General features: G+C 38.3%; 12 protein-coding genes, 6 long non-coding RNA genes and 1 pseudogene across 20 annotated transcripts; 13 read left to right on the top strand and 6 right to left on the bottom strand.

The window, feature by feature from the left end:
* The first annotated feature begins 19362 nt into the window (after positions 1 to 19362).
* On the top strand, positions 19363 to 20535 carry LOC139191069 (uncharacterized). The gene is made up of 4 exons (XM_070811565.1): positions 19363 to 19495; positions 19604 to 19715; positions 19838 to 20150; positions 20256 to 20535. The coding sequence occupies exons 1-4, from the start codon at positions 19409 to 19411 to the stop codon at positions 20533 to 20535; spliced, it is 792 nt and encodes a 263-aa protein (XP_070667666.1). The 5' UTR covers positions 19363 to 19408.
* A 696-nt stretch (positions 20536 to 21231) lies between these two features.
* On the top strand, positions 21232 to 21621 carry LOC139198159 (uncharacterized). The gene is made up of 3 exons (XR_011583434.1): positions 21232 to 21345; positions 21392 to 21490; positions 21574 to 21621. It is a non-coding gene; the product is annotated as an uncharacterized lncRNA (long non-coding RNA).
* A 2678-nt stretch (positions 21622 to 24299) lies between these two features.
* LOC139198160 (uncharacterized) lies at positions 24300 to 26518 on the top strand. Its single transcript, XR_011583435.1, has 2 exons — positions 24300 to 24437; positions 24535 to 26518. It is a non-coding gene; the product is annotated as an uncharacterized lncRNA (long non-coding RNA).
* Positions 26519 to 29594: 3076 nt separating this feature from the next.
* On the top strand, positions 29595 to 36230 carry LOC103440968 (cadmium/zinc-transporting ATPase HMA3-like). Its single transcript, XM_070826415.1, has 10 exons — positions 29595 to 29706; positions 29966 to 30199; positions 31351 to 31614; positions 31978 to 32075; positions 32711 to 32966; positions 33055 to 33192; positions 33295 to 33622; positions 33837 to 34039; positions 34163 to 34362; positions 34572 to 36230. Exons 2-10 carry the CDS (start codon positions 29989 to 29991, stop codon positions 36102 to 36104), a joined length of 3231 nt encoding a protein of 1076 aa, XP_070682516.1. The 5' UTR covers positions 29595 to 29706; positions 29966 to 29988; the 3' UTR covers positions 36105 to 36230.
* A 628-nt stretch (positions 36231 to 36858) lies between these two features.
* On the bottom strand, positions 36859 to 37306 carry LOC139198155 (uncharacterized). Its single transcript, XR_011583433.1, has 3 exons — positions 37221 to 37306; positions 37028 to 37133; positions 36859 to 36937 (listed from the first exon to the last, which is right to left on the bottom strand). It is a non-coding gene; the product is annotated as an uncharacterized lncRNA (long non-coding RNA).
* Positions 37307 to 51954: 14648 nt separating this feature from the next.
* Positions 51955 to 53272, top strand: LOC139198121 (uncharacterized). The gene is made up of 4 exons (XR_011583429.1): positions 51955 to 52330; positions 52414 to 52511; positions 52595 to 52692; positions 52868 to 53272. It is a non-coding gene; the product is annotated as an uncharacterized lncRNA (long non-coding RNA).
* A 9169-nt stretch (positions 53273 to 62441) lies between these two features.
* LOC114826426 (uncharacterized) lies at positions 62442 to 63757 on the top strand. The gene is made up of 4 exons (XM_070826421.1): positions 62442 to 62597; positions 62706 to 62817; positions 62940 to 63252; positions 63358 to 63757. The coding sequence occupies exons 1-4, from the start codon at positions 62511 to 62513 to the stop codon at positions 63635 to 63637; spliced, it is 792 nt and encodes a 263-aa protein (XP_070682522.1). The 5' UTR covers positions 62442 to 62510; the 3' UTR covers positions 63638 to 63757.
* An 8174-nt stretch (positions 63758 to 71931) lies between these two features.
* Positions 71932 to 73226, bottom strand: LOC139196119 (uncharacterized). Its single transcript, XR_011581110.1, has 3 exons — positions 72866 to 73226; positions 72696 to 72764; positions 71932 to 72001 (listed from the first exon to the last, which is right to left on the bottom strand). It is a non-coding gene; the product is annotated as an uncharacterized lncRNA (long non-coding RNA).
* Positions 73227 to 74304: 1078 nt separating this feature from the next.
* Positions 74305 to 80921, top strand: LOC103406283 (putative inactive cadmium/zinc-transporting ATPase HMA3). Its single transcript, XM_070826411.1, has 10 exons — positions 74305 to 74457; positions 74717 to 74950; positions 76102 to 76365; positions 76729 to 76826; positions 77463 to 77718; positions 77807 to 77944; positions 78047 to 78374; positions 78589 to 78791; positions 78915 to 79114; positions 79324 to 80921. Exons 2-10 carry the CDS (start codon positions 74740 to 74742, stop codon positions 80827 to 80829), a joined length of 3204 nt encoding a protein of 1067 aa, XP_070682512.1. The 5' UTR covers positions 74305 to 74457; positions 74717 to 74739; the 3' UTR covers positions 80830 to 80921.
* A 662-nt stretch (positions 80922 to 81583) lies between these two features.
* LOC139198141 (uncharacterized) lies at positions 81584 to 82031 on the bottom strand. Its single transcript, XR_011583432.1, has 3 exons — positions 81946 to 82031; positions 81753 to 81858; positions 81584 to 81662 (listed from the first exon to the last, which is right to left on the bottom strand). It is a non-coding gene; the product is annotated as an uncharacterized lncRNA (long non-coding RNA).
* Positions 82032 to 87780: 5749 nt separating this feature from the next.
* Positions 87781 to 95363, top strand: LOC103439454 (probable serine/threonine protein kinase IRE). 3 transcript variants are annotated; one of them, XR_011583427.1, is made up of 17 exons: positions 87781 to 88352; positions 88502 to 88569; positions 88706 to 88882; positions 88987 to 90309; positions 90513 to 90685; positions 90896 to 91145; positions 91300 to 91392; positions 91478 to 91618; positions 91751 to 91843; positions 92041 to 92328; positions 93062 to 93150; positions 93285 to 93336; positions 93417 to 93473; positions 93561 to 93719; positions 93972 to 94052; positions 94208 to 94465; positions 94895 to 95363. XR_011583427.1 is itself a non-coding variant. In XM_029098237.2 (16 exons), the coding sequence occupies exons 1-16, from the start codon at positions 87926 to 87928 to the stop codon at positions 94295 to 94297; spliced, it is 3561 nt and encodes a 1186-aa protein (XP_028954070.2). In that variant the 5' UTR covers positions 87783 to 87925; the 3' UTR covers positions 94298 to 94603. The 3 variants fall into 3 exon arrangements, 1 of the variants encoding a protein (XP_028954070.2); XR_011583428.1 differs by having other exon boundaries at positions 87800 to 88298; XM_029098237.2 differs by lacking the exon at positions 94895 to 95363 and having other exon boundaries at positions 87783 to 88352; positions 94208 to 94603.
* A 5241-nt stretch (positions 95364 to 100604) lies between these two features.
* On the bottom strand, positions 100605 to 101771 carry LOC103439463 (protein ODORANT1-like). Its single transcript, NM_001328960.1, is given in 2 exon segments — positions 100605 to 101252; positions 101483 to 101771. Coding segments are annotated over 2 exon segments (756 nt in total). The 5' UTR covers positions 101746 to 101771; the 3' UTR covers positions 100605 to 100759.
* Positions 101772 to 108039: 6268 nt separating this feature from the next.
* Positions 108040 to 110985, top strand: LOC103440925 (UMP-CMP kinase). The gene is made up of 9 exons (XM_017333770.3): positions 108040 to 108213; positions 108320 to 108379; positions 108498 to 108531; positions 108621 to 108738; positions 108831 to 108987; positions 109725 to 109805; positions 109881 to 109988; positions 110256 to 110320; positions 110540 to 110985. The coding sequence occupies exons 1-9, from the start codon at positions 108148 to 108150 to the stop codon at positions 110544 to 110546; spliced, it is 696 nt and encodes a 231-aa protein (XP_017189259.1). The 5' UTR covers positions 108040 to 108147; the 3' UTR covers positions 110547 to 110985.
* Positions 110986 to 111058: 73 nt separating this feature from the next.
* On the top strand, positions 111059 to 113027 carry LOC108170467 (pentatricopeptide repeat-containing protein At4g25270, chloroplastic). Its single transcript, XM_017325455.3, has one exon. The coding sequence runs from the start codon at positions 111157 to 111159 to the stop codon at positions 112717 to 112719; it is 1563 nt and encodes a 520-aa protein (XP_017180944.1). The 5' UTR covers positions 111059 to 111156; the 3' UTR covers positions 112720 to 113027.
* Positions 113028 to 117503: 4476 nt separating this feature from the next.
* On the top strand, positions 117504 to 118446 carry LOC103439474 (21 kDa protein). The gene has a single exon (XM_008378039.4). It carries the CDS (start codon positions 117605 to 117607, stop codon positions 118187 to 118189), a length of 585 nt encoding a protein of 194 aa, XP_008376261.1. The 5' UTR covers positions 117504 to 117604; the 3' UTR covers positions 118190 to 118446.
* Positions 118447 to 123154: 4708 nt separating this feature from the next.
* Positions 123155 to 123688, bottom strand: LOC103440934 (pectinesterase inhibitor 4). Its single transcript, XM_008379629.3, has one exon. The coding sequence runs from the start codon at positions 123686 to 123688 to the stop codon at positions 123155 to 123157; it is 534 nt and encodes a 177-aa protein (XP_008377851.3).
* Positions 123689 to 131118: 7430 nt separating this feature from the next.
* On the top strand, positions 131119 to 131959 carry LOC103439430 (21 kDa protein-like; annotated as a pseudogene).
* A 2191-nt stretch (positions 131960 to 134150) lies between these two features.
* On the top strand, positions 134151 to 135028 carry LOC103439438 (21 kDa protein-like). Its single transcript, XM_008378004.4, has one exon. It carries the CDS (start codon positions 134224 to 134226, stop codon positions 134830 to 134832), a length of 609 nt encoding a protein of 202 aa, XP_008376226.1. The 5' UTR covers positions 134151 to 134223; the 3' UTR covers positions 134833 to 135028.
* Positions 135029 to 136143: 1115 nt separating this feature from the next.
* On the bottom strand, positions 136144 to 139505 carry LOC103439447 (probable LRR receptor-like serine/threonine-protein kinase At3g47570). Its single transcript, XM_008378011.4, has 2 exons — positions 136761 to 139505; positions 136144 to 136666 (listed from the first exon to the last, which is right to left on the bottom strand). Exons 1-2 carry the CDS (start codon positions 139453 to 139455, stop codon positions 136296 to 136298), a joined length of 3066 nt encoding a protein of 1021 aa, XP_008376233.2. The 5' UTR covers positions 139456 to 139505; the 3' UTR covers positions 136144 to 136295.
* Positions 139506 to 142022: the final 2517 nt, after the last annotated feature.

Here is a 142022-nt window from a genome sequence, read left to right as displayed (position 1 = left end):
GGTCACTGCTGCACGCATACCCTGAAAAAAGAAACCTCCTAGCATCTGGAGCTCGTATGTTACCATTATACCGTGTATACCATAGTACCCAAATCAGCGTAGACTCGGTGCCCCCACCCTTATCAGAAATTCGCATATGGTAGCTTAACTGAATATCAAATATACATCCACCATTGCATGACTGAAGTACATAAAATCTCCGGAACTCATGTACAACAATTTGAGTAGAAACACCAATTTTCGTCTTGTTGTCAGCATCAAAATGATATTTCTGCGAACAAATGGTATGTGATCTGCTAATGTGTGAACTTTCTGCACCAACAGAACTAGGTAGTTACTCCTCGATTGCAAAGGATCTTAAATGACTCAAACCTAACAGTGCATAGTGATCTTGTTCTTTACCTTCGCCACCAGATTTCTTCTTACCTTGGCTACTGGACAAATCAAATGATGATACAGAAGTTTGTTCCTTGTTATTAACCACCTTCTCATCTTCAACTGCTGTCTTTTCCTCCACATACCTTGTTCGGGACAAACTGTGATAGTTCATCAAATCCAACTGTTGTTCTTGTTCTTGGTCCAGTTCTTCTTCTTGTTCTTGTTCCTTGAAGCTTCTTTCTGAGAAGTTTCTGTAATAATTAGGTAACACATTATTGCCAATAGATGGACTCTGAGAATCACTTTCACCAAATGCAACCATGCCTTGGGCTTGGAAGGCAGATTGTGAAGAAGTTTTTACACTTAGACCTTCTCTTACATCCGTCAGGAAATTTGTTGCATTGGAATTTCCAAGTGGCGATAACTTGTGAGCTGATGGAGAATTCAGTTCACCATCCTTGTTATGACCATAAATTGACTGCCGTCCTGCCATAGCAATTATCTGTTGTGCATCCAGATCCCTCTTACTTGGATCGGCCTCTTCATTCTTCGTACCCTGCACTTGGTGCAGCCGGGAGCAGTCATGACGAAATCCATGTGAATGTTTTAAAGCATGGCCAAGAAATCCAAGATTTCGTGCAGAGGGAGCCAGGCCATTGCTGTCACTATGATGTATTCCACCAAGATCCCCTGTCTGTGAAGCATCAAACGTCATCTCTTCCTCCTACTTCTCTTGTGCAGAAATGAAGGTAAAATCTGGATTCCAATCAGCAGAACAATCCACAATGGTTTCCTCAGCAAGCAATTGTGCACGAAAGTCCTTGAGTGAAATGATATTCTCACGCCCTCTGAGTACACATTTAAATGTGTTGTATTTTGGAGGGAGTCCATTCAGCGCAAAGACCACAAAGTCTTCATTAGGAAATGTAACACCAAGAATAGAAAGTCCATCCCTTGCTTCTTTAAGCCGTCGAAGATATTGGGAAACAGAATCGGATCCTTTCTTCATGTTGTACATATCAGTCTTTAACTTGATGATACTAGTTCTTGTGACTGGTAAGAAAAATTCATCTTGAAGACGAACCCACATCTCTTGAGAACTCTTGCTACCAATCACACAAGAAATTGCAGATGAAGAAAGGGTTGCAGTAAGTAACAACATCAAAGCATGATCATGCATTTTCCACACTTTAAATTCATCTAATTCTAGTCTGGCAGATGATTCAGATGTGATTACAGAATGTGTAGATGTTGCCACATCCTGAGGAGGACAAGGATTCGATCCATCAATGAATCCCATAATGCCATGACCTTGTAGCATCATCTTCATCAGAAAATGCCACTGCAAGTAGTTAGTCTCATCTAATTTTACACAAGTAGAGGAAGAAACTGACGGAATCAACGATACAATTGGGGAGTGCAAAAGTTGCAATTGTGCAGCGGTAACCATAACTTTTGTTGTAGAAATGAACAACCCAGATAGAGATTTAGAAGAGAAACCCCAAATTTGTTGCTGACAAATCAAACTAGTTGATAGTTTTCTTTGAGAACAAAGAGCAAACACCTTGTGTGCACAACTTTGTTGAATGTAGAATGCAGAAATGGGCAATCGGAGATGCCCAGAAAAACAGAGAAGACATACCCAATATCTTCTGGTCAATATCTTCCAGTGATCGGAGATTGAACGATCTTTAACTGATCAGTAGTCACCATTGTTGATGTTGTATAGAATTCTTTCACTGAGACAATCTATCGAACAGTTGGTATGCAGAAACGAAGAACAATTTCTTGAAGATTCATGGAGATCGGAAGAAGCCAATTGTTTTGTTTATCACACAACAGATTGCAAACTAGAGGGTAAAGAAGAGAAAGAAATGCTTTGATTGAGGTGCGGAAGCGCCAGGTCTATGTGAGGCGATGATACCATGTTAAGCAATATGCAGAAGGAGAAACAGAGAGATCACAGAGGAAAAAGAAGAAGGAATCAGAGAGAATTTAGAGAGGAAGAAAGAAAGAATTGCACTGATATTTCCTTGATTAATTCGATGGTTACAATGGTATGCTTACTATATAGATGAGTGCTAGGCCAACCACCTTAACCAACTCACTCCCTTACCAACAATCCTAACTAATTATTCTAACAATCACATTCCTAACTGCCTTATATACTCTAACAGGTATATCAAAAAAGAAGATACAAATTAAGGGATTTCAAAACCCTAAATCACGGAAGTCGCGGCTTGAAGCCGCACCAGCGTCTGAGCTGCCAAGCTGCGCCAGTCGTTTAAATGGTTGCACGCTATGTCGTTTGACATGTCTTCTTCTTTCCAAAACTTGGTCGTCGCCGCTCTGCATCGTTGAGTCGTGAGGGATGTGATCCCATGCCACCTCCTATGACTCTGGCCGTTAGTGATGATGATGGCACGCATCTCCAACATCTTTTGTCATTGAGGTTGTGATGGGGAATTACCCCGAAGGCAGTATAAAGGAGATACCTTGTGATTCTTGTCGAAACACTCGACCCAAATCCCTTTCAACCACCATCGTTGTCCGTCGAAGACGAGAACAACCGAAGGAATAAGTCTGCAGCGCGATGCTGCAGGCATGAAACTCAACATGTTCAAATGCATTTAATAAGATATGTTAAAAGCAAACATATGTTGATCCACCAATGTAAGTGTACCATGAGGAGAAAAACTGAATTTTCAATTGCTTATCAGTAATTAAAACCGACATATGTTAAAGCATGCATATGAGAAGAAAGTAGACTTTTCAATTTGCTCATCTCACATTTTTTATTAAGTTCATCACCAAGGGAAATGCATATTCCAAGAGAAATGTGACTAACCAGAGAGATTGGTGATGGCATTTGAGATAGCAAGGGCAGTGCAGAGACCTTTCCCTCATCCAGACATGTCTCCTCCGAGTAACAGCTTTGCAAACCTCTACATCATTTAAACATCTGCAATCACAAAATAAATACGAAATAATTAAAATTAAAAAAAAACAAATAAATCATCTTTAATTAGAACATAATCAGATAACAAAATTTTCAGCTGCACATAAATTAGTATGTATTTTCATTGAGTTTTCAGGATGTGAATATTACTGGACATCTCCTAAATTTTCTTGGAATCCAAACAGTGAGCAAGAATTTCCCAGAAGCCTAAATTTAGAAAGAAAAAAAAAACATTTAAACATAAAAAGGAAACAAATAAACAAAACAAAATGAAATACCAGATAAAACACTCAATTAAAAATAACTAAGCAGAACAAAAAGCCAATGACAAAAAATATGACCATATGTAGCAAATCCAAAGCACACCCCAGAATCTTAATAAAAGCCAGAGAAAAAGAAGCAGCCTTCAAATAAAAAAAAAGACATAAAACTAATTTAATAGTACCTAAGACACTGCCTTAAAAAAAATGGGGGCAATAACATGTATATTAGAGAAAACAATAGAATAGGTTATAGAGAATATGTTGGAAAATTGGCACTGTTTGTAATTTGGAAATAATTTCAGGAATACACAATGCAGGGGCGTTACAAAGCCTAATAAAAAAGTTCGTAACTTGGAATTATCTTATCATACAATTTGGTGGAGCAAAAACTAAAACTACCAACATCAACATGCAGTGTTTGTCATAAAACAACAATTTCATATCCATTACCATTATCCTCTAATGCTCTGAACAATCTTAACGTTGGCCTGCAAATTGTCCGGCCCCTCACCTGTGGAGGTATTATATGCTTACTTTGTCAAACACATAGAGATCATTAAACCTGAGTAAATTTCCACTTAACTAAGTTCTAAACACTTTAGTTAAATCTGAAGTTAAAAAGAGCAGTTCAATTTGACTAAAAATACATAAAGGAAGAGAGAAAGAACAAAGAGTTGTAGAAAGCTGTAAAATGATACTAAACCTGCAAGTTGAATCAGAAAAATATTCAAACAAATCTAAAAGCCAAAATTATTCACTGAATCAGTAAATTAATAAATAAATAATAAAGGAAAATGCATATAAGTTCATTGGAAATTAAACGTGTGAATTAATGTTGATATAAAATTAGCTACAAAGCTAGGTAATTAAACTTAATACTTTATACTTAATATCATAATTTCTCTCTCAGTTTTCTTATTTTCAATAGAAACCAAAACCAGAAAACTTTAAAAAATTGGAGCTATTTGACTCATATTTTATAACAAATCACAAACCCCTTTTAATCCAACAATTCTAAATACATATTAAAATTGGGATAAACATAAGCAGAGATAACAACAACAACAACAACAACAACAAAGCCTTTTCCCACTAAGTGGGGTCGGCTATATGAATCCTAGAACGCCATTGCGCTCGGTTTTGTGTCATGTCCTCCGTTAGATCCAAGTACTCTAAGTCTTTTCTTAGAGTCTCTTCCAAAGTTTTCCTAGGTCTTCCTCTACCCCCTTCGGCCCTGAACCTCTGTCCAGTAGTGACATCTTCGAACCGGAGCGTCAGTAGGCCTTCTTTGCACATGTCCAAATCACCGGAACCGATTTTCTCTCATCTTTCCTTCAATTTCGGCTACTCCTACTTTACCTCGGATATCCTCATTCCCAATCTTATCCTTTTTCGTGTGCCCACACATCCCACGAAGCATCCTCATCTCCGCCACACCCATTTTTTGTACGTGTTGATGCTTCACCGCCCAACATTCTGTGCCATACAACATCGCTGGTCTTATTGCCGTCCTATAAAATTTTCCCTTGAGCTTCAGTGACCTATGACGGTCACACAACACGCCGGATGCACTCTTACACTTCAACCATCCAGCTTGTATTCTATGGTTGAGATCTCCATCTAATTCTCCGTTCTCTTGCACGATAAATCTTAGGTAGCGAAAACGGTCGCTTTTTGTGATCTTCGCTAGATTGCTCCGGTCATTAGTATGGATAAGTATATAAATGGATAGAGATAGGAAAGCGAACACAAGATGTACGTGGTTCACCCAGATTGGCTACGTCCACGGAATAGAGGAGTTCTCATTAATTGTGAAGGGTTTACACAAGTACATAGGTTCAAGCTCTCCTTTAGTGAGTACAAGTGAATGATTTAGTACAAATGACATTAGGAAATATTGTGGGAGAATGATCTCGTAATCACGAAACTTCTAAGTATCAGAGTGTGGTATCGTCTTGACATGCCTTATCTGTCTCATAGATAGATGGGGCATCTTCTCTGGAAGTACTCTTCCTCCATCCAGGGGTGGTATCTTTAACTGGTGGAGATGCACAAGGTAATGTATCAATTTCACTTGAAGCTTATTTGTAGTTTCAGGCTTGGTCAAGCGCGATACAAACCATGTAGTAGGAGTCCCCCAAGTCGCCGAGCTAGGGGATCTGCTGAAAGAGGTGACAGACAAGGTAAGCAATCATAGCTCCGGCTGATTGTTCACAGTCTCCCTATCTTGCAGGCAGCATGAAGGATAAAGAGAAGAAAATGAGAAGAGATGATATGGGATACTTTTGCTTTTGAAGAAGTAACTTTCCACAGGCTTATTCTTGAACTGAGCTGGAGGGTTTTCTGGTTTCCTCCAGAGTATAAGGCCGACTGAAGAATTTGAGGGTCAAAACAAGTCCATCAAATCTAGAGTACGTTCGACCCTGCTGATATGGGATACTTTTGCTTTGACAGAGTAATGGATGTATCGGCACGTGTGCTGTTACGCTTGTCTCCACATACTTCCTTGTATCCTTCTCCCTTACCCTATCTGTTCCTCAAGCAGATGCGGTATCTTCCATGGAAGCATAAGATGTTGAAGATGAGTACTCGAGAGCAATGTCAGGTAAGTAATCAGGTAAGGGGTTCCAGGCAGTCAGTTTCTGACTGGAAGCTTGATTCCAAGTACTGACTGATTGCTCTCTTTCTCCTTGTCTTGCAGGTAAGAACAAGGTCAAAGGAAAAGACAGGGAAAAAGCATGATATGGGATACTCTTGCTTTTAACCCTGATGATATGAGATATTCTTGCTCTAGTATAGCTTGTTTGCAGAGGTATTATCGGGGGGAAAGAAAGCTGAATATTTCGAAAGGCTTCGTTGGGAGTGCCCTCTCAGATATGAGGAAGGGTTGAGCATTTTTGCAGGTCTGCCTGTCCGTTGGGGATGGAGGTCGACATATATAGGAGTCTCCTTAACAACAAGTAGTAATGCTATTCCTTTACCCTACTTGGTCATAGCACGGTAGTGGGAGCTGCCAGCTTCACATGTTTTAACGCTGTCAGAGCACTTTGAAAAAATGGTTTGTGGTATCTGGAAAGCTGATGTTGCGTGTGAAGATTACAGACAGCTTTATCCAAGGAGATCCGGCTCTTGAAGTTGGGAAAGTGTTGCCTCTTCGGTTTTCGAACAAGCAATCCTATCGGGGATCTGGCTCTCGAGATTCGGAGAACGATGCCTCTTCGATTTTTGAGAAAGCAATCATGCTGGGGGTCTGGCTCTCGAGATTCGGAGAGCGGTGTCTCTTCGATTTTTGAGAAAGTAATCATGTTGGGAGTCTGGCTCTCGAGATTCGGAGGGCGGTGCCTCTTCGATTTTGGAGCAAGCAATCTTGTTGGGAGTGTTTTCTCGAATGTGAGTAAAGGTTGGGCATGTTTGCTAGTCTACCTTGCCACGAAGCACAGAGGTTGACACACAGGGACTTTCCAATTATCCAACAATGGTACTGTTCCTTTACCCTCTTCGATTTTTGAGAAAGTAGTCATGTTGGGAGTCTGGCTCTCGAGATTCGGAGGACGGTGCCTCTTCGATTTTGGAGCAAGCAATCTTGTTGGGAGTGTTTTCTCGAATGTGATTAAAGGTTGGGCATGTTTGCTAGTCTACCTTGCCACGAAGCACAGAGGTTGACACACAAGGACTTTCCAATTATCCAGCAGTGGTACTGTTCCTTTACCCTTGTGGGTAATAATATTGTAGCTAGACCTTCAAAATTTATGTGTCTAAACTTTGTTAGTGTTGTTTCTTTGCTATTCTTTTACCCTTCTTGGTCAGAGCGATGTAGTGGGAGCTGCAAGCTTCACGTGTTTAACTTTGGCAGAGAACTTTGGCAAAGTTATATGTGGTACCTATGAGCTACTGTTGCGTGTGGGAAGTGGGTGATTGAACAGTACGACTCATGTGCTTTCTACTTCACCAGAAGTCTTCGACCGAATGCCCATAATTTCTGCAAAGCTGAGTGTGCGTGTGACGGGTGCTGACAAGGCTGGAAAAGTAGGTGCCTCTTCGATTTCTGAGATAGGCCCTCGTGGTCTCTGAGCAGCCCAGCTTTTGAGAAAGCAAGCGCCTCTTCGATTTCTGAGATCGGCCTTCGTGGTCTTTGCGCAGCCCAGCTTTTGAGAAAGCAAACGCCTCTTCGATTTCTGAGATCGACCCTCGTGGTATCTGAGTAGCCTTGCTTTTGAGAAAGCAAACGCCTCTTCGATTTTTGAGCAGGCGCCTCTTCGATTTCTGAAGCTCCGTCAAGTGCAGATTTTTATAGAGGCTGGCATTAAGTTCCAAAGCACACTTGAATCTCCACCAGTAGAAGCTCCATTCTTGCACTTCTAAGATCTTGATTTGTCCGACCTCTTCTCTCTTCAACACCTTTGAAAATGTCTGGCCCCTCCGACCGTCGTTTTGACTTGAACCTTGTTGAAGAGGCAGCCCCGCCTTCTCCTGACAACATATGGCGTCTATCCTTCGTCTCCCCTACTGGTCCTCTTACCGTTGGGGATTCCGTGATGAAGAATGATATGACCGCTGCGGTGGTGGCCAGGAACCTTCTCACTCCCAAAGATAACAGACTACTTTCCAAACGGTCTGATGAGTTAGCTGTTAAGGATTCTCTGGCTCTCAGTGTTCAGTGTGCAGGTTCTGTGTCTAATATGGCCCAACGTCTATTTGCTCGAACCCGCCAAGTTGAATCATTGGCGGCTGAAGTGATGAGTCTCAAACAGGAGATTAGAGGGCTCAAGCATGAGAATAAACAGTTGCACCGGCTCGCACATGACTATGCTACAAACATGAAGAGGAAGCTTGACCAGATGAAGGAATCTGATGGTCAGGTTTTACTTGATCATCAGAGATTTGTGGGTTTATTCCAAAGGCATTTATTGCCTTCGTCTTCTAGGGCTGTACCGCGTAATGAAGCTCCAAATGGTCAACCTCTGATGCCTCCTCCTTCTAGGGTTCTGTCCAGTACTGAGGCTCCGAATGATCCCCCTCCGGTGCCTTCTCTTTCTGGGGCTCTACCGACTGCTGAGACTTCTCCTAAGCAACCTTTGTGAAGGCTCCCTCTTGTTTGTTTATTTTGACTTATGTATATGTACATATTTGTAGCTTATCGGGGATATCAATAAATAAGCTTTCCTTCATTTCAACGTATTGTGTTAAATACACCAAAGCCTTATTCGCTAAGTTCTTTGAATTTTCTTTTGTTGAAGCTTTGTGAGTGGAGCATGTAGGTTGAGGTAGTGTTCCCTTAATTTCCTGAGTGAGGAAAATTTCTCGGTTGGAGACTTGGAAAATCCAAGTCACTGAGTGGGATCAGCTATATGAATCTTAGAACGCCATTGTGCTCGGTCCTGTGTCATGTCCTTCGTTAGATCCAAGTACTCTAAGTCTTTTCTTAAAGTCTCTTCCAAAGTTTTCCTAGGTCTTCCTCTACCCCTTCGGCCCTGAACCTCTGTCCCATAGTCGCATCTTCTAATCAGAGCGTCAGTAGGCCTTCTTTGCACATGTTCAAACCACTGTAACCGATTTTCTCTCATCTTTCCTTCAATTTCGGCTACTCCTACTTTACCCCGGATATCCTCATTCCTAATCTTATCCTTTCTCGTGTGCCCACACATCCAACGAAGCATCCTCATCTCCGCTACACCCATTTTGTGTACGTGTTGATGCTTCACCGCCCAACATTCTGTGCCATACAGCATCGCCGGCATTATTGCCGTCCTATAAAATTTTCCCTTGAGCTTCAGTGGCATACGGCGGTCACACAACACGCCGGATGCACTCTTCCACTTCATCCATCCAGCTTGTATTCTATGGTTGAGATCTCCATCTAATTCTCCGTTCTTTTGCAAGATAGATCCTAGGTAACGAAAACGGTCGCTCTTTGGTATTTCTTGATCTCCGATCCTCACCCCTAACTCATTTTGGCCTCCATTTGCACTGAACTTGCACTCCATATATTCTGTCTTTGATCGGCTTAGGCGAAGACCTTTATATTCCAACTCTTCTCTCCAAAGGTTAAGCTTTGCATTTACCCCTTCCTGAGTTTCATCTATCAACATTATATCGTCTGCGAAAAGCATACACCAAGGAATATCATCTTGAATATGTCCTGTTAACTCATCCATTACCAACGCAAAAAGGTAAGGACTTAAGGATGAGCCTTGATGTAATCCTACAGTTATGGGAAAGCTTTCAGTTTGTCCTTCATGAGTTCTTACGGCAGTCTTTGCTCCTTCATACATATCCTTTATAGCTTGGATATATGCTACTCGTACTCCTTTCTTCTCTAAAATCCTCCAAAGAATGTCTCTTGGGACCCTATCATACGCTTTCTCCAAATTTATAAAGACCATGTGTAAATCCTTTTTCCCATCTCTATATCTTTCCATCAATCTTCGTAAGAGATAGATTGCCTCCATGGTTGAGCGCCCTGGCATGAACCCGAATTGGTTGTCCGAAACCCGTGTCTCTTGCCTCAATCTATGCTCAATGACTCTCTCCCAGAGCTTCATTGTATGACTCATTAGCTTAATACCCCTATAGTTCATGCAATTTTGTACGTCGCCCTTATTCTTGTAGATAGGCACCAAAGTGCTCGTTCGCCACTCATTTGGCATCTTCTTCGTTTTCAAAATCCTATTGAAAAGGTCAGTGAGCCATATTATACCTGTCTCTCCCAAAACTTTCCACACTTCGATTGGTATATCGTCTGGGCCTATTGCTTTTCTATGCTTCATCTTCTTCAAAGCTACAACCACTTCTTCCTTCCGGATTCGACGATAAAAAGAGTAGTTTCTACACTCTTCTGAGTTACTCAACTCCCCTAAAGAAGCACTCCTTTCATGTCCTTCATTGAAAAGATTATGAAAATAACCTCTCCATCTGTCTTTAACCGCGTTCTCTGTAGCAAGAACCTTTCCATCCTCATCCTTGATGCACCTCACTTGGTTTAGGTCCCTTGTCTTCTTTTCCCTTACTCTAGCTAGTTTATAGATATCCAACTCTCATTCTTTGGTATCTAGTCGTTTATACATATCGTCGTAAGCCGCTAACTTAGCTTCTCTCACAGCTTTCTTCGCCTCTTGCTTCGCTTTTCTATACCTTTCACCATTTTCATCAGTCATATCCTTGTATAAGGCTTTACAACATTCCTTCTTAGCCTTCACCTTTGTTTGTACCTCCTCATTCCACCACCAAGATTCATTTTGGTGTGGGGCAAAGCCCTTGGACTCTCCTAATACCTCTTTTGCTCCTTTTCGGATACAACTAGCCATGAAATCCCACATTTGGCTAGCTTCCCCATCTCTATCCCACACACACTGGGTGATTACTTTCTCTTTGAAAATGGCTTGTTTTTCTTCTTTTAGATTCCACCATCTAGTCCTTGGGCACTTCCAAGTCTTGTTCTTTTGTCTCACTCTTTTGATATGTACATCCATCACCAACAAGCGATGTTGATTAGCCACGCTCTCTCCTGGTATAACTTTGCAATCCTTACAAGTTATACGATCCTCTTTCCTCATTAGAAGAAAATCTATTTGTGTTTTTGATGACCCACTCTTGTAGGTGATCACATGTTCTTCTCTCTTCTGAAAGAAGGTGTTGGCTAAGAAGAGATCATATGCCATTGCAAAATCCAAGATAGCTTCCCCATCCTCGTTTCTCTCCCCAAAACCATGGCCACCATGAAAACCTCCATAGTTGCCTGTCTCCCTGCCCACGTGTCCATTTAAATCTCCTCCTATAAATAACTTCTCCGTCTGAGCAATTCCTTGCACCAAGTCTCCAAGGTCTTCCCAAAATTTCTCCTTCGAACTCGTATCCAACCCTACTTGAGGTGCGTACGCACTAATCACATTGATAAGTTCTTGTCCTATTACAATCTTGATTGCCATGATTCTATCTCCTACCCTCTTGACATCTACAACATCTTGTGTCAAGGTCTTGTCCACGATGATGCCAACACCGTTTCTCGTTCTATTTGTGCCCGAATACCAAAGTTTAAACCCTGAGTTTTCTAGATCCTTTGCCTTACTACCAACCCACTTAGTTTCTTGTAGGCACATAATATTTATCCTTCTCCTCACCATAACTTCCACTACTTCCATAGATTTTCCCGTTAAGGTTCCTATATTCCACGTTCCTAAACGCATTTTGCTCTCTTGAACTCTACCCTTCTGTCCTAGCTTCTTCACCCTCCCCCGTCTAATAGGATCAAAGTACTTCTTTTGTGTGTCCTGTGTAAAGTTGATAGGAGCATATGCTCCCAAACAACTTTGAGTGGAGTCGTTCGAAAAGAAGTTTCTATGGCCCCCTTGCTCATTTAACACTGCATCCGGGTGCCGATGGAGATACAGCGACCCTTGCTCACTTATCACTGTGCTCGGGCCACACAGCGCGCCACTTACGGGTGACGCCCTAGCTTTAGCGCAATTTTGTTCTGAATTCATTTTCATAAGGATTCGACGTGATCATGGAGTGCCGGCTGTCGACTACCTGACGCCCTCCCCCTCCTCCTTTATCCGGGCTTGGGACCGGCAATGTAAGTACATAGGCGGAGTTATAAGCAGAGATAACACACCCAAAAAAATTACATATTAAAATTGGGATAAACAGAAGCAGAGATAACACACCCAAAAAATTCTCAGCCGCCTTCCAATCCTCGCCAAATTAGAGATCTATGAACTGAGATAACAAAAACTGCAACCGATCACAAAACCAAACGATTATAAGTTGATGGATTGCGCGAAGGAGAAAAACTGCATACAAGAACAACAACATGTGCACCAAACCAGAGTTAAATCGCAGTTGATGAATATTCATGAAATAATCGATCCCACAAAGTTCACATTTTAGCTGGAGCTCCCGCGGTTTATGACCTCTGTCTTTGTGGGTACTACAAACAATTCGCACGAGAAGGTTGAGGGTTGAAGGAATCATGCTTATAAGTTGGTGGGAATATTAGACCTCAAAGTTTCTAATGTGTTGTAACAAGTTAACTAACAAAACTTGGATAGTGAGGGTCAAACGTACATTTTAGTTGGATGTTAAATCGGCCTTCCAATTACCACTTTTGCAACATCGAAGGCCCAAATTAGGTGATCAAAATTCAAATTCCTTAAGCAAACCCGCCTTATTTTCCAGTAAGTTATATGTTTTGGTTTTTTTCGGACATGATAATAGCCATTTTCTAATGTGTTCGGGTTGCCAGTTGGGCTGAGCTGTGATAATGTTTTATTAAGTGGGCCAAGCCGGCTTGACCCATTTCATCTCTAGGTTTGATGTAGTTTTCGTTGTAAGAATCCTAAGATTATGAGATGGAAAATTGATATAGCTTATTATTAGCATCATCAAAACTTACCATCTAGGTAGATTGGTACATTGGTAGGTGAGTTCTGTTTTCGATGCTTTTTCAACTAAAGATGTTGTAATTATGCTCTTGAAGGATAAATGGGAAAAAATAAAAGTAAAAATGAGGTGGATGAGTCTGCGGAGGAGGAGGATGATGAGTCTGATGACGACGACGTCGGTTTGGGTTTTCGAGCCTGAGCTTGGTCTAGACTCAAGGGAAATACAAGTGCAAGACTTGTGACAAAGTGTTTCGATCTTATCAAGAGCTCGATTGACGCAAAGTGAGTCATGAGAAAAATAAAATTACGTTATTATCATTATTACTGGTATTTTTACCATAGATTGGTACATCGTACATTGTACATTGGTAGGTGAGTTCTGTTTTTGATGCTTTTTCAACTGATGATGTTGTCATGTGTCTTATCATGCCCTCAATGGATAAATAGAAAAAGATAAAAGTAAAAATGGGGTGGATGAGTCCTTGGATGAGGAGGAGAATGAGTCTGACGACAGTGTCAGTTAGGGTTTTCGGGCCTGAACTTGGTCCAGACTCAGGGTAAATACAAGTGCAAAACTTGTGACAAAGTGTTTTGATCTTATCAAGCGCTCGGCGGACACAAAGTGAGTCACAAGAAAATCATCAAAACTTACGTTATTACCATCATTACTTACATTTTTACCATCTAGGTAGATTGGTGCATTGTACATTGTAGGTGAGTTCTGTTTCTGATGCTTTTTCAACTAAAGATGTTGTCAAGTGTCTTGTCATGCTCTCGATGGATAAATGGAAAATGATAAAAGTAAAACACGAGGTGGTTGAGTCCTTGGAGGAGGAGGAGGAGGATGATGAGTCTGACAACAGTGTCAATTAGGGTTTTCGGGCCTGAGCTTTGTTCCGGACTTAGGAGAAGTACAAGTGCGAGACTTGTGACAAAGTATTTAAATCTTATCAAGCGCTCGACGGACACAAAAGGAGTCACAAGAAAATCATCAAAACCCAAGTGTTTGATGACTATGAAGAGGAAAAAGAAATATTTTGAGGAAGATGATGAACAAGATGGTAACTTGGCAGGGCCACAAGTTGGGCTAATGTTTTATTAAATGGGATAGGTCGGGCCAACCCACTTGATACCTTGGTTTGACGTAGTTTTCGTTTTAAGGATCTTAAGACTATGAGATGGAAAAATTGCTATAGTTGTTTGTCGGACGATTCTGGCGGTTAATAAGCCATTCTGACGGATAAAAGATATCCGACACATAATTTATTTACTGGCGGATTAAAGTTACTTTCTGTCGGATTTTTCCTGGCGGATTTAACCCTCAGTATTTTTTAATTCTTTTTTTTTTTTAATATTTTTAACATATTCTGGCGGTTTTTAAGTTATGGTGGCGGTTATAACCGACAAAAATTGACTATTTTATTATTTTAGTTTCTGGCGGTTATGATTGTATTATTCTGACGGTTATAACCGACAGAAATTGACTATTATGTTATTTTAAAATGTTATATTGATTAAAAATAAATAAATAAATAAACAAATGGTTTAAATATTTTTTTTTCACTTACGGTCCCGTTACCTAATCTCTGAATGTTTCGTAGAATGCAGATCCTATCAAATTGATAGATTTAACAAACACTTAAGAGTTAATGTTATACTTCCATTAAGTATAAAAAATTATCCACTAGTGTAAATATTTTAAATTGAAGATCGAATTTTTTCAATGCATTCTTATAGGATTGAGGAGTGTAGCTGTAAAAAATCATCAAAATTGGAGCTAAAATAACCGTTAAATTATGATTTTTCGTTTATAACCGTCGAAAACTTTTGTTCTGTTACCTAATCTCTGAATGTTTGTTTTTTGTGATTTTTTAGTTATGCGATCTCGGATTATATACAAACATATTTGACGGTTAGATCGTTGAAACTAGTTTCGTAGAATGCATATCCTATCAAATTGATAGATTTAACAAACACTTAAGAGTTAATGTTATACTTCCATTAAGTATAAAAAATTATCCACTAGTGTAAATATTGTAAATTGAAGATCGAATTTGTTCAATACATTATTATATGGTCGAGGAGTGTAGCTGTAAAAAAATCATCAAAATCGAAGCTAAAATAACCGTTAAATTGTGATTTTTTGTTTATAACCGTCGAAAACTTTTGTTCTGTTACCTAATCTCTGTGTGTTTGTTTTTTGTGATTTTTTAGGTATGTGATCTCGGAGTATATACAAACATATTTGACGGTTGGATCGTTGAAACTAGTTTCATAGAATGCATATCCTATCAAATTGATAGATTTAACAAACACTTAAGAGTTAATGTTGTACTTCCATTAAGTATAAAATATGATTTATCCACTAGTGTAAATATTTTAAATTGAAGATCGAATTCATTCATTGCATTCTTATAGGATTGAGGAGTGTAGCTGCAAAAAATCATCAAAATCGGAGCTAAAATAACCGTTAAATTGTGATTTTTCGTTTATAACCATCAAAAACTTTTGTTTTGTTACCTAATATCTGAATGTTTGTTTTTTACGATTTTTTACGTATGTGATCTTGGAGTGTGTACAAACAAGTTTGACGGTTGGATCGTTGAGAAACGTTTCATAAAATGCGTATCACATCAAAACGGTAGATTAAACCAACACTTAGAGTTAATATTATACTTCTATTAAGTATAAAATAAGATTTTGTGGTATCAACTAGTGTAAATATTTTAAATTGAAGATCAAATTCGTTCATTGCATTCTTATAGGGTCGAGGAGTGTAGCTGTAAAAAAAATCATCAAAACCGGAGCTAAAGTAACCGTTAAATTGTGATTTTTCGTTTATAACCGTCGAAAACTTTTGTTCCGTTACCTAATCTCTGAACCTTTGTTTTTTGTAATTTTTTACGTATGTGATCTTGGAGTGTGTACAAACAAGTTTGACGGTTAGATCATTGAAAAAAGTTTCGTACAATGTGTATCACATCAAAACGGTAGATTAAATAAACACTTAAGAGTTAATGTTATACTTCCATTAAGTATAAAGTAATATTTTGTGGTATCCAATAGTGTAAATATTTTAAATTGAAGATCAAATTTATTCATTGCATTCTTATAGGGTCGAGGAGTGTAGCAAAATTGAGTGGCGTTCTATTATTTATATAATTGATTAATTTTAGTAAGATAAGATTTCATTTTGTTGTTGTTGTATGGCAACAGTAGGGTGATTTCCAAACAGATTCCGTAATAACTAAGGTTTTTTTTTATTTTATTTTTAATTTAAAACATTTTGAAACTAACTTATCTTTCAGATTGAAAATTTTGGATTTTCGGTTGCAAATTTTTTTTTTGAAATTTTCAGATCATCATCATAATTTAAAATTTCTAAGTTTCGGATATTTGTACATCAATCTTTGTGCTTCTGTATATGTAATTCAATAATATTTGGTAAATATTTTATGTAGAATTATTATACATTTTGTAGTATGTCAGTATATATATATATATATATATATATATATTAGACAAAACAAAATAGTATGTATGTTTATAATCATGGCAAAATATAACAAAGAACATGGCAAAATATAAAAAACGTGTAAAAGATACACACAATTAGTAAATAACAGCAAAATGTTCAATTTTTTTTGGAATATTTTAATTGGATTATCCAAATTAACAATGAACATGACAAAAAAAAAAGTTTACAAGATGTAGTTAATAGTTATATATTAAACCAAACAATTATTTATTTTCGACGAAAAAAAAACAATGATTTATTTAATTTTTAAAAACTTATTCTACTTAAATACATTTTTTTATTTATTTATTAAACCAAACAATTATTATTTTATTTTAAAATAGTAACAAAATTTTGGGGGGAATTTAAAATTTTGGGAGGGAATTTAAAATTTTGAGAGGGAATTTTGGGGTAATATTGCTGCCATTTTTTGTACTGTCGGTTAAAACCGACAGGAATGAAAATTTTCCGTCGGTTTATATTTTAAAAAATGTTTTTGTCGATTTTAACCGACAGTAATGAATTTTTTTTTATACCCACATCCAGCCCTCACTCATCTCCTTCATTTTTCTGAAACCTAACTCTAACTCTCGGCACTCTCCCTCTCTCTAAGCTCTGAGAAGGAACCCCCACCATTCCTTTCAATTATGACCAAATCAACCCTAAAAAATCTGAACATCGAACCCTTGGGACATGGGGAATCAACCTGCAGCGTTGCATGTATCATCGATGCATCACCGTGTGCTTTGCCATTAACACTGAGAGCTTCAGCTATCTCGAACTCCATCTCAGGTATGAGTTATTTTCCCCTCTTGATTGTGTGGGTTCTAATCCATTTGTGATGAGTATTATGTCGAAAATCTCTGGGGTTTAATCTCTGCTTTGAATCTGTGCATGCATGTCATCACAGCGACGAATTCCGGCGAATGTCGTTAAGTTTGAAGCTAGGTGGTGGTCTTTTTGGGAACCCACTCATCGTCTTCGTTTCGCTTCAAAGATCCGAGCTTGTTTCGGGTACGGAGCCGATGGCGGTAATGGCGCCGTGTTTGATTTTGGAAAGGACGGGTTGACATCGATGCGGGTCAATCCTGGGCTCTCAGCGTACGCAGAGGATCCAGAATCGGCAGGCGGGTCATTGAGGGAGCTCCTGGAGTTTGGGAAGGGGAGGGTTCCGAAAGATCTCTGGGCGGAAATGGAGATTAGGCTTATGGCTAGGGCGGGGCTCCGATTGCTTGATTTGGGTGTTCAGAATCAGATTCTGAATTCTTGTAGGAAGGTGCTTCGGAGTTCCAGGTTTAAGTTTCGTGACGAGTGGGCTTCCGTCATTACAGGTACTGTTAATTGTGAATTCATGGTGGTTTTGGTATTAATTGCAATACAAATGAAGTGAACTTATCTCTCATATTTTATTAATTTCTTGTAAATTTTAGTGAAGTTTTATGTTAATCTTGTGATAATATGTAAATGATGAAGCCTGGTTGGAATTCAATGTATCTGTTAGGTTTCTGAACTGAATTCGAGTTTGATCCTATAGTTAAAAATTGGATGTGTTTTTTTTGTTTCTGTGAATTTGTTAGGCACTTGTACTCAATTTGGCATGACTTTCCCCATCTGTTCAAATGCCCAATCAGTGTGGCTTTCCTCAGGTAATCTCTCATGGTGCAATTCTCACCTGCAAGATTTGTTGTTGTATATAGATTCATAGAATTGAAATCAATATCCCATATTTTTTCCCTTATCTCATTTTTTTGTGCGTTCTCTCTTGTATATGTAAAGCATGCAGATGAGCTTGAAAATATACTCACTAAAAAATTTCTTAGATTTTTGTCGATGAGAGCAGAAGCATTTCAGGTGTTGAGGAGAAAGCCAGTGCAGGTACTTTCATTCTTTCACGTAGTTCAAATTCAACTTTGTGATTTATATGGCTTGAAAAACTAAAGTAGGTGGAATTAACTTTACTTGAGGAGTTGTTTTTCTATGGTAAAATGTAAATGGGAATTTTCATGGTTGTTTAGTCAATAGGACAACATATTTTGTAGTTGAAGTCCCAAATCATACTCTTCGCCATTTCATCAATCAGTGGCCGGAGATGGTCAACCAATTTGATCCTCATTGCTTTGTATTTTCAGGATGAACTATAAGAAGTGAAGAATATGGTGTACCTTATTAGCTCAATCTGGTTTGCTCATTAGCTGCAGAATCTGGTTCAAGCATGTTGGGTCATTTCGAGCAGAAGAAGAATGCTCAACCAGAAGGAGAAGGAGAAGGGATAATGCTGTCATGTCCTTTTTATATTTTTTTTATTATTAATCACCCTGCTGTCGGTTTTATCCGACAGAAAATGGTCTTATTTATCATTAATATATTCCCAGTTCTGTCGGTTTTTATATGTTCTGTCGGTTTATCCGACAGAAAATGGTCTTTTTTATTATTAATATATTTCCTGTCGGTTATAACCGACACAAGTTCTGTCGGTTTTGTATATTTTCTGTCGGTTTTATCCGACAGAAAATGCTATTATTTATTCATTATTAATTTATTCTCTGTCGGTTATATCCGACACAATTTCTGTCGGTTTTAGATTAGTTTCTGTCGGAAAATTCATTTCCTGACGCTGGCAATTCTGTCGCTTATTATATCCGTCACTGCATCCATATTGTGTCTGATTTTGCTTAAAATCCGACAGTAATATACGTTTTTTGTCGATTTTTGAACCGCCAGTTATAGTTAATTTTGTAGTAGTGAAATGCAGGATTGGATTGGAATTCCGCCACATCAGTATCCAAGCTGTGGGTAGGTTTCTATATTGTATGAGAGTAGTTGAACCACTCATCATTGGAGAGGATTGCAACTGGTTCAGTTTTTTAGTACGGTATATGCCGAGGAGGAGGTGGAGTATGGCTTAAGGAATATGACTGATAGTGTCAGGGACACCTTGGCGGCAATGCGGTCTTCCCCCAAGTTTGTGCTGTGGCAGTCTCCGTTTTATGATGTGAAGGTAGTTGTCGTTGTCTTGATTGGTTTGTTTATTTGTTTTTGAGGTGCTGGTTGGTGATTCACTTAGTTACTATCGAGCAATTGATTGGATGAGTGTGTGATTATGTAGAGCTTGAAGGGTATTCCAGATTCATACGATGAATTTACCAAACTTAGATTGCCAGTAACTTTGCCACTGTCTTCCGCAACATTAACTGGTCGAAACATGGAAGTGGATTGGGGTAAGAGTTCCCATATTGTTAATGCTTCTGCTTATACTTCTACTTGATTTGTTTCGTTACTAAATTTGTCGAAGATATATCTTGCAAGTAGTAGTGACCATAATCGCTTTACTATGATTCAGGTCCCATCCCCACATTTAATGATTTGAAACAATTTATCAAAGAAAATCCATGCAAAATGGAAGAGAGTTGGAATTCAATGAAAGAGATGTGCGCTGAAATGATTTTGATGAAGGAAATTTTGAAGCCTGGGCAAAGAAATCTAAACAATTCGAGTTCTAGACATGTCCAGGTCCCATCAAAGAAGCGCGAGAATTCTATGTTTGTCACTACAAAGGGAAATTCTCTGGGAGGGGGGACGAGTAAAGCATTGAAAGCTTTGGGTGCATACTTGAGATATTTGGAGGGAACAGAACGTGATCACTACTGGTGGGAGTACGTGGTCATATTTTACCGTAAAAAAAACTTAATGATCAGATATTCCTTTCCACTTCATTCCTGCATTAACTAAAAGGTTCTTTTGGGATAATCTTGTTGCAGAATACATGAACAGATGCCCTGTGCTGAAAGTCGGGATGGAGCTTCATTTACTACTCTTTGGTCCTGCCTTTTTTCTTTTATCCTATCCAGAAGAAGAGTATATTTTGAAGCTCTCAAGTATAAGAAAGAACGAGATTCTGGATTTCTATCTCCTTTTGGATATTCATCCGCTACAATTGCCGCAACTGTTGATTCGGTGTGCTCAATGGAGGTGCTGTACCAGTTATGCGAAAATTGTATTTATGTTTTGATTGAAGTGGCTTTTCGGAGACTTACCTAAGTTGCTTTGTTTGCAAAAAAACATTATGTATTGCATAACATATTTGTAAGCAACTGAGTTATGTTTTGTGACAGTGGTATTTGCTTCTCGCTCTAAAAAGTCAGTTAAGTGATGACAGAAGATTTTGTATTCGTATCTGGAGATGGAAAGGCTATCTAATTCTTTTCTATTTCAAAGATATTCTGTGCCTTGTAATCTGGATAAATACTTGGCTAGCTTTATGTTGTAGATTGGGGTACCTACTCTTTCACTACGATACTACTATCCTTTTGTCAGTATACAGTTGTGGGTGAAGAAGGTCCTGCTACTCTTCTGGTTCATGGTTTTGGAGCCTTCTTGGAGCATTACCGTGACAACATACGCGCCATTGCTGAAGGTGGAAATCGAGTATGGGCCATCACACTATTAGGATTTGGCAAATCGGAAAAGCCAAATATTGAATACACTGAACTCATGTGGGCTGAAATGCTTAGAGATTTCATTATTGAAGTTGTGGGTGAACCAGCACATCTGGTTGGGAACTCAATTGGTGGTATGTTTTAAACTAGAAACGAGATGATCAACTTACCTAAACAATGTCTTACAACTTACCTAACCAGTTCTGGTGGCTTATCTGCTTTAATTTTTAGCTTTTATTCTCCAGTGTGCATATCTGTTGTGTATCTTATTGTTATTTGTTACGATTTTCTGTCTCCATGTTATATTATTGCAATTGTCGCTCGTCTCTGGCCTGCTTTGGTCAAATCTGTGGTTCTTATCAACAGTGGTGGGAATGTTATTCCAGGATATTCCTCTGTGTTGTTCGCCAAAGTAAGCTTGATTAAAAACAGTCTCATAATATAGTTTTCTGTTTCAGGAGAGAAGAACTTCGGGTGCCTCATGGCTAGGTGCTAAATTCCTTTTGTTCTGCTTAAGGTTGACACTCAAGGACATAGTGAAGAATTGCTACCCATCTGTAAGTATCGGTACTGTCTTTTTTTCGAATATGGTTCACTTTCGTAGTTTTCGTTTGTGCGTTTTACTACCTTTTCTCTGCAGAAAACAGAGCGAGTCGACAATTGGCTTATTGATGAAATGCTAAGAGCAGTATCCTCTTCCATGTGAAGTACATTTATTTTTCTCTAGGAACTAGCAATCACAGTTGATTTTTCTTATACAAATTAAAAAGGATAAATTACATAAAACTACCTCAACGTTTGGGTTATTTCATACCTCGTCTTTAAAAAGTTTCAATATCATACCTTATCTTCGAATTTGTTGCAATGTCATACCTTCCGTTAGTTCCTCTGTTAAATGCTGACGTGGCATGAGACAAGTCCACTTTTTATTAAAAAATTATTTAAATATTAACTAAATATTAAAAAATTAAAATTAAAAAAAAAAAAAAAAAAACCTAGTTCATATTCCCTCCCCCTCAACCCCCTTCTCCCCACCCAACCTGCAACCCAGAAGAAGGAAAAAAAAAAAAAACCCATCTTCATCTTCCCCGAACCCCCTTCCCTACGACCCACCCATTTCTTCCCCCTCCTGTCTTCCCTAAACCCACCGCACCCATCCTCCACGTCCTCCTCCGCACCCACCCTCGCACCCACCCGCACACCCACCCTCACACCCACCCTCCTCCCTCCTCTACACACCCCACTCCTTAAATCCACACCTATTGGGGAAGACGAGATCTAAGTTGCAGGGAAAGGGAGATGGGTTTTTTTTTTCTTTTTTGGGTTGCAGGTAGTGAGTGCGGAGGAGGAGGTGGAGGATGGGTGCACGGTGGGTTTGGGGAAGACGGGATGGGGAAGAAAGGGGAGGGGTGGGTTGCAGGGAAGGGGGGGTCGAGGAAGATGAAGATGGTTTTTTTTTTTTTTTGCTCTGGGTTGCAAGTTGGGCTCGTGTTTGGGGGGGGGGGGGAGGGGGAGGGAGATGGGAAGATGGGTACGCGGAGGAAGTGGAGGATGGGTGGGAGTGGTTTTGGATTTGGGTTGCAGGGAGGGAAGATGATGAAGGGGATGGGGTTTCTTTCGGGGGGGGTTTAAATTTTTAATTTAAAAAATTTAATTAATACTTTTTAATATTTTATTAATTTTTTAATAAAAAGTGGACCCGTCTCATGCCACGTCAGCATTTAACAAAGGAACTGACAGAAGGTATGACATTGCAACAAATTCGAAGATAAGGTATGACATTGAAACTTTTTAAAGACGATGTATGAAACTTGACACGCCCCGACCCTGATATTCCCCGAATACCAGGATAGACACGTGCTGGCCGACACCCGAGGCTGACGAAAGCCATTAATTGATACAAAAGCTAAGAATAAGAAATAAATAAAGGTTATGAATTTAAAAACAATGAGTTAATAATTTATGAACGTGTTCAGAACATACAACTAAACCTAATCACTAAAAAGAATTGAGATAAAATTGAATAAATAGAGAAGTGGGTCCTACATCGAGAGGACTCAAATATGCTGTTGCGGAAGTGTCTTGATGCCGGGATTAGGTGCATTGATTCTAAGTCCTGAATAGGGGTGTTGAGCAAAAATTGTACATAATATGTAAACAAATAATTCACTCGACACAATTTCACCCTCGTTCAGTTTTCCGAAGAGGGTTTTATTAATTCGAGTTCGACCCATTCTAGGCTACACGCCTATTAATTACAATCTTTCTTTTGGGAAAGAAATACCCTTTGATTCCAATTCGAATAAAAATGTAACTTGAGGAATTTGATGTTTGTTTGATTTTGTGACTGCACCTAGGTCGAACCCTAGATTGCCTACGTACCCTCTTGAGGGATCAAGTCACTCGTAGTTCATGGATTTGGTATTTATTTGGATTTGATGCCTTGTGCAGTTTTAGCTCATGCGGGCGAGGAGCATTTGAAAATTTGATATGGCTTCATGCCATTTGAAATTTTGATACAGCTTCGAGCCCTTTGAAACTTTTCTTTGGCTTCGTGCCATTTTGGTATTTGATGGTATGAGTGAATTTAGTTTATATAAACCATGGATTCGTTTCGACTTCACGGTTGCGTCTAAAACTTGATATTAGACTGCCTACGTATCCTTAACAGAATCAAACCGGCGTAGTTCGTTATTTGAATGATTTTTGTGTTCAGACTTTTTAGGAAAATGAGGAGCCATTTGGATTAGATTTGAATAATTAATGGGTAATGTAAATGACCCATTAATTTGAGTATGACAAACTGGGAGGGTTTTTAGGAGCACGTCACATCCACTTTTTTTCTCCACTTGAACTTCACGTGAAGTACTTTAGTTCAAAGTGGAAAGAGGTTTGCTTTTCCTTTCATTAAAAAAAAAAAGGGACTCAAAGTCTATCTCACATGAGGTGTATAGGTCAAAACTTATTTAGAGAACCTTTCTTTTTATTTTCAACACCATTAAAAAAAAAATGGGACTTTGAACCCACTTTGATTTTTCAAACATTCTGACAACAAACTTTTACTCCTCCATTTTTTCTATGTAACTCTTCCAAGTCCAAAGACTTTCTTTTCTACGTGTCTAAACTCCCACGTGAGATGCATCTTTATCCAGGCCCCCTCTTGTGTAATTGCTTCGGAAGTCCTCATTTTCTTGACTCTAAACATGTGGTTTTCATCCAGCAGGAACCGTAATACTTGGGCTTCAAATAATTTCGTAATGTTTTGGAATTCTTTTCAGGTTTGTCAACCGTTGATTTCCAAAGGAAGATGGGTAAGATTGGTAGAGTTCAAACTCCTTTTGATTTGTTCCAATTTATCTTCTTTTCCTCCCTAAACCGTAAGGACTCTTCTCTTTTTTTTTATATGAGGTCATGATTTCTTCTTTCTGCTGCCTTTATTCTTTTTGCTCGTGTGCTTTCTTTGTAGGTCGAAGGAAAATCAAGACGAAGAGGAGAAGAGATCGAGTAGGTTTCCCCCTTTTCGTTTTCTATTTTCTGGGTTTGATTTTGGAGTGGGTTGAAGTTCTGAACTGCAACTGATTGGTTTAATTATTCCATGCAGGCTGTCCTGGCAATAGACCTCTCTTCCATTCGATTGTTTGGACAAGCGTTAATTTATGGCACCACAGGTGAGGAATGCACTCTGAAGTCTGTGGGATGCCACTTATTTCTTTTTGCTTCTTCCTGTGTGCTGCCTTTGATGCCTACCATATTTTCTCCATTGTACAAAGTGATGTTTGCCTATGTGAATGCCCATGAACTTGATAAAGTTTTCATTAACTTTCAAATCTTTTTGAAGAATAGGCAACCATGCCTTCAAATGCTTGCTAGTCCTGCCGTGAGAAAGCATATTTGAATTCGAATTCAATTTTTCATTTTGCTACGGGTTGTTCCGCTTGGTGGGTTGGTTTCCTAAATGACTTGGCAGCAAATCCTTTTTTTTTTCTTCCCATTTTCACATGGTTTGTCCCATTTTTACATGGCAGAGAGCAAGTGAGAAATTTTGACAGGATGAAGCTCTTTGTTTCACCTTCACGTGGCAAGGGACCAAATGCCTTTTAGCTACTTCTTTAGAGTTTGAAAAAAAAAATTTCTTTCTTTCCCGTTTGTCTTGTAGCATATTGACAGTTTCATTTCAATGCTTTTGGTCAATATTTTGACCCAATATTTGACAAAAAAAATGACATCCACATTGTTCATTTGTCTTTATCAGGTGTTTGAATTGGGGAACTTCCCAAGCATGAGTCGGTCACCTCTTTTGCTTTTACAGAAAGATATCTTTATTTGTCAATCACGTGGTCTTACTCCCTCTAGCTTTTCCAAATATGATATCCACCTTCTTTAGCTTTTACATAAACTTTTCTTCCTTTAGTATTCTTTTGGAGTATGTTTTCCTACTTTTCTTCTTGAATTGGGGAATTTCCAAGAATGAGTCGGTCAAGGGAAGTTTTCATATAAATTTTAGCCAAAGGCATCCTCAATGCTTTGTACCCGTGGGTAGCAAAAACACCAAACAGAATAATTTCTTCTCTTTGAGTTGCATCTTTGTATATGTTGCCTCTTTGTTGTCTTACTTCTCGGGGACTTAAGCCTAGAACTTTGAAACTGCACTTGACAATTTGGCAAAGGGGTAGACCATTTAGACTTGGTTTAAACTTCACGGGGTGGTCTAGGCCACCCCGAAGAAATTCATGGGATTCTTGGAGATTATTTCTGCTGCAGTTTGTAGGGAGTCGGTGGATTGTTCAGAGTCTCCACCTCCATTTGATTGGTGAAGTATGCCAAACAAAGAGACAAAGGCCTTATATGCCTTTGCTTGTTTCCCTTTCCTCATTTTTTTGTCTCTCTACTGCTTTTCAGTTTTGTGTTTGCTGCTACAATGCTTTTTTTTATTTGCTGTGGTCTCTGCTCTTATTTTGTTCTTTCTGCAACATAACAAGAGAAAAATAATAATTTAAATAGAACTTGTTTCATACCTGGTGATGAATGTTCTTCTTTAAATCTTGACTTGAAAGCACGAAATGGTTGAATAGCGTGCTCTCTTTCCTGGCAGCACCTTGTTGCTTTTGGTATTTTCTCTAAAAGTTGCTCTTATTTTCGGCAGAGTTTCCCCTCTTTTTTCTGTGTCCTTTACTTGCTGCAGGTGATGCCTATTTATAGGTGTCCCAAGAAAGCTCTAGAATTTGTTACGTGGGGAAGATGGAGGTTCTAACCTCCTGTCACTTTCCCTTAACTTCTCCCACTAACTATGCAGTTTTTTTTTATGCCTTACAGAAAGATCGGCTTTGAACAGTTTCCTCCCCCTTTTGTAGGAAGACATTCAGATTTATTTTTTTTTATTTTATTTACTTATGGATGTTAATTTGTATGTAAAGCCCATCCTCTCTTTTTTTTTGGGCTGGATCACATTTTTGTTTTGCCTTGTAATTTGACCCAATTTGTGTGGGCTCTATTTTTGTATATTTTTGTTGTTCAACAAGGGGCGAAAAACAAAGGTGAGTGGACCAAGTTCATATATACAATAATAATAAAACAGTTATCAAGATACTAACCCCCACAGTTTAATAATGAAAACTACTAGCATAATAAGTGATGGATTTAATAAAAAAATCCTAGCATGCCAAATATCTCAAAAGTCATATCGCAGAAACGCATCGCGGAAATCAAAACAATAAATGTATCATAAATCGTCTCGTAAACGCGGTGTGCTGCTAGAAAGATCACTGAATAAATAATAACTCTCGGCCCAATGCCTGCACCTCAGTCTCTGTGCCCGTAGCCAGAGATAACTCCCTCCCGGCCCAATGCCTGTCTCCATGTCCCTCAGCCTTTCGCTAGGGATTATTTCTCCCAGCCTACATGCCAACACCAGATCCTCGCCCCAGGCGGCATAGTGTCTACTAGGTACGCACAAATATTTACGCCTCTCATAAATAACCACTTCATAGTATAAGGTCATCCATCGTCTATACTATAAAGAGGGGTTTCTAAAACATGTTCTAGTATCCTATCGTCATCCATCGGATAGTCTACCAGTTCATGGTTTTTATAGAAAATACGATATATAAAAATATAGTTCAAAATAGGCTAACCATTTATTTCCTCACCAAAACACGAGACAAAATCAATAAATTAAGTAAACAGGATTGATATAAATCAATTCACAAATTTCGTAGGCATGCTAATCATTTATGCAATTACTATAAAATCATGAAATTTTAGAAGGGGTCCACTCACAGTACTTAGTTGCCAAAAGTTGCGCCACTAGCAAAGATGGAAACGTCACAATAATTGCCCCTAAGCACATAAAGAGTCCAATAAATAAAACTATATAATAGAAATTGAATTTGGGAAAACGGACATTGGAAACGGATTCAGAACGTCGAATTACCCTAAGAAGGGTCCCGGACGAAAACCCGAAAAGTCAACCCTAAAGTCAACATTGACCGGGGGTCAAAGGTCAAATTAGGTCTAACGGGTTTTAGGCTTGAAATCCGGATTAAGGTTTAGGTTAAATAGGATTAGGATATATTGGGTTTTCTAAGGTTTTTGGGTTAAAAGGGTTTAGGGTGAAGAAATGTGGTTTGTGCTTAAACCCCAAACACACACACACACACACGGCATGCATGTGCATGCATAAACACATACACACACACACACCCACGGCACCAAGGCCTTAAGGCCTCACAAAAACTAACAGGGCTTAAAGCCCTTTAAGTCAAAACCGGCCCAGGCCCTAAGGGTTTTAAAAACCAAGTAACAAAACTTAAAAACTAAAGGGGCTAGGGTTTTGGGCTTAAGACAACACGGGCCTAAGGCCCGACGGGTTTTCTAAAGGGCCTGAGAGGCCTGGTTTTGCCTAAGAAGAAGGCTGGAAATTCAGCCGGAAAACCACCTAATTTTAAACAGCCATAACTTTATCACTACTCAACGAAATCAAGCGAGACAAAAACAAAAGTTGTAGCCCTTGAAGAGACGAAGAGAATGGTACCTCACACGACATCTAACTCGTCATGATTTGGCCGGAAAATTCCTCGAAAGCCTCAGAGGTCGCCGGAAACTGGGTAAAATTCAAATGAGTATAACTTCTTCAATACTCAACGAAATTGAGTGAAAAAAAGGAAAGTTGTAGTACGTAGGCAGACGAAGAGATTGATACCTTACACGCCGGCCAACGCGCCGTGGATTGGCCGGAAATGGCTCGAAAGGGGCGGTGCTCGCCGGAGCTCATGAACGGGGCTTCATGGTTTGACTTTCAAGATGCCAATACTATGGTTGAGTTCGTAGCGACGAGATAAAGACGATGGTGATGTTAGTTGGTAAGAAAAACCCTCCGAGGGGTGGAGATAGAGAGAGCCGAGAGAGTGAGGGAGAGAGAGTTGCGGGAAAGGTGAGGGAGAAGAGAGAACTGAGAGAAGAGAGAGGGAGACCAGAAAACATAATATAAAACAAGGTGGGCCCCATGGGCTCACCAATTAAGGCTTTAAAACAATTTTTAAATAAAATGGGGTTGGGGTGTTTCAATCTACCACCCTTATAAAAAAAATTCGTCCTCGAAATTTAAAATAACATACTACACTGAAAAACTCGAAAATACGAAAAAAGATACACATATATATACGTAACGAAGAAATCAAATCAGAGCAGTTGCACAAAAGGAAAAATGTCATCCCGTCGCGATCGGGTTGCAATGATTCCATCTTTCGTGCCCCCAGACTCATACTTTCTTTCCTCATCAATGTAATAGTAGAAACATACTTTAATAAGATATAAAGTCGAAAACACAAAATAATTTAAGGCCAGATAACGTCAAAATAGATATGTACTAACATATAGATCAAAAGCTCGAATCAACTTAAAAACGAAAACAGAAATACTTTTCCAAAAACATTTGTAACGTCAAAACAATTAACTAGTAACGGAAGTTCAAAATACTTATACTGAAAACCAAAACTGAAAAAAAATGAGAGTGGGTCTTGCCCAAGAATTCGAAACGTCAAGTACTCCGAGAACAGATGTGTCTTTAGGTCGAGTCCCAAGAATAACAATTCCGAATCTGCGTCAGCTGCTGTCAACGAATCTTCCCGCCCACTTGCTTAATGAACCCAACAAATAAGCTATCGATATCACAGTCTACAGCCTGCAATATCGACCTCACATTTGTTGTCTCGATAAGCAAGTAGTAATTTCCTGAGGATGAATAATTTCACACGTCGTAAATTCGATCCTCCGAATACAAGCTCGCACAACTCCTCTAACAACCAATGTTACCTGTAGAAACTTACTAAATCAGTTATAATACAACATTAGCTTACTACATTACTTGCCGTTACTTGCCGTTGAGGGTGTACTTGCTAAATAAGTTATAATACAACATTAGCTTACTACATTACTTGCCGTTGAGGGTTTACTTGCTAAATCAGTTTGAATGGCCATCTCATCAGGTTAACCACAGATGCTATAAAACAAGCTTTGATGTGGATTCCATTCTTTTTCCCTCCATCTGGTTAACCAATTATTCCAACCAAAGAAAGTTGTTTTGTTAGGAGATTACTTCATTAATTTAAGATATTCTTTATGTACATGTCCCTCTATAAGTTATAATCCTTCCCTTCTTATAGGTATAGTTCTCACAACTTCATCTACTTAAAGCTTTCAGACCCTATTACTCTCTCTCTCTCTCTCTCTCTGAATTAAGCTTGAAAAATCCCCAGAGCTCCCCCTTACCTACAAGGTGATTTTCTTTAAGCATTTACCTTGGTCATATCGAGTGAATTCACGATTAGTATTGTCGACGGAGATGAGTTGCCCCTGGTTAAGTAATTCTCAAGTCTCCTATTCTTCGTCTCCTCGAGACCCTCGGTACACCTGTATCACACACACACGAACTTCTGACCAAATAATTTTCATAACTCTACTCTTCACAAATCAGACACAAAGTTTGTATACCAACATAAAATTAGTAATTTTTCATGTGTCCTATGTATTTGCAGAAGTTGAGAGATAATTAAGCAGGATGGCTTCTGCCCAGGGAAAAGAAAAGCCAGCAGCCATAAAGTTTCAGAAGAGCTACTTTGATGTGTTGGGGTTGTGCTGCGCATCAGAAGTTCCTCTGATAGAGAATATCCTCAAGCCTCTTGAAGGTGTGAAATCGGTTTCAGTGATTGTGCCTTCCAGAACTGTCATTGTTGTCCATGATAGCCTTCTCATTTCCCAGCTTCAAATCGGTAATATATTCTCTTAAATAATTTTACGCCAGTTAATATTAGTGTTTCCCCTTAATTCTCTAATATTTGCGCTAAAAATTGGTTATTTTTTTCTTAATAGTTGCACAACAGAAAGCAAATAGTGTTGGGAAAAAGAAAAAAAAAGAACGATAGCAGTAGGTGGACGTGTACTTTTTCTGTTGTGGGAGAATTATTAATCGGCATATCGTGTCCCATTATGAACCAAAAAAATCGAACCGGATCATTTCCTGATCCATATATATATTGAGTCTGCTGAGTAGACGATCTGGACTGTTAAAATTTAATTCAACGACTACAACTATTTTAATTTTTAGAGGGTCCTCTGTTTGTACCATTATGAACCAAAAAGATGGAACCGGATCCTGTCATGATCCATATATATATTGAGGCTGCTGAGCAGGCGATCTGGACCGTTGAAATTTAATTCAACGGCTACAACTATTATAATTTTTAGAGAATACTCTGTTTGTAGTCGTTGGATCAAATTTTAACAGTGCAGATCGCCTGCTCAGCATATTCAATATATATGGATCCAGAGAGAATCCGGTTCCCAAAAAGATAGAGACGAGCATGCCTTATATGTTTTTCTTTACCCAACTTTCACGTACTATTTTGCTTTCCTTTTCATCACCCACTATAATATACTTAAAAATAGGTTTCAGTTGTAGCTAATTCATTGTACGTTTCACCTTTTTTTTTCTTTCTTTTTTTTGGAAGCGTTGTACGTTTCACCTTACACTATATAATACTAAATAGTTTTACGCCCCTTCGGTGTGAATCTTGAGACTCCTTGACTATGAGGAAAAGCACATTAGTTTTCTTAAAATAAAAAAGCTCAAGCTATTTATTCGAAAATAAAATAAAGTATGCTCAGTCCATTTAGTCGGCCTCTCACACACTCTTTTATCTTAATACAAATGCACAAGTTTTTCAAACTCCATTATTACTTATAAGGATAAAGTTCTTTTGATTTGCCCCATCAGATAACATTTAGAAACATTGAAAATTGAAGGAAAATTAATACGACAGCAAACTCACATGAATGGATATCGAAAAACTGATAGGGCAACATAAACAAATTTATTTTTCCTTGAGGAAATTGCCCTTTTGATCTGTTATTTCATGGACAGTTAAGGCACTAAACCAAGCAAGGCTAGAAGCAAATGTGAGAGTGTATGGGGCAGGGGACATTTACAAGAAAACGTGGCCAAGTCCATATGCAATTGGTAGTGGCGTGTTACTGGTTCTATCATTTCTCAAGTACGCATATCGGCCATTAGGGTGGTTGGCCCTTGGAGCCGTGGCCGTTGGCATTTTCCCCGTTGCTTTGAAATGTTTTGCGGCTATTCGGAATTTCAGGTTTCATGACATCAACATTCTTGTTATCATTGCCGGTGAGTCAATACTTTGTCTTAATATTCAACTTATTTTTTCATTTCATTCTCCACAATTTTGGTTTTCTAAATTGGTAGAAACTCTACTGCATGATGTTGCGTTAGTTATATGAAATTATCATATAAACATTGAGGTACACTGTACACATGACTGTCAGTCAATCATCTATCACGAGAATAATACTTAATATGATACAATCATCTGTTCCACTTTAAAATTACTTGTCAAATTATATTTTCTACACTCCAAAATTTTGTTACCACTTATCTACTCTATTGCAAAACAGCACACATGATACAGAAGTTACTTATTTGCGCATGTTTGTATATTTATGTAAATCCATTTGGTGTAACTTTTGACAGTAATTGGGACAATTGCTTTGAAGGACTATACAGAAGCTGCCTCGATTGTCTTTCTGTTCACCATTGCAGAGTGGCTCCAGTCTTCTGCAGGTTACAGGGTTAGCATAAAACACTCATCCTTCTTTTTTATGAAAAAATTAAGAACTAATCTCATTGAATTAAACAAAATACAAGTAACGATAAGTGGCAGAAAAACATAGCAATTGATTTTGGAACAACAAATTTTGCTGAAGACAGTTTTGTACATAATTTTGTGATAAACCACATACTAACCAATGCTTTAAAAGACGAAAGTGAAGCCCTTCCTAGGCGAAAGCCTTGATATTGAGGCGACTCATGGGACCTATAATTATTAATATATAGTCTAGTTGGAAGGTATGTCATATGGTCTTGTTGAACTTGAACTTAGAGGGTATGTCATGGAGTCTAGTTGAACTTGAACTTTGGCATTTTTTTTCTTTTAAAAAAAAAAAAGAAAAAAAAAACCCAGTCAACTCTGCAGCTGCCTAGGCATGCCTCGATCACATCTAGGCGAGTTTAAGCCTATTCCCGTTGGGCAGAGGCATTTTCATCACCGCCTTGTCTCCAAAGCTGCCTAGGTGCGCCTCAAGGCTTGTTTTTCAAAACACTGATACTAATACATTAAAATGTTGTTTAAGGGATTAACGAATGACTTGGTAATGTATATCATAAACAGTCAGACATGTAGAATAACATGCTTTTATCTACTCAGGCAAAAGCAGTGATGTCGTCGTTGATGAGCATGGCCCCCCAAATAGCAGTCTTAGCAGAGAGTGGAGAAGTTGTGGGTGTTGATGAGGTAAAGTTGAACACAATTCTTGCTGTTAAGGCCGGCGAAAAGATACCGATTGATGGAATAGTTGTTGAAGGAAAAGCTGAAGTCGATGAGAAAACACTAACTGGAGAATCCTATCCAGTTGCCAAAGAAAAGGACTCCACTGTTTGGGCAGGCACTATCAATCTTAATGGTAACATAAATGTCGCTCCCGTCATTCTTTGATTTTGAAGAAAGAGTTATGTTTTCATTTCTGACAAAATTTGGTTTCAATTGTGAAGGTTATATTAGCGTGAAAACTACATCATTGGCTGAAGATTGTGCGGTCGCCAAAATGGCAAAACTCATCGAAGAGGCTCAAAACAGCAAATCCAGAACTCAAAGATTCATTGACAAATGTGCAATGTTCTATACCCCAGGTTAGTCTACTTTCCCCATACATTTCATATGTTTCCCTATTCTTTACTACTAAGGAGAATGCAAACGGTTGGATTTATACGTTTTGTGGCGCTGTTTTGCAGCGGTCCTGGTCATTTCTGTTTCTATCGCGGTGATTCCAGCTGCATTACATGTTCACAATTGGAGAAAGTGGTTTCACTTAGCTTTGGTTGTTTTAGTGAGCGCCTGTCCGTGCGGTCTCATCCTCTCTACACCCGTTGTGACTTTCTGCACGCTCACAAAAGCGGCAACATCTGGACTTCTGATCAAAGGAGGTGACTACATTGAGATACTTGCTAAAGTCAAGATCATGGCTTTTGACAAAACTGGTACAATAACAAGGGGTGAATTTGTGGTGATGGATTTTCAATCTCTTCGTGATGACATTAGCTTGAACACATTGCTTTACTGGTATAGACTGCAACTCCTCTATTCAGCAACATGTTGAATGAAACACACAAAAATTTTGATGGAAAGAAAAAATTTACTTCATGAAATTCAGAAAGAGGCTTTTAGTTTAAAGACAAATTTAAGGCTGTTTTAATGCTGCATTATTCTCCGAAAGCGTTTCCTATTATTTCACTAAGTTTGCAGTTCGTTGATTTCTCTATTAATCTTCATGAAGGGTTTCAAGCATTGAGAGGAAGTCAAGTCATCCAATGGCAGATGCGCTGGTTGACTATGGAAGATTGTTTTCGGTCGAGCCAAACCCTGAGAATGTGGAGGAGTTTCAAAATTTTCCCGGCGAAGGTATTCATGGGAAAATTGATGGACAAGATATCTACATTGGAAACAGAAAAATAGCTTTGAGAGCTGCTTGTGAAATAGGTAAATGCCATCAACTCCTGTATCTTCGAAGCTATTTCGAATGATTTCAAGGATTATGATTCATTTTCTTTTTGTTTATGGTCTTTTTGGATCTCTCATCGTTAAATCTTTTTGAAATTTCAGTTCCAACAATTGAAGGTTCGAAAGGTGGGAAGAGGATTGGATACATATACTCTGGGGGAGCCCCTGCTGGAGTCTTTATGATATCTGATGCTTGTCGATCTGGGGCTGCAGAGGCTCTCAAGGAGCTAAAGAAGTTAGGCATTAAAACAGCTATGCTCACAGGAGATAGTAATGCTGCCGCATTGCATACAAATGAGCAGGTGTGTTATTCCTAATATCTTAGCCTCATATCGCTATGCTTAAATCTGCGCGCGCATACCATGCGCTCCACTCTCCACTCACTTTTATTGATTCAATGTATGATCTTCCCTGGTATACATGGCTGTAGAACTGCATATATATTTTCCTTGCAGATTAAGAAAGAAAAAAAAAAGAACAAATAAGAGTAGAAAATTTATCTGACTTGCAGCTTAAGCAAGCTCTCGAGGTAGTCCAGGCAGAACTTCTACCTGAAGACAAGGCAAGAATCATTAGAGAATTTAAAATGGAAGGAAACACAGCAATGGTTGGAGACGGGATCAATGATGCCCCTGCTTTAGCTACTGCCGATATTGGTATCTCAATGGGCATTTCAGGATCAGCCCTTGCTCAAGAAACTGGGAATATAATTTTACTGTCAAATGACATTAGGAAACTACCGAAAGCAGTCCAACTTGCGAGAAGAGCTAATAGAAAAGTGATTGAGAATGTGGCTTTGTCAATCACTGCTAAGGCTAGTATCCTTGCACTGGGATTTGCAGGGCATCCGCTTGTTTGGGCTGCAGTTCTTGCTGATGCCGGGACATGCTTGCTTGTGATATTCAACAGCATGCTACTCTTACAAGGAACCAACAAGCATGGAGGGAAAACTTCTGCACCACATGGCCATAAACATGGAAGCCATGGACATGGCCATAAACATGGAAGCCATGGACATGGCCATAAACATGGAAGCCATGGACATGGCCATAAACATGGAAGCCATGGACATAGCCATTCTCACAAAAACCAACATTGTTGCTCGGACAGCATACCCGTAAAAGTCTGTAAACCTCAAAAGTGTTCCTCGCAGAAATGCGGATCAGAGTGCCATCCTAGTCCCTTAAATTCAAGCTTTCCTTGTAAGCTTAAGTGCAGTGATGACTTACACGAGGCACGACACTGTGATGAAACAAGCTGCATCAAAGTCAGTCATGATCTCGAGTCACAGAATAAACACAATCATGGTTGTTTGAGGCATCATAATTTCAGCTCATGCGCAGAAGGTGATAAACTTCACGAGGAAAAACACTGCAATCATTCTGCTTCTTCTTTGGTGGAAATTCAAAAGTTGACAAGTAAAGGTCATTGCCACACGACCCACTGCGGCAAAGAGCACAGCAGAAATGAAGGTGATGGAGTCCATGAGGAAAAACACTGCAATTATTCTGCTTTTGCTTTGCACGAAAGCGAAAAATTGACAAGTAGTGTTCATTGCCACTCAAGCCACTGTGGAAAGGAGCATGTTAGAAACGAAGATGATGCAATCCATGAGCCAAAACACTGCAACCATTCTACTTTTTCCTTGGAGGAAAGCAGAAAGTTGACAAGTACTGGTCATTGCCACTCAACTCAATGTGGCAAAGATCATATTCACAATGAATCGTTAGGAGAAACGTTTGCCACAAGATGTGATCATCAGCCCCACCATAATCAAGACAAACAATCACCCCCTCATCACACGACGATTGATATTGTAGCGGGTTGCAACCGCACAGAATCAGCCGCAACGAATTCTTGCATTGGCTCCCGGACAGCGGAAAAGGAAGCATGTTGCTCAGAATTAGTAGCAATTCATGCTTGTGTGTTGGAGAAAAGAGAAGTCGGTGGGTGCTGTAAAAGCTACATGAAGGAATGCTGTGGTGGTCATGGGCATGTTGGTTCTAGCTTTCAGGGTTGTTTATCAGAAATCACAATGGAATAGATGTAACTGACTGAAAATAAGTGTGTGTGTATATATATATATATATATATATTATATACGTGGTTTATATATATTTTTGAAATTATCTTCAACTCCATGCTGCATGAAAATATCTTCAAAAAACAAACAAAAGTACAAGCTATAGCACTTCCTCTTCCTTATCATAAATTCAAAATGCCACTTTTTTTCGAATTTTCGGCAGGATTACCAACACTTTCGAGGGACGAGGGTATTTTTGATCCAGCGGAAACACCTTCAAACCTTTTTGAGTATGTTATTTTCCTATCATCCGTTTTATACGATGACGCGGTTGAACTTGAATATATTTGACGTGATGCTTTTAATGTAACTCCATTTGAACGTCTTTGAGGTTCAGAAGTACCTCAAATCAAGAATTTGAACATTATTGCAGGTTGTTATAGCTACTTGTACACCAGATGTTTTGCCGCAACGATATGGCAGAAGCTGTGTCACGAGGATCCGCTGTCGTTAACGACAGGATCCGCGGTTGTTAAACGGTCTTGTAGGTGATGGGATTTTGAGGGATTGTAATGGAGGAATAGCTCCTGATATCACCTGTCTTTGCGATGAAATGAAGTTGGGAGAGGAGGTACAGTGAACAGCCGCTGTCGTGAACATTGAGTTCTGAAGAACTAGTCAACTAAACAGCAACACAAGGAATGAAAGTGCAATGTTGGAGTGATCCTCTTATAGGAAACAATGTCAAACATAGCCGCCCTAACAGCCGTAGGGATTTTGCGCTGGCGTTGCTCGGGCAATGTTGGAGTACCATGTTTCCTTCTTACACATCAACATGGATTTTGTAGCATATACTGAATAATCAATCAAGCCATTTGATTTCAAAAAACTTGCATTTGAATTTTGACAAGGATAAAAAAGAATTAACGGTACAGATCATTTACATAAACTACTTGAAGCTAACAGCCGGAAGTTTACTCCTCTGGTTCACTATCCATTCACGAATAATTGAATTCACTTCATCGGGCAGTTCGTCGTGCGGGCAATGACCTAATTTCGAGAACAATGAAAGGAATAAACTTGTATGAAACTTTTGAGCATAAACACAGTATACAACAATGGAAATATTTTACACACCGGCATCCAACTCCTTGACGATGAACCCAGCACAATGCTCTTTAAGCATAGCCACTGTTGACTTGGAGTCCGATATTGGATAGTAAGCCAAACAAAAAGACATGGATGTGTTATGTATAGAATTATCAATGACAAACGTGATTTTGTACACTTAAAATAAAATTCTAATAGGATATGAAGATCCAATCCTCAAAGGTTAGTATTACTTGTAAGACAAAAAAAAATTAAAAAATTAAAAAAAAAAACTGATTATGATTAGTACAAATAAAAGTACAAGGTCAACAAGTGAGGGCACAATTCTCATGAGCCATTCTCTCTTAGTCGTCTCCTCTCTCTCTCACCCACTTTTAAAATTAGTTTCACAACACATTATCAGCATGATGTGTTTTTGCGAAAAAGAGAAGGTCTTGGAAGAAGACTAAACCTTTTCACCATCTTCATCAACATCCAAGTAATCTTAAACCATAATCTATTTGGTTTCAATTTAATATATCCCATGAATAATATGATTATTGTTTTGTGTAATATGCATGTCATATCAACGTTGATGAATATATGGGTGGGTATATCAAAAAAGAAGATACAAATTAAGGGATTTCAAAACCCTAAATCACGGAAGTCGCGGCTTGAAGCCGCACCAGCGTCTGAGCTGCCAAGCTGCGCCACTCGTTTAAATGGTTGCACGCTATGTCGTCTGACATGTCTTCTTCTTTCCAAAACTTGGTCGTCGCCGCTCTGCATCGTTGAGTCGTGAGGGATGTGATCCCATGCCACCTCCTATGATGTTGATTATTGACTCAAACATGTAGTCAAAGTCCAAATCTTTGGGCTACTTTGTGGTAATGGGAGGCAAACAACATTTGTGCCTAATTTGTGCCTAATTTGTGTCTAACTCTTTTGACTTGATGTTAGGCCTTTGCCCATTGATGTCTTTGAGAAGCTTTTCTTTGACTATAAAAGAAGAAGCAAGGTGTAGCCCTAGATGGAGAGACAAGAGGAGAACAAGGAAGAAAGAAAAATAGCAAGAAGCCATTCGGCATAGAGAAGAATTTTCTCAAATTGTCTTGCTTTGTATTTTTGGTTTTCTCTTCCTATTGTAAGTGTGAGAGCTTGGGTTATTTGGGTCTTTGGGAAATTGAGTGATAAACACTATTGTATGTTCTCATTGATTATAGTGGAATACTCCGTCGTCTCCAAACTGGATGTAGGCATTGCCGAACCAGTATAAATCTTGGTGTTCTTGTTGATGTTGGTTTTGTTTCTGTTCTGTTTTACTATTCACTTACAGTCGAATGCCGCTTCCGCACAACAAGTGGTACCAGAGCCCAGTTCCGTGAATAGTGTTGGCGCTACAGTTCCGTGAACAGTGAACTGCTACAGTATTTGTGAACAGTATTGTACCTGTGAACTGTGCCGTATTTGTGAATAGTGTCGAGTAGATGGCTGGAGATAAAGATGAATCTGTAAAGAGGGGGTCAGCATCGTCTTCGTCTACATCCAATAGACATCCAACTACTACTACAAGGTTAGAGGTTGATAAATTCAATGGCTCTAATAATTTTGGTATGTGGCAATGTGAAGTTATGGATGTGTTGTATCAACAAGAGTTGGATATGGTTCTGGAAGATAAACCATAAGATATTGATGACAAGCAGTGGATGCGAATTAATCTTCATGCTTGTGCTGCTATTCGATCATTCCTTGATAAGGAGTTGAAATACCCGTATATGAAGGAAACTTCTGCTAAGGAGTTATGGACGAAATTGGAGGAGAAGTATATGACCAAGAGCGCAGAAAATCGGCTTTTCCTGAAGAATCGACTCTTCAGATTTCAGTATCGTCCAGGTATTACTATGCACGAACACCTCAATGATTATAATAAAATACTTGCTGATTTAGCAAACCTCGATGTGAAAATTCCTGACGAGGATAAAGCACTATGTTTGTTAAATTCATTGCCTGATGATTATGATCATTTGACAACTACTCTGTTGTATGGAAAATCCGAGGTGAAACTTGATGAGGTGTCTGCGGCATTGGTGAATCATGAGTGTCGTAAGAAGGAACTGAAGACTCACAATTCACAAACCGAGGCATTTGTTGCAAGGGTCGAACAGAGGAAAGAAAATCTGGGAAGCGGGGAAAATCTCGTTCAAAGTCACGAGGGAAGTTTCCTACTAAAGATGAATGTGCTTTTTGTCGCCAAAAGGGTCATTGGAAGAAAGACTGCCCCAAATTGAAGAACAAAGAGAAGGAGAAAGCGGGTTCTGAAGCAAATATTGCAAAATCTGGAGATGATGATGATTTCGAGTTTGCTTTGGCTAGTTCATATGCTGATGGTCACTCCAATGAGTGGATTTTGGATTCAGGTTGCACCTATCATATGTGTCCCATTCGGGAATGGTTTTCTAATTTCGAGGAGCTGGATGGTGAAGTTGTTTTGATGGGTAATAATAATGCCTGCAAAACACAAGGGATAGGCAAAATCTGTTTGAAGATGCATGATGGAATAGTCAGAGAATTAAGTGATGTTTGGTATGTACCGGATATGAAGAAAAATCTCATCTCACTGGGTGCATTGGAATCCAAGGGTCTCAAGATCACCATGGAGGGTGGAGTTCTTAAAGCTGTGTACGGGGCACTGGTGGTGATGAAAGGTATAAGACGAAATAACTTGTATTTATTGCAGGGGAGTACAGTTATTGGTGGAGCAGCTGTCACCGAAGCTGCTGACGCAGATAGCACAGACACCACGAGGTTATGGCATATGCGTCTTGGGCATGCTGGTGAAAAAGCGTTGCAAGGATTAGTGAAGCAAGGCTTATTGAAAGGTGCAAAGGCATGCAAATTGGAATTCTGTGAGCATTGTGTGTTGGGTTATCAAACTAGAGTAAAATTTGGCACTGCTATTCACCACACTAAAGGCATTCTTGATTATGTTCACACTGATGTTTGGGGACCTTCCAAGAATGCATCTTGGGGAGGTAGCCATTATTTTGTCTCATTTGTTGATGACTTCTCTAGAAGAATATGGGTGTACACCATGAAGCGTAAAGATGAAGTCTTGAAGATATTCCTGAAGTGGAAAAAGATGATTGAAACGCAAAGCGGTCGAAAGATCAAGACTCTCAGATCAGACAATAGGGGTGAATATAAGTCTGATTTTTTCTTGAAAGTTTGTCAAGATGAGGGTATTGTGAGACACTTCACGGTTAAGGAGACACCGCAACTGAATGGAGTGGCGGAGCGCATGAACCGTACTTTGCTTGAGAAAGTCCGGTGTATGTTGTCTAATGCTGGATTAGGCAAGGCATTTTGGGCTGAGGCACTCACTTATGCAAGCCATCTCATTAATCGATTGCCAGCCGCTGCGAATGAGGGCAAAACGCCCATTGAGGTATGGTCTGGTAAACGTTGTACTGATTACAAGTTTTTACACATATTTGGTTGTTCTGCTTACTATTATGTCAGAGAAAGCAAGTTGGATCCAAGAGTAAAGAAAGCTCTATTTATGGGCTTTAGCATTGGCGTGAAGGGATACCGACTTTGGTGTCCAGATGAGAAGAAATTTGTTGTAAGCAGAGATGTGACTTTTGGTGAGGCTGCTATGGTTAATCAGAACAAGCATGAAGGCGAAACTGAAGCGACCAAAACCATGAGGAGCTCAAAGCAGGTGGAGTTACTGAAGACTCCAGTTGTTCCAGTAAGGTCTGATGTTTCAAACACTAGTCCTACAGTTAATTCTGATGATGAGGACGAGGATGATGAAGAGGAGGCACCTACCCAAGAGCCTCCACAGCAACAAGACTATATTGCAACCAGAAGATCGAGAAGGGAAATCCGAAAGCCTGCTCGATTTAATGATATTGTGGCATATGCACTTCCTGTTATTGAAGATGATATTCCATCCGCCTACAAAGAAGCTGTCATGAGTTCAGAGTGCGAGTTGTGGAAGAAATCTATGGATGAGGAGATGAAATCTCTTCATAAAAATGAGACTTGGAATCTGGTTCAGTTACCAAAGGGGAAGAAAGCAATTGGTTGTAAATGGGTGTATGCCAAAAAGATGGAATCTTTGGGAAAAGACAATGTAAGATTCAAAGCCAGATTGGTAGCTAAAGGCTACGCTCAGAAGGAAGGCATTGACTACAATGAGGTATTTTCTCCTGTAATAAAACATTCTTCTATTCGTATTTTGTTGGCTTTGGTTGTGCAGTTTGACCTTGAGTTGGCCCAACTTGATGTCAAGACTGCGTTCTTACATGGTGATTTTGAGGAAGAGATTTATATGTCTCAACCAGAAGGTTTTAAGGTTGCTGGAAAGGAAAATTGGGTTTGCAAATTGGAAAAATCATTGTATGGCTTGAAGCAGTCTCCAAGACAATGGTACAAGCGATTTGATCGATTTATGATCGGGCAAAAGTACACAAGAAGTCACTATGACCATTGTGTATACTTTCGCAAACTACAAAATGGAACCTTCATTTATCTGCTTTTATATGTTGATGATATGCTTATAGCATGTAAGAGCAAAGTGGAGATTGAAAGGTTGAAGACTCAACTAAGTAATGAATTTGAGATGAAGGACTTGGGAGAAGCTCGGAAGATACTAGGTATGGAAATTGAAAGAGATAGAGCGAAGGGCAAGATTAGTCTGTGTCAAAAGCAGTATTTGAAGAAGGTACTACAACGTTTCAGGATGAACGAAAATTCAAAACCGGTTAGTACACCTCTTGCCTCTCATTTCAAACTTAGCACTTCTATGTCTCCTAAAACTGTTGAAGAGAGTCAGTACATGGCTCAAATTCCTTATGCAAATGTTGTTGGTAGTTTGATGTATGCTATGGTGTGTACTAGGCCTGATATTTCACAAGTTGTTAGCATTGTCAGTAGATATATGCATAATCCAGGAAAAGGGCATTGAGAAGCTGTGAAATGGATTCTACGGTATATTCTGGGTACTGTGGATGTTGGTTTATTGTTCCAGCAGGATAAAGTTACTGGTAAATGTGTTGTTGGATATGTGGATTCTGATTACGCAGGTGATTTGGACAAGCGTAGGTCCACTACTGGTTTTGTATTCTCTATTGCTAGAGGTTCAGTAAGTTGGAGGTCGATTCTGCAATCTACAGTTGCTTTGTCGACTACTGAGGCAGAATACATGGCTGTAACAGAAGCTATAAAGGAAGCCATCTGGCTTCAAGGGTTGCTTGATGACTTAGGGGTTCAACAAGACCATGTGGATGTTCATTGCGACAGTCAGAGTGCTATTCATTTAGCAAAGAATCAAGTTCATCATGCACGTACGAAACACATTGACGTGAGGTTCCATTTTGTTCGTGAGATTATTGACGAGGGAGATATTCTTCTTCAGAAGATTGGGACCGCTGACAATCTTGCGGATATGTTAACAAAGCCAGTTTCGTTGCACAAGTTTAAGCACTGTTTAGACTTGATTGGCATTTGTAAAATTTGTTGATTGCCCCATGGGGGAGTGGGAGACGACTATTAGAAGTTCTACTTAGAGGGTTTGAGCCAAGGTGGAGATTGTTGATTATTGACTCAAACATGTAGTCAAAGTCCAAATCTTTGGGCTACTTTGTGGTAATGGGAGGCAAACAACATTTGTGCCTAATTTGTGCCTAATTTGTGTCTAACTCTTTTGACTTGATGTTAGGCCTTTGCCCATTGATGTCTTTGAGAAGCTTTTCTTTGGCTATAAAAGAAGAAGCAAGGTGTAGCCCTAAATGGAGAGACAAGAGGAGAACAAGGAAGAAAGAAAAATAGCAAGAAGCCATTCAGCATAGAGAAGAATTTTCTCAAATTGTCTTGCTTTGTATTTTTGGTTTTCTCTTCCTATTGTAAGTGTGAGAGCTTGGGTTATTTGGGTCTTTGGGAAATTGAGTGATAAACACTATTGTATGTTCTCATTGATTATAGTGGAATACTCCGTCGTCTCCAAACTGGATGTAGGCATTGCCGAACCAGTATAAATCTTGGTGTTCTTGTTGATGTTGGTTTTGTTTCTGTTCTTTTTACTATTCACTTACAGTCGAATGCCGCTTCCGCACAACATATGACTCTGGCCGTTAGTGATGATGATGGCACGCATCTCCAACATCTTTTGTCATTGAGGTTGTGATGGGGAATTACCCCGAAGGCAGTATAAAGGAGATACCTTGTGATTCTCGTCGAAACACTCGACCCAAATCCCTTTCAACCACCATCGTTGTCCGTCGAAGACGAGAACAACCGAAGGAATAAGTCTGCAGCGCGATGCTGCAGGCATGAAACTCAACATGTTCAAATGCATTTAATAAGATATGTTAAAAGCAAACATATGTTGATCCACCAATGTAAGTGTACCATGAGGAGAAAAACTGAATTTTCAATTGCTTATCAGTAATTAAAACCGACATATGTTAAAGCATGCATATGAGAAGAAAGTAAACTTTTCAATTTGCTCATCTCACATTTTTTATTAAGTTCATCACCAAGGGAAATGCATATTCCAAGAGAAATGTGACTAACCAGAGAGATTGGTGATGGCATTTGAGATAGCAAGGGCAGTGCAGAGACCATTCCCTCATCCAGACATGTCTCCTCTGAGTAACAGCTTTGCAAACCTCTCCATCATTTAAACATCTGCAATCACAAAATAAATACGAAATAATTAAAATAAAAAAAAACAAATAAATCATCTTTAATTAGAACATAATCAGATAACAAAATTTTCAGCTGCACATAAATTAGTATGTATTTTCATTGAGTTTCAGGATGTGAATATTACTGGACATCTCCTAAATTTTCTTGGAATCCAAACAGTGAGCAAGAATTTCCCAGAAGCCTAAATTTAGAAAGAAAGAAAAACATTTAAACATAAAAAGGAAACAAATAAACAAAATAAAATGAAATACCAGATAAAACACTCAATTAAAAATAACTAAGCAGAACAAAAGGCCAATGACAAAAAATATGACCATATGTACAAATCCAAAGCACACCCCAGAATCTTAATAAAGACAGAGAAAAAGAAGCAGCCTTCAAATAAAAAAAAGACATAAAACTAATTTAATAGTACCTAAGACACTGCCTTAAAAAAAAATGGGGGCAATAACATGTATATTAGAGAAAACAATAGAATAGGTTATAGAGAATATGTTGGAAAATTGGCACTGTTTGTAATTATCTTCTCATACAATTTGGTGGAGCAAAAACTAAAACTACCAACATCAACATGCAGTGTTTGTCATAAAACAACAATTTCATATCCATTACCATTATCCTCTAATGCTCTGAACAATCTTAACGTTGGCCTGCAAATTGTCCGGCCCCTCACCTGTGGAGGTATTATATGCTTATTTTGTCAAACAAATAGAGATCATTAAACCTGAGTAAATTTCCACTTAATTAAGTTCTAAACACTTCAGTTAAATCTGAAGTTAAAAAGAGCAGTTCAATTTGACTAAAAATACATAAAGGAAGAGAGAAAGAACAAAGAGTTGTAGAAAGCTGTAAAATGATACTAAACCTGCAAGTTGAATCAGAAAAATATTCAAACAAATCTAAAAGCCAAAATTATTCACTGAATCAGTAAATTAATAAAAAAAAAAGGAAAATGTATATAAGTTCATTGGAAATTAAACGTGTGAATCAATATTGATATAAAATTAGCTACAAAGCTAGGTAATTAAACTTAATACTTTATACTTAATATCACAATTTCCCTCTCAGTTTTCTTATTTTCAATAGAAACCAAAACCAGAAAACTTTAAAAAATTGGAGCTATTTGACTCATATTTTATAACAAATCACAAACCCCTTTTAGTCCAACAATTCTAAATACATATTAAAATTGGGATAAACATAAGCAGAGATAACACACCCAAGAAATTACATATTAAAATTGGGATAAACAGAAGCAGAGATAACACACCCAAAAAATTCTCAGCCGCCTTCCAATCCTCGCCAAATTAGAGATCTATGAACTGAGATAACAAAAACTGCAACCGATCACAAAACCAAACGATTATAAGTTGATGGATTGCGCGAAGGAGAAAAACTGCATACAAGAACAACAACATGTGCACCAAACCAGAGTTAAATCGCAGTTGATGAATATTCATGAAATAATCGATCCCACAAAGTTCACATTTTAGCTGGAGCTCCCGCGGTTTATGACCTCTGTCTTTGTGGGTACTACAAACAATTCACACGAGAAGGTTGAGGGTTGAAGGAATCATGCTTATAAGTTGGTGGGAATATTAGACCTCAAAGTTTCTAATGTGTTGTAACAAGTTAACTAACAAAACTTGGATAGTGAGGGTCAAACGTACATTTTAGTTGGATGTTAAATCGGCCTTCCAATTACCACTTTTGCAACATCGAAGGCCCAAATTAGGTGATCAAAATTCAAATTCCTTAAGCAAACCGGCCTTATTTTCCAGTAAGTTACATGTTTTGGTTTTTTTCGGACATGATAATAGCCATTTTCTAATGTGTTCGGGTTGCCAGTTGGGCTGAGCTGTGATAATGTTTTATTAAGTGGGCCAAGCCGGCTTGACCCATTTCATCTCTAGGTTTGATGTAGTTTTCGTTGTAAAAATCCTAAGATTATGAGATGGAAAATTGATATAGCTTATTATTAGCATCATCAAAACTTACCATCTAGGTAGATTGGTACATTGGTAGGTGAGTTCTGTTTTCGATGCTTTTTCAACTAAAGATGTTGTAATTATGCTCTTGAAGGATAAATGGGAAAAAATAAAAGTAAAAATGAGGTGGATGAGTCTGCGGAGGAGGAGGAGGATGAGTCTGATGACGACGTCGGTTTGGGTTTTCGAGCCTGAGCTTGGTCTAGACTCAAGGGAAATAAAAGTGCAAGACTTGTGACAAAGTGTTTCGATCTTATCAAGAGCTCGATTGACGCAAAGTGAGTCATAAGAAAAATAAAATTACGTTATTATCATTATTACTGGTATTTTTACCATAGATTGGTACATCGTACATTGTACATTGGTAGGTGAGTTCTGTTTTTGATGCTTTTTCAACTGATGATGTTGTCATGTGTCTTATCATGCCCTCAATGGATAAATAGAAAAAGATAAAAGTAAAAATGGGGTGGATGAGTCCTTGGATGAGGAGGAGAATGAGTCTGACGACAGTGTCAGTTAGGGTTTTCGGGCCTGAACTTGGTCCAGACTCAGGGTAAATACAAGTGCAAAACTTGTGACAAAGTGTTTTGATCTTATCAAGCGCTCGGCGGACACAAAGTGAGTCACAAGAAAATCATCAAAACTTACGTTATTACCATCATTACTTACATTTTTACCATCTAGGTAGATTGGTGCATTGTACATTGTAGGTGAGTTCTGTTTCTGATGCTTTTTCAACTAAAGATGTTGTCAAGTGTCTTGTCATGCTCTCGATGGATAAATGGAAAATGATAAAAGTAAAACACGAGGTGGTTGAGTCCTTGGAGGAGGAGGAGGAGGATGATGAGTCTGACAACGGCGTCAATTAGGGTTTTCGGGCCTGAGCTTTGTTCCGGACTTAGGAGAAGTACAAGTGCGAGACTTGTGACAAAGTATTTCAATCTTATCAAGCGCTCGACGGACACAGAACAAGTCACAAGAAAATCATCAAAACCCAAGTGTTTGATGACTATGAAGAGGAAGAAGAAATATTTTGAGGAAGATGATGAACAAGATGGTAACTTGGCAAGGCCACAAGTTGGGCTAATGTTTTATTAAATGGGTTAGGTCGGGCCAACCCACTTGATACCTTGGTTTGACGTAGTTTTCGTTTTAAGGATCTTAAGACTATGAGAGGGAAAAATTGCTATAGTTGTTTGTCGGACGATTCTGGCGGTTAATAAGCCATTCTGACAGATAAAAGATATCCGACACATAATTTATTTACTGGCGGATTAAAGTTACTTTCTGTCGGATTTTTCCTGGCGGATTTAACCCTCAGTATTTTTTAATTCTTTTTTTTTTAATATTTTTAACATATTCTGGCGGTTTTTAAGTTATGGTGGCGGTTATAACCGACAAAAATTGACTATTTTATTATTTTAGTTTCTGGCGGTTATGATTGTATTATTCTGACGGTTATAACCGACAGAAATTGACTATTATGTTATTTTAAAATGTTATATTGATTAAAAATAAATAAATAAATAAACAAATGGTTTAAATATTTTTTTTTCACTTACGGTCCCGTTACCTAATCTCTGAATGTTTTTTTTTTTGCGACTTTTTACACATGCTATCTCGGAGTATATACAAATATATTTGACTGTTGGATCGTTGAAACTAGTTTCATATAATGCATATCCTATCAAATTGATAGATTTAACAAACACTTAAGAGTTAATGTTATACTTCCATTAAGTATAAAAAATTATCCACTAGTGTAAATATTTTAAATTGAAGATCAAATTTGTTCAATGCATTCTTATAGGGTCGAGGAGTGTAGCTGTAAAAAAATCATCAAAATCGGAGCTAAAATAATCGTTAAATTGCGATTTTTCGTTTATAACCGTCGAAAACTTTTGTTTGGTTACCTAATCTCTGAATGCTTGTTTTTTGTGATTTTTTAGGTATGCGATCTTGGAGTATATACAAACATATTTGACGGTTGGATCGTTGAAACTAGTTTCATAGAATGCATATCCTATCAAATTGATAGATTTAACAAACACTTAAGAGTTAATGTTATACTTCCATTAAGTATAAAAAATTATCCACTAGTGTAAATATTTTAAATTGAAGATCGAATTTTTTCAATGTGTTGATGCACAAAATCAGCGAGGACTTTGGTACAACAGAAAGTGTCAGGTTTTGTGACCTTCGCTTGGTTGCTTGGTTGCTTCAGTCACTAGTGAGGATAAGTACGTAAATGAATAGAGACAGAGAAGCAAACACAGGATGTACGTGGTTCACCCAGATTGGCTACGTCCACGGAGTAGAGGAGTTCTTATTAGTAGTGAAGGGCTTATACAAGTACAAAGGATCAAGCTCTCAATTTAGTGAGTTCTTGTGAATGATTTAACACAAAATGGCATTAGGCAATATTGTGGGGGGATGACCCCTATTTATAGAAAAACTTGTAGCTTTGTCACATTGACATGTGTCATGTTATGATTGGTTCTTGATGTTGACACGTGCTGCGCTCTGATTGGCTTCTAATCTTGACACGTGTCGAGTAGTGATTGGCCTCCTGGTCGGAGGGGAACTCTTCTGGGTCCTTGACAGTATAGCGTTGGCCGGTGCTCGGTAGTTTCGGGATTGGTCAAGTATGGTACAAACAGTGCTCCCCTAAGTTCCCGAGTGAGGGAAACTCCTCGGTTGGGGACTTGCAAGATCCAATCCCTTGAGTAATCACGAAACTTCTAAGTACCGAAGTGTGGTCTGATCTTCATCTGCCCTTCTCTGGAAGTACCTTTCCTCCATCCGGGAATGGTGTATTTAGCTGATGTTGACGCACAAGGTAATGTATCAATTTCACTTGAAGCTTAGTTGTAGTTTCGGGCTTAGTCAAGTGTGATACAAACCCTATAGTAGGAGTCCCCCAAGTCGCCGAGCTAGGAGATCTGCCGAAAGAGGTGACAGACAAGGTAAGCAGTCAAACTTCCAAGTAAGCAACCCAGGATCAGAGGTTTGACTTCGGCTTCCGGTTGATTGTTCTCATTCTCCTTGTCTCTCATTCAACTGCCAGGATAAGAAGAATCAAATGGATAAGAGATGATATGAGATACTTTTGCTTTTGAAAAAGTAACTTTCCACAGGCTTATTCTTGAACTGTGCTGGAGGGTTTTCTGGTGCCCTTCAGAGTATAAGGCCGACTCAAAAATTTGAGGGTCAAAACAAGTCCATCAAATCTAGAGTACGTTCGACCTTGATGATATGGGATACTTTTGCTGTTGACGGAATAATGAATGTGGTATGGAAAGGTGTCGTGCTGTAGTGATCTGTTTCAGCTCACCGTTGAACCTTCTGCTTCAATCTTTTGCATGGCAGAAGTGGTGTGCAACCTTTGCATTTAAATGGTCCTTCAGAACATTCCTTCATAGTGACTCATCCACGCTTGGCAGCTTCAGTGTAAAGAGCCAATATCTGATCAACCGTCATGAGGTATTTGCCGGTGGAATTCGTGACCTTGACAGCAGTTGAGGATGAGTACTCGAGAGCAATGCTAAGTAAGCAACCAGGCAAAGGCTCCAGGCAGTCAGTTCCAAATTGGAGGTTTGATTTCAGGTTCCGACTGACTGCTCTCTTTCTCCTTGTCCTGCAGGTGTGGACAAGGACAAAGACAAAGATAGGGAGAAAGCATGATATGGGATACTCTTGCTTTCGACCCTGATGATATGAGATACTCTTGTTCTTGGTGTGGCTTATTTGCTGAGGTATTATCGGGGGGAAATAAAGCTGAGTATTTCGAGAGGTTATGTTGAGGGTGCCTTTTCGAATGCGAGAAAGGGTTGAGCATTTTTGCAGGTTTGCCTGTCCGTTGAGGAGGGAGGTCAATGTATATAGGGATTTCCCAATAACAAGTAGTAATGCTATTCCTTTACCCTTCTTGGTCACAGCAATGTAGTGGGAGCTGCCAGCTTCACGTGTTTTAATTTTGTCAGAGCACTTTGAAAAAGTGGTATGTGGTATCTGGAAAGCTGATGTTACGTGTGAAGATTACAGACAAGCTTTATCTAAGGAAATCTGGCTCTCGAAGTTCTGAGAGTTGTGCCTCTTCGGTTTTCGAACAAGCAATCCCGTCGAGGATCTGACTCTCGAGATTCGGAAAGCGGTGCTACTCCGGTTTTTTAGAAAGTAATTATGTTGGGAGTCTTTTCTCGAATGTGAGTAAAGGTTGGACGTTCTTGCCAACCTGTCTTGCCGCAAAACCCGGAGGTCGACACACATAGGGACTTTCCAGTTGTCAAGCAGTGGTGCTGTTCCTTTACCCTTATGGGTAATAGTAGGGTAGCTGGAACTTCGAAATTCTCGTGCCTAAACTTTGTCAGAGATCTTTGACAAAGTTATATGTGGTACCCGAGGAGTTGATGGTGCATATGGAGAGCGGTGATTGAACAGTAAGATTCACGTGCTTTCTACCTCACCAGAAATCTTCGACAGATTGCCCGTAATTTCCGCAAAGCTGAGTGTGCATGTGACAGGTGCTGACGAGGCTGAAAAAGCAGGTGCTTCTTCGATTTCTGAGATCGGCCCTCGTGGTCTCTGAGCAGCCCAGCTTTTGAGAAAGTAAACGCCTCTTCGATTTCTGAGATCGGCCCTCGTGGTCTCTGAGCAGCCCAGCTTTTGAGAAAGCAAACGCCTCTTCGATTTCTGAGATCGGCCCTCGTGGTCTCTGAGCAGCCCAGCTTTTGAGAAAGCAAACGCCTCTTCGATTTCTGAAGCTCCGTCGAGTGCAGATTTTTATAGAGGCTGGCATTAAGTTCCACAGCACACTTGAATCTCTACCAGTAGAAGCTCATTTCTTGCACTTCTAAGATCTTGATTTGTCTGACCTCTTCCTTCTTCAACACATTTGAAAATGTCTGGACCCTCCGACCGTCGTTTTGACTTGAACCTTGGAGAAGAGACAGCCACGCCTTCTCCAGACAACATATGGCGCCCATCCTTCATATCCCCTACTGGTCCTCTTACCGTTGGGGATTCTGTGATGAAGAATGATATGACCGCTGCAGTGGTGGCCAGGAACCTTCTCACTCCCAAAGATAATAGACTACTTTCCAAACGGTCTGATGAGTTGGCTGTTAAGGACTCTCTGGCTCTTAGTGTTCAGTGTGCAGGTTCTGTGTCTAATATGGCCCAACGCCTATTTGCTAGAACCCGCCAAGTTGAATCATTGGCTGCTGAAGTGATGAGTCTCAAACAGGAGATTAGAGGGCTCAAGCATGAGAATAAGCAGTTGCACCGGCTCGCCCATGACTATGCTACAAACATGAAGAGGAAGCTTGACCAGATGAAGGAATCTGATGGTAAGGTTTTACTTGATCATCAGCGGTTTGTGGGTTTGTTCCAAAGGCATTTATTGCCTTCGTCCTCTAGGGTTGTACCTGGTAATGAAGCTTCAAATGATGAACCTCCAATGCCTCCTCCTTCTGGGGTTTTGTCAAGTACTGAGGCTCCGGATAACCACCTTCCGGTGCTTTCTCTTTCTGGGGCTCTACCGACTGCTGAGACTTCCCCTAAGCAACCTTTGTGAAGGCTCCCTTTTGTTTGTTTATTTTGACTCATGTATATGTACATATTTGTGGCTTATCGAAAATATTAATAAATAAGCTTTGCTTCATTTCAACATATTGTGTTAAATACACCAAAGCCTTCTTCATAAAGTTCTTTGAATTTTTGCTTTTGTTGAAACCTGTATTGTTGAAGCTTTGTGAGTGAAGCATGTAGTTTGAGGTAGTGTTCCCTTAATTTCCCGAGTGAGGAAAACTTCTCGGTTGGAGACTTGAAAAATCCAAGTCACTGAGTGGTTGTGAGACTGCCGAGTATCAAGGTGCAGTAGCATATGGTGGGAGTCCCCCAAGTCTTCTGGCGAAGAGAGTTGCCGAATGAGGTGTCTCGCGTGTTACTAATTTGTCAAAGTAACGAATTCTTGTTTCGATGTCACACATTCGTATATGCTTTATCTAAAAATATTTCCAACTTTTGTGTGTTTGATGCTGCATGCTATTGACTAGACAAGATCAAGTGCAATTAGTAGCTTTTCTCTCTTTTTCATCTTTTCTTTGGTGGAATTGCTTTTCGTTTCCACTAATCAGCCTGAGTGGATGCAAGATAACACCTTTCTCTATAGCTCAGATTGCAAAGTCGTCTTCATGAAAGTTTTGCCTTATCTTGTGAACTACAACATATCCAAATTTGAGATCCATCGGAGTAGTACAACTTCAGAAATTCAAGTATGATGAGTAACTGTTCATCAATGTTCTGTTAATCCGTCAGACTTGTTGTGAGCTTCGAAACTCCATTTTCTCTTGTTCAGATCAACATACTTTCTTCATCGAAGTTGTTCCCTAACTTGTGAACTACAACATATCCAAATTTGAGGTCCCTCGGAGCAGTATAACTCCAGAAATCCAGGTATGATGAGTGACTGTTTATCATTTGTCTGTCAACCCGTCAGATTTTTTGTGAGCTTTGAAACTCTATTTTCTCTTACTCAGATCAGCATGCTTTCTTCATTGAAGTTGTTCCTCAGCTTGTGAACTACAACATATCCAAATTTGAGATCCCTCGGAGCAGTATGACTCCAGAAATCCAGGTATGATGAATGACTGGTTATTATTTTTCTGTCAACCCGTCAGATTTGTTGTGAGCGTCGAAACTCCATTTTATCTTGTTCAGATCGGTATGCTTTCTTCATTGAAGTTGTTCCTCAGCTCGTGAACTACAACATATCCAAATTTGAGATCCCTCGGAGCAGTATAACTCCAGAAATCCAGGTATGATGAATGACTGGTTATTATTTTTCTGTCAACCCGTCAGATTTGTTGTGAGCTTCGAAACTCCATTTTCTCTTGTTCAGATCGGTATGCTTTCTTCATTGAAGTTGTTCCTCATCGACTCTTTCATAACATATCAAAAATTCAGGATGAACTAACGGTTAAATATTTCCAGATCTTCGAAACATCACAACAGCTTCGAAATCTGCAAGAAGCCGACTATCATGTTTGGAGCTTCAACACTTTAATTTCCGTCGCTCAAACAGAAATGGTTCCTTCTTGAAAGTTGTTCATATGCTCAAGAACTATAGGGTGTCCAAAATTCAGCTCCATTGGAGAAGAGCAGAGGTTGCAGAAATTTGATAGATGAAAGGAGGCGGAAGAGGGAGAGAGAGAAAAAGTCTCTTGGGTTGGATTTCTATTTTGGGGCAGATTCCAATTTTTGTAGCACCTTCATTATTGATGAATTGCTTGTACTTTTGTCCATTATGAAACTTGGGACTTTGGCTTGTTGTTGGATCTATTATAATATGTTTGGGAACATATATAAGTGAATAAATAAGAAGGAAAATTTTGGGCCCTTGTGGGTGTAAAACAAAAAATGTTTATGTTTACCCAAGTGTTTTTGTACAAGTTCAAGGGCATCTTGGGTTTTGTGAACAAAATTTGTTTATTTGGAGCAAGGTTTTGTGTTGAAGCTTTGTAGGTGAAGCTTTCTAGGTGAAGCTTTGATGGTGAAGCTTTGTGGGTGAAGCTTTTTAGGTGAAGCTTTGTGGGTGAAGCTTTGGAGGTGAAGCTTTTCGGGTGAAGCTTTTTTGGGTGAAGCTTTTTAGGTGAAGCTTTGTGGGTGAAGCTTTGGAGGTGAAGCTTTTCGGGTGAAGCTTTTTGGATGAAGCTGTTTTTTTTTTTTTTTTTTTTTTTTTTGGCGCTTGACACGGTCTTCATTTGCTTGTTTTGTAGTGACTGTGGAAGACGGATTGCTTTCTGATTGAGAAGGGTTCCGGCATCGCTTGCTATGAATGTAAAAGAGTGAGGGCTGAGTTGGCTAAATTACCTCTTTATTGAATTCATTGCCAAATGGCCTTCATTACATAGGATGCCGAACGGCTATAGCTCAACACTTGTACATCGTGAGTCTATTTGTAGTAGTACTTCAAGTGATCAGCGTTCCATGGATGGCCAAGGGTCTTGCCATCGGAGCTTCTAAGTGTGTAAGAGTCAGGGCGACTGATGCCAATGACTTCATACGGTCCATCCCAGTTTGGACTAAGTGTGCCTTCACTCGGGACTCTGTCGCAGAGTAATCTTTTCTTTAAGACCCAGTCTCCTATTTTGAAAGAGCGAGGCTTGACCCTAGAGTCATAATAGTTGGAGATGCGCTGCTTGTAGGCGACATTCCTCAAGTGAGCTTGGTTTCTGTGTTCCTCGACTAAATCCAAGTTGAGGGTGAGTTGTTTGTCATTTTCACTTTGAATGTAGTTCTGGACTCGGAATGTTGCTTGCTCGAGCTCAACAGGGACAACCGCCTCTGTGCCAAAGGCAAGTGAGAATAGAGTTTCTCCTGTTGAAGTCCGATATGAAGTGCGATATGACCAAAGAACTTGGGGTACAAATTCTGGCCAACAGCCTTTAGCTTTGTCCAAGCTGGTTTTCAAAGTGCGCTTGATTATTTTGTTGATGGCCTCAACTTGTCCATTAGACTGGGGATGAGCTGGAGAGGCAAAGCATAAGTTGATGTTGAACTTAGAGCAGAACAACCTGAACTTCTTGTTGTCGAACTGTCGCCCATTGTCAGTGACTATCGCATTGGGAATGCCGAATCTACAAAGGATGTTCTTCCACACGAAGTCTTCTATCTTTGCCTCAGTAATGGTTGCCAAGGGTTCTACTTCGGCCCACTTTGTGAAGTAGTCCACTGCAACGACTGCGTAACAGACTTTGCCCTTCCCTGCCGGCATTGGGCCGATCAAATCAAGTCCCCACTGGGCGAAGGGCCAAGGGCTGATCATAGGAGTAAGAGACTCTGGAGGGGAATGAGGAATAGTTGCATATCGTTGACATTTGTCACATGAGCGGGATACTTTGATGGCATCCTGGTGGAGTGTTGGCCAGTAATATCCTTGGCGAAAAGTCTTGTGTGCTAGGGACCGAGATCCAGCATGATCTCCACAGACTCCCTCATGTATTTCCCGAAGGACGATTTCCGCCTCGGCAGGCGTAAGACACCTTAAGTATGGCAGGCTAAAACCTCGCTATTGTGGCGATACCCTTGACGCGGGTTTGACCCACTGCATTGACTGCCTGGGGGCGAGCGCTATTGTGGCGATACCCTTGGTTATCGGGATAGTGTCCCTTACTCTTTTTACTAAAAGGAGAGTGGTGAGGATGGAAATCCTTCCTCTTGCCTTGAAATTGATATGTCTGTTGATTCGGTGAAGCATTATGCAAGGCATGGGGAGGTGTCACTGCTGTTTGGAAAGTCGAGGTCTTCTCATTTAGGTGAGTCTGGCTTCCACCTCCCACTTGTTGATAAAGGATGGTTGTAGGGGGTTTCTCCTGATATGTCTTTGCCTCGGCGGAGGCATGGTTATAAGTCTGCGCCATCACCTCAGAGTAAGTCTTCCAAGTATTGGCATTGATCATGTATTTAAAGAAACAATCACGTAGGCCTGCCGTGAAGGCTTTGAGGGCAGTCTTGTCGTCTGCCTCGGCACACCGGGAGTATTCATGGCTGAAGCGGCCAACATACATACGTAATGACTCGTCTGGCTTCTGGCGGATAGTGTACAAGTCATCTGCAGAGTGCAAGCGATCGGTTTGGAAAATGTGTTGGGAAACAAATAGTTTCCTCAATTCCTCAAATGAGTCTACCGTCTCAGGTGTAAGACGACAATACCAATTTAGAGCTCCACTAGAGAGGGTGGAGGGGAAGAGAAGACATCGCTCTTCGTCGGTGTGCATCCGGTATGCCATGGTGGATTCAAAGAGGTTAAGGTGCTCAATCGGGTCCTCTTTTCCAGTATAAAGTTGCAAGCCAAGCTTCTGCTTTGTCTTTGCTTAAAGGGGGGTGTTGAGGATCCTCCTTGTAAGAGGGCCAGGCCTGGGTTGGTTCCAGTCAGGTATTTCAGCCTGACGTTCAGCCTTCAACTTGTTTACTTCCTCAAGAAGTTGTAGGACAAAGGGGTCCTGAGTGGAGTTATGTGTCACTGGAGCTTTCTTTCGTAAATCTCCATCTCCTCTTGGAATTAGGAAGGTTTGATCAAGGGCATGTGATTTTTCCCTGGACTCGCTGTACTGGCTTCCAGGGTATGTCTGTCGGAACACCTCTGAGTCCCCTGTACCCTCATGTCTCTCTAGGACTTGTTGCCCATTCCCCAAATTGGTGGCCGGCTTGGGCCGTGGCAGGGGACCGAGTCTCTCAGAAATCCTTGGGTCATTAATCTTTGAGCTTATATGGATGGAATTCTCTCGACGTTGCTTCAGGAAATCCCGACAATCGCGAAAGACGGCTTTCGATCCTTCTGCCCCTTCAGCAAAGAGGTGTCTCCCTCCACTTCTCATGGTTCGGGTCGAAGCAACTGGGTTAAGAGAAGCCTCATGTTGATTATCAAGTCGAGGGGTAATCTGTTCCCTATCAGGGATATCTATGTCGAATGCATGTGACCCTCCATGTTGGAGGGCACCCAGTTGATGGTTGACTTCCACGGGGGCAACAAGCTCGCGTGTCTGAGCTTGCCTAGCTTCGTGGAGTGTCTCGAAGAGCTTCTCATATTGCTCCTGGATGACCTCATTCCTCATTGCTATCTTGTTGTTCTGAGCTTCCAACTCATCGACTTTAGCTTGAAGAAGAACTCGTTTTCCTTCCTTCTTTCGTTGTTTCGCACTATGTGCAAGGGGGGTGTCATTCTGTGTGCTGTGGCTTCCTTCGCTTCCCATGTTGGAAAGGGATGCCTGATCAAAAGAAAGTGTACGAATGATAGAAACCAGCTTGACACAGCTGAAGAGAGTAGGAAAAAGTGTCGTTTCCCACAGACGGCGCCAAATGTTGATGCACAAAATCAGCGAGGACTTTGGTACAACAGAAAGTGTCAGGTTTTGTGACCTTCGCTTGGTTGCTTGGTTGCTTCAGTCACTAGTGAGGATAAGTACGTAAATGAATAGAGACAGAGAAGCAAACACAGGATGTACGTGGTTCACCCAGATTGGCTACGTCCACGGAGTAGAGGAGTTCTTATTAGTAGTGAAGGGCTTATACAAGTACAATGGATCAAGCTCTCAATTTAGTGAGTTCTTGTGAATGATTTAACACAAAATGGCATTAGGCAATATTGTGGGGGGATGACCCCTATTTATAGAAAAACTTGTAGCTTTGTCACATTGACATGTGTCATGTTATGATTGGTTCTTGATGTTGACACGTGCTGCGCTCTGATTGGCTTCTAATCTTGACACGTGTCGAGTAGTGATTGGCCTCCTGGTCGGAGGGGAACTCTTCTGGGTCCTTGACAGTATAGCGTTGGCCGGTGCTCGGTAGTTTCGGGATTGGTCAAGTATGGTACAAACACAATGCATTTTTATAGGGTCGAGGAGTGTAGCTGTAAAAAATCATCAAAATTGGAGCTAAAATAACCGTTAAATTATGATTTTTCGTTTATAACCGTCGAAAACTTTTGTTCTGTTACCTAATCTCTGAATGTTTGTTTTTCGTTATTTTTTAGGTATGCAATCTCGGAGTATATACAAACATATTTGACCGTTGGATCGTTGAAACTAGTTTCGTAGAATGCATATCCTATCAAATTAATAGATTTAACAAACACTTAAGAGTTAATGTTATACTTCCATTAAGTATAAAAAATTATCCACTAGTGTAAATATTTTAAATTGAAGATCGAATTTTTTCAATGCATTCTTATAGGGTCGAGGATTGTAGCTATAAAAAAATCATCAAAATCGGAGCTAAAATAATCGTTAAATTGTGATTTTTCGTTTATAACCGTCGAAAACTTTTGTTTTGTTACCTAATCTCTGAATGTTTGTTTTTTTGTGATTTTTTAGGTATGCGATCTTGGAGTATATACAAACATATTTGACAGTTGGATCGTTGAAACTAGTTTCGTAGAATGCATATGCTATCAAATTGATAGATTTAACAAACACTTAAGAGTTAATGTTATACTTCCATTAAGTATAAAAAATTATCCACTAGTGTAAATATTTTAAATTGAAGATCGATTTTTTTCAATGCATTCTTATAGGATTGAGGAGTGTAGCTGTAAAAAATCATCAAAATTGGAGCTAAAATAACCGTTAAATTATGATTTTTCGTTTATAACCGTCGAAAACTTTTGTTCTGTTACCTAATCTCTGAATGTTTGTTTTTTGTGATTTTTTAGTTATGCGATCTCGGATTATATACAAACATATTTGACGGTTAGATCGTTGAAACTAGTTTCGTAGAATGCATATCCTATCAAATTGATAGATTTAACAAACACTTAAGAGTTAATGTTATACTTCCATTAAGTATAAAAAATTATCCACTAGTGTAAATATTGTAAATTGAAGATCGAATTTGTTCAATACATTATTATATGGTCAAGGAGTGTAGCTGTAAAAAAATCATCAAAATCGAAGCTAAAATAACCGTTAAATTGTGATTTTTTGTTTATAACCGTCGAAAACTTTTGTTCTGTTACCTAATCTCTGTGTGTTTGTTTTTTGTGATTTTTTAGGTATGTGATTTCGGAGTATATACAAACATATTTGACGGTTGGATCGTTGAAACTAGTTTCATAGAATGCATATCCTATCAAATTGATAGATTTAACAAACACTTAAGAGTTAATGTTGTACTTCCATTAAGTATAAAATATGATTTATCCACTAGTGTAAATATTTTAAATTGAAGATCGAATTCATTCATTGCATTCTTATAGGATTGAGGAGTGTAGCTGCAAAAAATCATCAAAATCGGAGCTAAAATAACCGTTAAATTGTGATTTTTCGTTTATAACCATAAAAAACTTTTGTTTTGTTACCTAATCTCTTAATGTTTGTTTTTTACGATTTTTTACGTATGTGATCTTGGAGTGTGTACAAACAAGTTTGACGGTTGGATCGTTGAGAAACGTTTCATAAAATGCGTATCACATCAAAACGGTAGATTAAACCAACACTTAGAGTTAATATTATACTTCTATTAAGTATAAAATAAGATTTTGTGGTATCAACTAGTGTAAATATTTTAAATTGAAGATCAAATTCGTTCATTGCATTCTTATAGGGTCGAGGAGTGTAGCTGTAAAAAAAATCATCAAAACCGGAGCTAAAGTAACCGTTAAATTGTGATTTTTCGTTTATAACCGTCGAAAACTTTTGTTCCGTTACCTAATCTCTGAACCTTTGTTTTTTGTAATTTTTTACGTATGTGATCTTGGAGTGTGTACAAACAAGTTTGACGGTTAGATCATTGAAAAAAGTTTCGTACAATGTGTATCACATCAAAACGGTAGATTAAATAAACACTTAAGAGTTAATATTATACTTCCATTAAGTATAAAGTAATATTTTGTGGTATCCAATAGTGTAAATATTTTAAATTGAAGATCAAATTTATTCATTGCATTCTTATAGGGTCGAGGAGTGTAGCAAAATTGAGTGGCGTTCTATTATTTATATAATTGATTAATTTTAGTAAGATAAGATTTCATTTTGTTGTTGTTGTATGGCAACAGTAGGGTGATTTCCAAACAGATTCCGTAATAACTAAGGTTTTTTTTATTTCATTTTTAATTTAAAACATTTTGAAACTAACTTATCTTTCAGATTGAAAATTTTGGATTTACGGTTGCAAATTTTTTTTTTGAAATTTTCAGATCATCATCATAATTTAAAATTTCTAAGTTTCGGATATTTGTACATCAATCTTTGTGCTTCTGTATATGTAATTCAATAATATTTGGTAAATATTTTATGTAGAATTATTATACATTTTGTAGTATGTCAGTATATATATATATATATTAGACAAAACAAAATAGTATGTATGTTTATAATCATGGCAAAATATAACAAAGAACATGGCAAAATATAAAAAACGTGTAAAAGATACACACAATTAGTAAATAACAGCAAAATGTTCAATTTTTTTTGGAATATTTTAATTGGATTATCCAAATTAACAATGAACATGACAAAAAAAAAAAGTTTACAAGATGTAGTTAATAGTTATATATTAAACCAAACAATTATTTATTTTCGACGAAAAAAAAACAATGATTTATTTAATTTTTAAAAACTTATTCTACTTAAATACATTTTTTTATTTATTTATTAAACCAAACAATTATTATTTTATTTTAAAATAGTAACAAAATTTTGGGAGGGAATTTAAAATTTTGAGAGGGAATTTTGGGGGAATATTGCCGCCATTTTTTGTACTATCGGTTAAAACCGACAGGAATGAAAATTTTCCGTCGGTTTATATTTTAAAAAATGTTTTTGTCGATTTTAACCGACAGTAATGAATTTTTTTTTATACCCACATCCAGCCCCCACTCATCTCCTTCATTTTTCTGAAACCTAACTCTAACTCTCGGCACTCTCCCTCTCTCTAAGCTCCGAGAAGGAACCCCCACCATTCCTTTCAATTTTGACCAAATCAACCCTAAAAAATCTGAACCTCGAACCCTTGGGACATGGGGAATCAACCTGCAGCGTTGCATGTATCATCGATGCATCACCGTGTGCTCTGCCATTAACACTGAGAGCTTCAGCTATCTCGAACTCCATCTCAGGTATGAGTTATTTTCCCCTCTTGATTGTGTGGGTTCTAATCCATTTGTGATGAGTATTATGTCGAAAATCTCTGGGTTTAATCTCTGCTTTGAATCTGTGCATGCATGTCATCACAGCGACGAATTCCGGCGAATGTCGTTAAGTTTGAAGCTAGGTGGTGGTCTTTTTGGGAACCCACTCATTGTCTTCGTTTCGCTTCAAAGATCCGAGCTTGTTTCGGGTACGGAGCCGATGGCGGTAATGGCTCCAGCTCCTGGAGTTTGGGAAGGGGAGGGTTCCGAAAGATCTCTGGGCGGAAATGGAGATTAGGCTTATGGCTAGGGTGGGGCTCCGATTGCTTGATTTGGGTGTTCAGAATCGGATTCTGAATTCTTGTAGGAAGGTGCTTCGGAGTTCCGGGTTTAAGTTTCGTGACGAGTGGGCTTCCGTCATTACAGGTACTGTTAATTGTGAATTCATGGTGGTTTTGGTATTAATTGCAATACAAATGAAGTGAACTTATCTCTCATATTTTATTAATTTCTTGTAAATTTTAGTGAAGTTTTATGTTAATCTTGTGATAATATGTAAATGATGAAGCCTGGTTGGAATTCAATGTATCTGTTAGGTTTCTGAACTGAATTCGAGTTTGATCCTATAGTTAAAAATTGGATGTGTTTTTTTTGTTTCTGTGAATTTGTTAGGCACTTGTACTCAATTTGGCATGACTTTCCCCATCTGTTCAAATGCCCAATCAGTGTGGCTTTCCTCAGGTAATCTCTCATGGTGCAATTCTCATCTGCAAGATTTGTTGTTGTATATAGATTCATAGAATTGAAATCAATATCCCATATTTTTTCCCTTATCTCATTTTTTTGTGCGTTCTCTCTTGTATATGTAAAGCATGCAGATGAGCTTGAAAATATACTAACTAAAAAATTTCTTAGATTTTTGTCGATGAGAGCAGAAGCATTTCAGGTGTTGAGGAGAAAGCCAGTGCAGGTACTTTCATTCTTTCACGTAGTTCAAATTCAACTTTGTGATTTATATGGCTTGAAAAACTAAAGTAGGTGGAATTAACTTTACTTGAGGAGTTGTTTTTCTATGGTAAAATGTAAATGGGAATTTTCATGGTTGTTTAGTCAATAGGACAGCATATTTTGTAGTTGAAGTCCCAAATCATACTCTTCGCCATTTCATCAATCAGTGGCCGGAGATGGTCAACCAATTTGATCCTCATTGCTTTGTATTTTCAGGATGAACTATAAGAAGTGAAGAATATGGTGTACCTTATTAGCTCAATCTGGTTTGCTCATTAGCTGCAGAATCTGGTTCAAGCATGTTGGGTCATTTCGAGCAGAAGAAGAATGCTCAACCAGAAGGAGAAGGAGAAGGGATAATGCTGTCATGTCCTTTTTATATTTTTTTTTATTATTAATCACCCTGCTGTCGGTTTTATCCGACAGAAAATGGTCTTATTTATCATTAATATATTCCCAGTTCTGTCGGTTTTTATATGTTCTGTCGGTTTATCCGACAGAAAATGGTCTTTTTTATTATTAATATATTTCCTGTCGGTTATAACCGACACAAGTTCTGTCGGTTTTGTATATTTTCTGTCGGTTTTATCCGACAGAAAATGCTATTATTTATTCATTATTAATTTATTCTCTGTCGGTTATATCCGACACAATTTCTGTCGGTTTTAGATTAGTTTCTGTCTGAAAATTCATTTCCTGACGCTGGCAATTCTGTCGCTTATTATATCCGTCACTGCATCCATATTGTGTCTGATTTTGCTTAAAATCCGACAGTAATATACGTTTTTTGTCGATTTTTGAACCGCCAGTTATAGTTAATTTTGTAGTAGTGAAATGCAGGATTGGATTGGAATTCCGCCACATCAGTATCCAAGCTGTGGGTAGGTTTCTATATTGTATGAGAGTAGTTGAACCACTCATCATTGGAGAGGATTGCAACTGGTTCAGTTTTTTAGTACGGTATATGCCGAGGAGGAGGTGGAGTATGGCTTAAGGAATATGACTGATAGTGTCAGGGACACCTTGGCGGCAATGCGGTCTTCCCCCAATTTTGTGCTGTGGCAGTCTCCGTTTTATGATGTGAAGGTAGTTGTCGTTGTCTTGATTGGTTTTTTTATTTGTTTTTGAGGTGCTGGTTGGTGATTCACTTAGTTACTATCGAGCAATTGATTGGATGAGTGTGTGATTATGTAGAGCTTGAAGGGTATTCCAGATTCATACGATGAATTTACCAAACTTAGATTGCCAGTAACTTTGCCACTGTCTTCCGCAACATTAACTGGTCGAAACATGGAAGTGGATTGGGGTAAGAGTTCCCATATTGTTAATGCTTCTGCTTATACTTCTACTTGATTTGTTTCGTTACTAAATTTGTCGAAGATATATCTTGCAAGTAGTAGTGACCATAATCGCTTTACTATGATTCAGGTCCCATCCCCACATTTAATGATTTGAAACAATTTATCAAAGAAAATCCATGCAAAATGGAAGAGAGTTGGAATTCAATGAAAGAGATGTGCGCTGAAATGATTTTGATGAAGGAAATTTTGAAGCCTGGGCAAAGAAATCTAAACAATTCGAGTTCTAGACATGTCCAGGTCCCATCAAAGAAGCGCGAGAATTCTATGTTTGTCACTACAAAGGGAAATTCTCTGGGAGGGGGGACGAGTAAAGCATTGAAAGCTTTGGGTGCATACTTGAGATATTTGGAGGGAACAGAACGTGATCACTACTGGTGGGAGTACGTGGTCATATTTTACCGTAAAAAAAACTTAATGATCAGATATTCCTTTCCACTTCATTCCTGCATTAACTAAAAGGTTCTTTTGGGATAATCTTGTTGCAGAATACATGAACAGATGCCCTGTGCTGAAAGTCGGGATGGAGCTTCATTTACTACTCTTTGGTCCTGCCTTTTTTCTTTTATCCTATCCAGAAGAAGAGTATATTTTGAAGCTCTCAAGTATAAGAAAGAACGAGATTCTGGATTTCTATCTCCTTTTGGATATTCATCCGCTACAATTGCCGCAACTGTTGATTCGGTGTGCTCAATGGAGGTGCTGTACCAGTTATGCGAAAATTGTATTTATGTTTTGATTGAAGTGGCTTTTCGGAGACTTACCTAAGTTGCTTTCTTTGCAAAAAAACATTATGTATTGCATAACATATTTGTAAGCAACTGAGTTATGTTTTGTGACAGTGGTATTTGCTTCTCGCTCTAAAAAGTCAGTTAAGTGATGACAGAAGATTTTGTATTCGTATCTGGAGATGGAAAGGCTATCTAATTCTTTTCTATTTCAAAGATATTCTGTGCCTTGTAATCTGGATAAATACTTGGCTAGCTTTATGTTGTAGATTGGGGTACCTACTCTTTCACTACGATACTACTATCCTTTTGTCAGTATACAGTTGTGGGTGAAGAAGGTCCTGCTACTCTTCTGGTTCATGGTTTTGGAGCCTTCTTGGAGCATTACCGTGACAACATACGCGCCATTGCTGAAGGTGGAAACCGAGTATGGGCCATCACACTATTAGGATTTGGCAAATCGGAAAAGGCAAATCGTAACAAATATTTAATTTTTAGCTTTTATTCTCCAGTGTGCATATCTGTTGTGTATCTTATTGTTATTTGTTACGATTTTCTGTCTCCAGGTTATATTATTGCAATTGTCGCTCGTCTCTGGCCTGCTTTGGTCAAATCTGTGGTTCTTATCAACAGTGGTGGGAATGTTATTCCAGGATATTCCTCTGTGTTGTTCGCCAAAGTAAGCTTGATTAAAAACAGTCTCATAATATAGTTTTCTGTTTCAGGAGATAAGAACTTCGGGTGCCTCATGGCTAGGTGCTAAATTCCTTTTGTTCTGCTTAAGGTTGACACTCAAGGACATAGTGAAGAATGTTAGGAATGTCGGTACTACAAGATAGAGAATGCACAAGGTAAAGTAGAAAATGGACGCCAAGAATTTATGTGGTTCGGCAATTTATGCCTACGTCCACCAAACAAGGAATCTTCACTATATGAAAAAGATGAATACAACAAGAGTAGTCTTACCAAGCCAAATACAAGGCTTGATGGATACAAGAAAGTATAACACACACTTTCTATCACTCTAAACTTCACTCACACAATGTGTAGTGGAACACTCTCACTCTCACTCTTGGAGTGGAACTCTAGCTTTGGACTTGATCCTTTGCTACTCACTCTTAGTTCTCTATTGGTTACATCACACCCATATTTATAGGTGAGGGCTTGGCATTCTACTAGTTTCTAGTTCCTTCTTCAAACCTCTAGTATAGAAAAATCTAGACTAGCCACATTCTTGTAGCTTCTAGATCTTTCCATTTGCAACCAAGGAAGCTAGTACTCTCTAGCTTCTTCCATCAACTTAATAACATGCTAGAATTGTCTAGCAAGCTCCAGCCTCATCTCTTGCTTACTAGAATAATCTAGAACATTGATCATGGGCTGGACCATATACCAACAATCTCCCCCTCCAGTCCATGAGGGAGGAATTCCGATCATGACTCCAAGTTACCTGGAGTTCATCCCAGCAGCTTTAATGCAGAATTCCAACTTTGATTTTGTGACTACCTTTGTCAACATGTCTGAAGAATTATTATCGGTATGAATCTTCTTCAGCTGCAGCAACTTGTTCTCGATAGCGTCTCTAATCCAGTGATAACGAATATCAATGTGCTTAGTGCGTGAATGATATGTAGTGTTCTTGCTCAAGTCCAGAGCACTCTGACTATCACAATAAATGCCATAATCACTTTGCTTCAAACCCAACTCTTGGAGAAACTGCTTCAGCCACAACAACTCCTTGCATGCTTCTGTAGCGGCTATGTATTCAGCCTCGGTTGTGGACAAAGCAACACACTTTTGCAACTTGGATTGCCAAGACACGGCTCCCCCGGCAAAAGTGAACAAGTACCCAGATGTAGATTTTCTACCATCCAGGTCACCTCCCATGTCAGCATCTGTAAATCCTTCCAAGATTGGTTTGGAACCGCCAAAGCACAAGCACATCTTAGAAGTCCCCTTCAAATATCTGAGAATCCACTTAACGGCTTCCCAGTGGTCCTTCCCTGGATTAGAGAGAAACCTGCTCACCACACCTACTGCATGAGCAATATCTGGTCGTGTGCACACCATTGCATACATGATACTTCCTACTGCCGAAGAGTAGGGAACAACTGCCATTTTCTCCTTTTCTTCATATGTTTTTGGACACGACTCTTTGCTCAACTTGATATGATTGGCTAAAGGTGAGCTTACCGGTTTGGCTGCTTTCATGTTGAACCTTTCAAGCACCCGTTCAACATACTTTTCTTGTGACAGCCACAACTTCTTGGATTTTCTGTCATGAATTATCTCCATGCCCAAAATCTGCTTGGCTGGCCCTAAGTCCTTCATGTCAAAGGACTTAGATAACTCTTCTTTGAGCTTTTTAATCATAGAAGCATCTTGTCCGACAATCATGAATGAGTTGAACTTCTTATTCCACTGTCTCGGAGCCTGCTTAAGACCATATAAACTTTTCTTGAGCTTGCACACCAAATTTTCTTTACCTTTGACTTCAAAGCCTTTGGGTTGCTCCATGTATATCTCCTCTTCTAAATTGCCGTGGAGAAATGCAGTTTTAACATCTAACTGCTCGAGCTCAAGATCCATGCTTGCTGTCATACCAAGGATAACTCGAATGGAAGTCATCTTCACCACCGGTGAGAAAATCTCATCAAAGTCAACTCCTTTCTTTTGACCAAAACCTTTGACAACCAAACGAGCCTTGTACCTTGTCATGTTGTCGTCTCTTTTCAATTTGAACACCCACTTGTTTTTCAATGCTTTCCTGCCCTTTGGAAGCTCCACCAGCTCATAGGTATCATTCTTTGATAAGGAATCCATCTCCGACTCCATTGCCTTCATCCATTTGTCACTGTCGTTATGAGCTCTGGCCTCCTCATATGTTTCGGGCTCTCCATAATTAGTCAACATGATATACTCTGATGAAGAATACTTGGTAGACGGTCTTCGACTTCTGATGGATCTTCTGACCTGATCTTCATTCTCTTGTAGGGCTGGAGGCTCCCCCTGATTGGGTTCTCCTTGAATCTGCTCTTCTTGACTAGGCTCCCCCTGATCAGCAATCTCATGGTCTGGCACATCTTGATCAGGCTCCTCTTGATTAGCATTATCTGATTCTGCAGGCACTTCATTGGCAGTTGCTTCAGGGATGTCATCGTGACTTTCTTCATCTGAAGCTAATGGATCAACTCCTCTGACTGCGCCATCTGGTTGTGCCTCTTTATCGGAATCCCCAATTGTTTGTTCTTCATAAAAGACCACGTCTCTACTTCGGATAAACTTCTTCTGGTATGGGTCCCATAATCTGTAACCAAAATCTTCACCGCCATAACCAAGAAAGATGCACGGTGTAGCTTTGTAGTCTAACTTCGATCTCTGCTCTTTGGGCACATGCACAAAAGCTTTGCAACCAAACACCTTCAGATGAGAGTAAGACACATCATTACCAGTCCATACTCTCTCTGGAACATCAAGACCTAATGGTACTGATGGAGATCGGTTGATCAAATAGCAGGCTGTCCTTACAGCTTCACCCCAGAACTGCTTAGATAACTTTGCAGTCCTCAACATACACCTGACTTTCTCCATGATGGTTCGGTTCATTCTTTCAGCAACACCGTTATGTTGTGGAGTTCCAGGAACTGTCTTCTCATGACGTATGCCATGTTTTACACAATACTCTCTAAACTGGTGAGATGTGTACTCGCCGCCGTTGTCGCTACGAAGGCACTTGAGAGGTTTCCCAGTTTCCCTCTCCACCATGGCATGGAACTCCTGGAATGTCTGAAACACCTGGTCTTTGGATTTCAACAAATACACCCACACCCTTCGTGAAGCATCATCAATATAAGTAACAAAATATTTATTTCTTCCAAGTGACTCGACTTCCATGGGACCACACACATCTGAATAAACAAGATCTAACAAGTTTCCTTTCTTTGTAGATGGAACAGAAAAACTAACTCTTCTTTGTTTTCCGAATAAACAATGCTCACAAGAGTTTAACGACGTACCTTTGGCAAAGGGAATATGAGACTTCTTTGCCAAAACTTGTAGGCCTTTCTCGCTCATGTGGCCTAGCCTCTTATGCCACAAGTCTAGAGATGAGTCTTCCACAGCATTCAACTCACCTTTCAAAACCTTGGCATTTGACCGGTATAACGTACAACAAAGTCGTGCTCTTGCTACCACCATTAAGCCTTTAGTAAGCTTCAATTTTCCTTCGCCAATATGGTGATAATATCCTTGTCGATCAAGGGTACCGATGGATATCAGATTGAGACGTATATCAGGAATATGTCTCACATCTTTCAACATCAATTGGCAGCCGAGATTAGTTCTTAAGCAGATATCACCAATTCCAAGAATTTTGGAATAACTTTCATTCCCCATTTTCACTATGCCAAAGTCACCTTCTTTGTATGTACTGAAGAACTCCCGTTTGGACGTAGCATGGAAGGAAGCTCCATTGTCAAAGATCCATTCAATGTCTCTGTCAGAGTTGCCCATATGCAGACATTCACCAACAGACAATATTTCTGGTACATCACCACATATGACAGCGGTGGTATTGCCAGTATCATCTTTCTTCTGATTGTTTCCTTCCCTTTGCTCTCTCTTCCAAACTCGACAATTTTTCTTCATATGGCCTTCTTTGCCACAATGGTGGCATGCACCCCTGAACCTTGACTTGGATCGGCTAGGACTCCTGCCATGACCTCTAGGCCCTCTACTCTTGCTTCTTCCGCGGTTCTCTGTGACAAATACTTGGCTGCTATCTGTGCCAGAAGTCTTTCTCCTTGTTTCTTCATTGAGCATGCTATTTTTAACATTATCAAGAGTAAGAACACCATTAGAAGCAGAGTTACTTATACTCACCACAAAGGTCTCCCAACTGTCTGGCAAGGATCCAAGTAACAAGAGCGCTTGTAACTCGTCCTCGATCGTCATTTTCATAGTAGCCAACTGGTTGATGATATTCTGGAAATTGTTCAAGTGTTCTGCTACACTTAAACCATCCTTGTACTTCACATTGATGAGCTCTTTGATCAAGAAGGCTTTCTTGGCTGGGGTCTTCTTCTCGAACAAGGACTCAAGCTTCATCCAAAACTCGCGAGCATTGGTTTCATTAGACACATGGTGAAAAACACTATCATCCACCCATTGTCTAATTGTGCCAATAGCCTTGCGATTCATCTTCTTCCACTCGGCATCGGACATGCTCTCGGGCTTAGCGGCATCTCCTTCAATTGGCTCATGCAAATCCTTGCAATAGAGAATGTCCTCCATCCTTGGCTTCCATGTTACCCAATTGGAGTTGGTGAGTTTGATCATAGTGCCACTTCCTTCCATCTCGTAGTACGAGCCAACCGGGCTCTGATACCACTTGTTAGGAATGTCGGTACTACAAGATAGAGAATGCACAAGGTAAAGTAGAAAATGGACGCCAAGAATTTATGTGGTTCGGCAATTTATGCCTACGTCCACCAAACAAGGAATCTTCACTATATGAAAAAGATGAATACAACAAGAGTAGTCTTACCAAGCCAAATACAAGGCTTGATGGATACAAGAAAGTATAACACACACTTTCTATCACTCTAAACTTCACTCACACAATGTGTAGTGGAACACTCTCACTCTCACTCTTGGAGTGGAACTCTAGCTTTGGACTTGATCCTTTGCTACTCACTCTTAGTTCTCTATTGGTTACATCACACCCATATTTATAGGTGAGGGCTTGGCATTCTACTAGTTTCTAGTTCCTTCTTCAAACCTCTAGTATAGAAAAATCTAGACTAGCCACATTCTTGTAGCTTCTAGATCTTTCCATTTGCAACCAAGGAAGCTAGTACTCTCTAGCTTCTTCCATCAACTTAATAACATGCTAGAATTGTCTAGCAAGCTCCAGCCTCATCTCTTGCTTACTAGAATAATCTAGAACATTGATCATGGGCTGGACCATATACCAACAAAGAATTGCTACCCATCTGTAAGTATCTGTACTGTCTTTTTTTCGAATATGGTTCACTTTCGTAGTTTTCGTTTGTGCGTTTTACTACCTTTTCTCTGCAGAAAACAGAGCGAGTCGACAATTGGCTTATTGATGAAATGCTAAGAGCAGTATCCTCTTCCATGTGAGGTACATTTATTTTTCTCTAGGAACTAGCAATCACAGTTGATTTTTCTTATACAAATTAAAAAGGATAAATTACATAAAACTACCTCAACGTTTGGGTTATTTCATACCTCGTCTTTAAAAAGTTTCAATATCATACCTTATCTTCGAATTTGTTGCAATGTCATACCTTCCATTAGTTCCTCTGTTAAATGCTGACGTGGCATGAGACAAGTCCACTTTTTATTAAAAAATTATTTAAATATTAACTAAATATTAAAAAATTAAAAAAAAAAAAAAAAAAAAAAGAAACCTAGTTCATATTCCCTCCCCCTCAACCCCCTTCTCCCCACCCAACCTGCAACCCAGAAGAAGAAAAAAAAAAAAAAAACCCATCTTCATCTTCCCCGAACCCCCTTCCCTACGACCCACCCATTTCTTCCCCCTTCTGTCTTCCCTAAACCCACCGCACCCATCCTCCACGTCCTCCTCCGCACCCCCACCCTCACACCCACCCTCCTCCCTCCTCTACACACCCCACTCCTTAAATCCACACCTATTGGGGAAGACGAGATCTAAGTTGCAGGGAAAGGGAGATGGGTTTTTTTTTTCTTTTTTGGGTTGCAGGTAGTGAGTGCGGAGGAGGAGGTGGAGGATGGGTGCACGGTGGGTTTGGGGAAGACGGGATGGGGAAGAAAGGGGAGGGGTGGGTTGCAGGGAAGGGGGGGTCGAGGAAGATGAAGATGGTTTTTTTTTTTTTTTGCTCTGGGTTGCAAGTTGGGCTCGTGTTTTTGGGGGGGGGGGGGGGGAGAGGGAGGGAGATGGGAAGATGGGTACGCGGAGGAAGTGGAGGATGGGTGCGGAGGAGGAGGTGGAGGATGGGAGGGAGTGGTTTTGGATTTGGGTTGCAGGGAGGGAAGATGATGAAGGGGATGGGGTTTCTTTCGGGGGGGGGGGGTTTAAATTTTTAATTTTTAATATTTAGTTAATATTTAATTAATACTTTTTAATATTTTATTAATTTTTTAATAAAAAGTGGACCCGTCTCATGCCACGTCAGCATTTAACAAAGGAACTGACATAAGGTATGACATTGCAACAAATTCGAAGATAAGGTATGACATTGAAACTTTTTAAAGACGATGTATGAAACTTGACACGCCCCGACCCTGATATTCCCCGAATACCAGGATAGACACGTGCTGGCCGACACCCGAGGCTGACGAAAACCATTAATTGATACAAAAGCTAAGAATAAGAAATAAATAAAGGTTATGAATTTAAAAACAATGAGTTAATAATTTAGGAACGTGTTCAGAACATACAACTAAACCTAATCACTAAAAAGAATTGAGATAAAATTGAATAAATAGAGAAGTGGGTCCTACATCGAGAGGACTCAAATATGCTACTGCGGAAGTGTCTTGATGCCGGGATTAGGTGCATTGATTCTAAGTCCTGAATAGGGGCGAAAAACAAAGGTGAGTGGACCAAGTTCATATATACAATAATAATAAAACAGTTATCAAGATACTAACCCCCACAGTTTAATAATGAAAACTACTAGCATAATAAGTGATGGATTTAATAAAAAAATCCTAGCATGCCAAATATCTCAAAAGTCATATCGCAGAAACGCATCGCGGAAATCAAAACAATAAATGTATCATAAATTGTCTCGTAAACGCGGTGTGCTGCTAGAAAGATCACTGAATAAATAATAACTCTCGGCCCAATGCCTGCACCTCAGTCTCTGTGCCCGTAGCCAGAGATAACTCCCTCCCGGCCCAATGCCTGTCTCCGTGTCCCTCAGCCTTTCGCTAGGGATTATTTCTCCCGGCCTACATGCCAACACCAGATCCTCGCCCCAGGCGGCATAGTGTCTACTAGGTACGCACAAATATTTACGCCTCTCATAAATAACCACTTCATAGTATAAGGTCATCCATCGTCTATACTATAAAGAGGGGTTTCTAAAACATGTTCTAGTATCCTATCGTCATCCATCGGATAGTCTACCAGTTCATGGTTTTTATAGAAAATACGATATATAAAAATATAGTTCAAAATAGCCTAACCATTTATTTCCTCACCAAAACACGAGACAAAATCAATAAATTCAGTAAACAGGATTGATATAAATCAATTCACAAATTTCGTAGGCATGCTAATCATTTATGAAATTACTATAAAATCATGAAATTTTAGAAGGGGTCCACTCACAGTACTTAGTTGCCAAAAGTTGCGCCACTAGCAAAGATGGAAACGTCACAATAATTGCCCCTAAGCACATAAAGAGTCCAATAAATAAAACTATATAATAGAAATTGAATTTGGGAAAACGGACATTGGAAACGGATTCAGAACGTCGAATTACCCTAAGAAGGGTCCCGGACGAAAACCCGAAAAGTCAACCCTAAAGTCAACATTGACCGGGGGTCAACGGTCAAATTAGGTCTAACGGCTTTTAGGCTTGAAATCCGGATTAAGGTTTAGGTTAAATAGGATTAGGAGATATTGGGTTTTCTAAGGTTTTTGGGTTAAAAGGGTTTAGGGTGAAGAAATGTGGTTTGGGCTTAAACCCCAAACACACACACACACACACGGCATGCATGTGCATGCATAAACACATACACACACACACACCCACGGCACCAAGGCCTTAAGGCCTCACAAAAACTAACAGGGCTTAAAGCCCTTTAAGTCAAAACCGGCCCAGGCCTTAAGGGTTTTAAAAACCAAGTAACAAAACTTAAAAACTAAAGGGGCTAGGGTTTTGGGCTTAAGACAACACGGGCCTAAGGCCCGAGGGGTTTTCTAAAGGGCCTGAGAGGCCTGGTTTTGCCTAAGAAGAAGGCTGGAAATTCAGCCGGAAAACCACCTAATTTTAAACAGCCATAACTTTATCACTACTCAACGAAATCAAGCGAGACAAAGACAAAAGTTGTAGCCCTTGAAGAGACGAAGAGAATGGTACCTCACACGACATCTAACTCGCCGTTATTTTGCCGGAAAATTCCTCGAAAGCCTCAGAGGTCGCCGGAAACTGGGTAAAATTCAAATGAGTATAACTTCTTCAATACTCAACAAAATTGAGTGAAACAAAAAGGAAAGTTGTAGTACGTAGGCAGACGAAGAGATTGATACCTTACGAGCCGGCCAACTCGCCGTGGATTGGCCGGAAATGGCCTCGAAAGGGGCGGTGCTCGCCGGAGCTCATGAACGGGGCTTCATGGTTTGACTTTCAAGATGCCAATACTATGGTTGAGTTCGTAGCGACGAGATAAAGACGATGGTGATGTTAGTTGGTAAGAAAAACCCTCCGAGGGGTGGAGATAGAGAGAGCCGAGAGAGTGAGGGAGAGAGAGTTGCGGGAAAGGTGAGGGAGAAGAGAGAACTGAGAGAAGAGAGAGGGAGACCAGAAAACATAAAATAAAACAAGGTGGGCCCCACGGGCTCACCAATTAAGGCTTTAAAACAATTTTTAAATAAAATGGGGTTGGGGTGTTTCAATCTACCACCCTTATAAAAAAAATTCGTCCTCGAAATTTAAAATAACATACTACACTGAAAAACTCGAAAATACGAAAAAAGATACACATATATATACGTAACGAAGAAATCAAATCAGAGCAGTTGCACAAAAGGAAAAATGTCATCCCGTCGCGATCGGGTTGCAATGATTCCATCTTTCGTGCCCCCAGACTCATACTTTCTTTCCTCATCAGTGTAATAGTAGAAACATACTTTAATAAGATATAAAGTCGAAAACACAAAATAATTTAAGGCCAGATAACGTCAAAATAGATATGTACTAACATATAGATCAAAAGCTCGAATCAACTTAAAAACGAAAACATAAATACTTTTCCAAAAACATTTGTAACGTCAAAACAATTAACTAGTAACGGAAGTTCAAAATACTTATACTGAAAACCAAAACTGAAAAAAAATGAGAGTGGGTCTTGCCCAAGAATTCGAAACGTCAAGTACTCCGAGAACAGATGTGTCTTTGGGTCGAGTCCCAAGAATAACAATTCCGAATCTGCGTCAGCTGCTGTCGACGAATCTTCCCGCCCACTTGCTTAATGAACCCAACAAATAAGCTATCGATATGACAGTCTACAGCCTGCAATATCGACCTCACATTTGTTGTCTCGATAAGCAAGTAGTAATTTCCTGATGATGAATAATTTCACACGTCGTAAATTCGATCCTCCGAATACAAGCTCGCACAACTCCTCTAACAACCAATGTTACCTGTAGAAACTTACTAAATCAGTTATAATACAACATTAGCTTACTACATTACTTGCCGTTACTTGCCGTTGAGGGTGTACTTGCTAAATAAGTTATAATACAACATTAGCTTACTACATTACTTGCCGTTGAGGGTTTACTTGCTAAATCAGTTTGAATGGCCATCTCATCAGGTTAACCACAGATGCTATAAAACAAGCTTTGATGTGGATTCCATTCTTTTTCCCTCCATCTGGTTAACCAATTATTCCAACCAAAGAAAGTTGTTTTGTTAGGAGATTACTTCATTAATTTAAGATATTCTTTATGTACATGTCCCTCTATAAGTTATAATCCTTCCCTTCTTATAGGTATAGTTCTCACAACTTCATCTACTTAAAGCTTTCAGACCCTATTACTCTCTCTCTCTCTCTCTCTCTCTCTCTCTCTCTCTCTGAATTAAGCTTGAAAAATCCCCAGAGCTCCCCCTTACCTACAAGGTGATTTTCTTTAAGCATTTACCTTGGTCATATCGAGTGAATTCACGATTAGTATTGTCGACGGAGATGAGTTGCCCCTGGTTAAGTAATTCTCAAGTCTCCTATTCTTCGTCTCCTCGAGACCCTCGGTACACCTGTATCACACACACACGAACTTCTGACCAAATAATTTTCATAACTCTACTCTTCACAAATCAGACACAAAGTTTGTATACCAACAGAAAATTAGTAATTTTTCATGTGTCCTGTGTATTTGCAGAAGTTGAGAGATAATTAAGCAGGATGTCTTCTGCCCAGGGAAAAGAAAAGCCAGCAGCCATAAAGTTTCAGAAGAGCTACTTTGATGTGTTGGGGTTGTGCTGCGCATCAGAAGTTCCTCTGATAGAGAATATCCTCAAGCCTCTTGAAGGTGTGAAAGAGGTTTCAGTGATTGTGCCTTCCAGAACTGTCATTGTTGTCCATGATAGCCTTCTCATTTCCCAGCTTCAAATCGGTAATATATTCTCTTAAATAATTTTACGCCAGTTAATATTAGTATTTCCCCTTAATTCTCTAATATTTGCGCTAAAAATTGGTTATTTTTTTCTTAATAGTTGCACAACAGAAAGCAAATAGTGTTGGGAAAAAGAAAAAAAAAGAACGATAGCAGTAGGTGGACGTGTACTTTTTCTGTTGTGGGAGAATTATTAATCGGCATATCGTGTCCCATTATGAACCAAAAAAATCGAACCGGATCATTTCCTGATCCATATATATATTGAGTCTGCTGAGTAGACGATCTGGACTGTTAAAATTTAATTCAACGACTACAACTATTTTAATTTTTAGAGGGTCCTCTGTTTGTACCATTATGAACCAAAAAGATGGAACCGGATCCTGTCATGATCCATATATATATTGAGCCTGCTGAGCAGGCGATCTGGACCGTTGAAATTTAATTCAACGGCTACAACTATTATAATTTTTAGAGAATACTCTGTTTGTAGTCGTTGGATCAAATTTTAATAGTGCAGATCACATACTCAACATATTCAATATATATGGATCCAGAGAGAATCCGGTTCCCAAAAAGATAGAGACGAGCATGCCTTATATGTTTTTCTTTACCCAACTTTCACGTACTATTTTGCTTTCCTTTTCATCACCCACTATAATATACTTAAAAATAGGTTTCAGTTGTAGCTAATTCATTGTACGTTTCACCTTTTTTTTTCTTTCTTTTTTTTGGAAGCGTTGTACGTTTCACCTTACACTATATAATACTAAATAGTTTTACACCCCTTCGGTGTGAATCTTGAGACTCCTTGACTATGAGGAAAAGCACATTAGTTTTCTTAAAATAAAAAAGCTCAAGCTATTTATTCGAAAATAAAATAAAGTATGCTCAGTCCATTTAGTCGGCCTCTCACACACTCTTTTATCTTAATACAAATGCACAAGTTTTTCAAACTCCATTATTACTTATAAGGATAAAGTTCTTTTGATTTGCCCCATCAGATAACATTTAGAAACATTGAAAATTGAAGGAAAATTAATACGACAGCAAACTCACATGAATGGATATCGAAAAACTGATAGGGCAACATAAACAAATTTATTTTTCCTTGAGGAAATTGCCCTTTTGATCTGTTATTTCATGGACAGTTAAGGCACTAAACCAAGCAAGGCTAGAAGCAAATGTGAGAGTGTATGGGGCAGGGGACATTTACAAGAAAACGTGGCCAAGTCCATATGCAATTGGTAGTGGCGTGTTACTGGTTCTATCATTTCTCAAGTACGCATATCGGCCATTAGGGTGGTTGGCCCTTGGAGCCGTGGCCGTTGGCATTTTCCCCGTTGCTTTGAAATGTTTTGCGGCTATTCGGAATTTCAGGTTTCATGACATCAACATTCTTGTTATCATTGCCGGTGAGTCAATACTTTGTCTTAATATTCAACTTATTTTTTCATTTCATTCTCCACAATTTTGGTTTTCTAAATTGGTAGAAACTCTACTGCATGATGTTGCGTTAGTTATATGAAATTATCATATAAACATTGAGGTACACTGTACACATGACTGTCAGTCAATCATCTATCACGAGAATAATACTTAATATGATACAATCATCTGTTCCACTTTAAAATTACTTGTCAAATTATATTTTCTACACTCCAAAATTTTGTTACCACTTATCTACTCTATTGCAAAACAGCACACATGATACAGAAGTTACTTATTTGCGCATGTTTGTATATTTATGTAAATCCATTTGGTGTAACTTTTGACAGTAATTGGGACAATTGCTTTGAAGGACTATACAGAAGCTGCCTCGATTGTCTTTCTGTTCACCATTGCAGAGTGGCTCCAGTCTTCTGCAGGTTACAGGGTTAGCATAAAACACTCATCCTTCTTTTTTTATGAAAAAATTAAGAACTAATCTCATTGAATTAAACAAAATACAAGTAACGATAAGTGGCAGAAAAACATAGCAATTGATTTTGGAACAACAAATTTTGCTGAAGACAGTTTTGTACATAATTTTGTGATAAACCACATACTAACCAATGCTTTAAAAGACGAAAGTGAAGCCCTTCCTAGGCGAAAGCCTTGATATTGAGGCGACTCATGGGACCTATAATTATTAATATATAGTCTAGTTGGAAGGTATGTCATATGGTCTTGTTGAACTTGAACTTAGAGGGTATGTCATGGAGTCTAGTTGAACTTGAACTTTGGCATTTTTTTTCTTAAAAAAAAAAAAAAGAAAAAAAAAACCCAGTCAACTCTGCAGCTGCCTAGGCATGCCTCGATCACATCTAGGCGAGTTTAAGCCTATTCCCGTTGGGCAGAGGCATTTTCATCACCGCCTTGTCTCCAAAGCTGCCTAGGTGCGCCTCAAGGCTTGTTTTTCAAAACACTGATACTAATACATTAAAATGTTGTTTAAGGGATTAACGAATGACTTGGTAATGTATATCATAAACAGTCAGACATGTAGAATAACACGCTTTTATCTACTCAGGCAAAAGCAGTGATGTCGTCGTTGATGAGCATGGCCCCCCAAATAGCAGTCTTAGCAGAGAGTGGAGAAGTTGTGGGTGTTGATGAGGTAAAGTTGAACACAATTCTTGCTGTTAAGGCCGGCGAAAAGATACCGATTGATGGAATAGTTGTTGAAGGAAAAGCTGAAGTCGATGAGAAAACACTAACTGGAGAATCCTATCCAGTTGCCAAAGAAAAGGACTCCACTGTTTGGGCAGGCACTATCAATCTTAATGGTAACATAAATGTCGCTCCCGTCATTCTTTGATTTTGAAGAAAGAGTTATGTTTTCATTTCTGACAAAATTTGGTTTCAATTGTGAAGGTTATATTAGCGTGAAAACTACATCATTGGCTGAAGATTGTGCGGTCGCCAAAATGGCAAAACTCATCGAAGAGGCTCAAAACAGCAAATCCAGAACTCAAAGATTCATTGACAAATGTGCAATGTTCTATACCCCAGGTTAGTCTACTTTCCCCATACATTTCATATGTTTCCCTATTCTTTACTACTAAGGAGAATGCAAACGGTTGGATTTATACGTTTTGTGGCGCTGTTTTGCAGCGGTCCTGGTCATTTCTGTTTCTATCGCGGTGATTCCAGCTGCATTACATGTTCACAATTGGAGAAAGTGGTTTCACTTAGCTTTGGTTGTTTTAGTGAGCGCCTGTCCGTGCGGTCTCATCCTCTCTACACCCGTTGTGACTTTCTGCACGCTCACAAAAGCGGCAACATCTGGACTTCTGATCAAAGGAGGTGACTACATTGAGATACTTGCTAAAGTCAAGATCATGGCTTTTGACAAAACTGGTACAATAACAAGGGGTGAATTTGTGGTGATGGATTTTCAATCTCTTCGTGATGACATTAGCTTGAACACATTGCTTTACTGGTATAGACTGCAACTCCTCTATTCAGCAACATGTTGAATGAAACACACAAAAATTTTGATGGAAAGAAAAAATTTACTTCATGAAATTCAGAAAGAGGCTTTTAGTTTAAAGACAAATTTAAGGCTGTTTTAATGCTGCATTATTCTCCGAAAGCGTTTCCTATTATTTCACTAAGTTTGCAGTTCGTTGATTTCTCTATTAATCTTCATGAAGGGTTTCAAGCATTGAGAGGAAGTCAAGTCATCCAATGGCAGATGCGCTGGTTGACTATGGAAGATTGTTTTCGGTCGAGCCAAACCCTGAGAATGTGGAGGAGTTTCAAAATTTTCCCGGCGAAGGTATTCATGGGAAAATTGATGGACAAGATATCTACATTGGAAACAGAAAAATAGCTTTGAGAGCTGCTTGTGAAATAGGTAAATGCCATCAACTCCTGTATCTTCGAAGCTATTTCGAATGATTTCAAGGATTATGATTCATTTTCTTTTTGTTTATGGTCTTTTTGGATCTCTCATCGCTAAATCTTTTTGAAATTTCAGTTCCAACAATTGAAGGTTCGAAAGGTGGGAAGACGATTGGATACATATACTCTGGGGGAGCCCCTGCTGGAGTCTTTATGATATCTGATGCTTGTCGATCTGGGGCTGCAGAGGCTCTCAAGGAACTAAAGAAGTTAGGCATTAAAACAGCTATGCTCACAGGAGATAGTAATGCTGCCGCATTGCATACAAATGAGCAGGTGTGTTATTCCTAATATCTTAGCCTCATATCGCTATGCTTAAATCTGCGCGCGCATACCATGCGCTCCACTCTCCACTCACTTTTATTGATTCAATGTATGATCTTCCCTGGTATACATGGCTGTAGAACTGCATATATATTTTCCTTGCAGATTAAGAAAGAAAAAAAAAAGAACAAATAAGAGTAGAAAATTTATCTGACTTGCAGCTTAAGCAAGCTCTCGAGGTAGTCCAGGCAGAACTTCTACCTGAAGACAAGGCAAGAATCATTAGAGAATTTAAAATGGAAGGAAACACAGCAATGGTTGGAGACGGGATCAATGATGCCCCTGCTTTAGCTACTGCCGATATTGGTATCTCAATGGGCATTTCAGGATCAGCCCTTGCTCAAGAAACTGGGAATATAATTTTACTGTCAAATGACATTAGGAAACTACCGAAAGCAGTCCAACTTGCGAGAAGAGCTAATAGAAAAGTGATTGAGAATGTGGCTTTGTCAATCACTGCTAAGGCTAGTATCCTTGCACTGGGATTTGCAGGGCATCCGCTTGTTTGGGCTGCAGTTCTTGCTGATGCCGGGACATGCTTGCTTGTGATATTCAACAGCATGCTACTCTTACAAGGAACCAACAAGCATGGAGGGAAAACTTCTGCACCACATGGCCATAAACATGGAAGCCATGGACATGGCCATAAACATGGAAGCCATGGACATGGCCATAAACATGGAAGCCATGGACATAGCCATTCTCACAAAAACCAACATTGTTGCTCGGACAGCATACCCGTAAAAGTCTGTAAACCTCAAAAGTGTTCCTCGCAGAAATGCGGATCAGAGTGCCATCCTAGTCCCTTAAATTCAAGCTTTCCTTGTAAGCTTAAGTGCAGTGATGACTTACACGAGGCACGACACTGTGATGAAACAAGCTGCATCAAAGTCAGTCATGATCTCGAGTCACAGAATAAACACAATCATGGTTGTTTGAGGCATCATAATTTCAGCTCATGCGCAGAAGGTGATAAACTTCACGAGGAAAAACACTGCAATCATTCTGCTTCTTCTTTGGTGGAAATTCAAAAGTTGACAAGTAAAGGTCATTGCCACACGACCCACTGCGGCAAAGAGCACAGCAGAAATGAAGGTGATGGAGTCCATGAGGAAAAACACTGCAATTATTCTGCTTTTGCTTTGCACGAAAGCGAAAAATTGACAGGTAGTGTTCATTGCCACTCAAGCCACTGTGGAAAGGAGCATGTTAGAAACGAAGATGATGCAATCCATGAGCCAAAACACTGCAACCATTCTACTTTTTCCTTGGAGGAAAGCAGAAAGTTGACAAGTACTGGTCATTGCCACTCAACTCAATGTGGCAAAGATCATATTCACAATGAATCGTTAGGAGAAACGTTTGCCACAAGATGTGATCATCAGCCCCACCATAATCAAGACAAACAATCACCCCCTCATCACACGACGATTGATATTGTAGCGGGTTGCAACCGCACAGAATCAGCCGCAACGAATTCTTGCATTGGCTCCCGGACAGCGGAAAAGGAAGCATGTTGCTCAGAATTAGTAGCAATTCATGCTTGTGTGTTGGAGAAAAGAGAAGTCGGTGGGTGCTGTAAAAGCTACATGAAGGAATGCTGTGGTGGTCATGGGCATGTTGGTTCTAGCTTTCAGGGTTGTTTATCAGAAATCACAATGGAATAGATGTAACTGACTGAAAATAAGTGTGTGTGTGTGTATATATATATATATATATTATATACGTGGTTTATATATATTTGTGAAATTATCTTCAACTCCATGCTGCATGAAAATATCTTCAAAAAACAAACAAAAGTACAAGCTATAGCACTTCCTCTTCCTTATCATAAATTCAAAATGCCACTTTTTTTCGAATTTTCGGCAGGATTACCAACACTTTCGAGGGACGAGGGTATTTTTGATCCAGCGGAAACACCTTCAAACCTTTTTGAGTATGTTATTTTCCTATCATCCGTTTTATACGATGACGCGGTTGAACTTGAATATATTTGACGTGATGCTTTTAATGTAACTCCATTTGACCGTCTTTGAGGTTCAGAAGTACCTCAAATCAAGAATTTGAACATTATTGCAGGTTGTTATAGCTACTTGTACACCAGATGTTTTGCCGCAACGATATGGCAGAAGCTGTGTCACGAGGATCCGCTGTCGTTAACGACAGGATCCGCGGTTGTTAAACGGTCTTGTAGGTGATGGGATTTTGAGGGATTGTAATGGAGGAATAGCTCCTGATATCACCTGTCTTTGCGATGAAATGAAGTTGGGAGAGGAGGTACAGTGAACAGCCGCTGTCGTGAACATTGAGTTCTGAAGAACTAGTCAACTAAACAGCAACACAAGGAATGAAAGTGCAATGTTGGAGTGATCCTCTTATAGGAAACAATGTCAAACATAGCCGCCCTAACAGCCGTAGGGATTTTGCGCTGGCGTTGCTCGGGCAATGTTGGAGTACCATGTTTCCTTCTTACACATCAACATGGATTTTGTAGCATATACTGAATAATCAATCAAGCCATTTGATTTCAAAAAACTTGCATTTGAATTTTGACAAGGATAAAAAAGAATTAACGGTACAGATCATTTACATAAACTACTTGAAGCTAACAGCCGGAAGTTTACTCCTCTGGTTCACTATCCATTCACGAATAATTGAATTCACTTCATCGGGCAGTTCGTCGTGCGGGCAATGACCTAATTTCGAGAACAATGAAAGGAATAAACTTGTATGAAACTTTTGAGCATAAACACAGTATACAACAATGGAAATATTTTACACACCGGCATCCAACTCCTTGACGATGAACCCAGCACAATGCTCTTTAAGCATAGCCACTGTTGACTTGGAGTCCGATATTGGATAGTAAGCCAAACAAAAAGACATGGATGTGTTATGTATAGAATTATCAATGACAAACGTGATTTTGTACACTTAAAATAAAATTCTAATAGGATATGAAGATCCAATCCTCAAAGGTTAGTATTACTTGTAAGACAAAAAAAAATTAAAAAATTAAAAAAAAAACTGATCATGATTAGTACAAATAAAAGTACAAGGTCAACAAGTGAGGGCACAATTCTCATGAGCCATTCTCTCTTAGTCGTCTCCTCTCTCTCTCATCCACTTTTAAAATTAGTTTCACAACACATTATCAGCATGATGTGTTTTTGCGAAAAAGAGAAGGTCTTGGAAGAAGACTAAACCTTTTCACCATCTTCATCAACATCCAAGTAATCTTAAGCCATAATCTATTTGGTTTCAATTTAATATATCCCATGAATAATATGATTATTGTTTTGTGTAATATGCATGTCATATCAACGTTGATGAATATATGGGTGGGTATATCAAAAAAGAAGATACAAATTAAGGGATTTCAAAACCCTAAATCACGGAAGTCGCGGCTTGAAGCCGCACCAGCGTCTGAGCTGCCAAGCTGCGCCACTCGTTTAAATGGTTGCACGCTATGTCGTCTGACATGTCTTCTTCTTTCCAAAACTTGGTCGTCGCCGCTCTGCATCGTTGAGTCGTGAGGGATGTGATCCCATGCCACCTCATATGATGTTGATTATTGACTCAAACATGTAGTCAAAGTCAAAATCTTTGGGCTACTTTGTGGTAATGGGAGGCAAACAACATTTGTGCCTAATTTGTGCCTAATTTGTGTCTAACTCTTTTGACTTGATGTTAGGCCTTTGCCCATTGATGTCTTTGAGAAGCTTTTCTTTGGCTATAAAAGAAGAAGCAAGGTGTAGCCCTAGATGGAGAGACAAGAGGAGAACAAGGAAGAAAGAAAAATAGCAAGAAGCCATTCGGCATAGAGAAGAATTTTCTCAAATTGTCTTGCTTTGTATTTTTGGTTTTCTCTTCCTATTGTAAGTGTGAGAGCTTGGGTTATTTGGGTCTTTGGGAAATTGAGTGATAAACACTATTGTATGTTCTCATTGATTATAGTGGAATACTCCGTCGTCTCCAAACTGGATGTAGGCATTGCCGAACCAGTATAAATCTTGGTGTTCTTGTTGATGTTGGTTTTGTTTCTGTTCTGTTTTACTATTCACTTACAGTCGAATGCCGCTTCCGCACAACATATGACTCTGGCCGTTAGTGATGATGATGGCACGCATCTCCAACATCTTTTGTCATTGAGGTTGTGATGGGGAATTACCCCGAAGGCAGTATAAAAGAGATACCTTGTGATTCTCGTCGAAACACTCGACCCAAATCCCTTTCAACCACCATCGTTGTCCGTCGAAGACGAGAACAACCGAAGGAATAAGTCTGCAGCGCGATGCTGCAGGCATGAAACTCAACATGTTCAAATGCATTTAATAAGATATGTTAAAAGCAAACATATGTTGATCCACCAATGTAAGTGTACCATGAGGAGAAAAACTGAATTTTCAATTGCTTATCAGTAATTAAAACCGACATATGTTAAAGCATGCATATGAGAAGAAAGTAAACTTTTCAATTTGCTCATCTCACATTTTTTTATTAAGTTCATCACCAAGGGAAATGCATATTCCAAGAGAAATGTGACTAACCAGAGAGATTGGTGATGGCATTTGAGATAGCAAGGGCAGTGCAGAGACCATTCCCTCATCCAGACATGTCTCCTCCGAGTAACAGCTTTGCAAACCTCTCCATCATTTAAACATCTGCAATCACAAAATAAATATGAAATAATTAAAATAAAAAAAACAAATAAATCATCTTTAATTAGAACATAATCAGATAACAAAATTTTCAGCTGCACATAAATTAGTATGTATTTTCATTGAGTTTCAGGATGTGAATATTACTGGACATCTCCTAAATTTTCTTGGAATCCAAACAGTGAGCAAGAATTTCCCAGAAGCCTAAATTTAGAAAGAAAGAAAAACATTTAAACATAAAAAGGAAACAAATAAACAAAATAAAATGAAATACCAGATAAAACACTCAATTAAAAATAACTAAGCAGAACAAAAGGCCAATGACAAAAAATATGACCATATGTAGCAAATCCAAAGCACACCCCAGAATCTTAATAAAGACAGAGAAAAAGAAGCAGCCTTCAAATAAAAAAAAGACATAAAACTAATTTAATAGTACCTAAGACACTGCCTTAAAAAAAATGGGGGCAATAACATGTATATTAGAGAAAACAATAGAATAGGTTATAGAGAATATGTTGGAAAATTGGCACTGTTTGTAATTATCTTCTCATACAATTTGGTGGAGCAAAAACTAAAACTACCAACATCAACATGCAGTGTTTGTCATAAAACAACAATTTCATATCCATTACCATTATCCTCTAATGCTCTGAACAATCTTAACGTTGGCCTGCAAATTGTCCGGCCCCTTACCTGTGGAGGTATTATATGCTTATTTTGTCAAACAAATAGAGATCATTAAACCTGAGTAAATTTCCACTTAATTAAGTTCTAAACACTTCAGTTAAATCTGAAGTTAAAAAGAGCAGTTCAATTTGACTAAAAATACATAAAGGAAGAGAGAAAGAACAAAGAGTTGTAGAAAGCTGTAAAATGATACTAAACCTGCAAGTTGAATCAGAAAAATATTCAAACAAATCTAAAAGCCAAAATTATTCACTGAATCAGTAAATTAATAAAAAAAAAAGGAAAATGTATATAAGTTCATTGGAAATTAAACGTGTGAATCAATATTGATATAAAATTAGCTACAAAGCTAGGTAATTAAACTTAATACTTTATACTTAATATCACAATTTCCCTCTCAGTTTTCTTATTTTCAATAGAAACCAAAACCAGAAAACTTTAAAAAATTGGAGCTATTTGACTCATATTTTATAACAAATCACAAACCCCCTTTAATCCAACAATTCTAAATACATATTAAAATTGGGATAAACATAAGCAGAGATAACACACCCAAAAAATTACATATTAAAATTGGGATAAACAGAAGCAGAGATAACACACCCAAAAAATTCTCAGCCGCCTTCCAATCGTCGCCAAATTAGAGATCTATGAACTGAGATAACAAAAACTGCAACCGATCAAAAAACCAAACGATTATAAGTTGATGGATTGCGCGAAGGAGAAAAACTGCATACAAGAACAACAACATGTGCACCAAACCAGAGTTAAATCGCAGTTGATGAATATTCATGAAATAATCGATCCTACAAAGTTCACATTTTAGCTGGAGCTCCCGCGGTTTATGACCTCTGTCTTTGTGGGTACTACAAACAATTCACAGGAGAAGGTTGAGGGTTGAATTGAAGGAATCATGCTTATAAGTTGGTGGGAATATTAGACCTCAAAGTTTCTAATGTGTTGTAACAAGTTAACTAACAAAACTTGGATAGTGAGGGTCAAACGTACATTTTAGTTGGATGTTAAATTGGCCTTCCAATTACCACTTTTGCAACATCGAAGGCCCAAATTAGGTGATCAAAATTCAAATTCCTTAAGCAAACCCGCCTTATTTTCCAGTAAGTTATATGTTTTGGTTTTTTTTTTGACATGATAATAGCCATTTTCTAATGTGTTCGGGTTGCCGGTTGGGCTGAGCTGTGATAATGTTTTATTAAGTGGGCCAAGCCGGCTTGACCCATTTCATCTCTAGGTTTGATGTAGTTTTCGTTGTAAGAATCCTAAGATTATGAGATGGAAAATTGATATAGCTTATTAGCATCATCAAAACTTACCATCTAGGTAGATTGGTACATTGGTAGGTGAGTTCTGTTTTCGATGCTTTTTCAACTAAAGATGTTGTAATTATGCTCTTGAAGGATAAATGGGAAAAAATAAAAGTAAAAATGAGGTGGATGAGTCTGTGGAAGAGGAGGAGGATGAGTCCAATGACGACGTCAGTTTGGGTTTTCGAGCCTGAGTTTGGTCTAGACTCAAGGGAAATACAAGTGCAAGACTTGTGACAAAGTGTTTCGATCTTATCAAGAGCTCAACTGACGCAAAGTGAGTCATAAGAAAAATAAAATTACGTTATTATCATTATTACTGGCATTTTTACCATAGATTGGTACATCGTACATTGTACATTGTACATTGGTAGGTGAGTTCTGTTTTTGATGCTTTTTCAACTAAAGATGTTGTCAGGTGTCTTATCATGCCCTCAATGGATAAATAGAAAAAGATAAAAGTAAAAATGGGGTGGATGAGTCCCTGGAGGAGGAGGAGAATGAGTCTGACGACAATGTCGGTTAGGGTTTTCGAGCCTGAGCTTGGTCCAGACTTCAGGGTAAATACAAGCGCAAGACTTGTGACAAAGTGTTTTGATCTTATCAAGCGCTCAGTGGACACAAAGCGAGTCACAAGAAAATCATCAAAACTTACGTTATTACCATCATTACTTACATTTTTACCATCTAGGTAGATTGGTGCATTGTACATTGTAGGTGAGTTATGTTTCTGATCCTTTTTCAACTAAAGATGTTGTCAAGTGTCTTGTCATGCTCTCAATGGATAAATGGAAAATGATAAAAGTAAAACATGGGGTGGTTGAGTCCTTGGAGGAGGAGGAGGAGGAGGATGATGAGTCTGACAACGGCGTCAATTAGGGTTTTCGGGCCTGAGCTTTGTTCCGGACTTAGGAGAAGTACAAGTGCGAGACTTGTGACAAAGTATTTCAATCTTATCAAGCGCTCGACGGACACAGAACGAGTCACAAGAAAATCATCAAAACCCAAGTGTTTGATGACTATGAAGAGGAAGAAGAAATATTTTGAGGAAGATGATGAACAAGATGGTAACTTGGCAGGGCCACAAGTTGGGCTAATGTTCTATTAAATGGGTTAGGTCGGGGCAACCCACTTGATACCTTGGTTTGACGTAGTTTTCGTTTTAAGGATCTTAAGACTATGAGATGGAAAGATTGCTATAGTTGTTTGTCGGTATTCCACCATTCAATGTAGAAATTCCAAAATTTACCTCGACAAGTTGGTTGGTCGGAAAGATCGGAAAGGTGAAGTCGCAATGAAGTTCATTTCGTGAAAGCGTGATAAAGTTCGTGAGACTCAATATCAAGTGGTTGGAATGATGATTATATGCAATGGCTCAATGGCGGAGGGTGGAAATGACGTCAACTTTTTTGGTCAAACGATATTGACTTTATATTTCAATCCAAACGACATTGTTACTCCTTTTTTTTTTTTTCTTCTCAAAAGCGACGTGGTGGTTTTTTTTGGTTATAAAAATGATGACACATATTTGAGTTTGGATGGGTCTACACACACACATAGATATAGGACATTTCATCAAATTAACCAATAACTTATTGTACCATAAAACGGTTGGTAGATTCTACAAACTCAAAATATGGATACATTCTTTAAAACCAAAAAAAATTAAAATAATAGATACTAGGCTCAATATCATTAGAAATATATTATACAAAATTTTAGTCACAAATACATATATACACCAAATATAACGTTTTTAATGTGCAGGGCCACGGGCTGGGCTAATGTTTTATTAAACGGGTTGGGTCGGCCCGATCCGCTTGGTACCACGTGCGAATATGACGTTTCGTCCATACGTGCGAATATACATCCTTACGCTAGTCCTCACCGCAGGCGAACCCGCCCGAGATACATGTTTAGCGGGAAGCACGTTTCAAACCCCGCAACCGATTCGTGTCGATCTCTAACGCCCTCTCTCTCTTCCCGCGAGATAATCTCCCCAAAGCAGCCCCTCCCTCTCTCTCTCTCTGTCTCTCACAATCCCATGACGAATCCGGACCCGAATCCAAACCCGAAACGTCGTATCCATGTCGAGCCCTCCTCCGCCTTCCTCAAACCCGCCGCCGATTTCCAACTCCGACGAAAAATCAGACCTCGGAACGACGTCGTCTGTCTCCTCTCCCTCCAGAGCCAAGCTCCTTAAGATCCCTCCCATCCCGATTAGGCGAAGCCCTAGTCAGACGATCCAAGAAGACAAAGAATTCGAAGAGGAATTCGAAGAGGGGTACGAAGACGACGAGGAAGATGAGGACGATGATCGTGCGGAGCGCATAGCAGACGCCGCGCCGATCGTATTGGCGTCGTCGCTCGGCCTCAATCACATTCGGACTCGATCGGCTCCGTCGCCGCTTCGGTTCTCTTCCTCCGTCTGCGCGCCGTTGAATTTCGGCGATGAATCGAGTAGGGTTAAGTACACCGTCAAACCAAAACCTAAACACGTGCCCTTACAACCAGGTACATATATATATATATATATATATATATATATATATGTATAAGTATATATTTTTAATTTATATTAATTTTTTGGGAAATCTTGATTGAGTTTCATCAGATACATTTAAGTGTATTGTTTAGAGTTCTAATTTGCGATTTCTTTACAGCTAAATCTGTGCAGTGGAATCAATCAAAATCGCTCAGAAATGCATCACTACTCAATCCAATGTTGGAGGTAAGGAAATTGTCAGTGAATTTCATATATATTATATATAATTACATATATACATGCACACTTAGTTCGTTGGAGAAATGTAGGTAGCTCACAAGCTTGACAATGCTGTTGTTTGTGTGTAATGCATATATTGTAGGGTAATCATGCAGCCTTTTCAAAGGAAATGCAGTCGCCGCGTTTTCAGGCAATACTGCGTGTCACGAGTGGAAGAAAGAAGAGAGCACCTGAAATTAAGAGTTTCTCTCATGAGCTCAACTCCAAAGGAGTTCGACCATTTCCTGTGTGGAAGTCTCGTGCATTCGGGCATATGGAGGTAATACTATTGCCTTGCCCTGGCTTATACAATTTTTATGCCTCGGAGTATTTTTTGTTTTGGCCAATCTCATTAAATTATCTGGCTACTATAAATTCTTTTAGGAGATTATGGTGGCGGTCAAGGCAAGATTTGAGAAGTTAAAGGAAGAGGTTGACTTTGATTTAGGTGCATTTGCTGGTGATTTGGTCGGAATGCTTGAAAAGTCTACACAGTCTCATCCTGAATGGAAGGAGAACTTTGAGGATTTGTTGGTTATTGCTCGGAGGTGTGCAAAGATGTCTCCAAGTGAATTTTGGGTCAAGTGTGAAGGCATTGTTCAGAATTTGGATGACCGGCGTCAAGAGATACCAATGGGGGCCCTCAAACAAGCCCACACCCGTCTTCTTTTTATTCTCACTCGGTGCACACGGCTTGTGCAGTTCCAGAAAGAGAGTGGCTATGAGGAAGAGCACATTCTCAGTCTTCATCAGTTCAGTGATCTTGGAGTTTATCCAGAACAAGTTGTGGAGGCTACACAGCAGAGCTATAGTGGTTCACTGGGTGGGAAGGAAGCGAATGAGAAGAAAATGAGGAAGTCTCGTGAGCAGGAAAAAAATTGTGGAGTTGAGGAGGTGGAGGTTGGTACTGCCAAAAGCGTTGAATCTACTGGCAGCTATAGGATGTCATCTTGGAAAAAACTTCCCTCTGCTGCTGAGAAAAATCAGAAAGGCAATGATGTTGCTGACACACCGTCAAAGGAAAAGTCAGATCGTTTGCATGCCAAAGATGACACAAAAACTTGTGGTGACTACAGTACTGAACATCTGGATACTTCATCATGCCATCTTGAACACTCAGAGGTGTCTGCAAGTGCACAAACTGTTTCTTGGGGAATATGGATGGACCAGCAGAATGTTGCATACGAAAATTTGATGATCTGTCGCATATGTGAGGTTGAAATTCCAACGGTACATGTAGAGGAACACTCTCGAATATGTACAATTGCTGATAGGTGTGACTTGAAGGGTTTAACTGTGAATGAACGACTTGAAAGAGTTGCTGAAGCTCTTGAAAGGATAATGGAATCTTGGACACCAAAAGGCATTGAAACTCGAGGAAATTTTGATGTTGCAAGAGTGTATCCATCACAGATGCATGAGGATTCAAATGAGTTGTCACCAAAGAGAATTGACTTGTCTCGGTTCTCTGAAAGCATTCTTGATTGCATTCCTGATGTTGACAACTCTTTTGTTATGGAAGATCTGAATGTTTTGCCGGACATCTCATGTGATGCACATTCTGCTTTGATACGTGAACAAGGCACCAGAACCTCGTCAGCAGGTAGTTCGACACCAAGATCACCATTACAAACACCAAGAACCAGTCATCTTGAAATGCTGCTGAGTGGAGGGAGAGCAATACCGGAACTAGAGAGTTCTCAGCAGGTGTCCCACTTCTACGTTTCTTCTGACCGGAAATTCTGCTTTTACTTCTTTTTCTCTTAAATGTGAAGTTAGTATACTTTGTTTTAAGTTTCTATTGTTGCTCTGCAACTTAAAGTCTGTTGAATGCATTTCTGGTGGAACTGGGTATTTGTAGATACCTGCTCCTTTGATGTTCGTATTTTAATTAGACCATGGATGGACAGATACACAAGCTACTGGACATCGCTCGTTCTGTTACAAATGTTAGCAATTGTGACTACACTGCATTGGAGTATATGCTTGAACGACTGGAAGACCTAAAATATGCTATCCAGGACAGGAAGGTGGATGCACTCGTTGTAGAGACTTTTGGAAGGCGTATTGAAAAATTATTGCAGTGAGTGGAAGCCTATTTTTATTACAGATATATCTTGTGCTTTGTACACATATGAATTCCCTCAAAAGATTTTCTTGATTTGAGCATCAACAAAATTGTATAGTTTTTAGCTTCTCTGGTCATTTTTTTTTGTATTTCTTCAAATGGTTGGTTAATTATTTAAAGTCTAATCAAAGGATCTCTGATTAATTGTAATTCTGAAATTTGCAGGGAAAAATATGTACAGCTTTGTGGGCAGATAGAAGATGAAAAATTGGATTCATCAAATGGTATGGCTGATGAAGAAAGTTCGGTGGAAGATGAAGCAGTTCGTAGTCTGCGTGTCAGCCCCATCAATCCGTGTTCTAAGGATCGAACTTCTATTGAAGATTTTGAGATAATAAAACCAATAAGCAGGGGTGCATTTGGACGAGTTTTTCTTGCCAGAAAAAGAGCGACTGGTGACTTATTTGCTATAAAGGTCTATTTGATTCTGTGTTTTAAGAGAATTAGTGCACATTGTTCCTTTGGACCTTCATGTGGAAAAAATGGATAAAAATGATGGCCATGGAATCCATCTTTTGATTGCAAGTTAATGTTTCAAGACATTCTGATATGGTGGTACATTTCTGCAGGTATTAAAGAAGGCTGATATGATCCGTAAAAATGCCGTTGAGAGTATTTTGGCAGAGCGTAACATCCTTATATTGGTTCGCAATCCCTTTGTGGTGAGTGGGTCCCCATGTTTTTTCACTTTAAGAATGCATTGCACGTCGAAAGACTTTTCTAACATGTACTTCTGATGATGAACAGGTCCGATTTTTCTATTCTTTCACATGCAGGGAAAATCTTTATCTGGTCATGGAGTACTTAAATGGTGGAGATCTTTACTCTTTATTGAGAAATCTAGGCTGCTTGGATGAAGATATGGCCCGCGTATATATTGCAGAAGTTGTAAGGGATTATTAATTCTTCTTTTCTTTTCCAATCTCCGGATTCACTTTCTCATTTCTCCCTCTAAAAGTATCTCATTGATGGTATGACAGCATAAGCAATCTTTTTTTTCTTTCCTTTTTCTTCTTAAAGGTTCTTGCTTTGGAGTATTTGCATTCATTAAATGTTATCCATAGAGACTTGAAGCCAGACAACCTGTTGATTGGTCAAGATGGTCATATCAAGGTCAATATTTTGCGGTCTCAGTTCTTTAATGTTTGTTTTTTGTTTTTACTGTTGGAGATAAGTTTGGGCATCCTATAAGCATTCTGGCGTTATATCATGCACCTGCTGTTATTTTTTGTTATGTGTCATTTGTGTAGGTTCTGCCATATAGAGTTTAATTGTCACTTCTCACAAATGTCTAATCCCTTATGTTACAGTTGACAGATTTTGGGCTCTCCAAGGTTGGTCTAATCAGCAGCACTGACGACTTATCAGGTCCATCAGTTAGTGGTACCGGTTTTGTCCCAGATGATGAACCAAAATCTGAGTCTTCATCAGAAAGGGCACAGCGCCAAAAACATTCAATCGTTGGGACCCCTGATTATTTGGCACCTGAAATACTTCTTGGCATGGGGCACAGTGCAACTGCTGACTGGTGGTCTGTGGGGGTTATTCTTTTTGAGGTGCTTGTCGGTATTCCACCATTCAATGCAGAACATCCACAGGTATGCAGTCTAATTACGGCGGGTGTAAAGTTATCTTGGTTGTGGACTATTGCATGGAATGGAAGACTGATTTTTTTCTTCCATCTTTACTGAATGCAGTCATTTTCTGTCATCATATCTCAATTGTCCCCAATATTTTATGTACTCCATCGGAAGCACTTGTCATTGTGAAAATGAGGTGTTCATGTCTAGAACAAGAATATATACATACAGACAGACGTGCATACATGCGTATGTGATATGTATACACGTCTTCTCTCCTAGGGTTCTTAAACAAGGTTCTGTTTCTAAGTAGTTAAAACTTATATGGACAACTAAGATGTACAATGGTGGGGAATATTTCAGTGCATCTCAATCATCCATATATAAAGTATTTTCTAATAAGAGTTTGTTCCTGAAGTTTTTCGGGTTGTTCTTTTTGGGTTGATCATGAATTTAATTTTTGTTCAGAAAGGATTAAGTTCAACTCTGCATGACATTGTATTGAATTTGTCTCTATTCTGGTTGTACGTTTCTTTGAATATTCTCTGCAATAGGGTAATTATGTTTAGCATTGGTCCAACTGTTTCATGGAACCGAGATAAGGTGCAATTTTTCTTCTATGCGATTTAGTTTCCTTAACATCTGAATGGATTGTTTGATCCTTTTCCGTGAATGGTATCATTTCAAATATCATATGATAGTCACGAGTGAGCAGTTTGATGTTGGAACTTATAGATCCTACTTATTGCAGCAAATTTTCAACAATATAATAAACAGAGATATCCCCTGGCCTAAGGTACCCGAGGAGATGAGCCCTGAAGCGTACGATTTAATTGACAAGTAAGAATGTTTGCATTTTCTGGATGTGTTAGTTACAATGCTGTTTTGAATTCTTTCTTATGCCGGGCTTGTTAATATGCCTTTATATTTCAAGAGAAGTCTTTATCTTATATTTCTTCCGCACTCCTTGTCAGACTGCTGACCGACAACCCAGTTCAAAGACTTGGAGCAACAGGTACTAGGGAGGTAATTTGCTGACTACCTTTTACTACAGTTCATTTGCAAGTTACAGTGATGATAAAATTAAGTGTTGGGACCTCTGGCAGGTGAAGCAACATCCTTTTTTCAAGGATATTAACTGGGATACCCTTGCGAGGCAGAAGGTCAATTCAAGTTAAACTTGTTCAAGTTTTTCAATGATTTTTGACATGTATATGTGATAGACAAGAGGGTACCATCATTGGCTGCAGGCTATGTTCATACCATCAACCGATATACACGATACAAGTTATTTCATGAGCCGGTACATATGGAATCCAGAAGATGATCATGTTAATGGTGCCAGTGACTTTGATGACATGACTGAAACATGCAGCAGCGGTTCATGTAGCAACATACAAGACGAAGATGTATGTATACTCCTTTTTTTCTTTATGCACATAGAGCTGTTAGGATCAGCCATAACTCTTACTGCATCTAAGTTGATATAGAATTATATGGATGTACCAAAGATCTGAAGTCTACCCGAAAGCCGCTAACAATTTGACCTTGATTCATATGTGTTTAGTGGCACAATCACCCATCTGATCCAAATTTGACCCTGGTTCATTCCAGTGGGATTATTATCTTAGCTACCTGACTATTATACGTCTGTGATTCAGGGGGATGAATGTGGTAGTTTGGCGGACTTCAGTGCGCCAAACCTTGACGTGCAGTACTCTTTCAGTAATTTTTCATTCAAGGTAAGGCCTAAAAACCTAAGCTGTTCTTTCTTCTTCCGATGCGGGATGAAAATGATTGATGGTGGTGTTTTTTCTACAAAGCTCTTTCTGGATTCACTGTGTTATTCTGCAGTATGTTATCATTAGCATTATTAATGTGTTATTTGTGTTCTCAGAACTTATCGCAGCTTGCTTCAATCAATTATGATCTTCTCGTGAAGAACACCAAGGAGTCACCGGGTGCCTCCAAGTCATCTGTACCGTGACAAGACAGTTTTTCTTTAACCCTTCAACAAATCACTATGCACTGGCCTACTGCTCCAAGCTTACTGTCCCTTCAAATGTGGGTTTTCGGAGAGAAGTCTTCAACGTGAATAGTCCAGGAAGCGCGGCATCCATTCAGCGAATAGCGGTTGTTCTTCCTGAATGCAGAGGTAGGCTGCTATTGAATCAGGCTTAGTTAATCTCACTTAACTGTTTCGGTACTGTTTTTTAGATGTTTCGGTCTTGATCGCGTGATGGCGTTTCTTGTACATATCTTTCTCAGTAGAAAATTTTGTACCCTTCTCTAATATTAACGAGCTGTTCAAAATTGGCGGGGTAAAAAAATCAGACTTAGGCATGGTTTGGTACCGAGGTGATTTTGAAAAAAACTTGGGAGCTTTTTCTCATAGTTTTGGGTGAAAAAAAGCTAAAAACAAGAAGCTGCAAAACCCAGCTTTGAAAAACCGGTTTTTTTTTCACATCTGTTTTACATAAAAGTTTACCAAACACTATAATACTGTTTTTTTTTCAAAAGCATTTTTACAAAAAAGTTTACCAAACACTTTACAGCTTTATTTTATAGTCGTTTATTCTTACAGCACAGCAGAAGCAGCTTTTTTTCAAAGGACAACAATACCAAATCAGCCCTTAGATTCATGGTTCTCTTGGATAGTTGGATGATTTAGATTAAAACCTATCATGTGGTTCTTTTCACTTTGAATTACGGAAGAAGTTGACATCATGATGTATAGTATGAGCTATTTTATTATAGTATTGTTATTTTTACGTTATTGTACGTGTTCATCAATCTGTAAGCTAAAACAAACACGACACAGATGTAAACAGGTAAACCCAAAGACGATAGATATCATCAGCCTCTGTATCTGAGAAGTCTAGCGGCAGGGATGCATCTAACAGTGGTTTATTGGAATGTATTTTAAATTAGGGTTTCACTTTATGAATCCCCATTTGGATCATTGTTAATAGCACCCTCATTATTTTGGCTTTGTTGGGGATATACAATAATTTGGTGTTTATAAAATCCAAAAGTAAAACACGTGTAATGCATTGATGTTTTGTTTCAGGATTGTTTGGAAGTGTTTTTGAAATAATTAAAAACGCTTTTGATGAGGGTATTTTTGAAATCAATTTTGAGTAAAAATACAAGTAAATTCCGGTTGGTGCTTCTTGAAAGTAGCAATTTAAGTGCTTTTAGAATCCAAAAATATTTACACATGCTTTCAATTATTTTAAATGCACTTCCAAATGATCCTTTAGTTTCGTTATTACTCCGTTGATCCTAAAAACTACCAAGCTTACGTGGCACGCAGACCGAGTAACTAATGAGCTAACTACGTCATTTGGTTGATGTGGGGCGTGCCAACTCATTGGCCAAGCTCGGCCGAGGAGTAAAATGTGTTGATGTTGCGTTGAGCGCGTGGCTGACTTCTCGATCTTGCGACTGCGACTGCGACCGAGGAAGGAACACATCTTGATCTTTGGGTTAGAGCTTGAAGACAAGGTTGCTAATTTTGCGAAGTTCACAAATCGTCGGTGCCGAATTCGATCACAGTGATTTGTAAGGGTATAAGTATGCCAAATCGACATCAGAGTATAGGGGCACAAATACTCAAAACAAATATATGTCTTGATGGTAACACCTCACCTCACCGAAAAGGCTAATGAGATGACATCTGCCAATAAAGACCCGAAAGTCTTTCTCGACCTAGACTTGGATAGATAACCAGTCAGCCTCGACGTAGTGCTATTTATCCAAACTGAACGTGTTTCGCGATCGGCTGGTTCTACGGCGATAGTGCTGTTTATCCAAACTGAAGGTATCATCGATTGCCTTCACACTATTGTTTATCCCAATTGAAGATATGTCGGCAGAAAAAGAAAATAAAAATCTCAAGGTTGTTGAGAGGTTTCGCGAAAGTGAGGGTTTGCGCAAGGCAATTTGTGTGTTAAATTGGAGGGGGGTTTCCATTGTTTGTAGCCTTGTATTTATAGGGACAAGGATGCGCTGGTTGATAAGCTAGTACATGCTACCTATGTTATTAGAACTCTTCTACTGATTTGAACCTCAGATAAAGCTTACTCCCCCCAAGACTTTGAACTTAGCCAAAAATACAACCAAATTTGATCCTTGTGTTTAGTCTTATCAGTTACCACATCGAATCCCCAAATAATCCTCATGCTTGGAGATGAACAAATAAATAGCCACCAATTATTTTTTATATATAGTTAGCCCAGTACACACGGCATGCAGACTATATGGCCTAATCCCATCATCAATTCTTATGGTCTTGTATTCAATCGGACAACACCATCACCATGCATTAAAAACCTACCCTACCTAGGTTTCTCATCTCATTCTCACATTGTCACCAAAAGCCATCATCTTTATTGTCGTGCATGCATTCTGATCAAATTCATTTTAAGCTTCCAAATGCCGTCAGACATCTCAAATCAATTCGAATTGTATTGCTTTATTTGAGATATAAATCACATTCTATTTATTTGGTTTAAGAAGATGCCAAGAAGATAATTATTATAATAAAATCCATAATATTATCCTTTAGCAAAAATATCTCTATTTTTTCATCCGACGGTTAAGAACCATGCTCACTCAACGACCTCGATTATTCAGACCGATGGTGTAAAATCGGGTCCAAACGCACTCTTATACAATCATACTTTTATGATACCTACCATTTGAGGGGTCGATCCTCTTCTTTTATGTAGTACTGTTTTTGTTTGTTTTATTCTTAAAAATAACGTTATGTAGTTCTAAATTAACATATAATTAGTCGACAGAAGAGTTAAAAACGAAGAATATTTTGTGTTCCATGCCTATCAATTGGCTTTGAACAAAAAAAAATGCCTATCAATTGGCCCAAAACAAAAAAACAAAAAAACAAAAATGTTGAGAGTGGAATATTACTCACCATATTATTTAAGGAAAACTAATAAAAAATGTTTAAAAATCTTGAGTTTTAATGAAAATAACAAAAATGTGTTGTAAGTGAATAGTACCAAGATTTATTTTTTAGAGTAAAAATATAATTATTCGTTAAAGTGAACAGTAACATAAGTTTTTTGTTAAAGTTTCTTATAATTTACCATAAAAAAACAAACCTTTACTTTTATTATAAAGAAATCAGAGCTTTATTTTGGAATTCCCCACCATCGAGGGGATTTCTCGGTGTAATTAGGACATATATTCTCACATTGTGATGAGATAAATATTATTGCGAGAATATACTTTCGTTTGCAAATTAGGGCTCGTTTGAAAATATTTTTTAAATAAAAACGCTTTTATAAGAAATTTTTTTTTTTTAAAAATATTTTCGAGTTTGCTTCAAATACTTCAAGTGTTTTGTCATTAATAATTTGGATTTTTACTAAGGATTGATTTTGAAAACATTTACACTAAAGATATTTTCAGCATTTTAAAAATACCTCCAAACGAGTCCTTAAAATTTTTCCAGCCATTTGACACCAAATGCTTGATTCTATTCTAGTGTTATGTAATTGTTATTTATGCAACTCGGTGCCAATATAAAATGGGTAGGGTACGATATATTCTTTGGATAACCATGATTCACTTCACTTTCCCTGCTTACATTTTTACATGAAAAACAATACCAATTGTACTAAAAAGTGATATATAAATCATTTTAGTTTTGTTTTTCTGTCTGTTAATAATATGTCACAGCTCAACAAAATACAGATATATATCATCTTAGCATTCACGTAAGTCGAATTTGTGACTATCGACCAAACAGAGACCATATGTCCCTCGGCCAATCATGTCATTTTGATTTATTTTTTTTGTAGCGTTTGTGAGCATGTCGCATGTCAATTTGTAAATTTATCATACTACAAAGTACAAACCACAAAAAGTTAATGGCTTTGCAGCAAATGGACACCCTACCAAACTACCCACATTTTGGATGGAATTGGGTGATGTGTTCAAAAGTCCTCCACACTTTTGAATTAGTGTTCTTTTTTTTAATGAAACTTGAATTAGTGTTTTTTTTTAATGAAACTTTTGAATTAGGGCTAGTGGGAATAAAAAAATGATAGTCACAGAATATTCCTTAGAGATTGAAGGGGATTTGCGAGATCGGACCCGGATTCGCGGGTCTGGTTGATCCGGGCTGGATAAGCGAGACCATACCCGGATCCACTTAGAGATTGAAGGAGAATATATTTTTAGAACATTCTGGTAAAGTTAACTGTTGATCATTAATTGATTTTTTCATAATTTTCTCAAAAACCCCTCCTAGACTAATTTTGACGCCCTAAGTTCATTTTTGGCATCCATTTAGTGAAATTCTAAAGTTTTAATGTAGTTGACCATCGGGACGTTATAGTTGACTTTTTAGGGTCAACCGTTGACTTTTTTGTTGATTTTTTACAAAATTTGTTAGGGATTCTCCTTAGCGTATTTCGACGCCCTGATTTCAAATCCGCACTCCGTTTTTTCAAATTTAATTATCTTAGTGGAGTTTTACTAATGGGTTCTAATATTATGTTTAGGTGAGATCACTATTAGAGACTTCAGCTTTCCTAGTTCGAACAACATCAACCTTACAAGTATCTGTGAGTGGGTATTTTCTTTTATATGATATATATATAATTCTTAGTTTCCATTTATACATTTCATAAAAAGTGTTTTTACAATACGCCTAGATTAGCGTGATGTTCATAAGATTTAGCGCATTGATAGAAATTATGAAGTTATGCTACGTCCTACGAGATGCACATGTATGTGTATTATTATTGATGCCTTAATTATTTATGGCTATGAATAGTATCATGGTGACGTGAATTATCAATTTACCACTGTATGATTTTATTTACGTTATCTGTTCATCGTTGCTACACGGGTGTTAGTACTCGCACGGGTCAGGGTCAGTCTTTCACGTGTATGTTCACATCGCACCGTACTCTCACTTTGGATCCATTGTAGGTGCCAATCCTGTCCTAAATTGCTATAGGCAATTAGGACTCGTATGTGATACCATAACACCAGTCTTCACGTGATTATAGTACTAGAGCGTAAATCATTATTACACCCAGTCCTGTTCATGTTAGAATACCTTTGCATGAACTTGTGTGTCAGCATATGTCGATGAGCACTCAAGGTGATATGTTTATTTTTGCGAGATATAGTGATTACTAGAAGTTATATGCCTATTTACGAATTTTGTGACATATTGAATTCTTCAGATATTGCAGACTACGGTAAATATTTTTATACTATACGTAGTATGTATATTTTGGAAATTATACTTGTTTTACGGCGAGGGGTTATAATGTTTGAAAAAAGGTTTTTATAAAACTTTATTTTTAGGCCCACTCACCCTTATTTTTCGCCCCTCCAAGTTTTAGTGGCTTTGTTTTCGTGTCAACGAGGATTTCTGGCAAACTGTTGTTGTGGGAATACTACTGACGGTATAATTCCTCTTTTATCTTTAATGTACTTTACTTATGCTCTAACATCATGTGTTAAATGAGTTCATTCCCGCTCACATCCGCACTCTTACATTTAGGCACTTCAGGTTTAAATTTATTCACATTTTCCACATCACTACATTTTATGGTTTCGTCACCTTCATGGTGTCGGCCAGCACTACTCAATTCGAAGTTCAAGTGGATATCCGAAGTCAGGGTGTGTCACACTTCACCTTCTCTCCTTACATTTTTATTTGAAAAACAATACTAATTGTACTAAAATGTGATATATAAATCATTTCAGTTTTGTTTTTCTTTAGGTTAGCAATATGTCACAACTTAACAAAATACAAATACATATCATCTTAGCATTCGTGTAAGTTGAATTTGTGACTATCTACCAAACGGAGACCGTATGTCCCTCGGCCAATCATGTCATTTTGATTTATTTTTTGGTAGCTTTTGTGGTCATGTGAATTTGTAAATTTGTCATACTACAAAGTACAAACCATAAAAAGTTAATGGCTTGGCAGCAAATGGACACCCTACCAAACTACCCATATTTTGGATGGAATTGGTAATGTGTTCAAAGTCCTCCACACTTTTGAATTAGTGTTATTTTTTTGAGTGAAACTTTTGAATTAGTGTTAGTGGGAATAAACAAATGATTACGATCAATGATAACCTAATTTCTTAAACAAATTGTTGATTTTCTTCGTTTCCCTTGCCTCATCATTTATCATATAGAATAATAAACAGATCGGTCTCCATCACAAGGAGTCACTTTTTTGTTACTTTGGCTATGTACAGAGAATATGTCCACTTGTTATTAATTCATACAAATGGAAATGATTTTCGTACGTCTATTTTCTTTTTCTGCACACATGTTTAATTTTTTCTTTCTTTCACCCTAGATCTGTTCAATCAGAAGGTTGAAAATCAACATAATGTGCATAAGAAGAAAAATGATGTGTGAAAATCACTTCTCTTCCATACAATCAAAGCTCGAAATCTTCAACTCCAAAATCATTACAGTCCATGAACCATGCTAAGCTATTCTCCTCCGTTGGATTATCAGCTGAGCTGTATTCTGACGAGGTCGAAAAATCCCATGTTAAATCCTCAAGAAATGTATCGGATAATATGAAACTCACCAACGGGTCTTCTTCCTCACTGTAATTAGGGTTTGGCTCAGCTGGCTCTGAGTCATTGCTTGGGGAATTTTCACTTGTAGAGTTACCGTCACTGTTGGTGCTGATTCCATGTTCTGGGATGTTTGTATTCATCTGCTGAATACTCATGTCTGAGTTTGCAGGTTGATTACTTGCTTCACAAGGCATTTCTTGTAGGGTGGTGACTTGTTTGTGGAGAGGCTCATGAGTAATTGGATCAATCCCCATCTTGACAAGCTTCTTCTTGATGTGCGTGTTCCAGTGATTCTTGATCTCATTGTCAGTTCTTCCCGGCAATCTTGCTGCAATTTTCGACCACCTACACAAAATCACAGTTCTTCCTGGTAAGTTTAGAAAGAAGATGTAGATCAGACTAGTTACCCATAGCATTATCCATGGTCTCTGAAAGTCAAGTTCTAGTACTTCCTGGAGATTAAAGTAGTTTAGTATATCGTCGTGTTTGAAAAAAAAAAGTTTAGAAAGAAATTCACCCATGAGCAGTTGAATGCGCATGCTCATTAAAGTACAAACTTAGAAAGAGAGCAAAACCTATTGCCAAGGCGGGCGTGCAGGTCAATAACAAGTTGTTCTTCAGCATCATTAAGGAGGCCTCTTTTCAAGTCGGGGCGGAGGTAATTAATCCACCGGAGGCGGCAGCTCTTGCCGCAGCGGCGGAGGCCGGCAAGCTTGGGGACGGCCCGCCAACAACATTGGCCATGTGTGAGGAGAAAATTCACCAATTTCTTGTCCTCCTCGGCAGTCCATGGCCCTTTCTTCACTCCAAGCTTGTCGCAACAAGGTTGCCTGCCCATCACTTTGTGCTTTTAGTCACTTGGCAACTTCCTAAGCCAAAGCCCCGCTCCACCCACCTTTATATACTAGTGAGTAGTGCTGCCATGCTTTTAGGAAAAATTAAAAAACAAAAAATGTACTTGCCTCACGCTTGACGTACATGCGTGTACGCCACAACTAAATATTGGCCTACAAATTAAAATTGATAGTTACCATACAAATTAAAATTGATAGTTACCACGAATTTAATTTTTTTGGCAAATATTTTTATATTTATCGAGGTACCAATTGGAAAACCCTAATTCTTGTAACACCAATCGAGTTTGAAGTAAGAGAGATTTTACTTTGTAACTGAGAATGTACTCTTGACAAGTAAAATATATAGGAATATATTCTTAGTTATATACAAGATTCTTTTGCATAACGAAGATGAAACTGCGGTGGACAAACTCCACCCTAATGCAAGTATTTAGGCGAACAAAATTTAGTGCTAATTTTGACGAATTTCACACATATTTGGAGGAAATTAACCTACTCTATTATAGCAAAATTGATACAGTTCCATCCTCACATAAAGACATAGGAAAATAAAACTTTTACCAACCCATAGAAAAATTCACAGTTTTTTTTTATTTCAAGCACGGTCGGTGGTCATGTCTGTACTTTCATGTTTGACATATTTCCCTACTTTTGGTTTTGAAGAAATGCATATACTACCAACCTACTTTTTTACCTCTTGCCATCATCAACCAAAAAAGAAGCATTTTCAATATGTAAAAATATTGCATAAAGGGAGTGTTATCCACACTTTTCGTGAGCATGCACCGTCACATAAGACTGTAATAAGAGCATAGAAAGAAAGTCCTGTGATTCTCTTACATAACCGGAAAATATATATATATATATACTGTATTTTTCATATAAATTTATGAATGGGGCGGATTAGCGGTACTATTTTTTTTACACAGTTTTTGACATAAGTTTTTATAGGACCTACTCTGTAATGTATTTCGATCCAAACGGTCTATGCTTTAGATCTTCCCTCAAAGATCATATCTACTAAAAATCACTCAAATCTGAAACCAAATGATGCTGGATTAAGGTTTAGGGTTTATTTGTAGGACCGTATTCGTCTATTTTCTTCACTACAAATAATGTCTTAATGGTTTTGGATTTGTCTAATTTTTTGGAAGAATGATCTATGAATGATGTTTTAAAAGATAAATGGTTCGAATAGTTGAAATATATTGTGAAATGGGCTCCACAAAACTTGTGTAAAAAAAGCAGGGACACGAATCTATCTCTTTATGAATATATAGATAAACATATTTAATATGTGAAACTTTGGACCCAGTGGCGCATGCATAGCCCAACAAAAAGGTCCTTACCAAGGTATCATTCTAGTTGCGTTGTGAGGATAAGTTCATGACAAGAAAATGACTTTGTAATTGCATGCCTAATTTACCTAATTAGTCCAAAGATTATGTTGTAATTGTATAAAATATATAATCACTCAGCATATTTAGGCTTAGTCACGCTAGCTAAAACCGTTTACTCTTCCAGCTGCACTCAAGTTCGAATTACTCTCTCTATCATTTAAATTAATAATTCTCACACACCCCTTGTTAATTTCTGTCCGTTGATCTTCTTTAATTCATCCGATCCGACGGCCGAAAACCAAAAAGGTGTGAGAGAAGTAAAAAAGGGTGTGTGGATATCACACCCCAAATTAAAAATAGGATGAAGTCTAGATAACTACCCAATTTTTAGTGGTGATTCCAAATTGGTCCTAACCTTTTATAACATTCTAAATAAATACGTTTTGAAAAGTAAACATTTATAAGGTTCACTAATGTTAAGTGGTGATGAGGACAATTATTAAAGCGGGGTTTTACTCTCAAGTCATCTATGGAGCTTCGAATCTTTCAGATTGACGCAGTTTAGCTAAGCAAATTTATGGCTTAACTTGCCTAAAAGGAATCAATTTGAGGAATTATAGCTCCAAAAACAACAACTAGTAGAGACCAACTTTAGTATTTGTTTACCTAATCATTTAATGCTAGTAACATCATCACTTAATACTAGTAAAATCATCATTTAGTGTCTGCAACATAACGAATGTCTAACTTTTAAAACGTTTTAAAAGATTGGAACTAATTTTAGAATCACTCTAAAAAATTGGGTAATTATTCTTACTTAACCCTAAAATACATATGAACACTTACTAGGATTAGTTAATTCTAGTGACGCTTGATCGCACTTGCTTGCTGAAAGGGAATAATAAGAGTGAGCAGAGGGGAAGCAGAAAGTGCATGGGACCTGTAATTGATCTATGTATTTCCTTTTGATTTTATTCCACTGTCCATATCGGTTCTGGGCTCTTCCATTCCAAATGCAGAAACCAAACAATAAGCTCCACCTTTGCACTCTCCCTGATCTCACTCTTACTTAAGCACTGCATCACCTTTATCGTCAGCCCCACTACTCTTTGATCTAACCTTAAAAAAATGTGTAATGCATGCTTCACAATCTTTGTGATATGATCGTGTTTCTCTTGCGGATAAATTAAAGAGAAGTCATTTTTTAAGTAGAAAGTAAAACTTCTATAATTTTTAATTTTTTTATATTTTATTATTGTTAAGGGGAGGGGAGGAGAGGGGGATGGGGAGGGGGAGAAGGAAGCTTCAAAACTATTACAATAATTTAGGAAAATAGAGAGTTCCGGGACGTATGAGTAGTGGCAGTGCCAGAAATTACAATGATTGACCAGGTAAAAAAATAACTTTAAAAAATCAATCATACTTTATTTATAATTGTCCACAATGTGTTCTCATATTTTGAAAACGTCGTATTACAACATCATTATCAGTATAATCAAATACATATTTCTCAATGTATATAACCAAACTATCATTCAACTATTGAACTCTCATCCTATTACGATGTGGATCTTCAAATATTCATCAACGAAAAAGCTCTTTCAATTGAAGCAGTCGCAACAAAAAAAAAAAAAAAAAAACCTAATTCGGCACTTTCAGTCTTCAGTTCGTTATCATATATATATTCTCATAGAGACAAATATTTATACCATCTAATCGAATGATCAGAAACCATACAAAGCCATTTTCCAATTACTACATATAATTATATAAATCCAATGGATTTTCGAATTAACTAATATATAATTATGAATTATGGAATTAACAAGTGAAATTTGGAATAAAGAATCTTGAAATGACCATATGCACCAAAAAATATCTAAGTTTGACTAAATTATACTACATTCAAGAACCTTTTTTCATGCCCAATATTGTAAATGGAGACGATGGCACTCAGACCATCAAATTCTAAGTTCTGTTGCCGCCGTATGATTTCTTCCTTTCCTCCGTTCAAAATTGGAATTGAGTGAAAGCCTAAAAACCACAATAATTTAAGATAAGAACAATTATTGAAGATTGGATATTTGAGATTCCTGGAATAGTACAATCAATTGCGGTGGAAGCGCCTGATTGAACTTGAACAACGGAGAAACTTGGAATTGACAAAGACAAGTTAGTGTGTTCAATTTTTCTTTTTAGTTTTGTGCCTGTTGAAATAATATATATTAAAGATCCTTATTTATTTCATCTGCTGGTGGTATAGCTAGGGATCAAATATTTTTTTCAAAAGGGTATACTCACAAACTTATTGGGGTCAAGGAATGCTAATGCCGCCGCATCGACTCTGCTACTACGAATGAGTGGAAACCCACCACCTTATTTACCTAGGATATTGAATCACATGCATACTACTATAACCTTGATAAACTATTGTACAACAAAAGAATTAAAAACTAGGAAATAAATTTTCTTGCCGATTAATGACGTGTGAAAGTAGAAAATTTGTTACTACTTTTATTACTTGGAACCAAACATTGAGTAGTACAATTTTTACACTACATGCAATATTAGAGAAAATGAATAAATGCTTTTAAGCAACTTAACTATAAACTCTACACAAACAACGAGCATTTGAACACACAACTTTTGCATCAAAGCACTTTGTTATTGTTAAGATCAACAAACAGTAAAACTATAAACAAGGGAAAATGAGTTCTTGTTTTTATGATAAACCCATGATATCATTATCCAAATTAATGATGTAATGCGTGAGGTAATCCCTAGTCATTAAGTCAAAAATTAAATACAATTAAACTTCCAAAACTTTCTCCCAGTAGTTTGACATTTGTCCAATCAATTCAACCGGTGTAGGTGTGGTGTTTAAGTTTTTCAAACATGTTGGTGGGTTGTGGTGGGGGGGGGGGGGTGTGTTGGAGTTGTTTGCTCTCACAATATACATAAACTTTGAGTGTTTTGGCAGCAAACATCCCGTTTTTCTTCGGCCGGGCGGTCCACAATTTTCTTTCAAAAAAGCCTAAAAGGGCACAGACAATCACATCCTCGTGTGCAAAACGTTAAACCCACCATTAACCAAAGCCATCCTTATCTTAACTCACAAATCAAATCATAAGATCCCAATTACCAAATCGTTGTCGAGTGTTTTTGACTTTGTTAACGTTTGATTTGTTTGACTGGAGGTTGGTTTTGATGGACAGTATTAGAACAAGGCAATTGATATGTGAATTTTGTGCATGTGCGATTATCTGGTTATTTATAATATCGTGAACGATGAGAATTAGTTTGCACGCATGAGCGATTGATTGATTTTAACCATTAATATTTTGTGAATCTCACGCGATTAATGGTCAGAATCAGTTGACGTGTGTGAACTTAGCTCTTACAAAGAGGAACAATGATAACAATCTTCTTGTTTTACCTTTTCTCATCTTGAAAAGGGAGTACATTTTTGTATCGTCTATTTCAAAGTTAGCATTCAAAAAAATTAACTAAATCCAGAATATGTTGGTCACTTAACGGTTATCCAATCAACAACAACAACAACAACAAAGCCTTTTCCCACTAAGTGGGGTCGGCTATATGAATCTTAGAACGCCATTGCGCTCGGTTTTGTGTCATGTCCTCCGTTAGATCCAAGTACTCAAGTCTTTTCCTAGGGTCTCTTCCAAAGTTTTCCTAGGTCTTCCTCTACCCCTTCGGCCCTGAACCTCTGTCCCGTAGTCACATTTTCGAACCGGAGCGTCAGTAGGCCTTCTTTGCACATGTCCAAACCACCGGAACCGATTTTCTCTCATATTTCCTTCAATTTTGGCTACTCCTACTTTACCTCGGATATCCTCATTCCCAATCTTATCCTTTCTCGTGTGCCCATATATCCCACGAAGCATCCTCATCTCCGCTACACCCATTTTGTGTACGTGTTGATGCTTCACCGCCCAACATTCTGTGCCATACAACATCGCGGCCTTATTGACGTCCTATAAAATTTTCCCTTGAGCTTCAGTGGCCTACGACGGTCACACAACACGCCGGATGCACTCTTACACTTCATCCATCCAGCTTGTATTCTATGGTTGAGATCTTCATCTAAGTCTCCGTTCTCTTGCAAGATAGATCCTAGGTAGCGAAAACGGTCACTTTTTGTGATCTTCGTTAGATTGCTCCGGTCATTAGTGTGGATAAGTATATAAATGGATAGAGATAGGAAAGCAAACACAAGATGTACGTGGTTCACCCATATTGGCTACGTCCACGGAATAGAGGAGTTCTCATTAATTGACTTAACGGTTATCCAATAAATAGAAAAATCATGATTCTCACGTAAATACTAAAAAATTCATAATATTAATCGAATAGTTAAACGATTTCTGACGTAATTGAGTTTTTGCAATAGTCAATCAGTATAAAGTGATGTAGAAAAGTAGACAGTCATGGTCATCAAACAACATTACAGAATAAGAAAGAGAATCGAGAATGTCCAAGTGAGGACGTTGTTATATTCCCGTAAAAAGAGTGCTTAGTGATGATGATGACGACCATGATAACTTGTTTAGTTAGTGGGTTAACAACACATTTTAAGACATGTCCTTTTCAGTTGAGGTTTTGGGCTTAGCCATTTATCTTCGAGCCCAACTGAAACCTGAAATGAACTTGGTGGGTTGAAGTTCTAACAGCCCATAAACATGCGGTGCACTGCACCCCCACCCGGATTGGTGGATTGACGGACCAACGTGCGGTGGGAGAAATTTTTTTTTTGCGACGGAACGTAGATGGTACATCACATCATATGTTTTTATGGAAGTGGTGGAAAATTTTACATTTTAAGTTATTAACATTTTAACATACATATTTCATAATTTGTATAATGACAACCACTCCGTATACTGATCACATTAAAAAAAATATCTCGTACGGTGGACCCCACCAAGGAGGCAATCAAGCAATCTACCTGTTCGACGTAATGCCTCAGTAAAAAACGGCAACCAAAAAGCTAAACCAATCGGAGCAGCTCAACGCTACAGAGACATGTGGAGGCGCGTGGCTTCACTTTCTCCTCTGGTTTCTCGCTCGAAACCCTCAAAACTTAGCCAGGTACATGCAACTCTACACTCTCCCTCAGCTCGCATTCAATCGCAATCACCAATTTACGATATTTTTATTCGTTTCCTGATGAAATGTAATTGATGGCTGACCGCAGGAAGCATGTACGTTCAAGATTTGGGAATCGTTTTCCTCGGAATCCCAGGTTCCAACGCCGGTAAGGAAATTGTAGATTTAACCCAGGTTATGAATTGTTGAATGATATCTTATAATGTAAGAAAGATGCACTTTTTTTTATCATGTTTGATTTGATTTGATTATGTTGTTTGATGCAGTCAAAGGTTGCACCGTTTATAACCTTTGTGCTAGGTGAGATTTTGGGATGCTTATGTTATGGATTTTGATTCATTTTTCGGAAAGCTGTGGTGATTGTAATTATGTGGTAATCTGAATCTCAGGTGGTCCTGGTAGTGGAAAAGGTACTCAGTGTGCGAAGATAGTCGAGGAATTTGGGTTCACTCATATCAGCGCAGGGGATCTGTTGAGGAGGGAAATAGCTTCCAATAGCGCATACGGGTAATAATTCTTCGTTCTCCTTGTTTGTTCAGGGTTAGCTACTTGATGCATTTGGTGGTATAGTTCAATTGAGTTTGCAACTGCAATTTCAGCTCGGTGATTCTTAGCACAATTAGGGAAGGAAAAATTGTTCCCTCTCAAGTGACAGTCCAACTCATTCGAAAGGAGATGGAATCAAGTGACAATGATAAGTTTCTCATTGATGGCTTCCCTCGAAGTGAGGAGAACCGCGAGGCATTTGAACAAATTGTGAGTTTCCTTCCTTCTATTCTTGCGAGCAAGGTCTAAAATATCGATATTATCTTGATATTTTCATTGAAATTTCCGTGTTTTTGAACTACCGATATTTCCGATATCATCGATATTTTAGACCTTGATAGGAACTCTATGTGGTACTAACTCACTCATGTATCTTACCATGTAATGTATAAAGTGTAAAATATTGTACTAATTCATTATATATAAATGATTATGGTGTGTTTAAACTTCTTTCATTAATTATTACATATTTTCTACACTCACAATGTTTGCTAGCTCACTATATAATCAACTTAAATCAGTTAAATCCATCATGCAATGCATTTCCTTACAATTTTTTGTGATAAACTAATAGATAATTGACTAAATAAACATTCTGCAAAGTTTCAATAAAAATTTTCAAGTTTTTCTTACAATTTCCGTGGTTTTTATTCAATTTTTATCGATATCGATAATATCCCGATATTTCCATCGAAATTTTCGTGTTTTTTGGACTACCGATATTTCCGATATCATCGATATTTTAGACCTTGCTTGCGAGCCAATATGGAATGTTGCCTCTGTTTAATGCTTCAGAAAATTCAAATCTTGTTTGACCTTGCTGCAAGGATTAACTTTATAGTGAGAAAGCTCAATAGATCATATCATGAATATAACTGAGACAGCTACCGCAGCATTTAACTTTTCGACCAAATTAGTCCTCATTCGTAGCTTCATCAAACTTGCAGATTGGCAGAGAACCAAATGTTGTGCTTTTCTTTGACTGCCCTGAACGGGAGATGGTGAAGCGAGTGCTAAATCGTAATCAGGTGCTTATGTGTTGTGATTTTCTATATGGTTGGATTATGTGCATGTATTTATCTAATGTATGATGTTTATTGCAGGGCCGAGTTGATGATAACATTGACACAATAAAAAAACGTCTTGAAATATTTGATGAATTAAATTGGCCCGTTATCAATCACTATTCAATGACAGGAAAACTTCACAAGGTAAATGGCACGTTCAGGGTTTGTATAAACATCCTTTTTAAGTTAGTGGCATTTGATACTTCGAGCTCCTTGTGTGTCTGTATGAAGTTTTCTAGGATGCAAAACTGATCTCTTATAATTTCCCTTTCATCTGGTGTTAACACACATAAACTTAATTGTTCATTGCTTCTTCTTTGTGTCTTTCTTATTAATTTGTTGCGTACCATCTTGATTTGGGTCTAACTTATATATTGCTTGAAGTATAAATTGATAAATCCATGTGTGCAGATCAATGCTGTGGGAACGGTGGATGACATATTTGAAAAAGTTCGGCCAATTTTTGCTGCACTGAGGTACATTCTGTTATTCCCCATATCTGGTTTTCAATGTTCATTGTCATTAATAATCGAGCTGCTGTTCTGTTTTATACGACATGAAAACGTTAAAAAACAGCCTAAAAGAATTTAATTTTGTCCCAGAAGCTAGTCTGTGCCCATTTTTAAGGCCACCTTGTCTTTTTTTCTTTTGGTCTGAAGGGCCAATGAATCAGTAACTTGTTTTTCTTTCTGCAGCAAATGAACGCTCGAGTAAAAGATAGCAGGGCTTGTAAGATTTTCGTGCTTTCGTCTCTCTGGCAAAGATCACCGGAGATTAGTCTGCTGTCCAGAAGCGTCTTGAGGAGTAAAAGTTTCTACTAAAAGAAGCGTGGCGAAATCTAAATCGATTACTGATCAACCGGGTTAATTTTATCTACCCCGAATGTGTCACTTTGATGGTTGCATTTACCCCTCTTAAGCTGGAAGGAAAACTATGCTGCAAGTGAAAAATGTATAACTGAGGTCAATCTGATCTGGTTACCGTTAATCCAAGATCTAATCTGATATTTAAGATGCATGTACTGTTGTACAGGAACAGACTATAATTTTGTTGTACTAGAGAAAGCTAAAACCTTGAATGGGTTATTTCAATGTAAAACAATACTTTAAATTATGTTGCATACGTGAGTTAACTCAGTCAATCAGAGCAGTGTACTCGGCATGTAAATAATTTATATTGTTTTGTCAAGATTTTTTTTTAATTATGTAAATATTTGGTGTTGTCCATCCAGTTGGTCAGAGTAGTGTACACGACAGGTAGTTTATAGGCCCTTTAACTAGAAATTTTTCAAACAATTTGTTAGTTTCAAAAAATGGTGACCACATTTCAACCGCTAAGTTTCCACACAGCAAAACTGAGCGTCTGCACTTCTTCCAAAAGCAAGAAGAACAAGAAGCAAAAACAGCTTCACCAAAACCAAAACACCAATTCCCTCTCCTTCCCCAAATCAACCCCAACCCCCCTCATTATTTACCATAAACCCTCCGCCCAGACCAAGCTCCAAGCCCTCGACGCCGTCGTCAAGGACCTGGAAGCATCCGTCGACAAAGGCGTAAATGTCGACACGCAAACCTTTGCTTCCCTTTTGGAAATATGCTACCAGCTAGAAGCAATGAAGTATTGCCACCGGGTTCATAAGCTCATTCCCAGAAGCCTTTTGCGTCGAAATGTAGGCCTCTCGTCGAAGCTTCTTAGACTTTATGCTGCAAGTGGGCGTATGGAGGAGGCGCACAAGGTGTTTGATGAAATGCCTAAGAGGGACGCTTCTGCTTTTGCATGGAATGCGCTTATCTCGGGGTATGCTGAATTGGGTTTGTACGAGGATGCTATGGCGCTGTACTTTCAAATGGAGGAAGAGGGAGTTGAACCTGACCGGTTCACGTTCCCTCGAGTTTTGAAAGCTTGTGGGGGAATTGGGTTCATTCAGATTGGTGAGGCTGTGCATCGGCATGTTGTGCGTTCGGGTTTATTGAATGATAGGTTTGTGCTTAATGCACTGGTGGACATGTATGCCAAATGTGGCGATATTGTGAAGGCTCGGAAAGTGTTCGATAAGATTTCCAGTCGGGACAAGGTTTCTTGGAACACAATGCTCACTAGTTATATGCGCCATGGGGTTTTGCTGCAGGCGCTGGACATCTTTCGCCAAATGTTTGATGAAGGTTACCAGCCCGATTCTGTTTCTATATCCACAATCCTCGCTGCGGTTCAATCATTACAGCTTGTAGTTCAAATACACGGATGGGTAATTAGGATGGGAGTTGAGTGGAACTTGTCCATTGCCAATGCCTTGATTGCTGCATATTCCAAACACCACGAGTTGAATCGAGCGCGATGGTTGTTTAGTCATATGCCGGAGAGGGATGTTGTAACATGGAATACAATCATTTCAGCTCATTCTAAAAGCCGGGAAGCCTTGCTGTATTTTGATCAGATGGAGAAGGACGGTGCTTTGCCAGACAGTATCACATTTGTGTCAATCTTATCGGCTTGCGCCAATTTAGGTCTGGTCAAGGACGGTCAGAGACTATATTCTGTCATGAAAAATAGATACAGAATTAGTCCAATTATGGAGCATTATGCTTGCATGGTGAATCTTTACGGAAGGTCAGGTCGGATCAAAGAAGCTTACGGGATCATAACGGATGGAATGGAGTTTGAGGCTGGTCCGACGGTGTGGGGTGCACTGCTGTATGCTTGCTACCTTCATAGCAATGTTGATATCGGGGAGGTTGCTGCAGAGAAGCTTTTCGATCTGGAGCCGGATAACGAGTATAATTTCGAGCTTTTGATGATGATTTATGGCAATGTGGGTAGGTTGGAGGATGTGGAGAGAGTGAGATTGATGATGATGGAGAGAGGATTGGACTCATAGACCCACAAAATTAAAATCTTGTGACTTTTGGTCCTTCTGGTTCAACATTGATACAAAACTGAAGGATTGGCAGACAAGTGAAGGTCGGTTGCTCGAAGCCATGAAACCCTAGCTGTTCATCTTTTCCGTGTCTTCGTTGTGACAGAGAAGACACATGCAATTGCAAAAAGCTTCTGAAGAAATCTGACTAAGAATATTGTTCTGTTCAGTTCAGCCATAGCTGGATGTTCCTAACCCAACTCATATCTAATACTTGTACACGTCGAACATAAGAGAAAAATAAAAGCATTCAATTCTTTTTCACTTCACTTGAAATTTCTCTAATGTTTGAGCAATTGTTATTTGTTCTGTTAGAACGATACGATGCATGACTTTGAAGTTATTTTTCGAATGACCAAATTTTTTGGATAATTAAAAGTATTTTCGATAAGATTTGACTAAAAAACTAAAGCTCTTTATGAGTTGTAAGCACGTTGAAGAAGCATGTAGTGCTTTCAAGAAACACCTAGGTTTTTATTAATATTTGGTTTGACGTGTTTTTAATAAAAGAGCTTTTAGTAAAAGCGCTTATGAATAAAATTGTTTTATATTGCTTTCAAAGTCTCTAGTGTTAAACATAGATTGATCAAAACTGCTTATTATGGATAGATGATCAATACTTTAAAACCCTATTATTATTCAGTTCTTAAGCTCCCAAACCTAAGTCCCTTCTACCATGCAATATGTCAGAGCAGTTCCACCAGGGAACTGATAGGCCATCACCCAGCCAAAAAACCAGCCCAGTACCCAGGCTATCCACTCCAGCCTAGCATTTTGACTGGCACCCAACCCAAGCCAGGCAAGAGACCGGCCTAAAATCTATAGACCCATATTGTCACATCCCCGCCGGGGCGGACCACTTCCTGGGCCCACTCCACCACCGTAACACGATATTGTCCGCTTTGGGCCCCGATCACGCCCTCATGGTTTTGTTTCTGGGAACTCACGAGCAACTTCCCAGTGGGTCACCCATCATGGAAGTGCTCTGGCCACCTTCTCGTTGAACTTCGGAGTTCCGACGGAACCCGAAGCCAGTGAGCTCCCAAAAGGCCTCATGCTAGGTAGGGATGAGAATATACATTTAAGGATCATTCCCCTAGGCGATGTGAGATGTTACAATCCACCCCCCTTAGGGGCCCGACGTCCTCGTCGGCACACCACGGCCAGGGTTAGGCTCTGATACACCATTGTCACATCCCGACTGGAGGCGGATCACTTCCCGAGCCCGCTCCACCACCGTAGCACGATCTTGTCCGCTTTGGGCCCTGACCACGCCCTCACGGTTTTGTTTCTGAGAACTCACGAGCAACTTCCCAGTGGGTCACCCATCATGGGAGTGCTCTGGACACTTTCTCGCTTAACTTCGGAATTCCGACGGAACCCGAAACCAATGAGCTCCCAAAAGGCCTCGTGCTAGGTAGGGATGAGAATATACATTTAAGGATCACTCTTCTGGGCGATGTGGGAACCCGAAGCCAGTGAGCTCCCAAAAGGCCTCGTGCTAGGTAGGGATGAGAATATACATTTAAGGATCACTCCCTTGGGTAATGTGGGATGTTACACATATGCCGGGTCATTTGACGTCAGTCGGGCCATCAACCTCCCGCACGATCAACGCGTTGCAGAGAGATCTTGGTGCAGAGCTCCTTGAGGATGAGGTTGAAGAAGGCCAATTTGCAGGCGGAGCAAAGGGCGGCGGGGATGGGGGTTTGGGGGCCTTCGACGCCCTCCTTGAGGCTGAGGTTCAGAGAGAGAGAGAGAGAGAGAGAGATCCCTTCCACTGTGTTCTTCTTATATCCCTTCATCTTGTTAATGGGTTTCTTTCTTCTGCACATTGGAGGGGAGCAGTAGGGGAGCTTCTGAGGCAGAGACAGGGGAGGGGAGCGGAGATGCATTTGTTAAAAATTAAATTATTATTTTATAATAAAAATTAATAATATTTTAATAAAATTGACTAGGCTATTTGGTTTTAGGGGTGGAGATGCTTTGGCCTATTACTATTTACTGGAGTCTATTACTGTTCACTTGAGTGGATAAATGAGCTGGGTGCTGGCGCAAAGTCTTTAGGAGTGGAATTGCTCTCAAGGAATTAATAACTTGACTCCTGAAAAGACAAGGAATTCCTCTTAAATATGCAGAGTGATTTATTATATGAACGATTCCAATCTTAAACACAAAATTTCGTAAATCATTAACAAAACACCTTAAAGAGGAAGTCCTCCTCAATCTTAAGGATCAAACTTGGCCTAGTTGGCTAGTACTACTCCATTATTTTTCGACAGATGCTTCCAGATAGCCTTGTACCATTCTTTGCTTTCGGCCTCTATCATCCAAAAAGGTCTTAACTTTTGGTAATAGTAGTATGATTCGGAAATATCCCTACGTCCCAACTAATCATTGATCCTCGTTAATACATGATTAGTTTAAGACACTCTCGTTTCATTGGTATAATCATAACGGCTGTGGTTACGTTGTTAATCCAATAATTGCTCATTAAACATGGCAAGAACTCTATTGATTATGATATGGACCAACCTATGTTTTTTAGATGTACAAAAGTAACAAAGCGAAAGTGTCAATCTTATTTTGGAAATAATATCTGTCTCGTAATTGATTATATATCTTTTTGTGTTTAATTTTCTTATTATGTAATGTTAGAGAGATACACACGAGAATATACAAAATAGAAATAGCTCATAATCTCTCCTTATTCGGGTTAAATCATTATTACAAATAAATCTGCATTACATGCTTAATACCCTTTACTAAGTGTAACTACTTCGTTTTTCGATTTCACTGAGAGTTACAGTTGCCCATTTTTTCACAACAATGCCCATTTTTTCAGCCAGCCAGAACCTTGATAGGGGCATGTCGACTGCAAATTGACATAATCTAGTGCTTGAATTATTTACTTCATAGCTCATTTGTTGGTCACAATCACATGACTCATATTGTTTTGCCTATAATGCAGTTTGGTGGGGATATTTTGCAGTGGTAGGAACAAGCACAGTTAACTTATTCAGCAGCATTTTCCATTAATCTCTGCGTTGCTTCATGCAGGCATGAACTAACACATGCAATAATTAGGGAAATAATTTCAGATTAATTAATTTTATAATCTAACATAAAAACACTAACATAAGAACTAATTTTATAAAAACAGTATCAAAATTTAAAAGTTAACAAATATCACAAGCCACTTAACAACGAGTAAATCTTAGTTTCTGGCCTTCTGATATTATGTGACTTAACAAATTAATAGGTCGGCAAGGGACTGGAGCAAAAGGGGTTGCAACCTTTCTCTTTCTCTTGGTCGTTGATGAAATTAATTATCGGGTAAAAACACAAGAAAAAACTCATACCATGCATGCAGTTAGGTAGGTACATATGTTCCCTTCACATTACTTTAGACTGCCTTCAATTATAACCGTGGGTTTCACATCTCGTTTTACATTGCTTTCTTGTTTCTTTCCCTAATTTGTTAGGGTTTTGGTCACTTTTTGCCCTTCTTCTGCCTTTGTTCTATTGGCCTCTCATTTCACATAGCTTGCTTTCCCATTTATAACTTCTTTGTTCGTATGAACGATAGGGCCGTCAAAAAGATATTACAACGGGTTAACACATCATAATAAAGTTACATCACAACTAAATATATCAATTGTATGGAAGATATATGTTGTATTCTTAATCACAATTATGCAGAGTCGAATTACCTAATACCGTTTAATGAAGAAAATTATCACTTTACCAAAAGGTCGTTGGTTTTCATCGGTTTTATTTTTTTGTTTGTTTATGTATTTGTTTTTAATTTTTCTTTGAAGTTAGTTTGTTAGTTTGTTATATTTCCATTGATGACTTTGAAATAGGTAAAACCGGAACCCAAATAGTTGCCGCTTAGCATGCATTCCCTAAGTCCTGCTGCATAATTCAAGGAAGTGCAAATAATCTATGGAAAGGGATTCTCTTCAGATATCTTCCACCAAATCTATCAAATCAGTTAATTCGGGCTCTTGAAATTTAATTTAACAACTAAAGTTATTATAACTTTTAAAAGAGTTTTCTGTTTGTAACTGTTTGATTAAATTTCAAGGATCCTGATTGATTGATTGTGTGAATTTGATGGAAGGGATCTGGAGAAGATCCCTTCTATAATCTATGCCCCAATCACGTTTTCTTGTTTAGATTTTGCGTATCACATGGTGTGGGACATTAATTTTCTTTCAAGATTTGGCCTCAATCAACTCGCAGCCTCTAGATAATATGTGGATCCCACTTAACCTACAAAGCTTACTGGATTTGTACCCGTAAAAAATAGAAACTATGTCACGTTGGTCGACAAAACATTAGGTAATTTATACATATGTTTGAAAAATACGATTGGTCATGTGCCTAAGTTTCCACGAAGTTGACAAAGATATATATAAAAATCAGAAGCCCTTTATTTACACCCTTATCTGTTATCCTTGCCTTTTCCACATCTCGAGATATCAAAGAAATAAAACTAGGAAGAATGAATCTAGTACGCAGATTGTTACACACGGTGTCAATTAATTAGTACAACTTAACATAAAGTAATGATTTTTCCGACTAATTATACATTTTATATGTAAACGAATAATTTCCGTACATTTATGTTATTTCATGTCACACTTTATTGTTTATGATCTTTAGACTAAACAAATAAAAAAACTAAAATAAAGAGCAATGTGTATAAGATGAAACATAGTGTAAAAAAAAAATAGTGTCACGTCTCTATAAATACGCAATCCTTTCACTATCATTTCGCATTCTCAAGTCTCAACCTTTTCCAAGTCCAATCCCACTCCAAATTCCCAACTTTCCTTCAATGGCTAGAGCCTCAGTTTTCTTGCTTCTTCTTCCCATCTTCTACCTTGTTGGCACAGCCAAATCTGCATCCACCACAACTACTACAAACTTCATCGAAACCTCATGCAGGGCAACCACCTACCCACAAGTCTGCATCCAATCCCTCTCTTCCTACGCCAACTCTATCCAGCAAAGCCCCCGCCAGCTGGCCCAGGCCGCCTTGTCCGTCAGCCTAACGAAAGCAAAGAGCGCCAAAACATTCGTGACCAAGTTGGCCAAGTTTAAGGGACTAAAATCCAGAGAGTACGGAGCCATCAAGGACTGCTTGGAGGAGATGGGGGACAGCGTGGACAGGATGAGCAAGTCGGTGACGGAACTGAAGAACATGGGGAAATCCAAGGGTCAGGATTTCTTGTGGCACATGAGCAATGTGGAGACTTGGGTCAGTGCCGCTTTGACCGATGATAATACGTGTCTTGATGGGTTCTCCGGGAAGGCCTTGAACGGCAAGATCAAATCCTCCGTTAGAGCTCAGGTGCTTAATGTTGCTCAGTGCACTAGTAACGCACTCGCCTTGTGCAACCGGTTTGCTGGCAATCACTGATGAGCTACTGCGTTTTTGTTTTTTCTTTTTGGAAGAACTGTTGATGTTGTTTAGTTTTAATGTATAGTTTGGTATATTCAGTATGTTATATATAATATATATAAAGATATGTAAGATATGATCAAGTGCTTTGGATCTTCCATATGTTGAAGCTATGCAGGCTGCTGTTTTGGACCTTTGGTGTCTATCTTTTGTAACTTAATTAAGGACCCGGCTTTCCTGCCCTCCTACTTCCTATACATTCTAACTTTTTTTTATTTTGGGCGATCAGTTATATCACGTTAATATTTTATATTGATTTTTTTTATAAAGATAATAAGATAAAAAATAATAGTAATATAAAATGTTAACGTGACTGCACAAGTAGAAATGTATAGAAAATGGAAGAAGCTAGGTCCCTTAATTAAACCTGTTCTAAATAAGTTAGCTATAAGATCCTTGATCGAAGGGATAAATTGAACTTAGTACTAGTTTGATATAGCTGAAATTTAAAATAAAAGCAGGTATCAGGAAAAGTTGCGGTCTCTTTACCGACCGATAGACACTAAAATCAACTTTTTGCGCAATTTACGGTGGAAAGAAGTCAAAAAGCTGAAGCGGCTTAATATAACGTTTTTAAGTGACAAAAGAGATCCTTGATCGAAGGGATAAAACGGATTTGTTAGTACCAAATATCAACTAATTTTTATTTTTATTTTGTACCTGTATACCTTTACTCGTGAGTCATGGCGGTTATGCAAAAGCAATAATTAACAATATATATGTTTGGATGAGGACTGAGTAGAGAGTCGGTAGGAAAATAAATGAAATAGGATAAGTGTGAAAATGTTAAACGGTGCAGACGGTGGTGGGGGGAGAGAGGCGGTGGGGTTGTTTGTGGCGACTCGCCAGTGGCCGTGAGCACGTGAGTGGGCGTAAGACCACTGGCAGGTGAGAGCGGCGACCGGCGACTGCCGAGGTTTCTCGTTTTGCCTTTGATTGTGAAGAGGAGAATGAAGACCACGTGAACGAGAAGATGACTACCTGACTATGGACTATACGACAATTTTTAATCGAAGGAGGGTCAAATGATTATGTTTAACTTTATAATTCCGTAAGAAATTATATTTTAATAAATAGTATCATATCATATTTTGTATCATCTCCAATTGAGGGGGTCAAAGGGCCATAGGTTAAATATAGCCTATTGATAAAAAATCATCTAATCCAGTGGGTCAAAGGGCTATAGGTCATACATAATTTATTATTTTAGTTGAATTAATATAGTTAATTAAATAAAATTTTCATATTTAAATAAAATTTTCAGACAGATTGGAAGATTATTGAAAGAGGTGACCATTTGAAAATTATTGAAAAAAATTAAAGGAAAAATTATTGGAAGAGAATAAAATGTGAAGAATTAAAATAAAATAAGGTAAGACAATATGAAATTGTGAAAAATATGTGAGAAATGATGTATGAAAAAAATTAGAATTAAAAAAAAATTCGTTCAAAAAAAAAAGTGGGCTGGGCTCATCAGGTTGGCTGGATATGGTTTTGGCTCGGTGGGGCCCACAAGCTCTTCGGCTTAACCCTCGATTGAAGACGATTTTCGTATTATTTCGAACTATTTTTAGCCCTATAACTTTTTAGCCGGATCGGTTGGAGATGACCTAACTACTTAATCACAAATATTTGTCCCACGAATTGACTCCATACTATATAATATCGATGGCATTGGGAGAAGCCACCAATGAAGATTTAGGGACCCTTTTTTTCCCTTAAATTATTTGTCAGTCTGTAATTGTTTTGTAGCGTCTTCCTATGAGGGAAAGGGGTTATTTAGTTCAAGTCTTTGACTCCTCACAATAATAAACAAATTCAGGTAAACTAACTCTTGGATTGGATCTATGTGTGATGCTACCCTACAACTTCTCATGGAACTTTAGTCTTTTCCTAAAAGACAGTTTGCTTCTCGAAGCCGTGTAATATGGACAAGGATTGTCTGCCCTCCACTTTCGATGTCTTTTCCGTACTTTTTTGTTTGTGTGGTCATGGTTAAGTCACATTAACATTTTATATTACTATTTATTTTTGTCTTATTATATCTATAAAAAATAAAATAAAATATTAACATGATTCAATCGTGATCACACAAAAAAAAAGACATGAAAAAAGCACCAGAAGCAAAGGGCAGACAATCTTTGTCTATAATCTATTCGTCCAGGCATCGACGCAAGTCGCGATGGCATGGGCACCCATCACTTATCGGTTAGTTATCACGACACTGTTCAGTCAGGCCACACTGCCACGCCATACTGCAGGCATGTAAGATATTTCTGTTTGAATGGAATCAAATGAAAACAAAAATTTACTTAAACCATGGCCCTGTGATACTCTTTTGCTTATAAGTATGATGAGATTTTAATTTTGAATACCGCAAATATTGAATTTGATATTTATTTTTTTTATTTTTTATTTTTAACGTTTACATACAATGTTTATCAAAATTAATGAGTGAAAAAAAATTCATGAATATTGTATTAATGATGTTTGGCTCTTCATGGTTCCAAACTTCCAATATGATGTTCTGCGGGCACCAGGCAGCAGGAAGCATGGGTGGGCAGTAGCGCTGATGAAAGCAGACGATTTTGATTAATTTCACGAAAATCATTTAACAGATTCTAAACTCCATTAGTAATAATTTCACAAGGTTGAAAGGACTTGAAATAATTAAGATTATGACCTTACTCATATATTCTCTCCATGTGATCACTCCCATACCTGTATTATTGTAGATTGTATCAATTTTCAATTCCATCTGAACAATAAGGTATATGTCCACATTAGTGACGATTTCCGCACTCATTATTTCTACACGTGTAACTTTTTTCATTTTTTTATATAAATTTCTAGATCGAATAAATTACAAGTGAATCAAATACAAGGAAAATGAGAAGTGCATAATCAATCTGAAGTTTCTCTAAAAGAGATAATTTATTGTGTGAACCACATTTGTAAAAGAAAGAATCTTACATGTGCTTGCAATTAAATAATTAAATTACCCTTCATATATATATATATATATATATATATATATTATTAATTGATTTATAATTAAACCTAAACTTTGGTGAAAATTTAGAATATTAATACTAAAAGAAAAATGTGATATCAATATCACATTCATTTGTAATCACATGTGTATATATAGCTAGCTGCTTTATTCATATATTTTTAAATTTTATTATTATTAAGGGGAGGAGGAAGGGTTCAAAACTATTACAATAATTTAGAAGAGGAAAAAGTTTCGAACGCGGAACGCATGCTTTGAAACCCAACACCTTATGTTTGTGTGTATAATTATAATTCATGCGCGCCTTTTGTTTAATTGTTCTTCCAATTAAGCGAGCTACGGACTAAACGTAACAAACTACTTTAGATGGGATTTGCTCCACCCCAACCTTCAAGATCATCACATGCATACTCGCATCTAACCCTAAATTAGCTAATTTATCAGCAACCTCATTTTCTTATTGAAAAATGTGAGACAAGGAAAACCATGTTTTGCAAAAGGGAAGAATTTTTTCAACGAATCTAAAGCTGCCAAGAAGGAGAAAAAATACAAAAGAAAAGTAGGAGATCAAACTGAAAGAGTCACTTTTGAGCTACAAATTACACAACCCTGCATATGGGTCAACTCCACAACAAAGATGAAGCATGAGCTCTGCATAGAAAGAAGTATGAAACCCCAACTCTTAGTCTTAGAGGAACCACACCAAAAAAAAAAAAAAAAAACCGCAGAACCATAAAGGACCACCTCACAGGTCGCAGTTCCTGGGCTACCCTTAGCAAGCCCATCTGTATCACTTTAATCCAGTTATACAAAGGAGGATGCCTAAGAATAAAAACAATAAAAGAAGCAATACATTACTTAGTTGAAATTCCAAGAGAAACTAAAATTTGCTTATTTAATATTTTTCTGACATAACCAGAAGAAAAAAAAAATCCAAAACTGCCTAATACAAACCATTATAGAACAAAATATACGTAAAAATAAAGAAGTCTTGCTTTCAAACCCTTCTTAGTGCATGTTCTCCATCTTCCATAAGCATAACTACCTCCAAACAAAACGAACATGTGTTCCTTTGTTATGTTTGACTTTTAATATAATATTGGAAAATTAGGAAATTAAAATTGAGTAATAACTATCCGTTCATTGTAACAATTGGCACGACGAGCGATCCATAATTGAAATAGAGAAATGATTTTTGCGCTCTTATTCTTCTTGTGTACTTTTTGGTTTATTTATATTTTTTTCTTTGTTTTATTTGATTAAAGGCTAAAAAATTATGTATGAAAATCTTTTCCTTAAAACTATAACAAAACATTAAGCATGCTTGGAATCTTCGTCCATTCTTTATTGTGAAAATCATTTTAAAAATATATTATATGGTGGCGTTGTTACAGCAGTCTATTTTTTCGGAGACTGGAAAGAGTCACAGAGGCATTTCAGTCTCTCATTGGCCACCATCGTATGATTCACCATCATTATAACTCTCATGGGAGCTGGAATGGGAATTAAATCTGTTCATTTTTTTTTTGTTCTGGTGATACACATGCATGGGAAGTATGTATACCGGAAACAAAATGTATAAGGCAGCTGGGGAAATCAACGTTCTATCGATCGAGATATTATGGCCTTATGGGTCATGAGATTGGATCTTCAACGTGCGGCTTAGCTTATTGGTTGCTCAAAAAATTATAGTTCTCAAAGCTCCCCCTTAACATATTACATATAATAATAGTATTATACACACCACTCTTCCAGCAAATTACAGCAAAACCATTTCAAACAGCTTTTAATTACATAAACAACCACAACAGAAATTGTAACAATCTATAAACTATCAGCAATATAAAGTTAAATACCAAAAAGAAAATAGATAGAGTCAAGGAATTACAAGGGTGCTTTAATTAATTGCACTAGTAGATGAGGCTGTCGATGAGCGACAGAGCATTGCTAGCTAACCTAGCAACATACACAATGCTATTGTTGATGGGGGTCTTAACCGCCGTGCTTACCTTCAGACCATCGAATCCATCAGTGCAAGTAACGTCGTCTGTGATGACGGCACTGACCCAAGTCTTAATATCATCTAACTGAGCTTGCATATCAGCACCCTTGACCCCCAAATTTTTCATTGAACTCAACGAATCTTTAAGCTCGTCGATGGATTCCTTAATACTTTCTAAGCAATCGTTAATGATCCCTTTCTCCGTTGGGGTTAGTCCTGCCCTCTTAGACAGTTTTGACACGACAGAAGAGGCGTTTTTCGATGCTTGTAGGGTCACGGAGAGGGCATAGATGCAAAGCTTTCGAGGGTTAGATTTGACTTTGGAAGCGTACGAGGAAAGGGATTGGTAGCAAACGAGTGGGTATGTGGTTGAATTGCAGGCGGTTTTGACGTAGGTTTTGTAGGTTTGAGAGGAAGAGGAGGTTGCCACGGTTGTTTGCATGTTTGTCATGATGATGAGTAGAATAATTGGGAGAAGAAATGTGAGAACATGGTGTGAATTTGAAGTTGGGGTTGTGAAAGTTTGAGCACCCATTTTTGTTGTCTGGGATTGATGGGTTTGTGTGTTTATGTGTGTGATGGGATGCCAATGCAAATTTATAGGCACCTCTCAGGTGACTTTGAAACTCCAAGCGGTTTTAAAAATAAAATAAAATAAATAAAGTCCACGCTAGCCATTTTATAAATCCAAATTAGGGTACATGTTCATTCGCTAGCTTGAGGGTACATTTTAGAACTTGCAGTAGACCCATTAAAATAATAGAATTATGATAGAGCGAGCTAATATAATGAAAAACACACGACTGAAAACAATGGAAATATAAGCACATACCATGTCATTCTTCCACAATTTACTTCAAGTATCTTTTTTGAATTTAGAAACATTTTATTTCAATCATGATTAGAGATATTTTTGTAATTTACAAGTTGTTTAGTCTTTTTAAAAACTCAAATTAATAACACGTAACAAAAGCCTTATGTTAGTGCTCTGCCATAACTGGTAACACGTGAATCATGTCAAACCATGACCAATCAACAACCCAACGGAATGACTACGAACTTGACACTTTAGCTGAGAAAAAAAATGTGAGAAAATGTTTAGCGGAAATTTTTTATTTAGAAGAGTTGAGGGGGAAAATGAATTTTTATTAAAAGGTATATAATTAATCAGCCTTTTCTCTGGGAGGAAGAATGTTTTATTGTGACAGTAAAAGGATGATATATTGTGTTTTTATGTAATTGATGGAAAATTTTATTTTTTAAGTTATTAACTTTTTAATACTTATATCTCACTTTTATAATGATATGTGGTGTACCACTTCATATTCCGATCACATCGAAAAGTCTATCCTCTAGAAGGAGGACCCTGTTTCTAACTTTAATTCTATAGGCGGCCGACTCTTCATCAATCTTCTAAACCAAATGAGGGTCGCCGCTGCTTGCATCAGTTGAAGGTTGCTCTGTGGAGCTACGATATGTGATGCCTACCCTACCCAATCACATGTGGATCCTGATATATGATGCCTACCCTACCCAATCGCATGTGGACACGGATCGTATAGGGTCTACATACTGCATGCAGAGTCAAAATCCTAAAAGATGAACGTGCGCGCATGACACATGGGGTCTGCATACTGCATGCAATGCATAGTAGAGTAGCGCGAAACTCTGCTGGACGACCGGCGATGTTCCTGGGCGGTTGATGTGGAGGACCTGTGGATGTGGTCATTTACGTAAGCAACTGATCAATTAAAACTGGATATGGAGCATTCACCTCGATCAATGTGCAAAGCAACTGATCAATTCTACCTGTTAATGCTAACTCCTCAATCACATGAGGATAATGTGTGCATCCCTCTTTCTCAATCGATAGTTAATGTTAATTTCTCATTATGCATTTCAACGTAAAAATTTCATAACGAAACCGGCTAATCTCTTAATCTTCATTTGAAGATTATTTCTACAAAAAATCATTCAAATCAGTAATTGTTTAGTCTTTTAATCTTCATTTAAAGACTATCTCTAAAAATCAACATTTCATCATATATGTGGTGCTTGGTATCTACAAATTGATTTATTTGATATATTTGAATGACTAAGGGACCATCAATTCAAATGATGTTTTGTAAGGATGATCTTCAAATGAAGATTGAGAGATTGATCAATTCTGATTATGAAATTTTACGTTGAAGATACATTATTACAAGTGGAGGAATGAGCTCATCCCCAAAAAGGATGCAAATATTATCCTCACACGATTTATGAAAGAAATTAAGCAAGGTTTTGTGTTTCTTTCCCATTAATGTAATGACCATTATTAATTAAAAAATTTCTAATTAGGATTAGGGTAATGGTTCAATTCCCTTAATCGTTACAAAAACAAAAGACGAGAAGTTTATGCAGCCAAAAATAAACATAAAGGAAAATAAATTAAAGCACAAAACCCCTACCGCAACCTGTGCAAGAAAATAATTAAATAGAGTTCTTGACATAGAGGTCCCTGACAACTTTGTAAATATCATGTTTACCTCTTCTTTTTCATGATTTTACCTTTCTGCCTTGGAAAAATATGGTCTTCAGAAATTTTCCGGTGATTGTTGCTTCTTGGACATTTTTTAAAGAGGGCAAAAAGTAATTAAATTAATATTCCCACTTTGCAGCACCATAATTTTCGAGTGAATTAGTATTAACTTACAATTAAGATTCCAGTTCCACAATTCATGTGTTTGTGTTTCCATTCCAATTATTTGGCCTCTGTTCCAAGTACCAACTGTACTTATATAAGTCCGGGTTTCTTATTCAGATAATTAAATTTATATTTTAAGTCTTTTTTAATTATTTATAATGCTATACCTTCTTTTTGCTTTTCTATTATTTGAGTTTTGTTAAAGCCAGTTCGAATCTCCTTCTCTGGTATCAGGCTGTTTTTTATGTGCAGGTTATTAGAAGTTGAAGTCACTTCTTTAGTTTTTGAGTGAACTTGAGCCACAATTAAGAAGATAAATTAATTACCTCTATTTTCTTTATTTCGTTCGTTGCATGTTTTTGAAGGACTTTGCATAATCTAAATTTGTATTGAAATAAGCGGCTGCACCTTTTATTAAGTTAGTTATTACAGACTCATATTCTATAGGACACTTTTTAAGTTTGATTTCAAAATCACACGATGGTTGTGCTGAAAAGTGTCTATGAGTCTTTCTTGCCTTTGAAAGGTAGATTGTTGTAGCAAAGCCACCAACCAATCCATTTTTTACTACGCATTTACAAAGTCACAACAAAGCTACAATATTAATCAAGTTGAGCCATATCTAAGTATAAACTCATTAATTATGAATATATATTTTCTTTGTTATATATTTACTTGAATTGAATCTGAAATCTTTTTTAATTAGTTTGTACGAACCATGGCTAGTTTCAAAGGTGTCCTTAATTTAGGATTTTTAGCTTTATTGTTTGTTTATCTAGTGCCCCTCCCGCATTATTAATTTTGATATGTATCGATTGAAAGTTGTGATATTTTGTTATGAGTAATGTTAGGGAGACTAAATTTATAGACAAAATATTAGTTTGTAAATTTTATCTACAAATTATTCTCCCTATCATTACTCTTACGATATGGGTAATGCTAGATCTGGATGATGTGGACGATTTGATTATTACTCAAGTGATGATTAACATGCTCATTTCCTATTGATAACACATTATTTAGTTTGCAAATTTGTTATCCCTAGCATTATTCTTTTAATATGTATTCAGAGTAATGTTAGGTAAACCATTTCTTAGACACATTTGTAAACCATGTGATATGTCACAAATAAAAAATAAACACATTAATCAATACTTAAGTAATAATCAAATCATCAACAACCACGTTACACAGTTACATTATTTAAATCGATGGTCTCGTCAACATTATCCATATAGCAGCTGCTTATTATATCCATGTGGAGTTTGGACTCTTCCATGCATTAAATCCCTTTCGGAAGCACTACATTTAAGGAGAGAGATTTATTTGCATACACGTGGACTCAAAATCTCAAGTTGCGGGAAGACAGATACAAACTACGCACATGTTGAATGCCTTCACTCACCAAGCAAGTTGGGATCGATTGATTACAATGATTTAGATAAGTTCGAGTAAGGCTCTTTGGATCACATTGCGTTAGAGTTTAGACCCCAATTGACCAAATTAGAGCAAGTTGACGAGAAACCAACAAAACCAACTTGTAACTCGATATTATGTTAAATAATACATGTATCTCTAGCTTTTGGGCCCAAAAAAGACTTTTCCATGTGCCTTTTAGAATTGGTTCTATAAATTAGTCATTCCCTTCCTACTCCCTTCACACTCTTTTCACCATAGTTTTACGGTATTCTATGTAGGGATGGGCAACGGTTATGACGGCAGGTAATCATGGTTATTTACCCATAACCGTTTATGCTCATACCCGCATAACCTTTACCTATTGGATAATTGCCTAAACGGTTATACTCATACCCATAACTGTTTATAAACAGTTAACCATACTCATAACCGCATACTCATTTAACCGTAACCGTTTAATTCCCGTTTACCCATTAATCATTTTTAACCCGTTTATTTTTTTTTTACCATTACCCCTTTTTCACCCTTCTACATGTTTTTTAACAGCTTGAAAATTAAAAAAAAAAATTCATAATTTTTTTTTTGACAATTAAACACCGTTATAGGTACATTCATCATACATTTCCATATTTTAATTTTTTAAGTCCTTATACCATTACAATAATTGAAATAATAGTTTACGGAAGATATTTTTAACTGTTACCAATGAAGGTAAATATAATATTTGCTAAGTATTATTGGGTTACAAAAATTGTTTAGAAAACATTTAAGTCAAAGCATTTCTATCAATTTCACGGTTACTCGCAAGGAATTTAAATTAATTTGGCCAATTCCTTGATGATGAGAATCATCATTCCTGTAGCAGTGTTATTGAGAGAATGACCGATGAATTCCTTGCTAATTTATTGGGTGCTAAGTATTATTGGATCGAGAACATGGTTTGTGTTAGTTTTACATATATAAAATAAATGGGTAAACGGTTACCCGTTTATAACCGCGGTTAATATCTATAACTGCCCATTTAAACTTCACGGGTAAACGGTTATATCCATAACCGTTTATTTATTTAAATGGTTACCCCCGATGAATTCCTTGCTAATTTATTGGGTGCTAAGTATTATTGGATCGAGAACATGGTTTGTGTTAGTTTTACATATATAAAATAAATGGGTAAACGGTTACCTGTTTATAACCGCGGTTAGTACCTATAACTGCCCATTTAAACTTCACGGGTAAACGGTTATATCCATAACCGTTTATTTATCTAAATGGTTACCCATAGCCATAACCGTTTAATTTAAATGGGCGGGTAACTACGGTTACCCTTAACCAATGGGTATTTGCCCATCCCTAGTTCTATGTAGTTGAGCACATTACTTGGCTCACAAGCTTTCTCAACCAACTCTAACTAACAAGAGATTTTTTAGTGTGATCATCACATAGGATGGTACACTACATATCGTTATATAAATGGTGAGATATGTGTTTTAAAAAGTTAATAACTTAAAAAATAAAATTTCTCACCACTTACATAAAAACACAATATGTACCACCCGTATTTGCATCACAACTAAAAATTTCTCCTAACTAACTATTCAACTTATTAGATCATCCAATCCTTCTTAACAATTTTGATGAGCTGGCATTGATGAGCTGTCAGTCTAACTATAGTCATCATAAAATTCTAATAATTTACAAAGATTACGACTGACAACTGACAAGGAAGGGGTAGCTCTGGAAGCCAGATTGGGCCCAAACAACCACAAGGTGAAGTCGGGTTCATCAACTTGGTTTCTGGCGGCTCTCATATGATTCAGTTGATAAATTAAAATTTTAAATGATTTGAGATTGGAGAATTATATGCAATCTCATTAGTGAATATTTTACTTGCCATTCATAACCTTTTATTTATTGCATGATTAATTTTTGGGTAAATTACATAGTAGCCCCTCAGGTTTGAGGTCTATTGCAATCTTATACAACATTTTTAAAATATTTCACTTTCATACCTCATGTACTATTTTATTTCAATTTCATACAACCGTTACATTTTCCATTCATGGATCTGTTAAATGCTGACGTGGTTGTCACATATATGCCACGTGGCTGCCAAATGTCTACCACGTGGCAAATAAAATAATTTTTTTTTAAAAAAAAAACCTGAAATTGGAAGAAGAAGAAGAAAAAAAAAAGGGGACCGAACCCCTGCAACCCAGAAGAAGGAGGAAGAAGAAGAAGAGAAGAAGAAAGAGGAGGAGGAGGAAGAAGAAGAAGAAGAAGAAGAAAAAAAAGAAAAAAAAAGGGACCGGAAAGGACCGAACCAGAAGGAGGAAGAAGAAGAAGAGAAGAAGAAGGAGGAGGAGGAGGAAGAAGAAGAAGAAGAAGAAAAAAAAAAAAAGGGACCGAACCCAGAAGAAGAAGAAGAAGAAAGAGAAAAAAAAAAGATATGTGGCAGACAGGTTTTAAAAAAAAAAAAAAAATTATTTTATTTGCCACGTGTCAGACATTTGGTAGCCACGTGGCATATATGTGGCATCCACATCAGCATTTAACAGATCCATGGATGGAAAATGTAACGGTTGTATGAAATTGAAATAAAATAGTACTTGAGGTATGAAAATGAAATGTTTTAAAGATGTTGTATAAGATTGCAATAGACCTCAAACCTGAGGTGCTACTATGTAATTTACTCTTAATTTTTTCTGGACTATGCATAATCTAAACTTGTATTGGAATAAGAGACTGCACCTTTTATTAAGTTAGATATAGGGTACACGAGTCTATTCAAAGATAAATCTTTTGGGTAGAGCGATCTCTTCATTGATTCTCTTTCACCTCATATTTTTGACACAATATTTTATAATGTTAGCATGAAAATTGACGTTAAACTGTAAGATGATAGATAGTCTATAGAGAGTTTCACATTTGAAAGAGTCCCTTTAGCATTTATCCAAAAAAAGAATCAAATGCACCAATTCCTTTTTTGTCCCCATTTACTCCTACCTCCACCTTTTTGTTTTGGTTGCACTCCTATCTCCACTTTGATATTGCCCTCAATCATCCCACATAATTAATTTTGATATCTATCGATCGATAGTTGTGCTATTTTGATATATATCCATAGTAATGTTAAGTATAACAATTTTATTAGATTATATTTGTAAATTATGTGATGTGTTACTAATAAAAAGTAAATACGTTAATCATCACTTAAATAATAATTTAATTATCAACAACCACACATATGACTTACACAATATGGTTTAAATTGATAGTCTCCCTAACAATACCTATATATCTAAAAAAAATCTTGCTTTCGATATCCCTGTGGAGTCCGGACCCTTCCATGCATTAAATCCTTATCGCAAGTGCTACATTTAAGGAGCGAGATTTATTTGTATACATGTCGACTGAAAGTCTCAAGTTGCGGGAAGACAGATGCAAATTATGGACAAGTTGAATGTCTTCACTCACTGATCAAGATGGTTGGGATCAACTGATTACAATAATTTTGATAAGTTCGAGTAAGGCTCTTTTGGTTTCAAGTTCCTTTAGAGTTTAGACCCCAACCGACCAAAGTGCAGCAAGTTAATGAGAAACCAACAAAACGAACTTGCAACTCGATATTATGTTTAAAAAACAGATGTATCTCCAGCTTTTGGCCCCCCCCCCCCCCAAAAAAAAGAGCTTTTCCATGTGCCTCTTAGAATTGGTTCTATAAATTAGTGTCATTCCCTTCCTACTCTCTTCACTACTACTCCACTGCCTCCAAAATTCAAGGACACAAAAGAGATGTCATCCTCATCTTCTAGCCATTTTGTCACATCTTTTCTCGTAGCACTTTTTATTAGTTGTTACATATTCTCTTCAACCTCAGCGGCTAGAGACCTTGCACAAAAAACCAACAATGAATTCGTGAAAACATCTTGCAGTGCAACAACCTACCCAAAGCTTTGCCTTACTTCTCTTTCAAGCCATGCAAGTGCAATCCAAACAAGCCCTAAACTTATGGCCAGCACAGCCCTCACCGTGACGCTTGCCTCCACCAAATCAACCTCTACCATGATGTCAAAGCTCTAACAAAGTCATGGCATGAAGCCTAGAGAAGTCGGAGCCATGAGGGACTGCATCGAAGAGTTAAGTGATTCGGTCGATGCAATTCAGAGGTCCATAGCTGAGATGGGCAACTTTAGGAGCTCGGATTTTCAGTTCATGATAAGTGATGTGCAAACTTGGGTTAGTGCTGCTTTGACGGATGAGACAACATGCTTTGATGGGTTTGGTGGAAATGGGATGAACGGTAATTTGAAGACTGTTGTGAGGGGCAGAGTTGTGAATATTGCACAATTGACTAGCAATGCCTTGGCTTTGATCAACAGATACGCCTCAGTTTATGGTTAAACCAGTCAACTAGTCTACTGTACTTGGATTATTTTTTAAAGACGTAGATGTCAGCAATATATGTTGTATGATAAGATAAGTTGCTACATTCGGTTTGTACGTGTGACTGTTACTTATTTTTTATTTGAGTGAATATACGTATCTCTACAAGTGTAGAGAAATTGGTCTTGTATTGTATAAATAAATTTATGGATTCAATTTTTATTAGATGGTGCAAATTTGCATATGCTAAAATACAAAGAAGTTTTGAAAAGTAGACAAATTTGGACATGTACTAAAGACTTTTAGTAAAATGTTTTGGGAGAGCTCGTACACTAATTTTTTTTATGTCAAATATGCATTGTACAATGGCATTTCCACCTAGGATTTGACAAATTCTTTAATGTATTAAACCAACAGGTAGTTTTTCACTTTCTTTAATTAAGTACTTGTATAGATTAAGGGCTCGTTTGAATGTACTTTTAAAATGACTGAAAGCGCTTTTAGAGAAAATATTTTTGGGTTACAAAAGCACGTTAAGTGCTTTTTGCAAGAAGCATTAGTTATGTGATTCTTCCAGGAAGCACTTTAAGTGTTTTTCCATGATTTTCTTGCATTTTTACTAAGGAGTGGTTCCAAAAACATTTTCATCAAAAGCGGTTTTAGTTATTTTAAAAACACATCCAAACAAGCTCTAAGAGAATTGCTTGCCTACAAACCCTTATGTTGATATAACGTTTCAACAAATTGTTCAGATAATAGAATTTCGGACAAATAAAAAACTTTCCGATAATGAGAAACCAAGGAGTGGAAGGGAAAGAAAGACCAGAAAACTTTATGGACTTATTTGTGATTTGGCTTGTTTAATTTTATGAGATGGTGACGGGCTGCTTGTAGGTCAAGGTCCCCAGCTCTTGGTTGTACTTTGCTAGACATAGCACATTTTCTGTCATGGTAAAAAGATAGGCAACAAGAACACCCAATTGTGATGAGAAAATGAGAAAGATCGAACACGAACAAGCAGAAGGAATGAAGCTTTACAGAGAGGAAAAGAATGGAGAGGGATGATGCTTATAACTTTTTTATTGCTCTTTCTGAATGAATTGTACAATCTGTTTTGCAATGCTTTATATAGTTGAGCACATTACTTAGCTCACAAGCTTTTTCAACCAACTTGAACTAACTCTTCAACTTATTACAATGATTGGATTCCAATCCTTCTTAACAATTATAATGAGCCGCCATTGATGAGCCGTCAGTCAACTGTAGTCGACAGAAAAAATTCCAATAATTACAAGGTTTAGGACCGACAAGGAAAAGACAGCTTTGGCAGCCATTTATAACGTTATTCATGAAATTGAAATGTGGTACAAACTAACACAAGGTGAAGTCGGGTTCATCAACTTGGTTTCTGGAGGCTCTCATATGATTCAGTTGATCAATTTTAATGATTTGAGATTAGAGAATTATATGCAATCTCATTGGTGAATATTTACTTGCCATTCATAACCTTTTATTTATTGCATGATTAATTTTTGATGGACTTTGCATAATCTAAATTTGTATTGGAATAAGAGGCTGCACCTTTTATTAAGTTAGATTTAGGGTACAAGAGTCTACTCAGCGATAATTTTTGGTACAATATTTTATAATATTGACACAGGAATTGACATTAAACTGTGAGATAACAAAGAGTTTATGAAGAATTCCACTTTAGAAGGAGTCTTCTAAAAAAGAATCAAATGCACCAGTTCCTTTTTTGTCTCCATTTACTCCTACCACTCCTATCTCCACTTTGATATGTATATTGCCCTCAACCATCCCACATGATTAATTTTGATATCTATCCATTGATAGTTGTGATATTTTGATATATATCTAGAGTAATGTTAGGTATATCATTTTTTTAGACTATATTTATAAATTATGTAATGTGTCACCAATAAAGAATAAGTACGTTAATCAACATTTAAGTAATAACTCAATTGTAGTCTCCCTAACATTATCCATATATCTATGAAAAATCCCTGTCGAGTCTGTACCCTTCCATGCATTAAATCTCTTTCGCAAGTGCTACATTTAAGGAGAGAGTTATTTGTATACATGTCGACTGAAAATCTCAAGTTGCGGGAAGACGCATGCAAATTACGCACAAGTTGAATGCCTTCACTCACCGATCAAGTTGGGATCGATTGATCACAATGATTTAGACAAGTTCGAGTATGGCTCTTTGGTTTCACATTGCTTTAGAGTTTAGACGTCAATGAACCAATTGCAGCAAGTTCATGAGAAACCAACAAAACCAACTGGCAACTCGAAATTATGTTTAGGAAACAGATGTACCTGCCTCCAGCTGTAATTTGGGACCGAAAAAAGACTTTTCCATGTGCTTTTTAGAATTGGTTCTATAAATTAGTGTCATTCCCTTCCTACTTTCTTCACACTCTCTACACTGCTACTCTACTGCCTCCAAAATCAAAGACACAAAAGAGATGGCATTCTCATCTTCTAGCCATTTTGTCACATCTTTTCTCTTGGCACTTCTTATTAGTTGCTACATATTCTCTTCAACCTCAGCAGCAAGAGACCTTGCACAAAAAACCAACAATGAATTCATGAAAACATCTTGCAGTGCAACAACCTACCCAAAGCTTTGCCTTACTTCTCTTTCAAGACATTCAAGTGAAATCCAAACAAGCCCTAAACTTATGGCCAGCACAGCCCTCACCGTGACCCTTGCCTCCGCCAAATCAACCTCTACCATGATGTCAAAGCTCTCCCAAAGTCATGGCATGAAGCCTAGAGAAGTCGGAGCCATGAGGGACTGCATCGAAGAGTTAAGTGATTCGGTCGATGTCATTCAAAGGTCCATAGCTGAGATGGGCAACTTTACAAGTTCGGATTTTCAGCTCATGATAAGTGATGTGCAAACTTGGGTTAGTGCCGCTTTGACGGATGAGACAACATGCTCCGATGGGTTTGGTGGAAATGGGATGAACGGTAATTTGAAGACTGTTGTGAGGGGTAGAGTTGTGAATATTGCACAATTGACTAGCAATGCCTTGGCTCTGATCAACAGATACGCCTCAGTTCATGGTTAAACTATCAACTAGTTTACTGTACTTAGATAAATTTTTAAAGAATTAGATGCTAGCAGTATATATTGTATAAGTTGCTACATTTGAACTGTACCATGTCTCTTTTTTTTTTTTTTTTTGGGTGAATATCTGCATCTCTACAAATGTTGAGAAATTGGTCTTGTATTGTATAAATAAATTTATGAATCAATTTTTATTAGATGGTGCAAATTTTCGTATGCTAAAATACAAGGAAGTTTTGAAATGTAGACAAATTATGACATGTATTAAAGATTTTTAGTAAAAATGTTTTGGGAGAGCTCAAACACTAAATTAAATAAAGGGGGCAAGAGATTTATTATCATCTCAAAATTAAGGTTATATTAAAGCACCCCTTGAACCCTTGAGTTAGTAGGGTACACTCACTTCTGATAGGTGCGTAGCAAATCACAATTAATGCTCATATTTATAAATAAATAAAAATCTTAAACAAAAAAGCTTAGGAGCCTTTTTCTTTTTATATATAAAAAAAAAAACCAAAAATTCTTTAATGTACTAGACCAGCAGTTTGTTTTTGGGTTTCTTTAATTAAGTAGAGGTATAGATTAAGAGAATTGCGTGCCATACAAACCCTTATGTTTATCGAAGGCTTCAAATAATGTTCATATGATATAAATTTCGATAATATGAAACTTTTCGATAATGAGAAATTAAGGAATGGAAGGGAAAGAAAGACCAGAATACTTATGGACTTATTTGTGATTTGGGAGATGGTGACAGGAAGCTTATCAGTTTATCAAATTGAGGATGTCTGTTAGGTCAAGGTCCCCAGCTCATGGTTCTACTTTTTTGCTAGACACAGCACATTTTCTGCCATGGAAGAAAGATAGTGAGAAGAACACCCAATTGTGCCAAGGTGAGATATATCATACAAAAAACTTTAATTGCATTTGGACAAAATTCCAATAATTTACAAAGCTTACGACCGACAAGGAAAAAGCATCTTTGGCAGCCATTCATAACGTCGTTTTCATGCAATTGAAACGTGGTCCAAACTAACACAAGGTGAAGCCGGGTTCATCAACTTGGTTTCTGGCGGCTCTCATATGATCCAGTTCCCAAATTTATGATAAAGCTTCTCGTTTTGCGAAGGTCGGGAAGAACATATATATAGTATGTAGTCTTATCTTTGTTTTGCAAAAAAAATTATTTTCATGACTCGAACTTGTGATCTTTTGGTCACAAAGAAGCAACATTTCTATTGCGTCAAGACTCATCATCTCTCATATGATTTAGTTGATCAAATAAAATTTTAAATGATTTGAGATCGGAGAATTATATGCAAACTCACTGGTGAATGTTTACTTGCCATTCATCACCTTTTATTTATAGCAGCGATAACACTTCAAGGGAGGTACATAATTAAAAAAGAAGGTTAAAAAGAAAAGAAGGGCTTTGAAGTAAACACAAAAGTTAAGAAGAAATTTCTACCCAAGAAGGATAGCCCTGATAGATTGCAACTCGTTTACAACATCACTTATCTCTTTTCGGTCTCTTGGGGATTCAGCAGAACAAGAGACTCCAATTCCAAGGATCAAACTTAAGCACTCCTCCACATTTTCAGATCTTGCGCTGAATTGGTTGGGGGTGGTATTGGTAGTGATACCTTCTTGAACAAGTATCGAATCTGCAACTTCTGTAACTCGTCCACCAAAATTCGCCTTCACAAAATTATGAAGGTTCAAGCCGTCACTAAACATGCGGTCAGTGGGTCTCTTCCCTGTAAACATCTCTAACAAGAGAATGCCAAAGCTGTAGACATCCCCATTTGTTGAAACCTCACTTCCCATACCATACTCTACATACGTTTCAAACATCAAAACATATTGTCACAAATATTGCAAAATAAAAGAAGGAAAAAAATACAATAAATGGAGCATATAGTGAAATACCTGGAGCAACATAACCCATTGATCCTCTCAATCCCATGGAACTTGTTTGATCATTTGTAGAGACGTTGTTGGCTAGTTTTGAGAGGAATCTTGCAAGTCCAAAGTCAGAAACATGCCCAAGCAACTCGTTGTCCAAAAGAACATTGCTCGGCTTGAGATCACAATGAACTATTGGTGGTTCACAATGATTATGAAGATAGTCTATTGCATGAGAAACATCAATGGCGATGTCTAGCCTCTGAAGAAGACTCAATTTCTTGGATGCATCAGTTACCTCTTCTGGTCCATCGGTTGGATGAATCCACTCCTCCAAGCTCCCATTGCCCATGAATTCATAAACTAGAGCCTTGAAATCATTTCCGTGAAAGTCAACACTTGAACATGCAGTTATAATTTTGATAAGATTTCGATGCCTGATGTTTCTCATTGCCTCACATTCGGCTAAGAAACTCTTTGAAGCTCCTCGACGTAACAGGTTAAAAACCTTCACAGCAACAAGTTGAGCTCTATCATTGTCAAGAACTCCTTTGTACACAGACCCAAAGCTTCCCACACCAATCAAATTAGTTGAAGAGAACCCATTGGTAGCCTTTAAGAGAGTATTGTATGACACTTGCAAAACAGAATTAGCCAAAGTACTCTGTGCAGTTGATTTTCTTTTCTTTCTTAGCGAACGAAGAAATAATAATGACAGGACCATAGCTATTCCGAGAAACCCACATACTATACAGATAGTTAATTTGAATCGACGAGACAAACCTCTTCCCTTGGTCCCTTTAGAGCTGCATTTGGAAAGCCGGAGATCCTCAATACCGCCGCAAAGCCTACTGTTTCCAACAACCGAAGTTGCAGTTGCATTTTTGAAAACTCCGTCAACTGGTACTGCTCCCCGAAACTCATTGAAAGATAGATTCAAATTCTTCAAGCCGCGAAGGCCCTCTAAAAACTGTGGAATTTCACCTGACAAATTATTGCGAGAAAGGTCCAAATCTTGAATCCCTCCTAGTGAACTCATAGATGATGGAATGGTCCCATTGAAGAAGTTGCCTTGCAAGTGCAGGACTTCTAAACTCACACAACTACCAAGGCTACTTGGAAGGTTTCCTGATAACCTGTTATCAGACAAGTCTAGTTTACCTAAACTGCTAAACTTTCCAACATCCATCGGAAGAGAACCAGTTAATTGGTTTCTGGACAAGTTCAAAGATCTTGATAAGGATGTGAGGCCATTTAGGAGTTGTAGAGGTATTGCACCATCAAGGTTATTTTGAGAAAGATCTAATTCTAGAAGCCCGTGGCACTCCCCTAAGCTCAAAGGGATGCCTCCCCGAAGTTTATTTCGTTGCAATGTGAGTTCAGTTAACTTGGTTAAATTTCCTAAAGACAAAGGAATGCTCCCTGTTAGTTCATTGTCTTGACCATACAATACCCCAAGCTTTGTAAGCTTCCCAATTTGAATGGGGATGCTACCTGTGAAGGAGTTTATCCCCCAAATTAATGTTTGCAAGTTAACCAGATTCCCAATCCCAGCTGGGATGCTTCCATGTAGTTTGTTTCCACCGACCTGAAGTATTTCGAGTTTTGATAGATTGGATATTGAAGCGGGCAACGTCCCTCCAAAATTGTTATCACTGAAAATGCACCATATCAGTTCTGTGGCATTAGTTAAGTCTGACACAAACCTCAAGTCACCCGGTTCATTGCTTCCAAGTTGGTTGATGAAAATGCTGAATTTTTGGAGGTTGTGAAGCTTTTGAAGATTTGGCACCCCTCCGGTCAGTCTGTTATCTGCAACTTCGAAACCCACTAGACTTGTAGCATTGGATATCGAGAGAGGAATGGATCCAGTGAACTGGTTGGCGCCGATGCTAAAGTGTAAGAGATTCGGAAGAGTTTTGTCAAAGTTTGAGGGAATGCTTCCTTGAAGTTGGTTTTGCGTTACATCAAAAATTTGGAGACCAGAGATGTTATAGATGGAAGGAGGAAAGAGACCAGAAAACCTATTTGCAGCAGCTGAGAAAAATGTCAATTGCTTCAATTGGCCTAGAGAAGTAGGGATGTTTCCTACCAAGTTATTATAGAGAAAAGAAATTCTATCGAGAGCTGTAAGGTTTCCCAGGGAAGAAGGGATCTCTCCTATTAAATTATTTCGGTCTAAAGCAAATGCGTAAAGTTGCGATAAGGAGCCAAGTTGTGGAGGAATTTTACCCACCAGATTGTTGCCACCCAAATAGAGAGATATGAGGTTGAAGCAATTGGAAATGTTGGCTGGAATAGAGCCACTGAGCGAGTTATCCAAAAGACGTAAAAACTGTAATCTACGCAAACGCCCGATCTCTGGAGGGATTTCATGAACAAAGCTATTGTTTTGGAGAAATAGCTTTCTAAGGAAGGTTAAATTACCTATGTGTGGAGATATGGAACCCCCCAAATTTTGGGATCGCAGGTCCAGCGTAGTGACCCTCTGACTATGTCGCCGACCACAGGTGACACCGTGCCATTGGCAGAAGTGAGTGGATTCATTCCAGGAGCTCATGACTTGATGAGGATCCTGGTTTATCTGAGCTTTGAAGGCTAGCAGTGCCAACCTATCAGTCTCATTCCCTCCCTGCAGCAACCCCAACCCTAAAGAAAAGCTCAAAATTGCAATGAAAAGTGAGTATGATAAGATGAATTTCGTAACCAAAATTCCCATTTCGTATGAGTTTTGAATTGGCAAGTTTCAGTTCCGGTATGAAGAAGTAATTTATAGCCTTAAAGGATAGGATCATATAAAGGAAGATGATGTTAACTGCATATAAAATATTATACTTTTAAACAAAATTCAAATACGATCAGCTGCAAAGTTGAGTAGTTTTTCCAATACAATTTGCTGGCTTCCAACAGGACGGCTACCGTTGTTTTGCTTATCACACCCCACTTTAGCAACTTGTCATTCTTCACCTTATCAACTTGTTAAACTTGTCATTCTTCACCTTATCAACTTGTTATTCTTACGTATGCAATCCTATGCTATGCATGCATGTGAGTGAAAACGGGAAAGTAGGAGAGAAGTAGGAGAAGAAGGTGAAAGAATTTTATTTTAACATTTAAATATGTATATATTGTTTTGTTTCGACCAAAAAGACGTGTAACCTTATTACGTTAATGTTCATTATCATTATCGTCATCTTTATACCAACCTATACATACTCAGTTGTGTTTATAGTTTTCTTCCTTGTCCCTACGCCCCTATCTAGTAAGTAGCACGTAGTTTTTGCCAAGTTAATTACGATTTTCGGTGATGTTATTTGTGCCAAATAAATTATATTATCATAAATTTGGTGGGTTAGGGATGGTATGTAGATGTGACTGTACAACTTAGGAGACAAAATATTAATAGGGATTTGAATGTTTAGGGGATATCTTGGCCTCCTGGTTGTCTGGGTTTGTGGGTTTTATTTTTTTATATACCTTTATTTAAAAACGCTGCAAGCCGCAGCTAGTTTGGACAGCCCGTTCAAGCATTTTGTCGAACCGGTTGTGGTCACCAGAGGGTCACGAACCAGTAGGTCACGGGATCATCTGAGTTGCTTCCCAGCCGCTCCCAAGTAAACGCTGTTGAAAATTCAGCGAAGATAGTTGGAATATGTTGAAAAGAACAATGGTTATGTGATAGGTAACTGTGATCAGACTAAAATTTCAGGTGCCATATATTTTACAAGACTTTGCTTTACAGTTTACACACTACGCATCTCATCGGTGATCCTTATTTGCAATTTGTCACCCTTAATTTATAGCAACAATCAAAAGAGGAAGCACATAAGAAAAAGCTTCTAGCCAAGAAGAAGGCTCCTGATGGATTGCAGTTGAATTACAACATCACTAACAAGAGAAAATACCAAAAGCTGTAGACATCCCTATTTGTTGGAGAGATTTTTCAGTGTGACCGTCACACGGAGTGGTATACCACGTGTCGCTATATAAATGGTGGGATATGTGTGTTAAAATGACACATCCCGATCCTGATATTCTCTGAATACCCGGATAGGCACGTACTGACCGACACCTGAGGGTGACGAAAGCCATTTATTGATTACAAGAGTAATGATTAGGAGGAAATATTCATGAATAAACATTAGAATCTAGAAGTAATAAACAAAGTTTAAGAAAGTATCTAGAGTGCACATAACACATTCTAAAACAAGATCACAAAAGGAACGATCATTACAGGATATCACACAAGTGAGTGATAGATTACTACTGGTAGGGGAATGCCTCATGCGTTGTGTCGTAGTTCTCGTTTCTAAGACCTGAATGGGGGCGCAAAACAAATGTGAGTGGACCAAGTTCATATATACAATAATAATAAAACAGTTATCAAGATAATAACCCCCACAACTTATATAAAGAAAACTACTAGCATAATAAGTGATGAATTTAATAAAAATCCTAGCATGCCAAAAATATCTCAAAAGTCATATAGCGGAATAACATCGCGGAAATCAAAATAGTAAACGTCTCATAGATCGTCTCGTAAGATCGGTGTACTGCTAGAAAAATCACTGAATGAATATAACTCCCGACCCTATGCCAGCACCATGGTCTCTGTGCCCGTAGCCAGAGATTACCAACTCCCGGCTCAATGCCTGCTTCGTGTCCCTCAACCTGTAGCTAGGGATTATTTCTCCTGGCTTAACTGCCAACACCAAATCCTCGCCCCAGGCAGCATAGTGTCCACTAGGTACACACAAATAGTTACGCCTCTCATAAATAACCACTTCATAGTATAAAGTCATCCATCGTCTATACTATAAAGAGGGTGTTGATGCACAAAATTGGAGGTCTTGTTATAACGTAAATCCGACCGTGAATCCGCAAGAAATGTAAATAACGCAAGATGTATCGTGGTTCACCCCAATGTTTGGGCTACGTCCGCACTAATTGTATTGTATTTCTCTGAGAAGTGAGGGAGAAAGAGAGCTCTGAGAGTGAGAGTGTTGAGAGGGTGAGGAGCTTTAGGAATTGGTCTCTCCTAATTGTGAGGGTGATGGGTCCTTTTATAGAATAAGGACTCCTCACTTATTACATATTTGCCCCTTCCTTTATCACATAATTACATTTAAGTCCCCTGAGTATTTGTACGAGATCTAAATACGAGGCCCTAAATATGGTATAAACAGTAATCCCTAAAGTCTTCAGTCAAGAGAGTCTTTTGGCTGGAGACTTGAAATTTAGTCCATGTGTGGGCCGAAGTAACTAGATGTCGTCTTGAACTAGTAC

This window comes from Malus domestica, chromosome 01 (genome assembly GCF_042453785.1).
Source record: "Malus domestica chromosome 01, GDT2T_hap1".
NCBI classification, from domain to species: Eukaryota; Viridiplantae; Streptophyta; class Magnoliopsida; order Rosales; family Rosaceae; genus Malus; species Malus domestica.
This window is presented reverse-complemented; position numbering and strand designations above follow the sequence as displayed.

Excerpts from the sequence above, each read along its gene's own strand:
- LOC139191069 (XM_070811565.1), top strand. The coding sequence starts at position 19,409 with ATGACTGATAGTGTCAGGGACACCTTGGCGGCAATGCGGTCTTCCCCC. Across the intron at positions 19,716-19,837 it reads AAACATGGAAGTGGATTGGG|GTCCCATCCCCACATTTAAT; the intron begins GTAAGAGTTCCC and ends ACTATGATTCAG. Across the intron at positions 20,151-20,255 it reads CGTGATCACTACTGGTGGGA|AATACATGAACAGATGCCCT; the intron begins GTACGTGGTCAT and ends ATCTTGTTGCAG.
- LOC103440968 (XM_070826415.1), top strand. The coding sequence starts at position 29,989 with ATGGCTTCTGCCCAGGGAAAAGAAAAGCCAGCAGCCATAAAGTTTCAG. Across the intron at positions 30,200-31,350 it reads CATTTCCCAGCTTCAAATCG|TTAAGGCACTAAACCAAGCA; the intron begins GTAATATATTCT and ends TTTCATGGACAG. Across the intron at positions 32,967-33,054 it reads AGGCACTATCAATCTTAATG|GTTATATTAGCGTGAAAACT; the intron begins GTAACATAAATG and ends TCAATTGTGAAG.
- LOC114826426 (XM_070826421.1), top strand. The coding sequence starts at position 62,511 with ATGACTGATAGTGTCAGGGACACCTTGGCGGCAATGCGGTCTTCCCCC. Across the intron at positions 62,818-62,939 it reads AAACATGGAAGTGGATTGGG|GTCCCATCCCCACATTTAAT; the intron begins GTAAGAGTTCCC and ends ACTATGATTCAG. Across the intron at positions 63,253-63,357 it reads CGTGATCACTACTGGTGGGA|AATACATGAACAGATGCCCT; the intron begins GTACGTGGTCAT and ends ATCTTGTTGCAG.
- LOC103406283 (XM_070826411.1), top strand. The coding sequence starts at position 74,740 with ATGTCTTCTGCCCAGGGAAAAGAAAAGCCAGCAGCCATAAAGTTTCAG. Across the intron at positions 74,951-76,101 it reads CATTTCCCAGCTTCAAATCG|TTAAGGCACTAAACCAAGCA; the intron begins GTAATATATTCT and ends TTTCATGGACAG. Across the intron at positions 78,792-78,914 it reads GAGAGCTGCTTGTGAAATAG|TTCCAACAATTGAAGGTTCG; the intron begins GTAAATGCCATC and ends TTGAAATTTCAG.
- LOC103439454 (XM_029098237.2), top strand. The coding sequence starts at position 87,926 with ATGTCGAGCCCTCCTCCGCCTTCCTCAAACCCGCCGCCGATTTCCAAC. Across the intron at positions 91,844-92,040 it reads GTCAAGATGGTCATATCAAG|TTGACAGATTTTGGGCTCTC; the intron begins GTCAATATTTTG and ends CTTATGTTACAG. Across the intron at positions 93,151-93,284 it reads GCGTACGATTTAATTGACAA|ACTGCTGACCGACAACCCAG; the intron begins GTAAGAATGTTT and ends ACTCCTTGTCAG.
- LOC103440925 (XM_017333770.3), top strand. The coding sequence starts at position 108,148 with ATGTGGAGGCGCGTGGCTTCACTTTCTCCTCTGGTTTCTCGCTCGAAA. Across the intron at positions 108,739-108,830 it reads GCTTCCAATAGCGCATACGG|CTCGGTGATTCTTAGCACAA; the intron begins GTAATAATTCTT and ends CTGCAATTTCAG. Across the intron at positions 109,989-110,255 it reads TGACAGGAAAACTTCACAAG|ATCAATGCTGTGGGAACGGT; the intron begins GTAAATGGCACG and ends CCATGTGTGCAG.
- LOC108170467 (XM_017325455.3), top strand. The coding sequence starts at position 111,157 with ATGGTGACCACATTTCAACCGCTAAGTTTCCACACAGCAAAACTGAGC.
- LOC103439474 (XM_008378039.4), top strand. The coding sequence starts at position 117,605 with ATGGCTAGAGCCTCAGTTTTCTTGCTTCTTCTTCCCATCTTCTACCTT.
- LOC103440934 (XM_008379629.3), bottom strand. The coding sequence starts at position 123,688 with ATGCAAACAACCGTGGCAACCTCCTCTTCCTCTCAAACCTACAAAACC.
- LOC103439438 (XM_008378004.4), top strand. The coding sequence starts at position 134,224 with ATGGCATTCTCATCTTCTAGCCATTTTGTCACATCTTTTCTCTTGGCA.
- LOC103439447 (XM_008378011.4), bottom strand. The coding sequence starts at position 139,455 with ATGGGAATTTTGGTTACGAAATTCATCTTATCATACTCACTTTTCATT. Across the intron at positions 136,667-136,760 it reads AATGGGTTATGTTGCTCCAG|AGTATGGTATGGGAAGTGAG; the intron begins GTATTTCACTAT and ends AAACGTATGTAG.